A 142,010-nucleotide genomic window follows, 5' to 3' on the forward strand; every position below is an offset into this window, starting at 1 on the left:
ATGACTGGATAGGGGTGCAGCCATGGGGCGGCCTCGGATGGCATAGGGAGCCAGGCTCAAACAATCACAATATGTTTTTCCCCACAAAAGAGCTTTATTACAGACAAGCCAGATGTGGAGCTCCTGGGCTGGCGTGGTTACACGTGGTCTGCAGTTTTGAGGCCGGTTGGACGTAGTGCCAAATTCTCTAAAACGACGTTGGAGGCTTTTGTGTGACAAAACTGCACATTCTAAAGTTACCTTTTATTGTCCCCAGCACATTACCTGTGTAATGATCCTGCTGTTTAATCAGCTTCATGATATGCCACATCTGTCAAGTGGATGGATTATCTTGGCAAAGGAGAAATTATCACTAATAGGGATGTAGACAAATTTGTGCACAACATTTGAGAGAAATACGCTTTTTGTGCGTATGAAACATTTCTGGGATTTTTTTTCAGCTCATGAAACATGGGACCAACATTTTACATGTTGTGCTTATATTTTTGATCAGTGTATTTATGTGGCCTAAATGTGCAAACAAGGATGGAAATAGACTTGTAGGTAGTCTATATTCCCCATCCCAGTTTTCTTACCTGGTGTTAGTACGTTTAAGGAGTCTGTCTTTTCTTAGGAGGATGACATCGATGGTGAGCACATCATTGCATTCGCAGAAGAGGATGATCCAGGTACAGAACCAAAGGGGAGGCTAATGAGTCAATAGGGCTGGGTGGGGGAGGAGGGAACCATTGTCAGCAAGAGGGGTTTCATAAGGCTTTATGTACATTTGACACTTGACCTTTGACTTCCAAGATGGTTTTGAGTTCCTGGAAATCCTAAAGGAAGTAGCAGAGGAGCACAATGATAATCCCAACCTCAGCATTGTCTGGATTGATCCAGATGACTTCCCGCTGGTAAAATCATGGTCACTTATCAATACAATATAATCCATCTATCCAATTTCCCACATGAAATATGGGGGATAGTGATATGAGATTCTGATTGCTGTTGATTTCTTCCTGGAATATTATCCATCCTCTTTAGCTTGTCCCATACTGGGAGAAGACCTTTGGAATTGACCTGGGCTCTCCCCAGATTGGTGTTGTGGATGTTGAAGATGTGAGTAATGTTTCTGTCATGTATGAGGAGTCATGAGGTTCTACACATAGAAATAGAATGAATAGAACAGGCTTGGAACCTCTAACGCTGGCAATTTAACTGGTAAACTCATGCGTACACTCTGAATGTATTTTTTTGTAATGTCAATGTGTTGTTCAGTAGATTCAACAAGTTACAGCACAGATTGATGGGTACATTTCCTGCTTTGCTGCTATGGGTACACTCGCAATGGCCGGCAGTGCACCCATTATGCTTTCACTGACTTGAATGGGGACGCCCGTTCTATTAATTCTATTTCTATGGTTCCACTAGCATTAAAAAACATTCAATAGTCTATCTTTGGCACTGAATTGCTTTTTGTCTCTCTATAGGCTGACAGTGTATGGATGGAGATCGACAATGATGACGACCTACCAAGCGCAGATGAGCTTGAGGAATGGATTGAAGATGTTCTTTCAGATGAAATTGATCCAGATGACGATGATGATGATGACGACGATGATGATGACGACGACGACGACGACGACGACGACGACGACGACGACGACGACGATGATGATGATGATGAGTAAATTGTTGATCTCATCATTTCACTGGCCTATGTCTAAATCTGGCCAATATAATAGAATTGTCCAATCACATCATCCCCTTCCTCAACTTGTCCTTGTCCTCTGTTGTAACACTTCATTAAGTTAAATATGTCCGCTCATATGGACATCCTCATGTTTTCAACATCCTTGCTCAGAGCATCTTGTCAAAATATTGTTTCATTTTTTTCACTTTGCTTTGAATCCATAAAAGACAGTACTTTCTCAGAGCCCCATTTTTTTATTCACACCACACCTGTAACTTTGCCATCCATACAATATGAAAAGGATACAAAGAATAAATTGTGAAAATAATCCTTTCAAAATACAACTATTGGATATTCATTAGCACTAAATCTTAAAACACCTGATGCTTCTGATTTGTATATTTCAAACAAATAGAGGGGTTACTTTGTGGATGCATTTTAAGTCTGAGTCCATCTGTAAACTTGTCGTCTGAATGTATTTTATTTTTGTTTTATTTTCTCTAGATTAAATGTTCACCCCTCTCCTAACCTTGTCAAATCCAAGGGTGCAAGCAGGCTTTTCCTACATACAGGTCATGGGTCATACCAACCTACTCTGTTGAATTATTGTAACTTTAGTTGGTAAGCTTTTTTTCTTCTTGTGCACTGAAATGTGCTGTAAATCACATGGATGTTTTCTACTGACAAAGAAATATAACAACAGTATTCATTTTTTTTAAACAAGAAAACTTAAACATACTGTAAAGGCTTAAAATAAATGACAGCTTGGAAAAAGATCTGAAAACGACTTGTGATCTGGATTATTGTGTGTGTGTGGACATGTTTAACTATTCTTGTGGGGACCAGAAGTCCCCACAAGAATAGTAAACAAACATACATTGAAACAACTGGGGACATTTTGTTAGTTCCCACAAGGTCAAATGCTATTTCTAGGGTTTAGGGTTAAGGTTAGAATTAGTGTTAGGAGCCAGGGTTCGTTTTAGAGTTAGGTTTATGGGTTATGGTTAGGTTAAGAGTATGGGTTAGGTTTAGGAGTTAGGGAAAATAGGATTTAGTTAGTTGTACAATACTGTGTGTGTGTACCATAAAACTCAGATAAGATAATAACAACAATTATCTCTCACTGTTAGCATTATTTTATTTTCCCCCATATTACATAATGAGATATTACCATATTACGCACCACGCTTTCCCCGGAAATAGAATGTATTTGGCACAAGACGCTAAGCGTACGTGTGGTCGTCACTAGTTAGCACAGCCACCAAATACTAAACCCCGCCCATTTCTACAATTTATCTTCTTAAAATGTGATTTTAAACCTAACCTTAACCACACTGCTAACCTTATGCCTAACCTTAAATGAAAAGTTCATTTATTTTTACGATATACTTTGTGGCTGTGGTAACTTGTGGAAACACGTACTTTTTTTTCATTCAACGTCAGAGACACGCCCCCGGTTTCTCAGACCATGTGGTTGATGATAAACACAGTTTAATATCTCGCCATGTTAAGCTTTTTGGTTTTAACGTTTGTTCGATTTTAGTTAGATTTCTTACCGCGCGCTCACTATTAGCTGTCACCATGTCTGTTTCCGACGATGTGAATTTTGAAACCCAGATTGCGTCTGTTTTGGATTCACTTGCAAAGGTGGCCGTGGTGGAAATAACGAAACTGTTCGAGAGTCGCTTCCTTGCTTCGGGAACCACTATTCTCATTGAAGGGCGGAGTGAACAAAATGAAACCTTGCAAACAGTGGACGCTGTAAAAAAGTCTGGCAAAAAATGTCTTCGCAGTATCGGAGTTCAAGTGGATGAGGAAACAACAACGTCCTTAGAGCTACATGAAAGTATGTCAGCTAAACGTTAGTAGTACTTCATTACACTGGTAAATCCATGGTAACGGATTTACGCAGAAATTCTATGTTTTCCAGATTAACATGTATACCAAACAAAAAACATTGATTTCAAAGTTTAGCAAACCATACAACTCAATGCACAAATACTAATTTTAACAATTTCCACTGACAATTTTACAAAAACACATTTACAGGAAGAACTTGTGCAGATAAAGTTGGGTAACAGAATGAAAACGGACATTTTACCATAATTCTGTTACCAGACTGCATCTGCACAGTTGATGTATTTACTGTGTAAATTGTTCAAAGTAGCCATTGTGCATAGAGTTGTATGGTTTGAAGTCAATGGTTTTTGTTTGGCATACATTTTTTAAATTAAAACATCGGGTCTCATTGTCCTGTAGCAAACATTGTTGCTCTGCAGAGAGTGCAGTGAAACGTTGTTCACAATCTCAACAAAACAATTCTTCTGGATACTTTGAAGCAAGTATACAATCGTGTTCTCACGAGAGCCATATGTTAAACTTTCCAAATTTGAGTAAATACACACGGTTTAGTATGTATTATGACTCTTATCATCTTTCTCTCTGAATGTGACTGTTGAAATCCTTAAAAAATGAATAATTGTATGACTTTTTATGACTTATGTCAACAAACAACATTTTGGAGGCAAAAAATAACAAAGAAATACACAATTACTGATTTGTTTAATCTCTTTATTTTTATTATTGTCAGTACTGATCTGCACCATGCTGTCTAACAAATGGAATGTTTGTGTGCTTTGCTTTCTACCCCTCGCCTTTCCCATGCATTCTCCAGACCCAAAACAGTGCTTGTCCTTGAAGGGAGGCAGTGGTTCTTTGAATGGGAGCAATGAGGAGGAGGGTCCTGCACATCGTATCCCCCTGCTGAAGGCTAATCAGCCTGCTGAACTCAAGTGCTCTGTTCTAGAAGAGAAGGTCAGTGAGTTGTTTGGGTTAAAGGGATACATTGTGATTTTGGCAATGAAGTCCTTTATCTACTTCCTACGAGTCAGATGAACTCGTATAATTTATGTCTTTATGTGCATTTTGAAGGAAGTTGCTAACTAGCATGCTAGCTGTTACCATAGACTTCCAGTCATTGTGCTAATGCTGATTAGCATTGGCTCACAAAACTACCTCAAACCTCCTTCATGCTGGATGTAGAGACATAAAAATAGTATCCACGAGTTCATCTGACTGTGGGTAAGTAGATAAAGGGCTTCATTGTGAACCATAAGATGTGTTTGTTGTTTGTTACTAGGACTAATGCCCTTTTGACTTGTAGGCTTCAAGCTAATTTGATTAGCTGACACCTGTATTACAGAACCTAAGTAGTTGTCTTTTTGGCTTGTCATCTGTCATCAGGTTGTGGAGATGGTGGAGGGGATTAGTCTGGAAACAAAATCTTCAACAACCACTGAGCCAGAAGAAGAACAAGTGATCTATTCTGGTAAAAAAAAACACATTTATTCTAGGAGGTATTAGTGAAGCTATAGACACTGAAATATATTTGCTATAAACTCTTTGTATATAAAGGGTTGAGGGTACTATTTAACAACTATTTTATTTTCTGTCCTCCAGCCACTGTGGATCCAATCCACCTTTATGTTCCTGTTCAAAGCTCCCCAACTAAGAAGAAACCCCAGCCCCTCAAGACAGAAACTGAGAATGGAATCAACATAGAATGTGAGACTAAAGTCATCTGCCAAATGGTCCCAAAGGCAGAGGAGGACATAACACGACAGCCTACATGTAAAGAAAAGCCTACCCAGATGGAGCCCCAGCAGGCCAGTTACATCACCGCCAAAGGAACAGCCTACAGCCCATCCTCCTCAGATGGGGCTTTGGTTCCTGTACAGGCTAAGAGTAAGTTGAAATTTATGGGTGTAACAAACGCTCCCTCTGCTCTAATGAAGAAAAAGGTGGATGTCAAGCTGGACCAGAAAAAGGTGGATTTCAAGCTGGACCAGACAAAGAAGAAGAAGGTGAACTTCAAGCTGGACCAGACAAAGAAGAAAAAGGTGAACTTCAAGCTGGACCAGACAAAGAAGAAGAAGGTGGACTTCAAGCTGGACCAGACAAAGAAGAAGAAGGTGGACTTCAAGCTGGACCAGACAAAGAAGAAGAAGGTGGACTTCAAGCTGGACCAGTCAAAGAAGAAGATGGTGGACTTCAAGCTGGACCAGACAAAGAAGAAGGTGGACTTCAAGCTGGACCAGACCTCCTTGGAGCAGAAGTTGACGAGGCCTTGCTCTGTCCAGCTGGTGAACCTGCTTTTGGTGCCCGGAAGAAAGAACTCTGGAGGGAAGAAGGCTAATGGTAGCAAATGTCATGACAACAAGAGGTTCCCCATGCCAAAGGACCTCAAGACCCACCAAGGCCTCCACACGGGCCGACGCCTCTGCTGCTTCACTCAGTGTGGGAACGGTGTCTGGCGGCTGCAAGGGGTCCTCTCCTCAAGCCGCGCCCATGGCTGCAAGATCTGTGGGAAGCGCTTCAAGCGCAGGAAGATCCTGAGGAGGCATGAGCGCTTCCACACCGGTGAGAAGCCCTACTCCTGCTCCCAGTGCTCCAAAACATTCGCCCTGCGGAAAAGCCTCCGCAGGCACGAACGGTTCCATACAGGGCAGAGACCTCACAGCTGCCCCCAGTGTGGGAAGAGCTTTCGTCTCAGGGACAATCTGAAGGCTCATCTGCGCTTTCACACTGGTGAGAGACCTTTCACCTGCTCCTTCTGCTCCAAGAGCTTCAGAATCTTCCGGAATCTTGAGAAACACAGCATTGATCACTTGGGAGCGACAGCGAAATAGCACATTTTCCGGCGAAAGACAACTGTGCTAAAAGCATGAGCAGCCTTTTGTAGGCCACCTTACAAAACTGTCCTACCTCTAACTGAAACTACTGAATGTCCATTCCTCATTATAACCAACCATGTTGGTTATTTTTGATAAGGTGCTATGATGGTAAATTGCAAACAGGTTTGGATTGTCCAGAATGATCATCAGAGTGTAAGCTTCAGTGGACACTGATGTTGTTGACAGCCATAATGTTCTAATACGGTAAGGGCCTGTTTTCCAGACACAGATTATGCTTAATTTTAAACCAAAAAGTTATTTCAATGGAGTTTTTCTATTGCGCATGCTGGACTAGGCTTAAAGAGACTCTTCGGGATTTTGGCAATGAAGCCCTTTATCTACTTCCAGAGAGTCAGATGAACTCATGGATACCATTTTTATGACTCTGCATTCAGTTTGAAGGAAGTTGCTAACTAGCACAATGACTGGAAGTCTATAGTAACTGCTAGTATGCTAGTAGATAACATAGATTTCCAGTCATTGCTCTAACGCTAGTTAGAATTGGCTTGCGAAACTACACTACATGACCAAAAGTATGTGGACACCTGCTCGTTGATATCGGAATGAGATGGTCAAACTTTACAGTTGGCACTATGCATTGGGGCAGGTAGCGTTCTCCTGGCATCCGCCAAACCCACATTCGTCTGTCGGACTGCCAGATGGTGAAGCGTGATTCATCACTACAGAGAACGCGTTTCCACAGCTCCAGAGTCCAATGGTGGCGAGCTTTACACCACTCCAGCCAACGCTTGGCATTGCGCATGGTGATCTTAGGCTTGTGTGCGGCTGCTCGGCCATGGAAACCCATTGTGCTGACGTTGCTTCCAGATGCAGTTTGGAACTCTGTAGTGAGTGTTGCAACTGAGAACAGGCGATTTTTACGTGCTTCGGCGGTCCCATTCTGTGAGCTTGTGTGGCCTACCACTTCGCGGCTGAGCCGTTGTTGCTCCTAGATGTTTCCTTCATAATATAAGAACATATAGTTGACCGGGGCAGCTCTAGTACGGCAGAAATTTGACAAGTTGACTTGCTGGAAAGGTGGCATCCTATGACGGTACCATGTTGAAAGTCACTGAGCTCTTCAGTAAGGCCATTCTACTGCCAATGTTTGTCTATTGAGATTGCATGGCGGTGTTCTTGATTTTATACACGTGTGGCTGAAATAGCCAAATCCACTGATTTGAAGGGATGTCCACATCATTTTGTATACACAGTTGAAGTCAGAAGTTGACACTTAGGTTGGAGTCATTAAAACTAGTTTGTCAACCACTCCACAAATGTATTGTTAACAAACTATAGTCAGTTAGGATATATACTTTGTGCATGACAAGTAATTTTTCCAAAAATTGTTTTCAGACAGATGATTTCACTTGTAATTCACTGTATCACAATTCCAGTGGGTCAGAAATTTACATATACTAAGTTGACTGTGCATTTAAACAGCTTGGAAAATTCCAGAAAATGTCATGACTTTAGACGTTTCTGATAGGCTAATTGACATAATTTGAGTCAATTAGAGGTGTACATGTGAATGTATTTCAAGGCCTACCTTCAAACTCAGTGCCTCTTTGCTTGACATCATGGGAAAATCAAAAGAAATCAGCCAAGACCTCAAGAAAAAATTGTAGACCTCCACAAGTCTGGTTCATCCTTGGGAGCAACTTCTAGACGCCTGAAGGTACCACGTTCATCTGTACAAACGATAGTACTCAAGTATAAACACCATGGATCCACGCAGCTGTCATACCGCTCAGGAAGGAGATGAACGTACTTTGGTGCGAAAGTGCAAATCAATCCCAGAACAACAGCAAAGGACCTTGTGAAGATGCTAGAGGAAACGGGTACAAAAGTATCTATATCCACAGTAAAACGAGTCCTATATCAACATAACCTGAAAGGCCGCGCAGCAAGGAAGAAGCCACTGCTCCTAAATCGCCATAAAAAAGCCAGACTACTGTTTGCAACTTCACATGGGGACTTTTTGGAGAAATGTCCTCTGGTCTGATGAAACAAAAATAGAACTGTTTGGCCATAATGACTATCATTATGTTTGGAGGAAAAAGGGGATGCCTGCAAGCTGAAGAACGCCATCCCAACCGTGAAGCACAGGGGGTGGCAGCAACATGTTGTGGGGGTTCTTTGCTGCAGGAGGGACTGGTGCACTTCGCAGAATAGATGGCATCGTGAGGAAGGAAAATTATGTGGATATATTGAAGCAACATCTCAAGACATCAGTCAGGAAGTTAAAGCTTGGTCGCAAATGGGTCTTCCAAACGGACAATGAACCCAAGCATACTTCCAAAGTTGTGGCAAAATGGCTTAAAGACAACGAAGTCAAGGTATTGGAGTGGCCATCACAAAGCCTTGACCTCAATCCTATAGAAAATTTGTGGGCAGAACTGAAAAAGTGTGTGCGATCAAGGAAGCCAACAATCCTGACTCGGTTACACCAGCTCTGTCAGGAGGAATGGGCCAAAATTTACCCAACTTATTGTAGGAAGCTTGTGGAAGGCTACCTGAAACGTTTGACAGAAGTTAAACAATTTAAAAGCAATGCTCCCAAATAGTAATTGAGTGTATGTAAACTTCTGACCCACTGGGAATGTGATGAAAGAAATCAAATCTGAAAGAAATAGTTTTCTCTACTATTATCCTGACATTTCACATTCTTAAAATGAAGTGTTGATCCTAACTGACCTAAGATTTTTACTAGGATTTAATGTCAGGAGTTGTGATAAACTGAGTTTAAATGTATTTGGCTATGGTGTATGTAAACTTCTGACTTCAACTGTATATGCAGAGACGTAAAAATGGTATCCATCAGTTCATCTAACTCTGGGGAAGTAGATGAGACTTCAATGCCAAAATGATTCCTTTAATCTGGGTCTGGAAAACTGTCTCTAGGTCTTTACACTGTATTTCGTTGGACAAAACACAAGGGATCTGGGCTGAGATTAGTTTGAGATTATTTTCAGACCACGATCTGTGTTCATGATACATATCATCACTTTGTTGTAAATACCAACAGATTGTTCCTTTGTATCTTTGTTTATAAATTGTTTTAGAGATGGGTGTGAAGTTTGATACTTTTATCTCTAACTCTTACTAAACCATTATGCCAAATACTTTAGTAATGCAGCAACGTTCTCTCATTCTTTTTTATCTGTACTGCTGTGTTTGTCAGGTAAACATCCTCCTTACTTTTTCCTTTATAGAAGTAGGGAAGTTTCTCTAAAAACACATGACTTAGTTCAAAATGGGAAGTATGATGTTTCCTTTTAATGTGTAGTGAGAAGTTATTTCATATGTATTATGCAATTATAGCTGATGTCTCTGGTTTATTTTCTGAAGATATACAAAATATATTACTTCATAGCTTTCTTTGTCAACTAATTGTATTCAATTCTAACCCAAAATGCTGTAATCTGTGATCCAATTAAAAAAAAACATGTTTTACTAGAAAATAGTTTTTGTAATCTGCGTGAAAATACTAATCAAAGGTCTGTGTTTTATTATATGGATTTTGGTAAGTACTGTAGTAATCTTGTGGGAATTCCTAATTGTTACACAATCACAGCCACAAGTTGGCCCTTTGTCTGGCAATAAAAGACATCACCTGTATTTTTGGTTTGACTAATGACTTTTAAACATTCACACAACCAGACACTTCTGATGTGTCAGTCTCTGTTCCCTTTGTTCCAAAAGTTAATGTATGTTACAGTAGCATATTCTATTTTATAGCATATTAAAAAATTCCAGCCGCAAAGATGTCATAACTGGTCCTTGCTATCCGGTTTCCTTGGGACATCCCTACCCGGTTGAAGTTTAAAATAGTAAGGGTTAAAGGAAAATTCCACCCAAAAACGATCTTTAGGTATTTGTTTCATTAGTTCATTGTTGATATAGTCCCAATGTTTTGTATGTCAGCGATAAGTTTTCAAGATGTATTACTTTCGAAATACAGAAATACAGCCAGTGTCATGCATTTTGCAACATATGAGTGAGCTTTGCTTTCAGTTTCGAATGCTTGAATTGCACACAATCTCAATTTCACACTCCTTGCGTCCTCTCTCCCCGCCTCTTCAAAACTCATTGGATGAGAAAGGCAGAGGTCGCTCCACTCGGACCTTCTCCAATTGGTTTTTAGAAGGAGGCAAGGACAGAGGATGTGAGGAGTATCCAACTGAGACTCTCCCAGAGAAATACACACAGGCAAGGACTCACGGACGACCTTATAGGGAGGTTATTTTGTTTGATTTAGTTGCACAGACCTTCCCAGCACTCATTACCTACTGTGTTAACATGCCATTCACTTCAGCATGTGGCTACCATTGAAACAGGCAACTTTGAACTCCACCCACAGCAGACTGCAGAGAGACTTCCTTTCCTTAAACCCTCTGGGATTACACTCCACATTTCTGCCTTCTGCTCCAATCGTCTTTGAACAACAGGAAGGGAGCAAGATGGACAATAAATGTACCATTCCTCCCTCAAGGAGAACCCAGCTGGAGGTGATGCTGATATGCCCAGTGTGCCAGGACATAAGGACTGGCGCCAGCTGCCCTGTGGGCACAGCTACTGTATGGTGTGTCTGGAGGGCGTGATAGACTTCGCCTCGGATATGCCCTTCCACTGCTCATACTGCGGGGCCATCATTGGGGTCCAGGAATGCTATGCTACCACTGGCTAACATCACAGAGGGCTAAAGAGAAAACCTGAAGGTGCTCCTCTCTTTGTTCACTGTTCTGGTTTATTACTTTTGCCAATACTTCTGTCTTGTGTCTTGATATATCTGTCACTGGATTGGTTTGGTTGCCTTGGTATGACTGTGTCATGACTATCCATTTGATTAAAGATGCACTATGTAGAAATCGCTCCGCCATTTCCTGGTTGCTAAAATTGTAATAGTTTGCCAAATTTCAGTTTGTGTGACAAAATAAGCAAGTAAAGTGTAGACAATCATTGTACCATCTAAACTGCTGTGAAATATATTTTACATAACCAAAAATATTGTATTGTCAGCTCGTTGATGTACATAAACCGAAAGTAAAAGACGCAAAAACGAAGCTTCAGAACGGGAATCATAGAAATAGTGCACATCGGAAAGTATTAAGACCCCTTTCAGACCACATTTTGTTAGGTTACAGCCTTATCCTAAAATTGATAACATTGCTTTCCCCCCCACTCATCAATCTACACACAATTCCCCATAATGACAAAGCAAAAACAGTATTTTAGAAAATGTTGCTAATTTATATTTAAAAAAATACCATACACTGATAGTACATTTACATAAGTATTCAGACCCTTTACTCAGTACTTTGTTGAAGCACCTTTGTCAGCGATTACAGCCTCAAGTCACCTGTATTTGGGGAGTTTTTCACATTCTTCTCTGCAGATCCTCTCAAGCTCTGTTGGGTTGGATGGGGAGCGTAGCTGCACAGCTATTTTCAGGTCTATCCAGAGATGTTTGATCTGGTTCAAATCTGGGCTCTGGCTGGGCCATTCAAGGACATTCAGAGACTTGTCGTTGTCCTGTTGGAAGGTGAACCTATGCCCCAGTCTGAGGTCCTGAGCGCTCTGGATCATGGTTTCATCAAGGATCTCTTTGTGCTTTGCTCCGTTCATCTTTGCCTCGATCCTGACAAGTCTCCCAGTCCTTGCCGCTGAAAAACATCCCCACAGCATGATGCTGCCACCACCATGCTTCACTGTAGGGATGGTACCAGGTTTCCTCCAGAAGTGACACTTGGCATACAGGCCCAAGAGTTCCATCTTGGTTTCATGAGACCAGAGAATCTTGTTTCTCATGGTCTGAGAGTCTTTAGATGCCTTTTTCTGAGGAGTGGCTTCCATCTGGCCACTCTACCATAAAGGCCTGATTGGTGGAGTGCTGCAGAGATGGTTGTCCTTCTGGAAGGTTCTCTCATCTCTACAGAGGAACTCTAGAGCTCTGTCAGAGTGACCATCGGATTCTTAGTCACCTCCCTGACCAAGGTCCTTCTCCCCGATTGCTCAGTTTGGCCGGGCAGCCAGCCCTAGGAAGAGTCTTGGTGGTTCCAAATTTCTTATATTAAAAATGATGGAGGCCCCTGTGTTCTTGGGGACCTTAAATAATGCAGACATTTTTTGGTAACCTTCCTCAGATCTGTGCCTCGACACAATCCTGTCTCAGAGCTCTACAGAGAATTTATTCGACCTCATTGCTTGGTTTTGCTCTGACATGCACTGTCAACTTATTTAAACAGGTGTGTCAAATCATGTCCAATCAATTGAATTTACCACAGGTGGACTCCAAGTTGTAGAAGCATCTCAAGGATGATCAATGGAAACAGAATGCACCTGAGCTCAATTTCGAGTCTCATAGCAAAGGGTCTGAATACTTGTGTAAATAAGGTTTTTCTATTTTATTTTTATTTGCAAAAAAAACTGTTTTCGCTTTGTCATTATGGGGTATTGTGTGTAGAAAGCCGAGGATTTTTTCATTTATTTAGAATAAGGCTGTAATGTAACAAAATGTGGAAAAAGTCAAGGATCTGAATAATTTCCAAAGCCACTGTAGAACAGCTCTACAGCTTCTTAGACTTGCTTTCAATGCGAATGACATATCTATAACCCGTATTTCTATGTGAAATTGGTTGGGTTGCCCAAAAAATTACATATTGCAGGTTTAATTGATTGATTTCTGATTTCATTGAAGGCTAAGAGGACTAAGTGTGTATTGTGACTGTTGTCCGGAGAAACAGAGCCTGGCATTGAAGACGTGTCTGAAGTGTGAGGTGTCGCTGTGGCAGGAGCATGTCCAGCATCACCTGCAGCTCCCTGCCTACTTGGGACATCATCTGGTCAAACCCCTAGGAGACCTGAGCAAGAGGAGGTACCCTGAGCATGAGGATGAGGTGCTGAGATACTACTGCTCCATGTCTGGACAAGAATCAGATGAACCTCATCGTCTTGACGTCCAATGTTCTGGGGAGAAAACTGACTGTGTGTTAACAAAACAAATTCTGTTACCATATTTCAACAAGAATAAATGTGGTGTGGTGGAGTAAGGGGCGGTGACTTTCTCATAAAAGGAGTACACTTCCAGGCAGGTATGCACGGTAGAAATCCCTGGGTTTGGCCTCAGGATCTCCTCACGCTATCACTGTGCATTCAAATTGCCATCAATAAAATACAATTGTGTTCATTGTCAATAGCTTATGCCTGCCCATACCATAACTCCACCGTCACCATGGGGCACTCTGTTCACAACATTGACATCAGCAAATTGCTCACCCACATGACCCCACACACATGGTCTGCGGTTTTGAGGCCAGTTGGACAGACTGCCAAATTCTCTAAAGCAACGTTGGAGGTGGCTTATGATAGAGAACTGAACATTCAATTTTCTGGCAACAGCTCCGGTGGACATTCCTGCAGTCAGCATGTCAATTGCACACTCTCTCAAAACTTGAGATGTCTGTGGCATAGTATTGTGTGACAAAACTGCACATTTTAGTGGCCTTTTATTGTCCCCAGCACAAGGTGCACCTGTGTAATGATGATGCTGTTTAATCAGCTTCTTGGTGGATGGATTATCTTAGAAATTGAGAAATGCTCACTAACAGGGATGTAAACAAATTTGTGCACAACATTTGAGAACGAATATGCTTTTTGTTAGAATGGAACATTTCTGGGATCTTTTATTTCAGCTCATGAAACATGGAGCCAACACTACATGTTGCATTTCTACTTTTGTTCAGTGTATACTCCCTCTAATGCTTTTAGTGTTTTTGATTTATTTTGAGATTCATAGTTTTCTTTTTTTGTGCACAAGAGGCGGACCTCTAATACCAACGACTCCAGCATGAACAGTTACTGTGGTGCTGCTGTGCCTCTGGTTCATTGTTCTCTATTATGGTCTTGAATTTGAATATAGCATTCTTGCATCATCAGGAGTCATTGCTCTCTTACCTACCTTAAATAACATTGTCAATCATTGACCTGCATACACTTGGACTTCGGCTAGGTGTATGTGTGAGCGTGTGCCTGTATGCCTGAGTGTGTGCACAGATGTGTGTGCAGCTATGTGTAGGTGTTTGTGTCTGTCTGATGAATTTTTTTTCCTACATCGTAGCCTATAGTTCCTCTGTTTAAAATCAGAATTTCACAGATACACTGAAGAAACGGCAGACTCTCTTCCACAATGTCTACTCCTCCATGGCAGGTGAAAATGTTGCTCTTTGTAGATAATCAAGCTTTAATATTCTGGTACTGTAGTCATAAGTAGGTAATTACATATTTATTACTTGTTTAGGATTATTTGTTTAAGATTAAGATCACTTTACTGGTCAATTAAGGTCCAACCAAAATTTGACTTCCAACCCCCCATGAAAGACACACACAGGGTTTTTTTGGCAGTGAGGGGGGTTGCCACACTGGGCACCCAGGGAGCTGTTGTTGTGGGGGATTAAGTGCCTTGCTCAAGGGCACAATGGCAGGAAATGGCATCTAGGATTTTATACCAGCAATCCTCAGTTTGCCAGCTCACTTCCCACCAAATCTTTCCTGTCCGTCCCAGGATTCAAACTAGCAACCCTCCCGTTCCAGGCTCACCTCTCTAACCACTAGGCTACCTGCCACATTACTGTATGGTAATAAGAGATGTGATGTAGTTATTTACAGAATTCATGGTTTAAAATTCACCAAAGGGCCACAGAAATGCAGACATCAGAGGAGCCCAACGTAATCAGTGTTTGTCACTGATCTGTGTCCATTTGTCTTCTTAGGTGCCTTGAATCTGGACATAGACTCAGACAGTCATTTTCTCAATGTGCCCCTGGACCGCCAGCAGTAAAAATACTTTAAAGTACTACTTAAGTAATTTTTGGGGGTATCTGTACTTCACTATTTATATTTTGACAACTTTTACTTCACTATATTCCTAAAGAAAATGATGTACTTTTTACTCCATACATTTTCCCTGACACCCAAAAGTACTCATTTTGAATGCTTAGCAGGACAGAAAATGGTCCAATTCACACACTTATCAAGAAAACATCCCTGGTAATCCCTATTGCCTATGATCTGGCGGACCCACTAAACACAAATGCTTTGTTTTTAAATGTCTGAGTGTTGGAGTGACCCTGGCTATCTGTAAAAAAACATTTAAACCAAGAAAATGTGGCCATCAGGTTTGCTTTATATAAGGAATTTTCAATTATTCTTACTTTTACTTTTGATACTTAGGTATATTTTAGCAACATTTACTTTTGATACTTAAATATATTTAAAACCAAATACTTCTAGACTTTTACTCAAGTAGTATTTTCCTGGGTGACTTTCACCTCTACTTGAGTCATTTTCTATTCAGGTAACTTTACTTTTACTCAAGTATGAGAATTGGGTACCTTTTCCTCCACTGACCTCCAGTCTGTGGAGAGTGGGGTTAGAAACTGTCCCTCCCCCACTTTGACAAAGCACCTGAGGTTCTCACCACCCAGTGCTACTCCTCTGGGAGACATTACTGGGAGGTGGAGGCCGTGAGCTACTGGGATATAGTTGTGTCCTACCAGAGCATTTAATGCTAGGCGACTGAGGGCCTCACTTTTGGCCTAAAAAAATGAATCCTGGAACATCACACACAAGGGCAATCGGTTTGCCTACCACAACATGAAGAGGGAGATCGCCAATTCCCTGAAGAGCAACAGATTGACAGTGGTGGTAGACTTTGGGAAGGGAACCATCACTTTTTCTCAAGTGGGTATGAAACTGACCCAGCTACACCAGTTCAAGGCTCAGCTCAGCCAGACTGTGACTTGGATTCGGCCTCTACCGCATAGATCCTCCCAGTAGAGTCACAATTATAGAGACCCGGTAGTGGTCCTACTTTAGCCCTGCCACTTGGTGCTAACATGTGCCCTTTGTCCTGATCTTGCCCACATTCTGATTGTGTTCACAATTTTAGAGCGGTGTAGATAAGACACATTGTGATCTGATCTTCCTGACAATCTCCAGAGGTAGTCAAGAACCCATTGTCTGGATATTTTATTTAACCTTCATTTTAATTAGCCTTGTCAGTTAAGAACAAATTCTTATTTACAATGAATGCCTACCCTGGCCAAATGTGCGCCGCCCTATGGGACTCCCAATCACTGCCAGATGTGATTCAGCCTGGAACTGTAATGACGCCTCTTGCACTGAGATGCAGTGCCTTAGACTGCTACGCCAGTCGGGAGCCCATCGATATCAAGTGTAAACATATCATGATTGTCAAACCATTTAAATCATTATACAGGCCTTTAAAATTGGTGACAGGAAGCACCATTGACTAATGCAGTGTTCCCCAAACTCAGTCCTGGGGACCCCAATGAGGTTTTTGCCCTAGCACTACACAGCTGATTCAAATAATCAAAACTTGATTATTTGAATCAGTTGTGTAGTGCTAGGGCAAAAAGCTAATTGTGCACCCATTGGGGTCCCCGGGACTGAGTTTGGGAAGCGCTGGACTAATGGCATACTGTAAGCGATTGTCTTAAAAGAAATGCACGATTTTGAAAGAATATCTGTAAAATATTTTGCATACAGGGATGCACCAGCTAATCTGGTCACAATGTGGACACAGCGGAAGGATAAGAGACACATTTTAATAATAATAATAATAATAATACAAGCGACAAACCTTGATCAGATCACAGAACACGTTAGCTAGCACAAGGTGTAAATGAGGTTTATGACACTATTCACCAAGCACTGAACCAAATGTACCGTTGTCTCAGGTTTCTTGTATTTTACAATGTTGACATGACTCCATAGTATTTTGATTTAATGTTTTGTTTATGCACAAATAAATCGGTGTATTTAACTATTGCTTATTGTCTATTGTAAAGGATGTATTAAGGAAATGCATTATACAGTGAGGCTCAGAAATGACTTACTGAAATGCTGTCCGATTTGATTGAAGCATCCCTTTAGCACTGAAACACACTTCACCACTACTCACAATAAATGAGACCAGAGTTTGAGCTCCATATCTTCATCGCTCTTTTATTAAAAATGTAATAACAAATTGACCTTGATTTCTGCTGATGTTTACTCACCACGGACACAGTGAACATTTCCTTCACAGTAATGAAAAAGTAAGAGTATTGGCCCTAGAGGCCACTAAATTAAATGTAAAAAGAAAACAAGAGAATTGTATGATACACTACTCCAAATCACATTTTCAGTTTCACTGAAATGTTTTGTATTTTCCTGATTCTGTTTCTCTAAAAAGAGATACTGACAAATGTTTTTCAAGGACCTAAAGGCAACCCAACAAAAAAAAAAGGTGGGTATCAAATATATGTTTATCCAAATAGTTAAGATAGCACACTTCATTAAGCTTTCGGCTGCCATGGATCACAAAAAAATCTTGTATCCTAATTTCTCTCTGTCAAACCTGATTTCAATGAACCTATCAAATGGAGCTTTGTCACAACTAGTGGCACTATGTTCCAATGTACCCTCTGGAATAGAACCCTTTGGAATACCACTGACTTTAGGTCCCTTCAAATGGGCTACATCCTCTTCTAACACTATCAGTGTGACTAGACCTGTTAAAAGGTATGCACGTCCAAACAATAAAACATAAAAACATCTCGGCCACTGTCTCAACTATCCATGAATTTGTAAATGAATCCCATGTGTAATGTTCATAAATGATTTCCAATGGATCGCTTCGTGGTACACTGTGCTTTTCTTTTCCCCTCCGAACTCCATCTTTTCCTCTCGCCCCAATTGGTCTACCGTAGGCCTGTTATCCCCCAACCCAACAAGACATATTCCTCCCTTTGTCTGGGTAATGCTGGTCTTTACTTGACAACCATGGTGTTGTGATTCCTGATGGAGCACCAGGCCATGAAGATATCCCTGAAGGAGAGAAAGGAGACAAGTGTTAAAGTCAGTTAACATGTTCCCTTTTCTACTCCAACACCACTTTCATTTAAATGTCCTAAAAACAACATCAACCTTCCTCACAGAAATAAAGGAACACATACATTTAAATACAAACCCACACACCTGCAGTGAGTGGCGACACATTCATTGCTGCAGTACTCTTTGTCCCAGTCCGTGCTCTCTATTGCAGGATTGGTGCATCCTGCACGCACACACATAGTCAGAGGGCCAGAAACACCATCAGTGGCACCTGGAGACACATTGAACTCCATTTCCATCTGAAGAAAAATAGGGAAAAGTTGATGATTGAAACACCAAGCATATTTAACATGCACATTGGGTCAATTTACAAAGAAAAACCTCAGCCTACCTCTCCTGACGTGAACTCTTCCGTAACCGCATCCTCATCTGCACTTTGCGTCAAGTCAGTGGACTTTGCCAATTGCAGAGCCACTGTAGGGGTGGAGTAAGCAGATGTAGGTACAGTGGAATTGGTGACACAAATTGAGTTGGCGGTTGCGGTTGTCGTAACAATAATGGGCAAGGATGCGTCTGCTTGCAAAGAAGCAGGGACTATCGTGATCTGTAGTGGAGGGGGAGGTGTCGCGGTGATGGACACAGGAATCCCAGGTCCAGCACTTCCTCTGGGCTTGGCCTGGAGGGGAGGCGGGGCTGGGGAGTGTACCATCTGCTGGAGCCGCGGGGGAGGAGGGGCATGCTGCATCTGCTGCAGAGGTGGGGGCTGGCGTGGGGCTGAGGGCAGCAGGGTGCGCACACCGCCAGGGAGCACAGTCACCATGGAGGTGGGGATCTGGTGGAGCTGAGCCCCGGCCTGGAGCATCTGTTTGGAGATGATGATCTTGGTGATGGTGGGGGTCAGGGTGGCTGTGATGTTTGGGATCAGGGTCGGGATGGCTGTGGGGCCCAGGGTGAGGGGCTTGTGAGCCCCTGTGCGGGAGCGTGTGGTGACCTGGGGGACATCCAGAATGATGTTGGAGGTGCAGATGTTGGTGATGGTATTCTGGTCAGGGTTGTGCTGGGGGAGGCGGGAGGGGCGGGTGGGAGCCAGGAGGGCCACATTCACTGGCTCAGGCACTGGAGGTGGTGGTGAAGAGGCCGTGTCCATCATCTCAATAGAGGGCTAAAGAGAACACAGGAAAAAAAAATAATATATATATATATATAAAATTAATTGAATTGGTGAGATTAGAGTATATTACATTTGAGAAATGACATTTTCAATATAACATTGTCATGGCTACAGTCACACGATTTCTAAGCAAAGACAGGCCTAGAGATTTTACCTGTGAGAGCTGATTGGCTCTGTAAGCTGCTAATGCCTTCAAATAGTCATTTTTCGCGGCTTCCGTCTTCCTCTTATACACCTAATAGTGATGGAGGGTATAATTATGTAGATGAAGACAAGAGTAAACACCAATCCTGTTTACATGAATTACAGTATATCCTTTTATCCACAATGTCCTTTAATTGTTTTAAGTGTCCCGTAAAACTTCAATGAAACGCAGTCTCAAATAGCCGCCTGTCCCTTTTAATAGCCGGGCATTTCAACAAATAAATTCCTGTTTCAAATAAACACCGGGTTCAAATGAATTGTTTTACGAGTTTCCAGCAGTGTGTAACGTAAAGATTGGCAAAAGATGATAAAGGAAAGCAACATCATTGCCATGGATCAGACAGCTGTGTGGTTTGACATGCTCGGCTCAACTACAGGGGGCACAAAGCGCAACGAATAAGCTGTGTGCATTTAGAAAATAGACTAATACATTTTACATTTTTTGTTATTTAACCTTTATTTAATTAGGCAAGTCAGTTAAGAATTTTTATTTTATTTACAATGACGGCCTACTGGGGAACAGTGGGTTAGCAGCCTTGTTCAGGGGCAGAATGTGTGTCAGCTCGAGATTCGATCCAGCAACCTTTCAGTTACTGGCCCAACGCTCTAACCACTAGGCTACCTGCCACCCCTGTAAATAAGCACCTGGGCTATTCATTGAAGTTTTACAGTATATCTTTTAGTAAAAGTGTGTATTGTATACCTGTTTCTGCTCTTCCCCAAGGCTGTCCCACATGGAGGCTACGATCTTGGACACCTCTCCAAATGTGGCATTGGGGTTCTGGCCCTTGATGGCAGCCTGGGTGTCCCTGAAGAACAGGGCGTACGCAGAGACGGGTTTCTGGGGCTCGTTGGGGTCTTTCTTCTTCTTTCCCTTCTTCCCTCCTCCAGGCCCTGCCGTAGCGGCCACCATGGCCGGCTTTCCCCCGCCGCGCCTCACTAATGCAGGGGAGATGGAGGAGGAGAGCATGGGGGCAGAGCCTGGCATGGTGGAGAGGTGGGAGAGAATTGCAGGGGAGACCGACAGGGACATTGGAGAGTCAACCAGCACACTCTTCTGGGTGACAGTGGGACCAGTGGACAGAGAGACAGGGAAAGATACAAGGCCAGATCAGTTGACTTAGCAAGACTTCAGCAACACATGACAAACCAACAAGTCCTATACATATAAATAAACATACAAACAGACACTCACCCTGAAGTCATCCATGTCATCATCCTGGAGGGAGCCTGCTGGAGAAGGCGTGGCAGACAGCTGGTCAGGGGACTTGGAACGGGACAGAATGTTCCCGCCATGAAGACCAAGCCCAAGCTGGGCACTCAACTCTGATTGATCAATAGTGGTTAGCTGATTGTGTCCCAATAGGCCATGATTCATGTCACCAAGAGGAACATCAATGGTCATTGGAGAGGAGCTGCTGAAATGGGAGCCAATGGAGTGGCCAAGTTCCTAGAGAGACAAAGACAGGAGTTTTCACAAGTCTTAAAGGATTACAATTTGAAAAATACATTATTGATGCAGAAAGTCTTCTAGTAGTATTCATAAGTACACCACTTACCACCCCCAGTGTTGAGCTGAGTAGGGCCCCCCCTCCAGACTGGCTCATCACCCTAAGACTCAGGTGCTCCAGGCCCTGAGAGTTTGGGTTCACATAGGTGGAGGCAAAGGAGGGGTCATTGCCCCCCACCACAGCATTCCTCGCCAGGCTTCCAACCCCAGAAGGACCCCCTGTTCCCCCCGATAGTTCCCCAAAATGGGACACCTCGTCCCCCACACTGAGGGCCGAGTCCTGGTCCAGGGAGATGGGAGGGATCTCAAACACTTCATCTCCAAGACTGGGGGTATGGAATGTCTGCTAAACAGAGAGAAGGAGAAGGACAACTGTTAATGGGACAAATCGATTACATGAACATTTTCGGTGTGAATACACTGCACAATGTGAATAATACGCATTGCGGAATGTGTGCAGGCTTTGAGGATCATGACACCCACCTCAGAGGAGAGAAAAGGATGACCTGTCCCAGAGATGGTGAGGTAAGTATCACTGCCTCCCGGAAACTGCAAAACACACATTGTTTTCATGTTGTGTGAATAGTCTCTCTTTTTTGTTTAGAAATAGGCCCCATACCTTGTTAACTGGGTCGTATCCATTATAACCCTGTGCTTCCAAGAACTCCTGGTCAGCATTCTGATCGGTGCCATCAGAGAGGTCAGAGTAAAAATGAAGATCCATCGTGACAGACCAATCAAAATTGTGCAATTTAACAACCAAGAGTGGTGAGCTCTTTGTGATGCAGTCTCCTAGCCACTGAGCTATAATAAGAACTCCAAACTAGCTAGAGAGCACCATCATGCCAAAGGAGACGAATCAATCGCCTCACTTTAATTGGTGTGCTAGATTGCTAACCACTAGCTGTACATCAATATATGTAAGCTGATAAATGTTAGCTAGGTAACTTTGATTTACAAAATTACATTGCAAGTAAAGGATTTGTTCAGCATTATCAGAGAGCTAATTAAGTATTTGACAAAATTAATTTAAAGTACTTAACTAGCTGGCAGGCTAGCCAACAATGCTAATGATACCTTCCAGGGTATCATTCCGATTTAGCTCACGTTTGCTGTTATTTTTAACTAATTATGGGAACAATCTTTGTTCCCCATAAAAACCTAAATGTGCCCGTATGATATTTAGCTAGCTATAAGCAATGTGTCAAAATCACGTTGATAGGGTTCATTCGGTCCCTACTCAGCAAGCTCGACCACTAATTTTAGGCAGATATATTAGAAAAGGAGGAGAAAGGAATCCCATTGGTCAATGAATTGAACGTATAACGCATCACCAAGCAGCCTGTAGACCAATCGCGTTCACGTTGTCATGCTGCGTCAACACGGTTGCAAAACTAATCGCCACGCCATCGCTTCTCAAAATCAGGGTTTCGAGAAACCTGCTTATTTTCCTCGAACGTACGTAAATGTTACGATTCCAAAGCTATACGATATCACAGAAAACAAGTTATTTATATGACGGAAAAGATTTGCATTGTTGTACTTCTTGACGAAATTATTGCTAATGTTTGGTTTTTGAGCTAATGCCCAATTGACTGCTATTCACTAATTGAAGGAGAGCTCTCCTTGTTCCAGAATGCTCGGCACACTGCCGACGCATACATTTCCCATCTCCTCAAAAGTATACATTTAAATTCAAAAGGGCCACATTGCAAAAGCAAGTGAAATAAACAAAAATGTACAGTAAACATTACGCTCACAAGTTACAAAATAAAAATATTTCAAATGTCATGTGTCTATAGTGTTGTAATGATGTGCAAATAGTTAAAGTACAAAAGGGGGAAATAAACAAGTATTTAGGTAAAGATGAAATAATTGCCCTTTTCTTGTGGCAACAGGTCACCAATCTTGCTGTTGCGATTGTACACTGTGTCCAGTGAGTAAGTGACTCGACGCTCTTGATAGCAGACAGGACTCTCATTAAATAGTTTGATGGAAATATCGCTGGAACGTCTATCGACAAATCTCACTCTACTTGACGTCGATATATAACTCTGCTGAGACCTATCCAACATGTCTAGGAAGTTGGGATAGAGGTCAATTTGGAATTATGTCACCATTGTCCTAAGAAAGGGCTGTACACCCCCTCGTGGATTATCAAGGAATGGATTGGTGTGATGGTGTAAATTAGGTGGTTTCCAGTTTCCACTAACAGACTGAATAGGTTTCGAAAAAGTTTTGCCTAAGTATAGGCGTAATGAATACACCCTTGTTTACAGGGAGGCTATAACTACGGTACTTAGCTAAATATTGTCATAGTAAAAACGTGGTGTGATAATAGCTGTGATAGTTTATCAGCTTTACAAATGACAACCAGCATGATGGACGTGTCAAATTAGTGTTGGGGAAGTTTTGGTTAACAAGCTACCTGGCGTGGCTAATTCTTAGCATAGACTGAAGGCTATTAAAAGTGGAAAGACGGTAAAAAATATCAAGGCGTTCAGTAGACTTAACCACACTCAATCTTCAGTAAAAACATTTTTACAAATTCCTACGCTTCTTATCCTCTCTCTTACCTCCATCCTCGCACTACATCGGTCCACTTATTTTCTAATTAATTGTTTTAGTTGATACACTTGGTTTCCGGGTTTCCTTGATTCGGGGAAATGACGTCACTTAGATTCCGTTGGCCTTATTTACTGGTTATCATCGGTAATAATGTATTTGATAACAAAACATACCATAAGAATGCTATTTACAACACACAACTCACAATCAAATTACGTAAAATATAACAATAAGGGGGTTGTTCAAAAATATATATACTTTATTGAAGAACGAGTTGCCCATTTAAAGTAACCCCAACAAATATTGCCCAACATAATTCAATATAACATTAATGGGTGGGTGAATATTCAGTAGAGCTAATACATACCAGTACTTGCAACTATAGCACATGAATTGGAGCCCGAAGCATATCAGTGTCACTCGGTGCCGCGATAACTAGTCGTCCGGGGGAAGAACCGTGCCGGATGGCCCGAGCTGGTGGGCTGGCCCGCGAGGGCCACCTTTTGAGATGGAGAGATAGTGGGTTTGTTATAAAGCCATATAGAACGAAAACCAGTTATGCAATCAATGCCGGTCGCGGGTAATTGATCGAATTTTCGTTGATAGAATTGAAGAAACATGGCAGCGCGCTCACACTAAAAACATCTCTAAAAGTCTCATTGGCGCTTGAAAGGCAGGAGAAAATTCACTCCAGTATAGGCACCAGATAAGGTACGCCAGATTCAACTCGTCGCTTTAGACTGCTTTCCGGTGACCACTTATAAACGTAAATAGATTGTGACCAGCGCCATGCTTGTTTATGTCAGAGCACATGTCCACTTGATGGATATCTGGTATTGCAACTTTACACTGTTCGTGTCCCCTGAAAAACGCCTGTGACTAGAAGGAGTAGGTTAACAAAGCACCAACCTTAACCGAAGTCTCAACCTGCCACCTTAATTATTCTAACCTGCTGCATAAATTCTCCTTACCTGTATACGAAACAGTTGCTTCCGGTCAGAACCCTGAAAACCAGCGACCTGGGGCATTGGTTTCTGCCTTCACAAACATGGGATTTTCCCAAATATACATCTTCATTTAATCCTTTTTAAAACTCAAGATTGTAAGTGAACAGGGAAAATGCCTGAAAAAAACAGCTTTTTCTTGACAGCATGTGTTCAGCTATTTCACACAAATACACAAGGACAAGAGGACTTGGCTGCTTTCACTGTAGATTGTTATTCATATCACAGATACATTCAGGTCATAAAACAAGAATATTAACTCATCGTGGTCATCTTTGCACCATAGCACACAACTGACCAGTTCTACATTGTACAATACACCCATCTTCATAGCACTGGATCAGTAACTTATATACCGATACCCCCCCCACCACCACCTTTACCCTACCAGAAAAAATGTACATCACAAATTGGACCCCTTCAAGTTCACTGACTCAACAGGGAGCAGAAATGGCCTATGACATCAGACTCAGGCATCATGGGAGCAAAGTTCTGGTCTGCTCAGTACGCATGTCCTCTCGTCCAGTTATACTGGAGGACTAGCTAGGAGGTTCTTTGATCAAATGCCTTCACAGCAGGGCTCCCCTTAAAGCTGAGACTGGGAATGGGTTTGAGGGAGAAGAGGAGCAGTGGGTTGAGAAACAGAGTTGGGTGTGGACTCACTGTGTGGTAGAGGGTGCCAAGGGGATGGTCATGGAGGGAGAGGGAATATCATGAATGAAGGGAATGGAAAGAGTTGGGTGCAAACCTGGTCCTTTCCAAAAATCTACATAAACCAAGTGAGTAAGAAGAACAAAAACCAAATTCATCCAAAATTCAATATATATATCATGATAAAAATAAACAATGAGCAATAACATGAAAGGGAAAAGAACATGATTTTTCTGGGACTATATCAGACTAAATGGGCTTGGTCAATCCTCTGAGCTGGAGGAAGAGTCTGAGTCCTTCTGAGCCATGATGACGTCGTCCAAAAGGGCCTCCCTGTCAGAACTCTCGTATCCGCCTTGTGACAAGCTGTCGCCACCTTCCATCTTAACATCAAAGGCTTGAGTCAGGAAAGGGGAATTCTCCAAGTCTTCGTCCTCCATCATGTAGGCCCCGTCTGAGACCAGGGTCTCTTCTACACCTCCGCCCAGGACTGGGTCCTCCAGCGGGGCAGGCTGAGGGGCATGGTGGTGGTGGCGGCGGCGGACTCTCTTGGGGATGACAGAGCGTGCAGAGAGGAGCCGGTGGAAGAGGCTGTCTGGCAGAAAGCCCTGGAAGGACAAAATGGAGTGAACCAGGATCAGTTTTTGGAAATATTTTACAATGTGAAGCAGAACTGATTCACTGAACTTGATGTGTGTGCTAGGGCTGGGCGATATGACGATATATATATCGTGTGACTATAGATGTTTTCTATCGTTTCATATTATGCTCTATCGTTTATTTCATTGTGTTGCAAATCACTCTTTACGGCAATATATTTGGTCAATTGGACAACACTTTGTGTTCATGTGTGGAAGGAAATTCGCAACACAAACATGGAGGAGAGTGAATGTGACACAGAGCACGGAGACAGAGCTCGTACCTAAAAGAGGGGCTACTTCGGTTGTATGGACGTGGTTTGGGTACGAAGTCTGGCACGGACCAGAAAACCGTCCTCTGCAAAATATGCCTCAGGCCAGTCCCAACAACAGGCTCAAACCACTAACATCTTTTACCACCTACGCAATAATCATGTGAAACAGTACAGAGAGTCTACGGACGAGACCCAAAAAAGTATAGTCGAGTGCTCAAAACAAACCCCCAACTCAAACGTTGCAAGAGGGTTTTGCCTGCGGCACACCATATGGCAAAGAATCACGAAGCTGGAAGGAGAGAACATCTGCAAAGACACAGCCCCAATATACACGGCTGAGAAACGGGGGTTTCGTGAGTTGGTGCTAACACTCGACCCACGGTACCAAATGCAAATTGATAAGACTAATTAATGCCAAAATAACATGCAAAACAGGCAAGCCCCCCAAAAAATAAATAAATAAATATATATATATATAACATTAATATTTCATATTTTGTTACATGCTTAATTGAATATTTGCACAAAGGTTCTAAATAAAAGGAGAAATAATCAAATGAGTAAGTACCTTTTATTTATAATAATAAAAAATGTAATAAGAAATAGGCCTTTACATGTGGTCATTTCATATAAACTATTTATTCATTGAATTTACAGAAAATGTGCTCTATCGTGATATGTATCGTTATCAGGATTTGAAATGACCTATATCAGGATAGGAGATTTTGGCCATATCACCCAGCCCTAACGTGTACTGTAAATAAGTCAAGGGTACTCACAGAGCTCTGGACCATCTCAGCCCATTCTGGTGCCACTGCACAGTCAGGGTTCTCCTCCAGAAACTCCCTCAGATCCTGCAGCATAGGTCCATACGTAGCCCCAACCTGAATAAAAGGGAAAGAAAATCCACCCTTAAGCAATCAACATCCACAAATAAATATTTGACCGAGGATCCCAATGCACCCATGTAATTCATCCTTTGCCATTTCTCACCTTCTTTCCTGTCCTCATATCAATGATCTTAACCTTCTCACTGCCCAACAGTGCTGCGGTCTTCTCAGTTCTCTTCTTCCTCCTCCTCCTCCTCTTCTGGTTCACAAGGAGCTAGGGGGGGGGACGACGACACACTGTGAAAATCTCAAATGATACTGTATTTCTCAGAAAGTGCAGCACTTCTGGCCAGAGCCTCAATTGAGACATGGACATACTCCTTCCAGGTAAATCTACCTCCAACATGTCTCCCTCCACCTCATAGTCTGGGTTCTCTTTCAGCCAGTTGGGCAGGTCTCTGCGGCGAGGGGCTCGCTCCCCACTCAGCACTGTGCCCGTCATGGCATCGACCACCGGGACCGCTCCGTCTGGCTCTGACAACTAGGTTGAAGATTATGAATGAGGCATGATAAATGCAAACATTACATGAATGTTTGAGTACGTAGATTTCAGAGAGTTTGTTTAGTCAGTTTTTGCGGGTTTGTTTCTTTGTCTGCACATCTGTGTATTATGAGCAGTCTTAACCTCTGACTATGACAATGTGCACTAGTATTGTATATGTGTACTTCTTGGTCCCTACGCGTCCTGCGTCCGCTCCCCTCTCCCCCTGACCCATTGGACATCAAGGCATGCTTAGAGAAGGTCAGCTTCAGCCCCTCCTCCTAAGAGAGTAGGAAGTTAAAAAAAAGGGGATGGAGAAAGACAGACAATTTAGTCATTCCATCTGTACCTCAGTCAAAGAAGCTTTATCCCAATGTACTTCAATGGCCTAAAAAGCTGAATCAGGTGTTATTACTGGGCTAGAACAAAATACTGACCACTCTGTGGGTCCCCCAGCACCAGAATTTATTAAACTTTTCTGTGTTCCTCTCATCTCACCTTCAGGAGTTTGACGGTGAACTCAGATTCCTGTCCGTCTGCTCTTTCTCCACCGGGCGTGCTGTTGCCTTTCCGCATGAGCCGTGCAAAGCTGAGCTCATCCCCTGCCCCTAGGTCGTCAGAGCCTGGGTTGAGCTGGGCATCAGAGGCATAGCGCCGCCCTGTTGGCCACTGCCCAGACAGCACCAGGATACAGAGGCTGTCCAGCCGGTTTATCAACACACGGTCCTGAGGGAGAAACCAGCCAATCACTCCACCAAAACAACAATCCCTTCTACTGTACAGTTCATATTCAACTTCCTGTTAATACTGTATTTGAAGTACTATTGTGCAAGCAACCAGAACATCATCCACATATCTGGATCCATCCATACTCTATAGTTGCAGACTGTACATGTCCCCAACCTACATACCTTGGGCCAATCAACCCTGAATGGGTCGGTAAGGGACTCTGGTGGCGCACCATCTTGAGATGGAGTCATTGAGAGCAAGCTGTTCTCCCCATCTTCCTCCATCTTCAAAGCAGCTGAAAACAGAATAAAAAAAAACCCATCAATGTGTGTTGTCTTATCTCAATCCTCACACTTCAATATCACTCAGTCCCCACTCACCTCTTTCCCTCTCTGTTTCACTGTCGCCACTGTCGTCAGAGCTGCCTGATCGCTGGGAGGAGGTAGACGAGCCAGAATCAGAGTCAGAATCGGAATCGGAAATCCCTCCTACACTTCTTTCTCCTTTATTTCCTCCACTTCTCGGCCCTCTCCCCCTGCTCTTCTTCCATCCCAAGCCGGTCCGGGCTCGGCCCTTCCCATCAGGACGGGAGAGGTGTGTGATCTGGGTATCTGAGTGGCCGAGAGCCTCAGCGGCTCCAAGGATGCGGGACTCCTTGTCCAGACCCTCCTCTTCTTTGACGACTGAGCCCTCCTCTGCCTGTGGTTGGAGGAGGGGAGTGGCGGGGGCGGGCTGGTTCTGCTGGTTCTCGAGGTAGTCGTGGCGGGCCTGGCTGAATGAGAACTGCGGGTCGAGGAAGACCGAGAGCTCAGTGCGGCTGACGCCGTGGAGGGCGGAACCCAGCATGAGCTCCCGGTCATGGGCTGGAGTGCTCCACCAGGCAGGCAGCTCGGAGCTGGGCGGGGCCAGCAGGAGGAGCTCCTCCAGGGAAGGGTGAGGCAGGACGTGCTCACGGAGACGGCGCAGCAGGCTGATGCGGTACAGGGTGCGAGAGGCTCGCTCCTCAGTGATTGGGGCCAGAGACTGGCCCAGCTCTGATGGGTCTGGGGACAGAGAGAGGGGTTAGGGACCTGTCTCTCTTCAGATCTACCAAAATATTAAACACCATACACTGAACAAAAATATAAAAACGCAACATGCAATAATTTCAAAGATTTTACTGAGTTACAGTTCATACAAGGAAATTAGCCAATTGAAATCAATTCATTAGGCCTTAATCTATGGATTTCACATGACTCGGAATACTAATATGCATCTGTTGGTCACAGGAAAAAAACAAGAAGTGCATGGATCAGAAAACCAGTCAGTATCTGGTGTGACCACCATTTGCTTCATGGAGCGCTACATTTCCTTCACACAGAGTTGAGCAGGCTGTTGATTGTAGCCTGTGGAATGCTGTCCCACTTAGAGATGTGGCGATCATGACATTTTGTCAGCCGGTGATTGTCAAGCAAATAACTGCCGTTTTCACGGTAATTGACCGTTAATTAACAAACACATTTAGCATCTCCTGACTTCCACACACAGCCTACAAGCCACTGATGCAGACCTTTGGAACATCTACATTTTAAAAAGTTGAATAGATCCATGTAATATAGTCTACACCTTCACAATAAATCCATTATTTTAGACAGGTCTAAAGAAACATGATATGAAGAAAATGTAGTCTATTTCAGAAGAACAGAATACTCAGTTCTAATGTTATGCTCCGATCTGGCTATGCCATATGGCTGTAGGCTACACTCGTTCATTTAGCAGAAAAGATTTGCATAGAATTCTGTGGCATTATTTTATAATATGAAGAATACAATTGAACATAGCATAATAAAATACAATTATATTTTCTCCAAACGATTTTTGCAATATGCAGCTATTGCGTGTTGAACGGAAACAAAGAAACAGGTCCTCCTATATGCTTAATTTAGAGTTATTTATGCAACTTTAGTTGTGATACAAACGTTGGGCTATATGTTTAGATTTCTATTACATTCGAAGGCTGCATGAAGCAACTAACAATGATTTGAAAAAAGTCACATGAAAAAGGCATGAGCTCTGCTTTTGTTTTTCCTCGTGCTGCACACACTTCAGTTTCTAATTCACAATTTGACAAGCAATTGATAATGCCTTGAATTTCCCGGCAGCATCGACCTTTGTGTGGACGTAATGCCCCTTAAAAAAAAACATGCCTTTTGCAGCCAGTGGCCGTTGTGTCCTTGGGATGAATATACATTAGAATTCCTTTCTCCTGGCTGCATGCGCCGAAGCACCTCTCACTCACATGGCTCTCTCAAATAGCTAAATTCTCATTAGACAATGCCCGTCACATGATAGGGTATTTCTCAAATGCTACAAGTGAAGACAGATACATCAGGGATGCAACTGCGTGCGTCCTTATTCAATTCCGAGGTGCATATTAAAGATATTGGAAGAATGGTCCACATTTACTTTGTCAGCCAACAAGATGAGTAGGCCAAAAGAACAGCAAAAGCACTAGCCTATGTCAATCTAATATTCACCATAGTACCAAGAGCAACCAGGATGCCTGATTGCTCTTTAAACATGCTTTCCATCTTTCCTCTCCTCTGAAAAGATGTAGAACTAAGAACAGATATAGCCCTTGGTTCATCCCAGACTTGACTGCCCTTGACCAGCACAAAAACATCCTGTGGCGTTCTGAATTAGCATCGAATAGCCCCCGCGATATGCAACTTTTCAGGGAAGTCAGGAACCAATACACTCAGTCAGTTAGAAAAGCTAAGGCTAGCTTTTTCAAACAGAAATGTGCATCCTGTAGCACTGATTCCAAAAAGTTTTGGGACATTAAAGTCCATGGAGAATAAGAGTACCTCCTCCCAGCTGCCCACTGCACTGAGGGTAGAAAACATTGTCACCACTGATAAAACTACGATAATTGATCATTTCAATAACCATTTTTCTACAGCTGGCCATGCTTTCCACCTGGCTACCCCTACCAACATCTCAGCACCCCCTGCATCAACTTGCAATCTGGTTTCTGAACTGGTCATGGGTGCACCTCAGCCACGCTCAAGGTCCTAAACGATATCATAACCGCCATCATCGACCTGGCCAAAGCTTTCGACTCTGTCAATCACCGTATTCTTATCGGCAGACTCAACAGCCTTGATTTCTCTAATGACTGCCTTGCCTGGTTGACTAACTACTTCTCAGATACAGTTCAGTGTGTCAAATCGGAGGGCCTGTTGTCCGGACCTCTGGCAGGCTCTATGGGGGTGCCACAGGGCTAAATTTTCGGGACGACTCTTTTTTCTGTATATATCAATGATGTCGCTCTTGCTGCTGGTGATTCTCTGATCCACCTCTACGCAGACGACACCATTCTGTATACATCTGGCCTTTCTTTGGACACTGTGTTAACAAACCTCCAAATGAGCTTCAATGCCATACAACACTCATTCCGAGGCCTCCAACTGCTTTTAATTGCAATAAACACTAAGTGCATGCTCTTCAACCGATTGCTGCCTGCAACCTCCTGCCCGACTAGCATCACTACGCTGGACGGTTCTGACTTAGAATATGTGGACAACTACAAATACCTAGGTGTCTGGTTAGACTGTAAACTCTCCTTCCAGACACATTAAGCATCTCCAATCCAAAATTAAATATAGAAATTGTCTTCCTATTTCGCTGCCAACATACCCTCCTAAAACTGACTATCCTACCGATCCTTGACTTCGGCGATGTCATTTACAAAATAGCCTCCAACAGTCTACTCAGCAAATTGGATGTAGTCCATCACAGTGCCATCCGTTTTGTCACCAAAGCCCCATATACTACCCACCACTGCGACCTATACGCTCTCTTTGGCTGGCCCTCACTACATATTCGTCACCAAACCCACTGGCTCCAGGTCATCTATAGGTCTCTGCTAGGTAAAGCCCTGCCTTCTCAGCTCACTGGTCACCATAGCAACACCCACCCGTAGCACACGCGCCAGCAGGTATATTTCACTGGTCACCCCCAAAGCCAACACTTCCTTTGGCCACCTTTCCTTCCAGTTCTCTGCTGCCATTGACTGGAACAAATTGCAAAAACCACTGAAGCTGGAGTCTTAGATCTCCATCTCTAACTTTAATCATCAGCTGTCAGAGCAGCTTAATGTACCTGTACACAACCCATCTGTAAATAGCACACCCAACTACCTCATCCCCATTTTGTTACTTATCCTCTTGCTCTTTTGCACCCCAGTATCTCTATTCTCTACTTGCACATCATCATCATCATCATCATCTGCACATATGTCATTCCAGTGTTAATGCTAAATTGTACCTCCCTACTCTTCTACATTTGCACACACACTGTCGTCATGGCCAAAAGTTTTGAGAATTAAAATTAATATTTGTGTCAATGTCTGTTGCCTCAGTTTGTATGATGGCAATTTGCATATACTCCAGAAGGTTATGAAGAGTGAATTGCAATTAATTGCAAAGTCCCTCTTTGTCATGCAAATGAACTGAATCCCAAAAATACATTTCCACTGCATTTCAGCACTGCCACAAAAGGACCAGCTGACATCATGTCAGTGATTCTCTCATTAAGTGTTGACGAGGACAAGGCCGGAGATCACTCTGTCATGCTGATTGAGTTCAAATAACAGACTGGAAGCTTCAAAAGGACGGTGGTGCTTGGAATCATTGTTCTTCCTCTGTGTTCCATGGTTACCTGCAAGGAAACATGTGCTGTCATAATTGCTTTGCACAATAAGGGCTTCACAGGCAAGGATATTGCTGCCAGTATGATTGCACCTAAATCAACCATTAATCGGATCATCAAGAACCTCAAGGAGAGCAGTTCAAATGTTGTGAAGGCGGCTTCAGGGCACCCAAGAAAGTCCAGCAAGCGCCAGAACCGTCTCCTAAAGTTGATTCAGCTGCGGGATCGGGGCACCACCAGTACAGAGCTTGCTCAGGAATGGCAGCAGTCAGGTGTGAGTGCATCTGCACGCACAGTGAGGCAAAGACTTCTGGAGGATGGCCTGGTGTCAAGAAGGGCAGCAAAGAAGCCACTTCTCTCCAGGAAAAACATCAGGGACAGACTGATATTCTGCAAAAGGTACAGGGATTGGACTGCTGAGGACTGGGCTAAAGTCATTTTCTCTGATGAATCCCCTTTCCGATTGTTTGGGGCATCCGGAAAAAAACTTGTCCGGAGAAGACAAGGTGAGCGCTGCCATCAGTACTGTGTCATGCCAACAGTAAAGCATCCTGAGACCATTCATGTGTGGGGTTGCTTCTCAGCCAAGGGAGTGGGCTCACTCACAATTTTACCTAAGAACACAGCCATGAATAAAGAATGGTACCAACACATCCTCCGAGAGTAACTTCTCCCAACCATCCGGGAACAGTTGTGACTAACAATGCCTTTTCCAGCATGAAGGAGCACCTTGCCATAAGGCAAAAGTGATAGCTAAGTGGCTCGTGGAACAAAACATCAATATTTTGGGTCCATGGCTAGGAAACTCCCCAGACCTTAATCCCATTGAGAACTTGTGGTCAATCCTCAAGAGGCTGGTGGAGAAACAAAAACCCACAAATTCTGACAAACTCCCAAGCATTGATTATGCAAGAATGGGCTGCCATCAGTCCATTCCAGGATGTGTAATTGACAGCATGCCAGGGCAGATTAGAGGCCTTGAAAAAGATGGGTCAACACTGCAAATATCGACTCTTTGCATCAACTTCATGTAATTGTCATTAAAAGCCTTTGACACTTATGAAATGCTTGTAATTATACTTCAGTATTCCATAGTAACATCTGACAAAATATCTAAAGACACTGAAGCCACAAACTTTGTGGAAATGAATTTGTCATTCTCAAAACTTTTGGCCACGACTGTACATAGATTATTCTATTGTGTTATTGACTGTACTTTTGTTTGTGTAACTCTGTTGTTGTTTTGTCACACTGCTTTGTTTTACCTTGGCCGGGTCGCAGTTGTAAATGAGAATCTCAACTGGCCTACCTGGTTGAATAAAGGTCAAATAAAATAAATAAATAGTACAATAGTTGACCTACTCTATCCTGTGCGAGAAATATATATTCCAAACATAGTCGGACAGTTATGGGATGCGATAGAGCCCAAATTAATACAACCACTAGCATAAAAAAACTTTTATACTCAATTAGGCTGACGCAACAGATCAGAACGTTTACTTGAACATTTTTGATAGCCTAATAGTTTATTTCTTCACATAAGCGCAGCAATGCGCAAACGGCAGTAGGCTATAAGCGCGAAAATTCCAAAATGTAATCAATTAGCCGGAAAACACTATTCTCAAAAGTGACTGGAAATGCGATTATGCATGTAATGCCTTTATTATTAAAAAAGGTGCCTTTTTATGGTGAAAATTCTCCCCCAAACTTGAAACTCACATGTATGTATGCCAATTAGGCTCTACACTCATTTTAAAGCAGATTAAATGTGCTTAATTTTAAAAGAAGTTATTTGGACACTTCAGTTGTGATACAAACCTTATAGGCATTTGGGCTAGGCTACATGAGGTGTGTGACTACGATTTGAAAAAGTAAAAAAATAAAAGGCATGCGCTGTCTCTTGCCTTACTGCACCCAAGCTGGTCATCATTCACAAGTGATAGGCTAATGTTATCACCCATCAGACTATTCCTGATTTCATCTGGTCTTTGTACTAAATCATATTAAAGTGTGAAATCTGTTTTGATTTAGAATGGATCATTATCATGCACCCGTCTCCAAACAGGGCAGGGGAAAACATTTATATAAAATGTCATCTATGCACTTACAGTGCCTTGCGAAAGTATTCGGCCCCCTTGAACTTTGCGACCTTTTGCCACATTTCAGGCTTCAAACATAAAGATATAAAACTGTATTTTTTTGTGAAGAATCAACAACAAGTGGGACACAATCATGAAGTGGAACGACATTTATTGGATATTTCAAACTTTTTTAACAAATCAAAAACTGAAAAATTGGGCGTGCAAAATTATTCAGCCCCCTTAAGTTAATACTCTGTAGCGCCACCTTTTGCTGCGATTACAGCTGTAAGTCGCTTGGGGTATGTCTCTATCAGTTTTGCACATCGAGAGACTGACATTTTTTCCCATTCCTCCTTGCAAAACAGCTCGAGCTCAGTGAGGTTGGATGGAGAGCATTTGTGAACAGCAGTTTTCAGTTCTTTCCACAGATTCTCGATTGGATTCAGGTCTGGACTTTGACTTGGCCATTCTAACACCTGGATATGTTTATTTTTGAACCATTCCATTGTAGATTTTGCTTTATGTTTTGGATCATTGTCTTGTTGGAAGACAAATCTCTGTCCCAGTCTCAGGTCTTTTGCAGACTCCATCAGGTTTTCTTCCAGAATGGTCCTGTATTTGGCTCCATCCATCTTCCCATCAATTTTAACCATCTTCCCTGTCCCTGCTGAAGAAAAGCAGGCCCAAACCATGATGCTGCCACCACCATGTTTGACAGTGGAGATGGTGTGTTCAGCTGTGTTGCTTTTACGCCAAACATAACGTTTTGCATTGTTGCCAAAAAGTTCAATTTTGGTTTCATCTGACCAGAGCACCTTCTTCCACATGTTTGGTATGTCTCCCAGGTGGCTTGTGGCAAACTTTAAACGACACTTTTTATGGATATCTTTAAGAAATGGCTTTCTTCTTGCCACTCTTCCATAAGGGCCAGATTTGTGCAATATACGACTGATTGTTGTCCTATGGACAGAGTCTCCCACCTCAGCTGTAGATCTCTGCAGTTCATCCAGAGTGATCATGGGCCTCTTGGCTGTATCTCTGATCAGTCTTCTCCTTGTATGAGCTGAAAGTTTAGCGGGACGGCCAGGTCTTGGTAGATTTGCAGTGGTCTGATACTCCTTCCATTTCAATATTATCGCTTGCACAGTGCTCCTTGGGATGTTTAAAGCTTGGGAAATCTTTCTGTATCCAAATCCGGCTTTAAACTTCTTCACAACTGTATGTCGGACCTGCCTGGTGTGTTTCTTGTTCTTCATGATGCTCTCTGCGCTTTTAACGGACCTCTGAGACTATCACAGTGCAGGTGCATTTATACGGAGACTTGATTACACACAGGTGGATTGTATTTATCATCATTAGTCATTTAGGTCAACATTGGATCATTCAGAGATCCTCACTGAACGTCTGGAGAGAGTTTGCTGCACTGAAAGTAAAGGGGCTGAATAATTTTGCACGCCCAATTTTTCAGTTTTTGATTTGTTAAAAAAGTTTGAAATATCCAATAAATGTTGTTCCACTTCATGATTGTGTCCCACTTGTTGTTGATTCTTCACAAAAAAATACAGTTTTATATCTTTATGTTTGAAGCCTGAAATGTGGCAAAAGGTCGCAAAGTTCAATGGGGCCGAATACTTTCGCAAGGCACTGTAAATTGTGAATGGAGGACACTTTTCCCGTGGTCAATTTTTATGCCAGCCAGGTAGGCTATATTCATATTGTAAAGAGAAGCAATGTGCTTAATATTAGAAAAGTTGAGATTTAAATATAGTAGGCATAGACTCTAAAAAGGTGATGGGATCCTTTTGAGTGCACCACTGTTTTCTCAAGCAATTGCACAGCCTAGAGAAAATGTTATTAGCATTAGCTCTCATGAAGTGTTTGATTAGATTTTTGAAAAGATTTGCATTGATGTTAGAGTGATTAGAGATACAATAGAGTGCTAAGTACCAGGCAGTTAGCAAGTTTGGTGGGCTACTAATGACCATCAGCAGCATCAGAGCTTAATTAAGTCACGTGAAATTTGACTGCCGTCATGGCATTATTACAGTCACCTTAACAGCCCTAGTCCCACTCCTCTTCAATGGCCGTGCGGAATTGCTGGATATTGGCGGGAACTGGAACAGGCTGTCATACACGTCAATCCAAATGTGCTCAATCAAATCAAATTTTATTAGTCACATGCGCCGAATACAACAGTGAAATGCTTACAAGCCCCTAACCTACAGTGCAGTTTTAAAAAATATGGATAAGAAAGAGAGAAAAGTAACAAGTAATTAAAGAGCAGCAGTAAAAAATAACAACGGGTGACATGTCTGGTGAGTATTCAGTCCATGGAAGATCTGGAACATTTCAGCTTCCAGGAATTGTGTACAGACCCTTGCGACATGGGGCCGTGCATTATCATGCTGAAACATGAGGTGGAGGCGGATGAATGACAAGACAAGGTGTCTCCGGACCTCGTCACGGTATCTCTGTGCATTGAAATTGCCATTGATAAAAAGTGTTTGTTGTCAGTAGCTTATGCCTGCCCATACCATAACCCCAACGTTGACGTCAGCATACCACTCGCCCACACGACGCCATACACGCTGTCTGCCATCTGCCCGCGACAGTTGAAGCCGGGATTCATCTGTGAAGAGCACACTTCTCCAGCGTGCCAGTGGCCATAGAAAGTGAGCATTTGCCCATTCAGTTACGACAGCGAACTGCAGTCAGGTTAAGACCCTGGCACGCAGATGAGCTTCCCTGAGACGGTTTCTGACAGTTTGTGCAGAAATTATTTGGTTGTGCAAACCCAGTTTCATCAGCTGTCCAGGTGGCTGCCAATTGCCTCAAAACTTGAGACATCTGTGGCATTGTGTTTGACAAAGCTACACATTTTAGAGTGGCCTTATATTGTCCCCAGCACAAGGTGCATCTGTGTAATGATCACTCTGTTTAATCAGCTTCTTGATATGCCACACCTGTCAGGTGGATGGATTATCTTGGCAAAAGAAAAATGCTCACTAATAGGAATGTAAACACATTTGTGCACAACATTTCAGAGAAAGAAGCTTTTTGAAAAATGTCTGGGATCTTCTATTTCAGCTCATGAAACCAACACTTTACATGTTACGTTTATATTTTTGTTCAGTGTATTTGACTGATTTAAAAAGGTAGACTCAACGATATGACATTGATGCAGAAAGTAAACAGCACAGTGGCTGAATTTCCACAATAACTAAGAGCGTTGAAGCGTAAGGCTCAACTTCTCTGCTGTTTGGATCCCGTGGCTACCACGCCGTACAGAGTGAAGTGAACCCGTGCACATGCGCAGATACTGTTTGTGACGGTGTGAGAGCGAAGTCTTGCATCTCGCACATCTCAATATATGTGGTGCGGCTCGTGGCAACGTCATTTTGCTGAGTCTACCTTTTAGTGACTACACACTTTATCAACACCTTGACTGTAATAACATTTGATGTAGTTCTGACCTTCTCCGGAGGCGGGCCGCAGGTTGCACACCCTCCGGCACATAGCCATGAAGCAGCGGAAGTAGCGGCTCAGACTCTCGTCAGTCTTCTTTTCTAGACGGGCAAATGTCCGGAAGCGAGCCCATTCCAGTTCAGCCTCTTCCCCCTCTGGGGTATCTGCCTCTTTCTTTATTCGCTCCACACCGAATGTGGACACCACACGGTAGAAGTCACACTCCTCTCTACGGGTCCACCTAGCAAGGAGACAAAAGACTGATGGTTAAAGTAGTGAAACACTAAAAACTCTCTCAATCTTATACCAGAATGTACGGTTAGGGACAGTTCGAAATTCACATGACCCCCCCCCCCCCCCCCCCCTTTGTATGTAAAAAAAATAATAATCTCACCCTCCTTGATTTAACACATTTTCCACCAACAGGTTGTGCCAATGCACCACACACAACCAATAGCCTTGTTGTTAGACCAGTAGCCTTGTGGTTAGAGCGTCGGACTAGTAATCGAAAGGTTGCAAGTTCGAATCCAAATACAAATCTGTCGTTCTGCCCCTGAACAAGGCAGTTAACCCACTGTTCCTAGGCCGTCATTGAAAATAAGAATTTGTTCTTAACTGACCTGCCTAGTTAAATAAATAAAAAGAAAACATTTTAGTAAATGGCAGTACATGGAGGTGAAACCGGGTCACTTCCTTACATCGTGCCAATAGAGTTAACCCACTTCGTAGGAACTGTATCATGGCTCATATAGCGAGGATTGTGATGGTTGATCGCACCATTGAAAGCATGTCCCAGCCACAGTACAGTGTTTCTGTACTGCACATGGCAGAGTATACCAAACAAATGTGCACCCGATTGATATAAATCATCATGATTTATCATGATTTGATCCGTATCATTCTGCCACTTTGCAGTCAACATTTAAATTGGGAAGGTTTTTGGGGAAAATCATTGAAAATGACTATAAGCACGCATTGCTGATTTTATAGAGCCGATAAACTATAGCTATCTTACCTTTAGAAATGTTTACTTCAGGCTGACTACAAGCATCTATTGAGTTGCAATGTCCCATAAATATAATATCCAAATCAACTTTAAGAATCTACAAAATCAGTATATATATATATATCAACTGACCTGAGCCCTAGGACCATGCCCCAGACTGACATGATGACTCCTTGCTGTCCCCAGTCCACCTGACTGTGCTGCTGCTCCAGATTCAACTGTTCTGCCTTATTATTATTATTATTATTATTCGACCATGCTGGTCATTTATGAACATTTGAACATCTTGGCCATGTTCTGTTATAATCTCCACCCGGCACAGCCAGAAGAGGACTGGCTACCCCACATAGCCTGGTTCCTCTCTAGGTTTCTTCCTAGGTTTTGGCCTTTCTAGGGAGTTTTTCCTAGCCACCGTGCTTCTACACCTGCACTGCTTTCTGTTTGTGGTTTTAGGCTGGGTTTCTGTACAGCACTTTGAGATATCAGCTGATGTACGAAGGGCTATATAAATACATTTGAATTTATTTGATATATTACATTTGTATAACCTTAACAAGATCAATAGGAGACCTTTGAGCTGCATGTCACATCTGTTCTTTCATGCACAATGGCTCTCCACTGCCCATCAACTTGTCCTCTATGTTCTTGTGGATTTATATTGAAAATTGGTTTTATGTTTGATATGATTGCTAGTTAACCTATTGCAGATTTGGACAAACAATCCACCTACCACTATTGTCACATTGGACAGAAGGCAGAATAGAGTTGACTGTATAGTAAGCATGCTGAGAAGTGTAGTACATAAGGGAAGTATTGATAGGGGAGGAGCATGCAAGCAGGTAACATTCAGCTATAAAACCTTCCGCTATTCTGGACCCCCAACCCAGTAAATTTCAAACTGTCCCTTACACCATACAGAGACATTAAACAAACATATCAACAACTGTACCTCAGTTTCAGGACACATATGCTTGCAGAGTTAATAGTTGAGGGTAGTAGTTGGTACCTCTGTTGGCGTTCCTGGCGTGCAATCTCCTTCAGTTTACTGGCCTGCTCACACCTCCTGCGCCTACGGTCGCCCTTCTCTGCTGCCTCCACCTTCAGCTGCTCTCTCCTGTAGCTGCGCTGGTATGCCGTGATTAGACGACGGAGCCGCGCGGTAAGTGATGAGCTGGTCGGCCACTCACAGGCTCCGGACTGGCCAGAGGGCGGCCCCTTGGGTTTAACAGGCAATGCCTTGTCCTCGACACAGATATCATCATCCATGTTCAAGGAGTCAGCCTGGGGGAGAGAGATTATCATTAATGTCAACAATATTCTACAACCAAAATCAAATCAATGAGAATAATAAGCACTGATTCACACCTCCTCGTATAGGTCTTTGGTGTGCCTTAACGCAGGCTTGAACTCTGGGTCTTCAGAATACTTGTCATCGTCTCCTCTGGGGGAATTGTTTTTTCAAGTTAATGGTGCCGAGGCCAGCTCTAAATAATTCTGTAATATATAGTTAGCGGGTTGTTTGGTGAGGTGCTAATAAGGTTAGCCAGTGTAGCTCACCCGTCTCCCAGCTCTGCGTCTGCAGAGTGCTGCTCAGCATCAATGGCCTGGTCGTCAGGGCGACCAGCTCTCTCCAGGAAACAGAGACAGTCGTCGGCACGCATAGTAGTGTACATCTCATACCCTGGAGCAACACACTGTGGAGTTACTACAAAACACACTCACTAAACACCACGTTCCTAAACAAACTCCTAAATACTTTTTCACATTCACACACACCATGTTTGAAAACTCCGACGAGGAGAGAGCGGTCTGCCTCTGTATCCCACCAACCTGATGGCACCTCAAGCTGCTCCATCTCAGGCATCCAGATGTCAATATCCCTACGAGGACACAGACAGATGGATTCAGTATACACCTGAGAGTGTTTGTGCGTGTGTAGATGTATGTGTGTGGGCATGTGTATAGCAGATAACAAGGATTTTTAATAGGTTGAGACCTGGCATCAGCTCCTCTCAGCACAGAATCAGCATGTTCTCCAATAACTTCCTGTCTCAGGTAGTACAGCATACGTACTCTCAGCAACACCCTGATGACGAGGAAAGGGTTAATGCTCTGACACAGAGCACAAACACTTCAGTACTCTCTATAGAGGTTGAGGGTGAATACACACTGACTTGTTGCACTGGTGCTTGAGATGTTTGCGGTAGCTGTCGTCCAGAAGCAGGGAGTCGGGGTTGTACTTGCGGATCCACTCCACCTTCTGAACATCAAAAGAGCTCTGAGCCTTCACTCTCTTCCCCTTCCTGCCCCGAGGAACAGGGATGGACAAACCTAGACATAGAAACACATTGAAACATATACGCAGGACCCTGGAAGGCAACGCTAAAGTGAGAGAAAATACATTAACAAAGTTATCCAAAACAGCAAGAAATATTTAGACAATGGGTTCGGTCCGTACCAGAGTGGTTGAGGAGTGTGTGGGGTTCAGTCCATACCAGAGTGGTTGAGGAGTGTGTGGGGTTCGGTCCATACCAGAGTGGTTGAGGAGTGTGTGGGGTTCGGTCCGTACCAGAGTGGTTGAGGAGTGTGTGGGGTTCAGTCCGTACCAGAGTGGTTGAGGAGTGTGTGGGGTTCAGTCCGTACCAGAGTGGTTGAGGAGTGTGTGGGGTTCAGTCCGTACCAGAGTGGTTGAGGAGTGTGTGGGGTTCAGTCCGTACCAGAGTGGTTGAGGAGTGTGTGGGGTTCAGTCCGTACCAGAGTGGTTGAGGAGTGTGTGGGGTTCAGTCCGTACCAGAGTGGTTGAGGAGTGTGTGAGGTTCAGTCCGTACCAGAGTGGTTGAGGAGTGTGTGGGGTTCAGTCCGTACCAGAGTGGTTGAGGAGTGTGTGGGGTTCAGTCCGTACCAGTGTGGTTGAGGAGTGTGTGGGGTTCAGTCCGTACCAGAGTGGTTGAGGAGTGTGTGGGGTTCAGTCCGTACCAGAGTGGTTGAGGAGTGTGTGGGGTTCAGTCCGTACCAGAGTGGTTGAGGAGTGTGTGGGGTTCAGTCCGTACCAGAGTGGTTGAGGAGTGTGTGGGGTTCAGTCCGTACCAGAGTGGTTGAGGAGTGTGTGGGGTTCAGTCCGTACCAGAGTGGTTGAGGAGTGTGTGGGGTTCAGTCCGTACCAGAGTGGTTGAGGAGTGTGTGGGGTTCAGTCCGTACCAGAGTGGTTGAGGAGTGTGTGGGGTTCAGTCCGTACCAGAGTGGTTGAGGAGTGTGTGGGGTTCAGTCCGTACCAGAGTGGTTGAGGAGTGTGTGGGGTTCAGTCCGTACCAGAGTGGTTGAGGAGTGTGTGGGGTTCAGTCCGTACCAGTGTGGTTGAGGAGTGTGTGGGGTTCAGTCCGTACCAGAGTGGTTGAGGAGTGTGTGGGGTTCAGCCCGTACCAGAGTGGTTGAGGAGTGTGTGGGGTTCAGCACGTACCAGAGTGGTTGAGGAGTGTGTGGGGTTCAGCACGTACCAGAGTGGTTGAGGAGTGTGTGGGGTTCAGCCCGTACCAGAGTGGTTGAGGAGTGTGTGGGGTTCAGTCCGTACCAGAGTGGTTGAGGAGTGTGTGGGGTTCAGTCCGTACCAGAGTGGTTGAGGAGTGTGTGGGTTTCAGTCCGTACCAGAGTGGTTGAGGAGTGTGTGGGTTTCAGTCCGTACCAGAGTGGTTGAGGAGTGTGTGGGTTTCAGTCCGTACCAGAGCGGTTGAGGAGTGTGTGGGGTTCAGTACGTACCAGAGTGGTTGAGGAGTGTGTGGGGTTCCCGGCCGTTCTCTGGCGGGGTGATGAGCTCCCAGATGAAGCTCTTAATGTTCTCGTCTCCACGGTAATGCAGCAGGCAGAAGACCAGGATGACCCTGCAGATAGTCTCCACGTCTCGCTCCCCGAGGCGCCGCTTACAGCGTGCATGAGACAGGATGTCCCTCCAGCGCCCCCACCTGGACAAACAGGTCACCGAGTGAGAAAGGAGGCTCAACACAATAGCATGGAGCTTACTTTATTAGAAACTCCGGTAACAACTTCACTATCATATGTATTATAACTACACCTGTCCAGAAAATGAAAAAAACTCCAGGCCCTAGCCAAATACCCCTACCCGTAAACAAGCAGATGTTTCTCCACGCGGAAGCAGTCGGTGCGGCCGTAGCCGTTTCCAGTGTGGCGCTCGGAGCGCCTAGAGGACCGGGATTGCCGGGAATTGGCGGGCGGGTACTCGTCGTCGCTATCGGGGTCAGATATCTCCCCACCCTCGCCCCTCAGGGTGGCAAACTGACGGGTCTGCTTCCTCACCCTGGGCGTGTCAATCACCAGGGTGTTCTACAGGGATGGTGTGAGAAAACATAAGGAAAATGAGCTTCTGTCACAAAAAACAAGCACAGAGTAAACATACACCTGCCTGAGACGTCAGCATTACCTTCCTATTCATGGAATCAAAGTCTATGTCTGCCCTCTTGGCCCACTTCTGCCAGAACTCGGGGTCGTCCAGGGCGATGTCGGTCCTGTTCTCGGTAGCCACGAAGCTGGCCTTGGAGAAGGTGGAGCCCTTGCCCTCGCTCTCAATGGTGATGGTGGTGGCTCTCCTCTGTAGGATCTGGTCAATGTCCTCCTCACAGAACTTGGAGCCCTCGTCCTCCTCGTCCATAATGGCAGCGTACGCCCCCTTCCTCAGGAGGTCCTCGATCTCCTTCTTGGAGAACTGCTGGATTTGCTACGAAACAGGTGGAACAGGGTGGACATTAACCAGTTAGCATCTAAACAAACAGCAGACCAATAAAACCCCTCCATATTAAGTAAACAACAGCTTGGACCTCCTTACTCCGTTGACATTGCTCTCCTTGTTACCGCTCATGCTCTGCAGTACAGCCCGGTCCAAACCCAGTTTGAGGCTGGCCTTGTCTAGCATCTCCCTCTCATAAGAGTTCCTGGTGATCAGACGGTACACCTTCACCGCCTTGGACTGGCCGATACGGTGACACCGCGCCTGAGCCTGTTGGGAGAAGGCAGGATTAGTACATCAATAGAATGCCATTTGTACAGTGTGGTAAGGGTACTAGGACAAAACATTGGAAGGAACCAGACACAAAAGCGGGAGATCAGACATTACCTGCAGGTCGTTTTGAGGGTTCCAGTCGGAGTCAAAGATGACGCAGGTGTCAGCAGCAGTTAGGTTGATGCCCAGACCTCCAGCCCGTGTACACAATAGGAAGACAAAACGGTCCGAGTCTGGTTTGCTGAAGCGATCAATGGCTGCCTGACGCAGGTTCCCTCTCACTCTGCCATCAATACGCTCGTACAGGTATCTGGGCAGAATGTTAATAAAGACAACTTCTTACTCATCTAGATTACTCTTCACATCCAGTCTGTCTACTTTTAAAATGACCCACATCCTAGTCTACTACCACAGACTGATAATGTAGTAAAACAAAACTTACTAGCAAAACCTATTGTTTTCAACATGCCCAAACCCGTTGATGAGGCAGGCAGTCGATCTAGACCGTCATAAATCTAATTTTATTTGTCACCTAAGCCGAATACAACCTTATCATGAAATGCTTACTGAACAGTCTGACTTGGGTAACCAGAGTCTTTGACAATTTTTTGGGCCTTCCTCTGACACGCCTAGTATATAGGTCCTGGATGGCAGGAAGCTTGGCCCCAGTGATGTGTTGTGCTGTACTCATACCTCTTGTTGATGAGGTAGTCCTCCAGGATGTCCAGGCAGCGCACCATCTGGGAGAAGATGAGCACCTTGTGTCCCCCGGCCTTCAAGCGAGGCAGCAGTTTGTCCAGCAGGACCAGCTTGCCTGCGGATCTCACCAGCGCCTGCAGGTGAAAGTCTGGGGCCACGGGGTTGTAAACATCCCTCAGCTCAGCCACAATCTTCTCCTCTGCCCCTGGACAGAACAGACAGAAGGGGGGTTACTATCCCATTGCATCCTGGGAAAGGTATGAAGACAGTGGCGTATACAGAAGAACAGTTGGAGTGATGTTAGGTCAACAGATGCTGTGGTAAGCATCAAGTGACTGCAGGCTAGCTGCATTAAGAGTCGCTGTTGGGGTTATTGTTTTTGGAGGAGGAAGAGTATTGAAGTGTTGTTGTGGTGTAAGGTACCAGTAATAAGGTAGGGGTGGTTGCAGCACTTGCGTAGCTCCATCATGGTGTTGAGCAGATTGGGCACGTTGCTGTTGCTGGTGGCTCCCATGCTGAGGAAACTGAAGTTCCTCTCTAGGATGGCTCGGTAGTATTTCTTCTGCACATCTGTCAGCTCCACCTGTGTAAATAAAGTTGTATTAGCTTGATGGTTATGGTCCATTAAGAAAAACATTCTGCTACGCATATACAAGGTCACCTTGGTTATATGGTGCAATATTATTCATTTTGAGTGTCAAATCTTACCTCAATGATGGTCTCCTGTTTTGGCGCCAAGTTCTTCTCCACGTCCTCTTTGAGTCTGCGCAGCATCATAGGTTTCAGAATGGCCTGGAGCTTCTGGACCTGCTCCTCCGTTTTGAGGTCTCCAAAGTCACGAAGGAATTCAGACTCTGATGAAAACTGAGCTGGCTCCAGGAAGTGCAGCAGACTGAAGAGTTCCTCCACTGTGTTCTGGAGGGGAGTACCAGTTAGAAGCACCTTATGCTCCTGAGAACCAGGGAGGACAGGGGAGTGGAATAGAGAGTGGAGGAGGAAGACAAGGAGATGAACAGAGAGAAAAAGAGGTAGAGAGGGTGTTAATGCCTCTTTTTAAACAAGACCAAAATGTTGTCACATCACAATACATGTGTCACCCTGTCCCTTAGACTATCTATCCCCTGATTACTCACCAAGTCCAGCATCTTGAGACTGTCCAGCAGCTTGCAGTTGCGGTTCTTGAGGCGGTGAGCCTCGTCAATGATCACACAGCGCCAGGAGATCTCCCTCAGCTCAGGGCAGTCGGACAGAATCATCTCAAACGTGGTGATCAAGGCATCAAACTTATACGCCCCTGGGATCAGATGATCCTGTAATACAACACTCTAGTTAGAGGAACTAGATGTCGATGTACCAAGAATCAAATTATCTGAACACGAGACTCCCATTGTCTTCCGACAGTTCCTACTGCACAACAACACTAGCACTGCAACCACTGTAATCCATTCTTCTGTTCTAAGGTTACACAAACAGAATGCGACACACACACCTTGTCATCCTTGCAGTACATCTCGTACTGCTGGATCATCTGCCTGCTGGCCAGGCTGCCGTGGTAGACGATGGCGTTCATGTCAGTCCAGGTGGCAAACTCCCTCTCCCAGTTGGTGATGGTAGAGAGAGGAGCGATGACCAGGAAGGGGCCCTGGACCCCGGCACCAAACACCTCGGACAGCAGAGAGATGGACTGGATGGTCTTCCCTAGACCCATCTCATCTGCCAGGATACAGTTCTGTCTGTAGGGCGAGAGGATGTGTTAGTATGGATAGAATGGGATGTGAAATGCATTCAATAAAATAAACATTAGTACCTGTTGTACCAGTTGAAGAGCAGCCAGTTGACTCCTTCTAGCTGGTATTCTCGGAGTACGTTCCCACTCTTGTACTCTCTGAATTCCTCCAGCTTCTTCCATGCAGCTGCTTGGGGTCGGGGCTAATGAGAGGAGTGAATGGTTTAGACTGTGGAATGATGACATATTGGATTAAAGCAGTGGCACTACTCACATGGAACGTTGTGAACACACACAACCAGTGAATACCCACACGCACCGTTCTCTTGAGTTGAGGTTGGCGGTCTTGGATCTTCCTGAACTCCTCCACCTTGCCCTCGTCCACATCCTCTCTTAGCTCCCAGGTAGCATCTTCATAGGGCAGAGAGCACCACTTCACCAGGTAATACACCACCGGCTGGAAGATACAATACACACTTAGACAAATAATCCTAACCCAGAATTTTCACAATGAGATCAATTCATGGTTTTAATTCATGGTTTACAAGAACAGATTAAGACTTGTCCTTTAGAGATCAGAATTCAGTCATTGACTTCTCTCACCTCTCCATTGTCCACACTGTTGGACTCATCCAGGATCCGGTCCACCTCCACATAATCTGGGTTAAAGGGCTCCTCTTCCTAAAGACAGGAACAGAGAGGATAAGACACACAAAAAAACACAGCGAATCCCTAAAGTTACACCTCTATACACATACCCAGCTACTTCACAATCGGAGGGTTACCAAAATGTTTCTGTGAAAGAGGCCATATTATTCCCCTACCTCCTGTAAGAGGTGTCTCATCTGTGCATGTTTGGCCTTGAATCTCTTGAGCTTCTGATGGATCCTCTTGTCTCTCTCCAGCTGCTCCAGAGTGGCCCACTCACAGTGCATGTAGGAGCTGAGAGAGATAACAGGGGGGTCAGGGGTCAGCCATGGATGTAAAGGAAGACACTCCCCATGCACTGTTGATCTTGGATGCTCCACAAACAATTTCATGGATCTCAAACCGACATTTTAGTCAATAGACATCCTCAGGAAAGAGTGAGACTTACTAGTTCTTATATTTGACAAAAAATTCCTCAGCATTGATGTAATGTCCTGGAGACACCTTTACAATATGAAGAGAGGAACAAACATGATACATAATGATTTGCAACTTCTTAAATTAGCAAAATCCCCAAATACTAACAATCAACAGAAAAAAAGCACAGTAAGCACACTCACCTCCTTTTTAGTTAACCTCATGGACAAAACTTTGTCAACAATTGCTGCATCTTCCTCGTTGGGGTTTTCCTGTGATACATATACATGTGTTATACAACTGTCATGTACAGGTGATAAGATAACCAACCAACACTCACTCAACAGAACAGCTCAAACCTGATCAAAATCTCCCACTCACCACAAAGAACTGCATGCTGGAAAGGCTGTCCCCGTCCAACTGCAGCTCCTGTTTGAGCTGCTCTCCCATCAGCTGCCCCGTTGCTCCTCCGGTAATGGACGCCACCGCCGCCGTCGTGGTGGTTACGTCCACATCCTCCTCCGGTTCGTCCTCGTCGTCAGTGATTTTGATGTCCAGATCCTCAGTGTATTTCTTCCTCTTCACCTGACGGTTAGAACGTCTCTTCTGGTGGAAGAGGGAGATGACATGGAAAAAAGTCAAGACATCGGTCAGGAAGTCTTGACAAACATCCAGTGCAGTACTGTACGTATTATGGGAGGAGGGGGGGTTGTGTGTAAGTGTGTGTCAGTAGGAGGGACGTGACTCACAGCAAGCATGTCCTCATCCAGGGCCTTAGAGGGAGAGGCGGGGCTCAACTCCCCATCAGAATGGTCTGAGGAAGCATTCCTCTTCCTCTTCTTACCCCCCACTAGAGTGATTGTACTGGGGCGAGAGACAGGGGAGGATGAGAACGAGAATTAGTTGGAGAAATAGATACAACACCCCCCAAAAAAGACAGAATGAGAACATCACAACTTACTTGATCTTTGCCTTGCTTTTGCTCTTGCTGCAGCCGGTACCAGCCGCCCCTCCAGGTGTCCCACCAGCAGCCCCACCTGCTGCCTTGGCTTTGCCCTTCTTTTCTGCACCAGCCCCGCCCTTCCCTGCTGCCGCCGCTGGGCTCTTCTTCTTACTCCCTCCTCCCTTCTTCTTGGCTCCAGGTGTGCCAGTGGTCGTTGCAGCTGCCCCTTGGTCAGCAGCCTTTTGTCCGGCAGGCAGTTCGTCCTGGTTGAGGACTCGTGGAATGTTCCTCTCTCCCCGGGCCTTGGCCCTGGCAATGGCCTCAGCCACAATACGGTTGGCCTTCTCCTGCTTGCACAGGGTCTCCAAACGACGTACAGGCTCCTGGGCCTTGGCTAGCCGTATCCCTGGTGACGACATAGTGGTGGTGGTGGAAGGGGCGGAGCCAGCAGCTGAGGTGTTGATGACCTTCACTACGGAGACAGCTCTGCCTGCTGTCGAGGTGGCATTTGTCTGTGGAGATATATATATATATATATATACCTCTTAAGTTGTTAAGAGGCTAAATAACCTGAACGTGTAAGGTCTGACAAGTGAGATTTGCAACTCGATACATCTATCATGTAGACGTGTGTGTGTATACAGTACCAGTCAAAAATTTGGATACACCTACTCATTCAAGGATTTTTCTCTATTTGTACAATTTTCTACATTGTAGAATAATATTGACGACATCAAAACTATGAAATAACACATGGAATCATATAGTAACCAAAAAAGTGTTACACAAATCAAAATATATTTTATATTTGAGATTCTTCAAAGTAGCCACCCTTTGCCTTGATGACAGCTTTGCACACGCTTGGCATTCTCTCAACCAGCTTCACCTAGAATGCATTTAAATTAACAGGTGTGCCTTGTTAAAAGTTAATTTGTGGAATTTCTTTCCTTTGTGTTTGAGCCAATCAGTTGTGTTGTGACAAGGTAGGGGTGGTATACAGAAGACGGCCCTGTTTGGTAAAAAAACAAGTCCATATTATGTCAAGAACAGCTCAAATAAGCAAAGAGAAACAACAATCTGTCATTACTTTAAGACACGAAGGTCAGTCAATCGGTTTCTTCAAGTACAGTAGCAAAAACCATCAAGTGCTATGATGAAACTGGCTCTCATGAGGACTGCCACAGGAAAGGAAGACCCAGAGTTACCTCTGCTGCAGAGGATACATTCATTAGAGTTAACAGTCTCAGAAACTGAAGCCCAAATAAATGCTCCACAGAGTTCAAGTAACAGACACATCTCAACATCAACTGTTCAGAGGATACTGTGTGAATCACACCTTCATGGTCAAATTGCTGAAGAAACCACTACTAAAAGAACACCAATAAGAAGAAACATGCTTGAGCCAAGAAACACAAGCAATGGACATTAAACAGGTGGAAATCTCTCCTTTGCTCTGTTGAGTCCAAATTTGAGATTTCTGCTTCCAACCGCTGTGTCTTTGTGAAACGCAGAGAGGGTGAACGGATGATCTCGGCATGTGTAGTTCCCACCGAGAAGCAGTAGGGTGGTGGCGTGATGGCGCTTTGCTGGTGACACTGTCAGTGATTTATTTAGAATTCAAGCCACACTTAACCAGCATGGTTACCACAGCATTCTGCAGCAATACTCCATCCCATCTGGTTTGCACTTAGAGGGACTATCATTTGTTTTTCAACAGGTCAATGACCCAACACACACCTCCAGGCTGTGTAAAGGCTATTTGACCAAGAAGGAGAGTGATGAGTGCTGCATCAGATGACCTGGCCTCCACAATCACCCAACCTCAACCCAATTGAGATGGTTTGGGATGAGTTGGACCACAGAGTGAAGGGAAAGCAACCAACAACTGCTCAATATATGTGGGAACTCCTTCAAGACTGTTGAAAAAGCCTTCCAAGTGAAGCTGGTTGAGAGAATGCCAAGAGTGAGCAAAGCTGTCAAGGCAAAGGGTGGCTACTTTGAAGATTCTCAAATATAAAATATATTTTGATTTGTGTAACACTTTTTTGGTTACTACATGATTCCATGTGTTATTTCATAGTTTTGATGTCTTCAATATTATTCTACAATGAAAATAGTAAACAATTGTAAAAAAATAAAGAAAAACCTTTGAATGAGCAGGTGTGTCCAAACTTTTGACTGGTATGTATGTATGTATGTATGTATACCTGTGGTTGCAGCAGCAGTTTGAGGGGCACGGCTAGTCTCTGTCCACCTTGACCCTGGGAGATCTGAACAACCTGTGGGCTACTACCTTGCCCTCCGGACACCAGCTGAAACTGCAGGACAGAGACCATTCTAGTTACAGATCAAAGTCTTCATAGAACAGGTCAGTATTTCTGATTAGTTAACTGAGAGTGGAGAATTTCCTAATGACTAATTCAAGCCACTCCTCCTCCTCCTTACCTTGGGTCCCCCCTGTTGGTTGGGTTGCTGCTGCACTTGCAGCTGGATGGTGAGCACTTTAGGCTGTGTCCCCGTCTGCCCTGCCCTTGCCTGGGTGAGAGCAGCCAGCTGACCCCCCTGGAGGACCAGCTTCCCTGGGAGATTACCCAACACCAGCCTCTGCTGCTGGCCCTGCTGCAGCTGACCCGACCCACCGACTGTCACAGCACCCCCCTGGGCCGCACCACCCTGAGGCTGCTGCAGCACCAGGGTGATCCTCTTGGCTTCACCCTGAGAGGAGAGAGAAATTATCAATTAGAAGATGCGAATTTAGTTAGAAATGTGCAAGCTTGAGACCTGAGGTGAAGAGCCCTGGTTAATGGAGGTTACTGACTACTGAAAACATAGTATTTGACAATCCTGATGGTTAGGCCAAGTTGAGCTCAGAGAGCAATCTTACCTGTTGTGGTACTGTAGTGAGGGTGACCCCTTGTGGTCGGACTGTAGTGGTGCCTGTAGCAGCAGCGGTGACCTGTGTCTGCATGGCAGACTGCAGCTGCACCTGTGTCTGGGGCTGTAGCTGGATTTGCGTTGCCTGTCCTTGGGTCTGGAGCTGCACTTGAGCCTGGGCTTGGGCAAGCTGGGCTTGCGGTATCTGCACCTGGACAGTCTGAGTCTGACTTTGGGACTGGCCCTGAGGAATGGAGATCAACTGTACCTGCTTCAGGGGTCCGTTGGGCGACTGAACCAGCCTCTGTACCCCAGTTCCCACCTTCACCTGTCCCTGCCCAGGAGACGCTTGGTTCAGGACTGTTCCTCCAGACAGTATCTGCATGCCGGGCCTGAGTTGGGTTCCAGACAGTACCCTGGCAAAGGTGACCTTCCCCGCTTGGGAGCCTGTCCCAGCAACAGTCTGCAGCAGCTGTGCTTGCCCCCCAGGTCCTTTCAGGATGACGATCTTGGCACCTCCCTGGCCTCCGGCCTGCTGGGTGATGGCAGCTAGCTGCTGAGGAGTAAGCTGCTGTGCAATCTGTGTAAGCTGCTGTGTGGTGAATTGTTGTGTGGTGATGTGTTGCGTGGTGCCAGTAGAGCTATTGACAGTCAGAGGTGAGCTCAGCAGGACTGTGGCAGCCCCACTGGTGTTACTGGCTACAGAGAGTGTTGTCTGAGGTACTGTTGTAGCTATTGAAACAGTCTGAGGGAGGGCAACCGGGACTGGGGCCGGCTGCTGCACAGGTACTGGGTCTGAGATGGTTGGAGTTGCCACTGGTATGCTGAGCGCTGGGGTGGAGAGGTCTGGGGTTGGTTCAGAGGGGGGGTCCACATGCCCCAGAGCCAGTTTCAGAGCCTCCTCCACGGGGTCTGTGAAGGCATCGTCTGGCAGGGCATCCAGGTTAAACAGTGGCGTGTCATCAAAGAGGTCCATGATGGGGTCTGCCATTTTTCCCAGTCCACAGAAGATATAGAGAACAAAACAGCCTTGCTCTCAGTCAGAAAGATAGGGAAACCGTAGATCTGACCAGTATGTCCTAAAAAAAAACTATTGGAAAAACAAAAAGATCATAAATATCCTTCTGTGATTAGATAACCAAAACACATTTCTATCAAAACATCAATCACTTACTAAAATGGATTCTGAGGTTTCAGGTCTGTGCAGACAATTTACGTGGGCTTTGTCTGTGTATCCTCTAATGACATATTTGGGTAGTGTAGATGGTGGGGGGGGGGGGGGGGGAAATCTACATTTAAGCTAGATACCAGAGAAAGAGGTTCGGGGAAGAGGAGAATCGCACTATTTTTTCCACCTCTTCCTCACCCCTTTCCTCTTCCTTGTTTTCAGTGCCTACTTCTCTCTGTGTGCAATGATCCCCATCTGAGAGATCATTCGCTGATGTCTCTTTCCTAAAGAAGACAGAGAGAAGATAAGGGGTTAGCTTAACCAGGGAAAATCACTATTCCAATATACCTACTGAAAGTAGCAGGCAAAGTGTGCCATGACTCTCGCTGCTCTTGGTGGGATGAAATTGTCTGAGTTGTCATGTGGTGTCTAGTTAGCTAGTAACGTAAGCTAGTTCGTAATGTAGTTAGTAAGCTAACTAGCGTATCAGGGGCCCTGTTGCTGACGTATTTTCATGATTTTGGTGAAAATAGTATAACATAAAAGCTTTGTTTCAATAATACGAAAACAATCGATGCATGCAGCTTCAAGTAGGGGTTCTGAAAAGCTATCTATATCGTCATTCCCGTATTGTTTACCGTTTCCCGGAATCATAAGTTGATCCATCGATGCTAGCTAGCTATAACAACAACAAACACTAACTAGTAGTTTGTTTTTCCTTCAATCAAACATGCCTTCATTGTGATCATAGACTATTTTACGAGCAGTGTTTGTATGGAAAGTAATAGTTTATATGGCAAGTGGGCGAAAAACATCCGTCTAGGATAACATGGATTCTTTCCGACCGTGTTGCTCTCCGCAAACCCGCTTCAGTACAGATATAACGTTAGCATTAAATTGCTATTTGCATTGGATGAGGCTGTTTTGGGATATATCTATTTTAAATGGTATAGAAAAACGGTACTATATAATAGGTCAGTCAATAGGTAGCAGCATCTCCATAATTTACTGCATAACGTTACCATCCACTATTTCAATCTCATCAACAAACCGGACCAAACCAAAGGCAACGTGCCACAATAACCATAGTCTGTCTACGATCAGACACGGGTAAGGCCGCAATACTATTTGGGTTGGACTGCGTCTGTTCATCAGAAAAATTATCCCCTAATAACCATACTATCCACTGCCCCGACTCTCAGTTATAATTTAGGGGTGCTAAATGTACCTTTCCATCGACACACATGGCTTTCTCCGTCTCACAACACTGTACGATTACAGGAAACGGCCAGCAAAGAGCAGGAACTAACGTTCTTGCCAGCGAAAACGTTGAACGTGTGCCCATCGAATCCCATCCGCTTAACTATCATTGGTCTGAATTTACACAAACCGGCAGGATTCTAACATACCATTGGCTTAATACTGCTGTCCATCATATAATGAACGGAATACTGGGCGGGAGACAGTAATAGACATAGTTAGGTTGAGAAAACAATAAATGCGGCCTAGTTGGGACAATTTGGCTCAGAGGTCCAACACGTTGGATTTTGCTGTCAAACATCCAAACAAACGCGTAACCACCAGTTTACTGAAAGTATAACTTGAATAAGAAGTAAATATATGTCTTATTACCTGCATAATGTATATAATAATGGGGAATGTTTTGCTAACCATCCAGGCAATAATACAATTTCACCTCTTATATTTTCAGTCTCTTCAAAAGGTGACCATGTTGATTCAATTATATAACTATTCACTCAAAATTTTAGCTGTGCCCAGACCAGAGATGCAGTGCTTATTTTAAAATGTTCTTAATTATATTATTTCTGTACACTAAATCAAAACTGAAATGAACCTTGAGGCTTATGTGGTGATGGTCTCTAGAAGGTGCATCCATCAAATACATTATTATTAGCACTGGATTCACTAACAAAATCACTGGCAGCAGAGGAATATATGACACCTCACCTCAATTCTTTCAAATGCCCAGTTGTCCATTAACTGCCACCTGATGAGATGCCCTCATCTCACCTTTGCCCCATTATGCTCCAAATAGATGATTTTCTGTATGGTGCTCTCTATTTAAATTGAAACTGGGTATTGTCTTGTGTTTTTATTTTCCTGGTACACACAAACTGAACTGGTACATTATAGTAAAAATGGCCTGCTAAATGAAAGATAGCTTGCCAACAGTTACTGTATTTTTACAGCCCTAGTATCCAGTAACGGATTTTCAGTGTTCCTACATGGCTTTGGAGACCTCCAAACAGAGGAACAGGTTCACACTCACAGTACACACACACTCAACATTGCCACCTAGAGGTGATAGTGTGTGTAAACTGTGAGTGTGAACCTGTTCCTCTGTTTGGAGGTCTCCAAAGCCATGTAGGAGCACAGAAAATCAGTTACTGGATACTGGAGTTGCAAAAATCCAGCAACTTTGCCCAAATGCCATTGTTTTCCAGAAATCCTGGTTGGAATCAGGAAGGAATAACAGGATATCTGTAATCCTCAAACCAGGATTTCTGGAAAACCTGTGAATTTTGTCAAATTTACTGGAGTTTTGCCACCCTACTTGATACAAATTACATGACATCTTTTAAAATATTTAAGGTACCCCCATGTTTAATAAAAGCACAAATAAACACGTTACATTTCATTTTTGTTACTCATTTTCAAATGTACTCATGTAAAAAGTAGGCTATTAGCCTTGAGTACATTTTTTTTAAGCAAAGTAGTAAAGAAAAGTAGATTGTCACGTTTAACAACTAGTAAATAACACTCAATGTTCTGACAAGTATAATTAAGTAAACATTCACGTTTAACAACTAGTAAACTATGTTCACATTTAACAACTAGTACATAACTCAATATTCAGAATATATACATACATACATATATACACTGAACAAAAAAATAAACGCAACATGCAACAATTTCAAAGATTTTACTGAGTTACAGTTCATAGAAGGATATCAGTCAATTGAAATCAATTCATTAGGCCCTAATCTATGGATTTCACATTACTGGGCAGGAGCACAGCCATGAACATTCTATTAAATGGTAACAGCTCTGTTGGGCATTCCTGCAGTCAGCATGCCAATTGCACGCTCTCTCAAAACCTGCAACATTGTGTTGTGTGACAAAACTGCACATTTTAGAGGCCTTTTACTCTCCCCAGCAAAATGTGCACCTGTGTAATGATTAGGCTATTTCATTAGCTTATTGATGTGCCACACCTGTCAGGTGGCTGGATTATCTTGGCAAAGGAGAAATGCGCACTAACAGGGATGTAAACCAATCTATGCACAAAATTTGAGAGAAATAAGCTTTTTGTGTTTATGGAACATTTCTGGGATTTTATTTCAGCTCAAGAAAAATGGGACCAACACTTTACATGTTGCATTTATATTTTGGTTGAGTATAATAATATGTCACGCAGACAAACATTTTTCAAACGTAAATCTCTGTTTAAACCTCAGTGCGCACGGCCTTTGATTAGTTTTAAACAGCTTAACAAACATAACCAAGAATACACCTCTAATACATAATCTGTGAGAAAAATCCCATTCCTTTTTCATTCAGGGAATATTTTGTCCTGTGTGCATATTTTGCTGTTGTAACGCAAAAGGAGAACTTGCTCAAACTGATCATCAGTCAGACCATTCCTTTGGGGGGTGAGAATGTTCCCATTATGACTGAAGAGGCGCTCCACAGGAGCACTTGAGGGTAGGATGGTGTTGAATTTGAGGAACAGATTTCTCACTCTTGGGAAGTATTTCAGGCAGCTGAGATTTTTGCTGGTTCCCTCTAGGTACCTCCGGACTTCCTCTTCTGTGTCACTGTTGCCGGTCCCAGGTCCGAAACTGAAGAATTCATCTTCTGACTGCATGTCGTCGCTGCCAATTGGTGCACCATCAGTCAGCTCCATTGGGGTCGCCTCAGCTACTAGCATCAAATGCATGTCTTCTCTCTCAGCTTCTGGTAGCCACCACAAACGAAATTGTGGAGTAGTTGCTGTTGCCATTTTTGCATCCAGACTAGCAAACAGCTGTTTGAAGCGGGAATCTATTGCTTCTAGAACAGGGTTGATTACGTCAAAGAGATAGAGTGTAAGAGTTTTCTTCTCACATAGCTTTTTCTTCAATGTGAGTACCGTTGGTATGACCAGTCCAAGAAAACATTTTTGCTCTCCTTGGAAGAGGTCCAGTGCAAAAGCAAGTGGCTTGAAGACATCTACGTATTCTTTTAAAAATGCTATCTCGTAAGATAGCAGTCTTGGGACCCCCAGGCTGTCACAAACATCCATTAGTTTTGTTTCAGGGAGAGAAACCATCTTTTCCACTGCACAGTATTCAGAATTCCAGCGACTCTCACAAGGAGCAGTCAATTTCATTTTCTCTATGTCCTCCACTGCTGCTATAGTCAATGGGGATTGGTGGACTCTGTTCCATACTACAGAACACTTGGCCATTGCGCTGTAGTACACTTGGGCAGTTTCTCCCTGTGATAGAGCTTGCGCTAGGTCATGGGAGGCAATCAGATTCAATGCGTGTGATGCACATTTCTGGTGCGGCAGCAGAAAGAGGTGCATGGCCTCATCTGCTCCATCAAGAATGGTGCCCACGTCCTCAAATTCAACATTGTCATCTTCATCATTTTCATTGTCCCCCTTTGAAAACTCTTTAAAGACTTTGACGAAGTTGCTGCCATTATCAGTGACAGTAGCCTGAAGTTTGTTTTCAATATTGTAGGCCACATGAATCTCGTTTATCTTGGCTGCAATTGTATCAAATGTGTGTGCGCCCCGTATTCTGGCACAGGCAAGTGCAGCAGACTTCCTCTCCAGCTCATTCTTCTCAATCCAATGACATGTCATCCCAATGTAGCTTTTGTTGTGGGCTGTCCAGATATCCGCTGTAGTGCACACTGATTGTACACTGTCCAGATTTTCCTTTAGTTTATCCTTCATTTTGGAGAATGCCATCTCAATTCTATTGATAAATGTATTTCGGGTCATGGACATCTTCCCTCCACTTAAACCCTCAATCAGCTTCCTGAATGCAGGCTGTTCCAAGACAGACAGCGATTGGACATCATCCACCATGAAGTTGAAGACCAGGGCGTTCACTTTTGGCTGTGATGTCATTTGATGGACTAGGCTTTCCAGCTTGGATTTCTTGTACTTTGGCTCCTTAGGAGAATCTGAGGTGGTTGGTCCATTTGGTCCATTCATCTCAACTTTAGGGGACTTTAGATACATGCTGGGATGCTTTCTCTGAAATACAAAAATAAAATGCATTAATACAGAAGCATACATATCAGAACATCTGTTATATTTGTAATGCCCAAAATATTTGCCCAACCTATTTATTGCAATATACACAGAGCCCATCCTTGTGCAATTGCTTCTGCAGGTAAAAACACATAAACACTGACCACCAGTAGAATCCCGTTTACCCATATGATATACATCTCATGCATCTCAAGTCTTAAGTGGCATCCTCGGTCCTCTCCAGCTTTACTTATAGGACGAGACAGGCTATGTGAAACTATCAAGATCCCTTTACTTTCACTCTTTTCTTTCTTTATTTGTATGCCAAACACAATCTTAGCCAAGTCACAAAATATATCAGTCAGTCAGCAAATGAACAAATGTGATGCTCTTGCACATGGCTACTCTATTGAGAAGCACACCCCTTCCCAAATGTATTTGTGGTTGCTGTCTTTTTTGTTGTTATTTTTCAGTAGGTGAAAATGACAACGCATTGCAATGCTTAAGAATGTTCGAATTACATTTCCAATATACTTTTTTGTCTGATCGTGTTATTGTATATGTCGACGCATGAGGGAACCAATGAAATCTCTGTATTATGGGCTGGACGAAATACACCGCCACCCAATCAAAACACAGCGAAGCCTTCATTCTTTATTGGGAAAGAGATGGTAGCAGAGTAGTAGCTAGGCCACAGCTGGTATATAAAGTTGATACGGGCTTTGGTTACATTTTTTTATCTGCATTTTTAACACGCCATACAACATGTTAATTGAAAGCATTTACTAACCTCTAAATGTTTCTTCAGATTTGATGTCGAGTTCTTGGAGGTAGACAGCATGCGGATTTTGGGTTTGCATAGAACACATTGAACGATTATATTCTTGTCTTTTACTTCCTTGAAAATAAAATGTTGTCGATATCGCCAGACGTGGAACGATGTGGCAAGAGTACCGGTATCCATACTGGTATCCATTTTTAACAATTTATCCGTACAATGTGTTGCATTTAGAGCGAGACAGCAATTTGTGGAAACAGACAAAGCACACTGCGGTAGTCTGATTACGTAACCACGTAATCCGGATTACTTGTAATGCGTTACTACCATTGGTTACTTTCTACCGAAGTAACCCAGCCCCCTGTATGTTTGTGGCTTTGTTCCAAATGGTCTTTATTACAGTCGTGTATGATCACAATTTAGGAGATGATATTGATGTGGCACCTGGGTATAATTACTTCCCCAATAGTGAGTTTTTTCTAGAAGGGATACATATTTTGTCAAATATAACTTTTCGTTTTTTTTTTAAATGTATCTAGGCAAGTCAAGAAGAACAAATCAGTGGGTTAACTGCCTTGTTTAGGGGCAGAATGACAAATGTTTTACCTTGTCTGCTCACAGATTTGATCCAGCAACCTTTCAGTTACTGGCCCAACACTAACCACTAGGCTACCTGCCACCCCAAAGGTTGTAGATTTAAGAGAATTTATGCAGCAGGTTCAAATCAAATTTTATTTGTCACATACACATGTTTAGCAGATGTTATTGTGGGTGTAGAAAAATGCTTGTGTTTCTAGCTCTGACAGTGCAGTAATATCTAACAATTCACAAAAATGCACATAATATACACAACCTAAAAGTAAAAGAATGGAATTAAGGAATATATAAATATTAGGATGAACAATGTTGGAGTGGCATAGACTAAAATACAGTAGAGTAGAATAGAATACAGTATATACATATGAGATGAGTAAAGCAAAAATATGAAAACATTATTAAAGTGGCCAGTGATTTCAAGTCTATGTATCTTGTCACGAACCGGCTCAAAGCCCGTAACAAAGGGAGACAACGTGGAGATAAGGAGTAACAAAATATATATTTATTAACTAAAGCAACTAAGGAAAATATACAATGATGTGTGTAATCAATAGTGTAAGTGAGTGTTTTGCATGCATGAATGTGATAATGCAGGGTGTTGAAAGGTGCCAAAACAAACAAACAAAAAGCCACCAAGAACCACAACACAATCTACAAAGGTGTCTGCATGGAGAGAGTCTCTTCCATGAATGTGGAAGAGGTCTATTTATCCTGGGAGACACCTGGCCCAGGTGTTTCCCATGAAGCTGACGACCCTCCCAACTCCGCCCACCGGCATCCTAATAAGGAAACAAGAACAAAGACAGAATACGGCAGACAGAGTGGGAGGGTCGTCACAATATGAGGCAGCAGCCTCCAAAGTGCAGGGTTATGTAACTGGGTGGAAGCCACCTAGTGATGGCTATTTAACAGTCTGATGGCCTTGAGATAGAAGCTATTTTCAGTCTCTCGGACTCAGCTTTGATGCAACTGTACGTACTGACTTCGCCTTCTGGATGATAGTGGGGTGAACAGGCAGTGGCTCGGGTGGTTGTTGTCCTTGATATCTTTTTGGTCTTCCTGTGACATTGGGTGGTGTAGGTGTCCTGGAGGGCAGGTATTTTTCCCCCGGTGATGCATTGGGCAGACAGCACCATCCTCTGGAGAGCGCTGCGATTGAGCGCTGCGATTGAGGGCGGTGCAGTTGCCGTACCAGGCGGTGATACAGCCCGACAGGATGCTCTCAACTGTGCATCTGTAAAAGTTTGTGAGGGTTTTAGGTGCCAAGCCACATTTCTTCAGCCTCCTGAGGTTGAAGAGGCGTTGTTGCGCTTTCTTCATCACGTGTGTGTGGGTGGACCATTTCAGATCATCAGTGATGTGTACGCCGAGGAACTTGAAGCTTTCCACTGCAGTCCCGTCGATGTGAATAGGGGCGTGCTGCCTCTGCTGTTTCCTGAAGTCCACGATCAGCTTCTTTGTTTTGTCGACATTGAGTGAGAGGTTATTTTCCTGGCACCAAACTCCCAGGGCCCTCACCTCCTTTCTGTAGGCTGTCTTGTCATTGTTGGTAATCATGCCTATTACTGTTGTGTTGTCTGCAACTTGATGATTGAGTTGGAGGCGTGTGTGGCCATGCAGTCATGTGTGAACAGGGAGTACAGGAGGGGGCTGAGCACGCACCTTTGTTGGGCCCCTGTGTTGAGGATCAGCGAAGTGGAGGTGTTGTTCCCTACCTTCACCACCTGGGGGAGACCCGTAAGGAAGTCCAGGACCCAGTTGCACAGTGCGGGGTTCAGACCCAGGGCCCCGATCTTAATGATGAGCTTGGAGGGTAGCTAAAGAGTTAGTAGAATAGTTAGGGTTAGCTAAAAGGCACACATTTTTGGGGGGACAAAAACTCAATAGTCTGTCTCCAATGACATTTCAAAGCAGTTATGGGCAACTCCAGTCCTCAGGGGCCTGATTGGTGTCACTCTTTTGCCCCAGCCCTAGCTAACACACCTGATTCCAATAATCAACTAATCACGATCTTCACTTTAGAATGCAATTACTTTAATATGCTGTGTTTGGTAAGGATGAGGAAAAAGTGTGACATCTCTCCAGCCCCTGACGACTGGAGTTTCCCGTCCCTGTTTTAATCTTTTGAAAATGGTCCAAAATAACTCAATGATGTTGATTACTTTAAACATCTTCTTCAGGACCGCTGGACTGATTGGCACCAAATTTGGTATCCATCATCTCTGTCCCTATGTCTTTAAATGCAACATTTTCCAGGATTTTAACTCAAACTATATGGCTACATTGAGCCAATGAGCTTGCATTAATGTTTTTTCATGTCCAACAGCGCCACCATGCGGCATAACTGAACCACACTTTACAGGTTAGCTAGACTCGTATCCCTGAGCATGTGTGCCAATGTAATCACTGAATCGAACAGATTAAGGTATATAAACATGTGCCCTTTATAGTGCCACTGTGTGGTCGATGTGCTTAAATATGTTGAGTCTTCACAGTGTTTGGAACATGTGTACCAAGTTTGTTACAATATGAATATCCGTGACTGATTTATATGCAATTATGTGACAGACCACGCCCATGTGAATGCTTACTGGTCAATAGCGGCCATGTTGTCTTTGGTACTAGTCTGGAAAATGTTGTGTTGGGAGAACTTTGTACATAGATGCCACATATGAAGTTACATACAGATCGGTCATTCGGTGCCAGAGGAGAAGCTTTTTAAGTATTTTTCACAAAATAAAAATGGCGGAAAATCCATCATGGCAGACCTTATGGGTCCTTGAGGCAAATTTGTTCATTGTGAGGAGCGGGACCTACGTACCGAATTTCATGACTAGGTCAAATGGGGTAAGGGTCAAAGTTTGCATGTTAAATCGATTGTTATAGCACCACCATGTGGCCTATTGGCAAGACATTGCAGGGGAGGGTGTGGTCCTTGGACCTTTACCATCATACCAGGTTGCATCCTCCTAGGCATTAGGCCTTATAATGTCACAGGAATTTGCATTTTAATTTGGCTTTACAGAAGTAGAGGAATAATAATTAATGCTGCAAGCTCCGTTGCCGGGGTTCCGCTGTGCGTCCACTGTGCCACCATCAGGAAAATGTTTACGGATTTCCCTATGGCAAGTTACTTCTGTACTATTTATCACACTTGACAAATATCAGAACTCAAAATCAAACTGATCATGCAATATAATATGCTTTTGAGGTATTTTGGAACATTTTCAATGATATTGAGGACCGCTGGACTGATCAGCATCAAATTTGGTACATAGCATCTACAGCATGTACCCACGCAACATTTTCCAAGACTCTAGCTCAAACAATATGGCCACTATGAGCAAAGAGCTTGAAACCAAACTAAACCATGCGTTAGAGGTTAGCATGTCCCTGAGCTTGTGTGCTAAATTTCATCACTCGGTCAAACAGATCAAGTGATATAATATATAATATATATATATATTGATCTGAATGTGCTTGCATAGGTTGAGTATAGTCTGGAAAAATGTTGCTTTCAGAGACCTTGGCCAATACATGACATGTATCAAGTTACTTTTAGATTGGTCATTCGGTGCCAGAGTAGTAGAATTTTAAGTGCTCTTCACAAAATTCTAAATGGCAGGGAATACAACATGGCAGACATTATGGGTCCTTGAGGAAAAGGTGTTTCTTGTGAGGAAAGAGACCTATGTACCGAATTTCATGACCGTAGGTCACGTTGTGAGGGGCGTGAGCTTCCAAAGTTTGTATTTTAATCGCTTGTTATAGTGCCACCATCTGGCCAATTGGCATGGGATTACAAGAGAGGGTGTGGCACACGGGACTTTACTTTTCATGTTAAGTTGCACCTTTGTAGGCATTACCATCTCATGGAAGTATACATTATAATAATAAACTGGAATAATACAAATGGGTCTTTAGCAGCCTATGCTTGCTGAACCCCTAATAATAATAATAATAAACGCTAACAAATACAATAGGGTTTCACCAGCTTAGCTGCTGAACCCCTAACTAGGGAAGCGTGACTGACTAGTTGTGACAGCACACCACACTTGATCCACAGGAGTCCGGCTAGGACGTGCTTGTGTCCTCGCCAAAGCCTCCATCTGTTTGTGCATGACTGTTAGCCCTATGAGGAGTATCCGTTATTCACTATGCTAATGCTCTCCACACTTGCCAATGCCCTGCCACCATGCCAACTCTGGTGGTGAGAGCTATATTTACAAACAGCTGTCATGATATTGGTTCAATGAAGAACACAAGAGTGAATATTAATACTCTGTAACCTAATGTAACATGCATAAAACAAAAATAATAATCTAATTCACATAGTACTTCGAAAGACTTCTAAAGAGCTAATGTATATATTAATTTTAATATGACTTTTTAAAATCTTCATAAGAAGTATGCACTCTGCAAAACACATACATACACATACAATAGGGAATATAATCCTTCACAAGAAAAACAGGTTAAACAAAACAGGAAACCATGGGGCTGGCCAGATTGACTGGTAAAAATACCAGAGATCCAAATGTCAATCGAATGTTGTATTCAGGTCTTGCCATGTTTTAAGGGCTACAGGATTTACTTATCTTATTACTTTTAAAATTGAAAATGAAAAATATACACATTTATTGCAGATACTGCTCATCATCAACTCTGGTATCTGAACAAAAATAGTCTCTCAGTCCTCCATCCTACAGGACAAGTTACATATAAACTGGACACGGTATGAGACAATTCACATACCCACAGCTGTCAATGTTCATTACGTCTTTCTGTTTCGCTCCATCTTTCATCTATAATTGCCTCTCTTAGACGTGAAATCCTATCTCTTTCTCAGTCGCACCGTTTTCCCACCGTATCGCTCTTTCACTCCGTATTTCCCTCTGTCCTCCTCTCCCTCCTGCTGACTGTCTCCCTATAAGGGAAAAACCAAGAAGGCGGAGGAGGTGTAATACTTCCAGCCACCCATCAGGTTTCCCCTCTCCAGTTTGAGGTAGGTCTCGTCTCCCCTCTCCATGAGCACCAGGCCGGCTTTGGTGGCTGCCTCCCGCGTCACATTCTGGTCCCCAGCGAAGGCTGAGATCATTGGCCACCCATTCACCATCAAACTAACCTGGGGAAGAAGAACCACAGAGTCTCAATGCCAAATAACTAACCGTATGTGAGACATGTGTGATTGCTACATATGATGTATGCGTGGTGTGTATCTCACTTGGATAGTTTGTTATAGGCCTTCACAACATGGCAGTTAAAGCTGTAGACTCCCCTCCTGGGGGCTAGGAAGACACTGCTCTCCTGGTCAAAGTGATTTCCCACATTCACCAGGATCTGAGGTAAGAAGAGAAAGGGAGAGAATTAATACAGGAGAATAAGAGAGATGGGGAGTGGTGGTATAGAAATCACCCTGAAGAAGGCACAGTGATGCCGAAACGTTGGTGATTTACCCAATAATTTACTGGGAGTTTATAAACTCAGCAAAAAAAGAAACGTCCTCTCACTGTCAACTGCGTTTATTTTCAGCAAACTTAACATGTGTAAATATTTGTATGAACACACAGTGCCTTGCGAAAGTATTCGGCCCCCTTGAACTTTGCGACCTTTTGCCACATTTCAGGCTTCAAACATAAAGATATAAAACTGTATTTTTTTGTGAAGAATCAACAAGTGGGACACAATCATGAAGTGGAACGACATTTATTGGATATTTCAAACTTTTTTAACAAATCAAAAACTGAAAAATTGGGCGTGAAAAATTATTCAGCCCCCTTAAGTTAATACTTTGTAGCGCCACCTTTTGCTGCGATTACAGCTGTAAGTCGCTTGGGGTATGTCTCTATCAGTTTTGCACATCGAGAGACTGAAATTTTTTCCCATTCCTCCTTGCAAAACAGCTCGAGCTCAGTGAGGTTGGATGGAGAGCATTTGTGAACAGCAGTTTTCAGTTTTTTCCACAGATTCTCGATTGGTATCAGGTCTGGAATTTGACTTGGCCATTCTAACACCTGGATATGTTTATTTTTGAACCATTCCATTGTAGATTTTGCTTTATGTTTTGGATCATTGTCTTGTTGGAAGACAAATCTCCGTCCCAGTCTCAGGTCTTTTGCAGACTCCATCAGGTTTTCTTCCAGAATGTTCCTGTATTTGGCTCCATCCATCTTCCCATCAATTTTAACTTCCCATCAATTCTAACAATTTTATCTTCCCTGTCCCTGCTGAAGAAAAGCAGGCCCAAACCATGATGCTACCACCACCATGTTTGACAGTGGGGATGGTGTGTTCAGCTGTGTTGCTTTTACGCCAAACATAACGTTTTGCATTGTTGCCAAAAAGTTCAATTTTGGTTTCATCTGACCAGAGCACCTTCTTCCACATGTTTGGTGTGTCTCCCAGGTGGCTTGTGGCAAACTTTAAACAACACTTTTTATGGATATCTTTAAGAAATGGCTTTCTTCTTGCCACTCTTCCATAAGGGCCAGATTTGTGCAATATAAGACTGATTGTTGTCCTATGGACAGAGTCTCTCACCTCAGCTGTAGATCTCTGCAGTTCATCCAGAGTGATCATGGGCCTCTTGGCTGCATCTCTGATCAGTCTTCTTCTTGTATGAGCTGAACGTTTAGAGGGACGGCCAGGTCTTGGTAGATTTGCAGTGGTCTGATACTCCTTCCATTTCAATATTATCGCTTGCACAGTGCTCCTTGGGATGTTTAAAGCTTGGGAAATGTTTTATTCAAATCCGGCTTTAAACTTCTTCACAACAGTATCTCGGACCTGCCTGGTGTGTTCCTTGTTCTTCATGATGCTCTCTGCGCTTTTAACGGACCTCTGAGACTATCACAGTGCAGGTGCATTTATACGGAGACTTGATTACACACAGGTGGATTGTATTTATCATCATTAGTCATTTAGGTCAACATTGGATCATTCAGAGATCCTCACTGAACTTCTGGAGAGAGTTTGCTGCACTGAAAGTAAAGGGGCTGAATAGTTTTGCACGCCCAATTTTTCAGTTTTTGATTTGTTAAAAAAGTTTGAAATCTCCAATAAATGTCGTTCCACTTCATGATTGTGTCCCACTTGTTGTTGATTCTTCACAAAAAAATACAGTTTTATATCTTTATGTTTGAAGCCTGAAATGTGGCAAAAGGTCGCAAAGTTCAAGGGGGCCGAATACTTTCGCAAGGCACTGTAACAAGATTCAACAATTGACATAAACTGAACAAGTTCCACAGACATGTGACTAACATAAATTGAATAATGTTTGCCTGAACAAGGGTGAGGGAGGGGTCAAAATCAAAAGTAACAGTCAGTATCTGGTGTGGCCACCAGCTGCATTAAGTACTGCAGTGCATCTCCTCCTCATAGACTTCACCAGATTTGCCAGTTCTTGCTGTGAGATGTTACCCCACTCTTCCACCAAGGCACCTGCAAGTTACCAGATATTTCTGGGGGGAATGGCCCTAGCCCTCACCCTCCGATCCAACAGGTCCCAGACGTGCTCAATGTGATTGAGATCCAGGCTCTTTGCTGGCCATGGCAGAACACTGACATTCCTGTCTTGCAGGAAATCCTGCACAGAACGAGCAGTATGGCTGGTGGCATTGTCAAGCTGGAGGGTCATGTCAGGATGAGCCTGCAGATAGGGTACCACGGGGGAGGAAGATGTCTTCCCTGTAACACACAGCGTTGAGATTGCCTGCAATGACAACAAGCTCCGTCTGCTCATGCTGTGACACACCGCCCCAGACCATGACGGACACTCCCCCTCCAAATCGATCCCGCTCCAGTGTACAGGCCTCGGTGTAACGCTCATTCCTTCGACGATAAACCATCACCCCTGGTGAGACAAAACCGTGACTTGTCAGTGAAGAGCACTTTTTGCCAGTCCTGTCTGGTCCAGCGACGGTGGGTTTGTGCCCATAGGCGACGTTGTTGCCGGTGATGTCTGGTGAGGACCAGCCTTACAACAAGCCTACAAGCCCTCAGTCCAGCCTCTCTCGGCCTATTGCGGACAGTCTGAGCACTGATGGAGGGATTGTGCGTTCCTGATGTAACTCGGGCAGTTGTTGTTGCCATCCTGTACCTGTCCAGCAGGTGTGATGTTCGGATGTACCAATCCTGTGCAGGTGTTGTTCACGTGGTCTGCCACTGTGAGGATGATCAGCTGTCTGTCCTGTCTCCCTGTAGCACTGTCTTAGGAGTCTCACATTACGAACATTGCAATTTATTTTCCTGGCCACATTTGCAGTCCTCATACCTCCTTGCAGCATGCCTAAGGCACCTTCACGCAGATGAGCAGGAACCCTGGGTCTGTAGAAAGGTCTCTTTAGCGTCCTAAGTTTTCATAACTGTGACCTTAATTGCCTACGGTTTGTAAGCTGTTAGTGTCTTAACGACCATTCTACAGGTGCATGTTCATTCACTGTTTATGGTTCATTGAACAAGCATGGGAAACCGTATTTAAACCCTTTACAATGAAGATCTGTGAAGTTATTTGGATTTTTACAAATTATCTTTGAAAGACAGGGTCCTGAAAAAGAGAAAGTTTATTTTTTCCTGAATTTATGTAGTGTGCGACTCTCTTTATTTTATAGCTTATAGTTTATTCGCCGTTAGTCAGCACCTCTACATACAATAATTGTATCTGGATGTGCGCCATCTCATGTTTTTTTACAAGGTATAGAAATCAATCATTCATCAATGATCAATCAAAGAGAAATCAATCAACAACCAAAGGGAATTCATTAATCAGAAACAGAATGAGTCAACTTCACCTGCTGATGTGATACTTTCTATGGTCAATGTTTCTTTGCATTTGTTCACCTGGTCGAAGTAGATGATCATGATGCGGTTGCTCATGGCTGTGGGCTCATGGTTGGTCTGGCGGGTGGCAGAGAAGGCCACCCAGCCCGTGCCTGAGCGTACTGACATGCCCAGGTCATTTCCCGCTGGCTCAGAGTTGGGAGTGGAGTCACAGATTACCAAACACTTCCCTTTTAGGACGATAGGCTCTGTGTCATTCTGGGCCTGAGCGCCTAGAGGCCCCCATAGGAGCAGCAGCACTGTGGGCTCGATGTTGGAAGGATGAACCAGCCTGGGATACATGCTTTTAATTGGCAGTTTTGAATGTAAATCTGTGATTGATTCAATTATGGAGGAATGTTATTTAGAGACATAGATACACATGCTCAAGCAAAAGAGGTGTACGACTTATAAATCAATAGATATTCTGTCCTTTGCTGGTTGAACTTGGTCCTCAATTGGTTGAACACCTTGATCTAAGACAGCAGTCTCTTATCCCACCTAGTGTAGACCCTATGTAGGAATTCTCCCAGTAATAGAAACAGAGGTGAGTCAACAGGTAGGACTGACAACCAGGAGGTTTTGGGGTTATTTGTGTTCAGCAGCAGGAGCCAAATTCAGAACACATGCAGTCGCTTCCTCTATTTCCCACTCTCTCTCTCCCTCCCTCCCTCCCTCCCTCCCTCCCTCATGTGCTTGTTTGCAACTGCGGCAGTAGGGGGCAGGATGGCAAGGACAAATAGACATTTGGGTGTGTTCCAATCTACTTCATCATTGCACAAGACCTGAGGGAGAGAATGAAAAAGGGAGGGAGGAGGGATACATTGAGAAAGGTAAAGATAGGGCACCTGTGAGGAATCTTGGCATTGGCTACCAGAAAAGCTTATGAAGAGGAGGATGAAGAGGAGAATATTGTTAGTGGGGGAGCAGGGGAGGATGTACAATCCAGGAGATAGTGAGAAAGAAAGAGGGAGTGAGGGAGCAACTCCCTCCTGATGTTCAACATGCCCCCCTCCCCCACCATGTTATCACTTAGTGTCTTAATTCTTAATTCCTCAGGTGTTTATCTTTTCACAACTAAATATATGGTTACTGTATATCACACAGAGAAGATGGCACTTAATCCAGTATTGATAGTATACATAGAGGTAAATGCCCAAATAAAGGAAACACTTGAGTAAATGAAGAATTCAAAGTATATTGAAAGCAGGTGCTTCCACACAGGTGTGGAATTAACATCCCATCATGCTTAGGGTCATGTATAAAAATGCTGGGCAGGCCCAGTTGCCCATTATTTTGGCTACCATGGCGAGAAGAGATCTCAAGTGACTTTGAAAGAGGGGTGATTGTTGGTGCACGTTTGGCAGTGGCTTTAGTGACGAAGACTGCTTAACTTGCTGATGTTTCACGATATGCCTTGGCCGTCTCAGTCACACAATCTTATGGGAGAGTGTTACAGGAGATTCTGGAGCGGCCCGAGACAGCTTTTTCCACCACCATCAACAAAACACCAAATTATGGAATTTCTTGTGGAATAATGGTATCGAATCCCTCCAACACTTGTAGAATCTTTGCCAAGGCACATGTTTTGGCAACTCATCATAGCCCAACGCCCTATTAAGACACTAAATTGGTGTTTCCTTTATTTTGGCAGTTACACATAGAACATTTTAGACTTTACACTCTGTTTATGTGATTCCCTTTCCTAAAATAATCTCTCTACATTTTGTAAATTCAAGTGTAAAAAGACACGGACATCGCTGATGGTCACACTCTTTGACTTTAGTGATTAACCTGTTATAAACAACCTTTTAAAACATCCTTACACTCGCTCTTCAAACACCCACGCACTCCCTCACACGGACCCAGTTTTCCTGAATGATCCGAGATTTTAAACACAAGCAATGTAGGGATTTGCAAAACTAGGCATTTATTCACTGAGTACTGTAATACAATCCTGGAGTCTAGGTTTATGTTAATAATAAAAAAAGAGATGATGATATCACCTGTTTCAGTTTGAAAGGTGTCCTCCTTGCTTTCCATGTCAGTTGAAGTCAGTCATTTGTCCTTAGAGATGGAGTGATAGCAACACATTCCTCGTAACATCTCTCTTCTCTGTTCTCCCATTCTACAGTATCAGACACCTCCCTTTGAAACAGGCATCTAAAAAGCCATGCCAGAGGACCCACGGCTCTCTCGCACTCTCTCTCGTTTTTCTCTAAAAATGAAAAGTGCCAGTGAAAGTATTGCATCTGAGATGTTTCAATATTGAAGGTTATTTTGTTGAAGGTCATACCTTGACCATCTTCCAGTGAATACTTTTCAATATAATAGCCTACGTAAAAGGAGTGTACAAAACATTAGAAACACATGCTCTTTTCATGACATAGCCTTCACTTAGATTCACCTGCTCAGTCTATGATCCATTATTGCTGTCACTTCAATCAGTGTAGACGAAAAGGAGGAGACAGGATAAAGAAGGATTTGTAAGCCTTGAGACAATTGAGACATGGATTGTGTATATGTGCCATTCAAAGTGTGAATCGGCAATACAAAATATTTAAGTTCCTTTGAACAGGGTATGGTAGTAGGTGCCAGGCGCAAGAGTTTGTGTGTCAAGAACTGCAACCCTGCTGGGTTTTTCAGTTTCCTGTGTGTATAAAAAAAATGGTCCACCACCCAAAGGACATCTAGCAAAACATGACAACTGTGGGAAGCATTGGAGTCAACATGGGTCAGCATCCCTGTGGAACGCTTTCGACACCTTGTAGAGTCCATGCCCGACAAATTGAGGCTGTTCTGAGGAGGCAAAAGGAGGTGAAACTCAATATTAGGAAGGTGTTCATGATGTTTTGTACACAGTGTAATTTAACTTTTGTGAAAGCTTCTAATGCCTAATGATTTTGTAATCTATATTAAAATATGGTTCAGTCCACATACCTTCCACCTTTTCTTAACAACATAATTTATGGTATTTAGCTTGGTACATGGGTGCCACATAGAACGCATATTGATTATTGTATGCATAAAAAAATTGTCTAAACAAACTTGTGAAAGGGAATGGGACCCCATAGCTGTTACACCACAATAATCTAGAACTATCAACTGAATGTGTACTTTTCTAATTCTTTAAGAATATTGTCCTGTAGTTTGGATGTATTTGATCAAAAAAAACTCTGCCTTGGGTCCAAGTTACTTGGGTCTTTCAAATACCCCTAAACTGTGACAAAATTAGGACATACACATCCATTCCTTACTGATTCAAAGTCATAGTTCACAGTATTTCAAGTCCTGAGTGCTGTAAGAATATAGTCTTACAATTATTCATGCTCACACAAGCTCTTTTGTTCATAGTCCAATCCCTCATGAGATCCTGGGAGATGTTCCAGAAAGAAACCTCCCACAAAGTCTCCTGAGGCCCACCCCGAAGGTGTCCCAGCTATAGAAATATAATTTTTATTCTCTGGTCTCGAATGATTCCTCACACCCTCACTATAGAGATTCTGCTGTGGAGCTCAGCCTTGTAGAGGCCAAAGCCTAGGCACACAGGCTGGTTGAAGGAGGTGCTGAAGGTGTGCAAGTGGGTCAGGGTGTTGGAAGGCCCCACCTCTGAGAAGGTGATTGTGCCTATGCCATAATCCAGGGCCACACCCACACGGTTGCCTGACATCCGGCTGGAAAGGCGGGTCTTCCTGCGGTTGTGCCAGGCAGCCAGCTTCCTGTCGTGCTGCTGCGTCAGGCTCCAAGACATCTGCAAGTCAAAACCTCATCCATCATCTAGCAGTCGATACAGAAACCAACCAATCTCTCTTGTGATGTCAGTTGTATTTAAATAGATCAATTAAATTCCTCAATCAGTTTACAAAGAAATTCAAAAAGGCTTGGCTACCACCATCAAATAAACTAATATATAATACTACTCTTATTACCACAACTGTTCCTATTATTAAAGACCATATGTAGAAGATGGGTGATGATAATATACCTTGTTATTTCCAAAGGCAGTGCCCTCCTTCCCTTTCCGCCCGATGCTCCGGTAGGACACCGCAATGTCCCAGAAGCCCTCTGCCTCCAGCTCCCAGTAATGGGTTCCAGAGGAGAAGGTCTGGACGGTCAGGACTTGAGCCCAGTGGTCAAAGCGGTCAGGGTGAGTGGCACACGGAAGGCGCTGTTTGACCCGCATGGCTGACCGCAGGCCGTCCGAAATGCTCAGGAGAGGATGGGCAGAGTTAGTGTCCAGAGTCAACGGACTTGTTACTATGGAAACAGAGAAACAGACATACAGTGCATTCGAAAAATATTTAGACCCCTTGACTTTTTCCACATTTTGTCACGTTAAATAGTTTTTCTTCATCAATGAACACACAATACCCCATAATGACAAAGCGAAAACAGGTTTAGAAATTCTAGCAAATGTATTAAAAATAAAAATAACAAATTCCTTATTTACAAGTATTTAGACCCTTTACTATAAGACTCGAAATTGAGCTGAGGTGCCTCCTGTTTCCATTTGATCATCCTTGAGATGTTTCTACAACTTGGGAGTCCACCTGCGGTAAATTTAATTGATGGGACATGATTTGGAAAGGCACACACCTGTCTATATAAAAGGTCCCAAAGGTGACAATGCTTTTCAGAGCAAAAACCAAGCCAAAAGGAATTGTCCATAGAGCTCAGAGACAGGATTGTGTAGAGGCACAGATCTCGAAGCGTACCAAAAACATTCTCTGCAGCATTGAAAGTCCCCAGCTTGAAGCGTCATACCCAAGAAGATTCAAGGCTGTAATCACTACCAAAGGGGGGGGGGGGGGGGGGATTTGAAATACCTGTTTTTGCTCTGTCATTGTGGGGTATTGTGTGTAGAGGATAAAACACTATTTGATCCATTTTAAAATGTGGAAAAAGTAAACAGGACTGAATACTTTCAGAATGCACTGTACGAAGCAGAGGGAAACAAATATATGAATGAATAAACATCCTGAATTCCTCCCATCTCAAATATATGGGTTGAAGGTTTGGCCTGTGCACTCACAGAGCTCCCTCTTGAGTTCGGTGAGACAGCGCAGTGTCTCGGTGATGAACTCTCTGTACTTGCTCTCGATATCCTCCATAATATACTTCCTGTCCAGGCTGAGGGAGTCAGGAGTGAACAAGGGACAGTTCAGGTCCGCAAGCAGCCTGTTACACATAGCACCGCAGGTTAGACATAAATCATATTATACTCAAAAACACAAACAAACACACACAATATCATACTAATGAATGTCTATTTTTTATTTACCTTGAGTCATCAGATTGAAATGCCTGTGGACAGAACAAAAGAACAGGAGTCAAGGACTGTTATAAGGCAATAACACAAAACTGTTAAAGGGATAGTTTGGGATTTTGGCAATGAAAACTTTTATCTACTTCTCCAGAGTCTCCGGGGTTAGTAGATAAAGGGCCTCATTGTCAAAATCCTTAACTATTCCTTTAATAAAGTGAATCAAATTTTCCATCAAGAAAATAGACATTCATTGACGGTAATGAATTGAAGCACAAAGCCTTTAATGCCATCGTACAAATCCTGCACAAATGGCCCAGTGAATCTCCCCCAGATGGACAGGGAGGTAAACAGATTAGTTTAAATCCTCCGTTATGTAGTATACAACAGATGCTGTCTCATAAATAAATACAGTAGGTGGTTAAAACATTGCAGTACAGTACAAAGGTGAATGTTGAGATTTAGAATGATTACCAGAATAGTGACGTACTGTATGGAATCTGGTGGTTTGAGATGATGGCTTTGATCTATTTGGTTTGTTGGACATTATTCAAAGGTTGTGTCTAACACACAGAGAATAACTGCCTGAAATGGTTACTGTGAGGTTGGATATGTATTGCCATATTGCAAAACTGACTCTGGAGTAGTCACAAATAATCCCATGGAATTTATCCCAAAAGTAGGGGTGTTAACTCCACTAGCCTAGCTGAATTCCCAAACTAGCTCCTCTTACTACCATGGTCCCCAAATCATCCCCAGATACCAATTGGCTCCTTCAAACCCTCTCCCCTCTCGTCATATTGGTAACTGGTAAAAGGGTTATTAATAAACATTTCACCCAGATGAGCAGGAAGGGGTCTGTCTCCTCCAGCAAGGAGCCCAGGTAGTGGTGGATGTCCCGGGTCTGGCTCAGGTCCTCTCGAACCCTGCTGCAGTTGTTCTGGAGGCGATCCACGGCCTGCTGCCTCTCTTTCCTGGTGCTCTCCCTCAGGGCCAGCACCAGCCTCTCCACCTGCAGCTGCAGGGCTATACCCATACGCTCCACCTGGGAGTCATCTGCCACAGACAAGTCCTGCAGGCGGACAACAACCACCACCACCACCACCAAAGACTAAGGTCATAACAAGACCCAACGTCAGGGCAGAATAGAAGGCCGGATAGACTAACATAAGCACGAACAGTAAATTGATGGACTGCTATAAGCATACAGTGTGTGGTTACTTACTGTTATAGTGCGGTCAGTGTTCCGGTGCTCTTGGAGGATCTGTTCACCTTTATTCAGCTTCTCATCTGCTTTCTGGAGAAGACTCTGGAGGATGACCTATGGAAACATACACACAGATTTAGAACTGTTAAAGCCACAATATAACAACAGCTGTAAGTAACTACATCGCTAACTGACCTTCAGGTCCTCCTCCACCTTTCTCAGTCCTTTAACCCGGTGCTGTGTGTGGCCACCCTCCAATAAACAGTCTGCACACACGTACACCCGCTCGTCTGCACAGTAGTAGCGGAACATCTCCTCATGGGCAGGACACCTGCGGTGGGACAGGTCTCCCAGAGGTTCCACTAGCAAGTGTGTCTTGAAGGCGGGCCGCTCCAGGTGGGGCTTCAGGTGCTCGGCACACAGAGACACCTCACAGCGCAGACAGGTCTTCACCGCCGCAGCGTTCCCAGACTGGTCCCCATCCCCCACAGGGGGGCAGCAGTCACACGCCACAACCCCCTGTTCCTCCTGACACTGTGCGCAGGTGAAGCGACCCCTGACCCCCGCCTCCCCGTGGCCCCAGGCGTCTCGCACACATGCTGGGCAGAAGCTGTGGCCGCACGGCAAGGGCTGGGCCTGGCTGAAGACGTCACGGCACACTGAACACGTCAACTCCTCCTCCAGGGACGCCATGACAACCGTTTTGTCAACAGGAACACAAAAAGGAAAAGGCACCTTTGTAAACAAAAACATCAATGTCAACATGTGTGTCAAGTTGTCAAAAATAATGAGCAGTTGAAATCTTAATTCCCAACATTTTATTTTCAAGCCACAGTTCTTAGAAGCCCCATGATGACCGTTAGAAGCGTTGAGTCGAGTCCTGAGGACAGGTACGTTTACAGTACACTCTTTTAAAAAAGGAGCTATCTAGAACCCTAGTGTTTTTGGCTGTCCCCATACTCAAGCATTCATAATTCAAAATAAACAAACAAACAAACAAAACAGCCAAAGAACCCCTTTGGAATCCTTTTTTCTAAAGAGTGTTCACACCAAAGTCACTTAAGTAAAAACGAATACTAGGAATTAGGAACAGGGCCTGTTCAGTCTATGTGTAGTCCTCTACACCGGCCTCTTTATCTGCCTACTAATCAACCATTAAGTCTGTTTATAAGGTCTTCGGCCATTGTCCTCAATTGTTAGAACACCTCAAGATCTCCCACCGATCGCTGCAGCTGTACATAGTCTATCGGTAAATAGCCCACCCAATTTGACCTAACTCATCCCCATACTGTTTATATTTATTTACTTTTCTGCTCTTTTGCACACCAGTATCTCTACCTGTACATGACCATCTGATCATTTATCACTCCAGTGTTAATCTGCAAAATTGTAATTATTCGCCTACCTCCTCATGCCTTTTGCACACAATGTATATAGACTCTCTTTTTTTCTACTGTGTTATTGACTTGTTAATTGTTTACTCCATGTGTAACTCTGTGTTGTCTGTTCACACTGCTATGCCTTATCTTGGCCAGGTCGCAGTTGTAAATGAGAACTTGTTCTCAACTAGCCTACCTGGTTAAATAAAGGTGATATATATATATTTATATTATTTGGTGGCAGACAGGTCTGTTATTTCTGTATTGAACTGGTATAACCTGTATCACTGAGTTTATTCTCATCCTATGGAGTTGTAACACTGACCCGATGCTCATCCCAATCCCTGTCTGTCGCAATGGAGGGATCAAGGGATCATCCTCCCTGCCCGTCTGCTTGCCTAAAAAATGTGACTGAGATACCAATTCTTGGTATACAGCCTGAAACAAACCACTCCAGAAACATGGAAAGTTTCCTTACAAGCCAGAATGCTGAATAACATTTAATTTGATCTTACTCTACTGGTTGTCTGTGCAGTTGGTCCTTCGGTGGGTAATTTTTGTTAGACCAAATATCCACAGGAAAGTATTATTTACCCGACTTTTTAGAGTGCTGGTACTGGCATTGAAATGTATATCACCCGGCACATGCTTAAAACCACGTAAACACCTGCAAGACTTTCGTTAGTATGCATGCATGTACTTTCGTCTTGTGCAAGTGCAGTAGGTCGTGAGCAAACAAATCTTCATTGCCACACACAGAGACCCGCATTTTGAAGTAGGTTTAATAATACTTCCTGTGGATATTTTGTCTCAAATATCGACCCACTGGAGGACCAACCCCATGGATAATCGGTAAATTCAAATATAATTGTATTCAACATTCGTGACAGACATGGGACGTTTACTTTTTAAAAAAAATATATGTAAATGTGTGTGGCAATCTACTCACAATTGAAGGCATCGCCACAATCGGGACTACCGGCCTGCCTGCCTATGTGATCCTGCTTTCCGGTTTACGACTGTCCTATACACATTCTGATGAAACTCTTCGTTCTTTCTTCTGATTATTCAGTATAGATTCCCCCTACCTGTTTGTGTCCCAAGGCTGTCAGAGTGTGGCCATCGTTAGGTGTTTTCCTGTCAATGTGTGTAGAAACCGGCTAATCCCATACCTATGTCTGTTTAAACAGAGGGACTGACCTCTGAGAGCACAGAGTCACATGACCAACTCAGAGAGCGAGTTTCCATCTCAAGTCTCTAAGGAGGCTTCCTCTTCTCATCTCCTTTCCTGCATCTGCAGCGCTATGAAGTAAACGTAGATAATTGGGTAATATTCGGTAGATACCTTGATCAATGAGAATCCAGCCTATTTTCACCCACTCAAAAAAACAGCCAAAAGTTTGTTGAATTCCCAATGTGTCATCGCTACGCTTTCAACCATCTAAAAGCACAACCAAATTCCAATGGAAAATGTGTCATCGCTATGCTTTCTACCATCTAAAAGCACAACCAAATTCCAATGGAAAATGTGTCATCGCTATGCTTTCAACCATCTAAAAGCACAACACATTTAGGTGACTTTTTAATTTTTTTTTATCTGGCATTGATTTTCCATTAGAATGAAGTTATACCAGATATTTTGCTTATTTTTAGACCAAGCTAATGTGTTATCACTATGCTTCATCTAATAGCAGAACCAAATGACCTGGATTGCAGTTGAGATTACAAAGTACATGGTGCAAGTGATCAATGACGTTTTGAGATTCTGTGCAGATTATTATAGCAATTGTGAAGATTTCCAGAACATGCACACTTTCTATGGTTACATAAGAATACATGTATTCTTACATTAAGCTCAAAATGTGGCAATTGATGTCTTACTAATTTTAAGAAAGAAGAATTCAGGACAAAATATTTTTGAGATCTGGGATGTGAAAACTTTGATGCTCAATATCTCAGAACTATGCTTTGCGCAGATAGAACCTTATAGTCCCAAAGTCACAATAAAATGTGTTAATAGGCTATTTACAGTATTGCAAAAGTGATATTGAATTGTGTTTGGTTGTCAACACTACCAAATATCAACATTTGAAGGAGATGTTTCTGCTGCTTGGATAGCTCCATCTGTGCCACTGAGTCTGGCTTTAATTCCAGTTTGTCTGCAAATTAATAATTGATATGTTGGATTCATGTCTCCATTTCAACCAAAAATCTAGGTCAAAGAACAGGACTAAATCAAATCAAATTTTAAATGTCCTTTAAATACAGTTTGATTTGATTTAATCCTATTCTTTCATTTAGATTTATTTTTTGAGGTGGAGATGTGAATCCAACATATTTATTATTAACTTGTAGATTCCATTTGAAATTAACCAAAGCTTGAAACCCTTGGCCTATATGTATTGTATATTTTTAGTTGAATCCTGGACTGAATTTAAACAATATCTGTTGAAGACTTCCCAAATTCTATATAGGCTTAAATAGCATCATTGATTTTAAAAAAGTAAAACAATTATTTCACCTTTTATTTAACCAGGTAGGCTAGTTGACAAGTTCTCATTTGCAACTGCGACCTGGCCAAGATAAAGCAAAGCAGTGTGACACAGACAACAACACAGAGTTACACAGGGAGTAAACAATAAACAAGCCAATAACACAATAAACAAATCAATGACACAGTAGAAAAAATAAAGTCTATATACAGTGTGTGCAAAAGGCATGAGGAGGTAGGCAATAAATAGGCCATAGGAGCGAATAGTTACAATTTAGCAGATTAACACAGGAGTGATAAATAAGCAGATGATGATGTGCAAGTAGAGATACTTGTGTGCAAAAGAGCAGAAAAGTAAATAAAAACAGTATGGGGATGAGGTAGATAGATTGGGTGGACTATTTACAGATGGACTATGTACAGCTGCAGCGATCATTTAGCTGCACAGATAGTTGATGTTTAAAGTTGGTGAGGGAATAAAAGTCTCCAACTTCAGCGATTTTTAAAATTAGTTCCAGTCACTGGCAGCAGAGAAGTGGAAGGAAAGGCGGCCAAATGAGGTGTTGGCTTTGGGGATGATCAGTGAGATATACCTGCTGGAACGTGTGCTACGGGTGGGTGTTGTTATCGTGACCAGTGAACTGAGATAAGGCGGAGCTTTACCTAGCATAGACTTATAGATGACCTGGAGCCAGTGGGTCTGGCAACGAATATGTAGCGAAGGCCAGCCGACTAGGGCATACAGGTCACAGTGGTGGGTAGTATAAGGTGATTTGGTAACAAAACGGATGGCACTGTGATAGACCTCATTCAGTTTGCTGAGTAGAGTGTTGGAAGCTATTTTGTAGATGACATTGCCGAAGTCGAGGATCGGTAGGATAGTCCGTTTTACTAGGGTAAGTTTGGCGGCGTGAGTGAAGGAGGCTTTGTTGCGAAATAGAAAGCCGATTCTAGATTTGATTTTTGATTGGAGATGTTTAATACGAGTCTGGAAGGAGAGTTTACAGTCTAGCCAGTTGGCTGGGGTTGGAGTAGTCAAGAGGAAGGCCTGGCCAGTCGTTGAGAAATGATTATTGAAATTTTCAATTATCATGGATTTATCAGTGGTGACCATGTTACCTAGCCTCAGTGCAGTGGGCAGCTATTGATGATACAATACATGATTGATAATGTATGATTACATTTAATTTGCTCTGTTGAACCTACCCTTTGTAATGACTTTGATAGCAACAGTGAATCAACAGTATTAAGTGGATATTTCTCAACAGTCATCATCCCGATAGCGCATTGGTTATAGTCAGTGAAAAATATCACAGCTACAGTGCCTTGCAAAAGATTCATCCCCCTTGGGCTTTTTCCTATTTTGTTGCATTACAACCAATAATTTCAATAGATTTTTATTTGCATTTCATGTAATGGACACACACAAAATAGTCCAAATTGGTGAAGTGAAATGAAAAAAATGACTAAAAAACGTTAAAGTGGTGCGTGCATACAGTGGGGCAAAAAAGTATTTAGTCAGCCACCAATTGTGCAAGTTCTCCCACTTAAAAATATAAGAGGTCTGTAATTTTCATTATAGGTACACTTCAACTATGACAGACAAAATCCGAAAAAAAAATCCAGAAAATCACATTGTAGGATTTTTAATGAATTTATTTGCAAATTATGGTGGAAAATAGGTATTTGGACACCTACAAACAAGCAAGATTTCTGGCTCTCACAGACCTGTAACTTCTTTTTTAAGAGCTCCTCTGTCCTCCACTCGTTACCTGTATTAATAGCACCCGTTTGAACTTGTTATCAGTATAAAAGATACCTGTCCACAACCTCAAACAGTCACACTCCAAACTCCACTATGGACCTAGTGAATGACCTGCAGAGAACTGGGACCAAAGTAACAAAGCCTACCATCAGTAATACACTATGCCGCCAGGGACTCAAATCCTGCAGTGCCAGACGTGTCCCCCTGCTTAAGCCAGTACATGTCCAGGCCCGTCTGAAGTTTGCTAGAGAGCATTTGGATGATCCAGAAGAAGATTGGGAGAATGTCATATGGTCAGATGAAACCAAAATAGAACTTTTTGGTCAAAACTCAACTCGTCGTGTTTGGAGGACAAAGAATGCTGAGTTGCATCCAAAGAACACCATACCTACTGTGAAGCATGGGGGTGGAAACATCATGTTTTGGGGCTGTTTTTCTGCAAAGGGACCAGTACGACTGATCCGTGTAAAGGAAAGAATGAATGGGGCCATGTATTCATCAGCAAGGGCATTGAAGATGAAATGTGGCTGGGTCTTTCAGCATGACAATGATCCCAAACACACTGCCTGGGGAACGAAGGAGTGGCTTCGTAAGAAGCATTTCAAGGTCCTGGAGTGGCCTAGCCAGTCTCCAGATCTCAACCCCATAGAAAATCTTTGGAGGGAGTTGAAAGTCCGTGTTGCCCAGCAACAGCCCCAAAACAGCACTGCTCTAGAGGAGATCTGCATGGAGGAATGGGCCAAAATACCAGCAACAGTGTGTGAAAACCTTGTGAAGACTTACAGAAAACGTTTGACCTCTGTCATTGCCAACAAAGGGTATATAACAAAGTATTGAGATAAACTTTTGGCATTGACCAAATACTTATTTTCCACCATAATTTGCAAATAAATTCATAAAAAATACCTACTATGCGATTTTCTGGATTTTTTTCTTCTCATTTTGTCTGTCATAGTTGAAGTGTACCTATGATGAAAATTACAAGCCTCTCTCATCTTTTTAAGTGGGAGAACTTGCACAATTGGTGGCTGACTAAATACTTTTTTGCCCCACTGTATGTATTCACCCCCTTTGCTATGAAGCCCCTCAATAACATCTGGTGCAACCAATTACCTTCAGAAGTCACATAATTAGATAAATAAAGTCCACCTGCGTGCAATCTAAGTTTCACATGATCTGTCACATGATCTCAGTTTATATACACCTGTTCTGAAAGGCCCCAGAGTCTGCAACACCACTAAGCAAGGGGCACCATCAAGAAAGCTGCACCATGAAGACCAAGGAGCTCTCCAAACAGGTCATGGACAAAGTTGTAGAGAAGTACAGACCAGGGTTGGGTTATAAAAAAATATCAGAAACTTTGAACATCCCACGGAGCACCATTAAATCCATTACTAAAAAATGGAAAGAATATGGCACCACAACAAACCTGCCAAGAGAGGGCCGCCCACCAAAACTCACAGACCAGGCAAGGGGGGCATTAATCAGAGAGGCAACAAAGACACCAAAGATAACCCTGAAGGAGCTGCAAAGCTCCACAGCGGAGATTGTAGTATCTGTCCATAGGACCACTTTAAGCCATACACTCAACAGAGCTGGGCTTTACGGAAGTATGGCCAGAAAAAAAGCCATTGCATAAAGAAAAAAAATAAGCAAACACTTTTAGTGTTTGCCAAAAGGCATGTGGGAGACTCCCCAAATATATGGAAGGAGGTACTCTGGTCAGATGAGACTAAAACTGAGCTTTTTGGCCATCAAGGAAAATTCTATGTCTGGCGCAAACCCAACACCTTTCATCACCCCGAGAACACCAATGTTTTTCCATCGGCAGGGACTGGGAAACTGGTCAGAATTGAAGGAATGATGGATGGTGCTAAATACAGGGAAGTTCTTGAGGGAAACCCATTTCACTCTTCCAGAGATTTGAGATTAGGATGAAGGTTCACCTTCCAGCAGGATAATGACCCTTTGCATACTGCTAAAGCAACGCTCGAGTGGTTTAAGGGGAAACATCTAAATGTCTTGGAATGGCCTACTCAAAGCCCAGATCTCAATCCAATTAAGAATCTGTAGTATGACTTGAAGATTGCTGTACACCAGCGGAACCCATCCAAATTGAAGGAGCTGGAGCAGTTTTGCCTTTAAGAATGGGCAAAATCCCAGTGGCTAGATGTGCCAAGTTTATAGAGATATGCCCCAAGAGACTTGCAGCTGTAATTGCTGCAAAAGGTGGCTCTACAAAGTATTGATTTTTTTAGACATTTATTTATCTAGGCAAGTCAGTGAAGAACAAATTCTTATTTTCAATGACGGCCTAGAAACAGTGGGTTAACTGCCTGTTCAGAGGCAAAACAACAGATTTTGTACCATGTCAGCTCAGGGGTTTGAACTTGCAACCTTCCGGTTACTAGTCCAACGCTCTAACCACTAGGCTACCCTGGTACGCTCAAGCTCTGTTTTTTTGTATTATTTCTTGTTTATTTCAAAATAAAAACTATTTTGCATCTTCAAAATGGTAGGCATGTTGTGTAAATCAAATGATACAAACCCCCCAAAAATCTATTTTAATTTAATTGATCCAGGTTGTAAGGCAACAAAATAGGAAAAATGCCAAGGGGGGTGAATAATTTCGCAAGCCACTGTAAGCTGGGCTGGGCTTGGTTAAAACCCTGGATGGGAAGGGATAGCTGTAGATAAATCAAATCAAACTTTATTTGTCACATGTGCCGAATAGAACAGGTGTAGTAGACCTTACCGTGAAATGCTTATTTACAAGCCCTTAACCAACAGTGCAGTTCAAGAAAGAGTTAAGTAGGAGGTGCTGCCCAGCCTATAGTTTTTTTGTATAGTTGATATTACTTTGAAGATCTGACATTGTTTCAAAAGGTACAAATTCAACATATTTTATACAAGATTTGTCTATGTTTAAAATTGGTTACCATGATGACATAATCCTGTGGTTAAAATTTTGCACTCAAAATCCAATGTATTTTCCACGTAGATTCCACATCAAAATACCTTGAAAAATGAAGTTGAAACAATGTTGATTTAACCAGTTTGTGCAGAGTGGGTAGCTTTATTTATTTTTCTTGAGTTTTCAGATGAGCTGAAAAACACTTTAGCCTGTTGAGAGGCACCGAGAGAGCGAGAGAGACAGTGAGAGTGTGACGGCCTAAGTGACCACATTTGTGTTGCTCTACAACTACAGGTGTAGGATCTTAATTTGAGCACAGTTTGCTAAAACAGGAAAATAATCTTGCAGCAACAAGAAATGTGACTTATTATGTAGATTATTATTTATGGACAGTTTTGTAGGCGTTTATACATTTTTCATTATTTCCGTCATACATTTTTCATCTGAAATTTCAAAGTGGAAATGACAAACTTTAGAGGCTTTTTAAAACTTCCAATACACTAAAATATTTACATTTCACTGCAAAGCTCACTATTCAGCTTTGAGCTGTGCCTTTTTGGCCACAATGTGACATGGTTGACAACAATAGGGGTGAGCATGCTGTCTTTATAAACCCTTTGTTATTTGCATATGCTCATCATCTATGTTTTTATGGCATCTGCTTTATGCCATCATTATATATGTTATCATTTTGTCAGGCCAACCAGTCACTGTTTTACAGTATGCACAAAATGGATATAAACAAATATGTCTAACCTGATAGCCTATTATTGACTGAGCGAGATGGATAGGAAGGAAGAGAAACACCAGAACAGCAGACAGAGTGATGTCAGTCCCCTGACTTCCTTCTTTAGCACTGACCTTAAAATGGTAAACATGGTTTGCATATTTCTATGTAATAATGACAGCAGGGTAAGTACTGGAATGGTTCTGCCCAGGATGTGGATAAGTCTTAATAACTAAATGTTGTCTAGAGAGAGAGGACAAAACGTGACTAGTATTGACAGACGCGGAGAGACTAGGTAAGCACATAACCATGTAAAACAGAGTAAAACATCTAGGGATTATATAGGGAGGAGTTTCACCATCTTAGATGGGAGGCAATTTGCAGTAAAGCAACAGATGAACAAAAACAGTAATTGAAAAGTGTTGAAGAATTTAACCTTTTTGTACTTCAATTATTTTCACTTCTCACAGGGAATTGTAGAGGGGTTGGGTAAGACAATCACCCTCTTCAAAGCTGATCACTGCTCCATCCATCACCAAGTAAGGACTCTAACCTATACATCTCAAATTACCAAGAAAGGACATATCTCTACTTTTTAGCTTTAAAAAAAGAATACTACTTATCGGTAATCAGATGATTGACGTTAACGACACCACTGCCTTTCCATGTGGTCTGGATCCACCCTACTACGCAAACATGATAGGTATCGTGGTGGACTGGATCATATTCCTCATAGGATTTCCTGCCGTCTGCCTGGCCAGTTATGCCCTGTTCAGTTTGGTCAAAGCCGGCCGAGTGGCTCCTGTCTACGTGATCAACCTGCTCATCTCAGACCTTCTCCAGATCACCATGACGCTGGTCTTCATTTTCAGTAGGTTCTTTGACACCACATGTTTGCCTTTCATGATGGCCCGCTGCCTGTCAAGGATATTTGTTCGCCTGGGCCTCTGCACCAGCCTGGGCTTCATGTTGTTGATCTCCCTGGAGAGGTACATGGTGGTGGTCTGTCCTCTGTGGTACCGCCTCCGACGCTCAGTCAAAAACTCCACACTGGTCTCTCTGAGCCTCTGGGCACTGGCACTGGTTTACGTTACCTTTGATTACATATTCTTGATCGACATGCGGTATTCACTGACGATTTTCTCTGCCATCTCCCTGTTGCCTGCCCCTTTCCTGGTGTTGCTGTTCTTGGTCACTCAGAGGGCCCTCTCCAGGAGTATGGCTTTCAGGGGGGCAGAAAGAAGGAGAAGGATTCTGGGAACTCTGGGTCTGGTCCTGGGTAGTTATACACTCCTCTTCCTCCCGTACAGCATCAGGAACCTGTACTACTCCATCAAGCCCCATGCCCCCTCAGTGTCAGACCCAGTCAGTGACCTGTCCTCTGTGATAACCAGTGCCTTGTTGTACCTAAGCCCTCTCACTGACTGCTTCCTCTATATCTTCATGAGGAGGGACCTCAGAGACACTGTGGATGCCTTCCCCTGCTGCAGGAGGCTGCTCAATGTGGGAGATGGTAACAGGAGCAGTAGACAGACTGATCAGGGAGATACACAGACTGGCCCATGACTAGCCAGTTGATCGTGTCTGAGAACATTATTTTGTGCAATGAAAACGTCCAATGTTTAATTCACATGGCTTTCTGCTATGGTACCTTCCTATCCTCTCATATTTGTGTGGTTAATTTATTTTGTATTTCTGTGGGCACCAAGTTCTACAGTACTTGGTACTTGGTGTCTCAGCACTGCACCAACTTATGCAGAGAAAAAAAACATTTCATATTTGCAAAAATAGACATTTATTTTGTATCACAAAAACACCTACATTTACTGTCACCTTGTTATAGTATTTATCAGAAATGTTAATATACAATATGTCACATGGAACCTACCTACAGTGGGGCAAAAAAAGTATTTAGTCAGCCACCAAATTGTGCAAGTTCTCCCACTTAAAAAGATGAGAGGCCTGTAATTTTCATCATAAGTATACTTCAACTATGACAGACAAAATGAGAAAAAAAATCCAGAAAATCACATTGTAGTGATTTTTAATGAATTGATATGCAAATTATGGTGGAAAATAAGTATTTGGTCAATAACAAAAGTTTCTCAATACTTTGTTATATACCCTTTGTTGGCAATGACAGAGGTAAAACGTTTTCTGTAAGTCTTCACAAGGTTTTCACACACTGTTGCTGGTATTTTGGCCCATTCCTCCAAGCAGATCTCCTCTAGAGCAGTGATGTTTTGGGGCTGTTGCTGAGCAACACTGACTTTCAACTCCCTCCAAAGATTTTCTATGGGGTTGAGATCTGGAGACTGGCTAGGCCACTCCAGGACCTTGAAATGCTTCTTACGAAGCCACTCCTTCATTGCAGTGTGTTTGGGATCATTGTAATGCTGAAAAACCCAGCCACGTTTCATCTTCAATGCCCTTGCTGATGGAAGGTTTTCACTCAAAATCTCACGATACATGGCCCCATTCATTCTTTCCTTTACACGGATCAGTCGTCCTGGTCCCTTTGCAGAAAAACAGCCCCAAAACATGATGTTTCCACCCCCATGCTTGACAGTAGGTATGGTGTTCTTTGGATGCAACTCAGCATTCTTTGTCCTCCAAACACGCCGAGTTGAGTTTTGACCAAAAAGTTATATTTTGGTTTCATCTGACCATATGACATTCTCCCAATCTTCTTCTGGATCATCCAAATGCTCTCTAGCAAACTTCAGACGGGCCTGGACATGTACTGGCTTAAGCAGGGGGACACGTCTGGCACTGCAGGATTTGAGTCCCTGGCGGCGTAGTGTGTTACTGATGGTAGGCTTTGTTACTTTGGTCCCAGCTCTCTGCAGGTCATTCACTAGGTCCCCCTGTGTGGTTCTGAGATTTTTGCTCACTGTTCTTGTGATCATTTTGACCCCACGGGGTGAGATCTTCCACAAGGGAGATTATCAGTGGTCTTGTATGTCTTCCATTTCCTAATAATTGCTCCCACAGTTGATTTCTTCAAACCAAGCTGCTTACCTATTGCAGATTCAGTCTTCCCAGCCTGGTGCAGGTCTACAATTTTGTTTCTGGTGTCCTTTGACAGCTCTTTGGTCTTGGCCATAGTGAAGTTTGGAGTGTGACTGTTTGAGGTTGTGGACAGGTGTCTTTTATACTGATAACAAGTTCAAACAGGTGCCATTAATACAGGTAACGAGTGGAGGACAGAGGAGCCTCTTAAAGAAGAAGTTACAGGTCTGAGAGCCAGAAATCTTGCTTGTTTGTAGGTGACCAAATACTTATTTTCCACCATAATTTGCAAATAAATTCATTAAAAATCCTACAATGTGATTTTCTGGATTTTTTCTCCCTTATTTTGTCTGTCATAGTTGAAGTGTACCTATGATGGAAATTACAGGCCTCTCTCATCTTTTTAAGTCGGAAAACTTGCACAATTTGTGGCTGACTAAATACTTTTTTGCCCCACTGTATATGACAGCCATACAGATCTACAAAGTCCTTTACTTGTATTATAATGTCTCTATGATGTTCACCAAACGAAGTACACAGAAAATCATGGTAAGACTGTTCCTTGTAGAAAGAACATTATGCAACTTCAGAATTAAAATACATGACATAAAGTCAATTTTTGGTGGTATGGTACGTAGAGTATGACCATATCGATAACAGGTTTCACGTTCAATATTTATAAAGCTGATGTTTCCTCTGTAAAATGTTACTTGATTTCACTAATGTTTTCAACATTAGTCAATTTCACAATAAAAAAAGGCCTACATGACATAGTCAGCTTCGGTTTTCGTCAAACTAGCTAAATAAATTGACATGGTGTGGTGGTGTGGATTAAAGGGTTCACTTTCAAGATTTAAAAAGTGTATTTTTCCCTTCTAAAATATAACTTGTTGTCCCTTCTCTCCACTTCACTGGACCCACTGGTCTCATATGAGACTCACTGGACTTATTTTCACTGGTCCTATATCCCGAAACATCTTTAGCATTTCCAGACTTCCCCTCTGTCAGCCAATCGGATACCCTCAGGTATTCAGCCGAGCTCACTGGTAACACAGCACAAGAGAATTCAGGCATTGTGAATTAACAGAGAAAATGTTCTGACCATTCACTCAACAAAATACAACACATTATAGAATTGTACTTTGGATGCACAAGTACAGTATGTATGTACGGTACCTTCAGAAAATATTCACAACCCAATTTAAAATGGATTAAATTGAGATGTGTCACTGGCCTAGACATTTTTACAAACTAACTAAAAATGTAAAGTTTAAATGTCTTGATTTAATACGTATTCAACCCCTTTGTTGTGGCAAGCCTAAATAAGTTCAGGAGTAAAAAAAAAAAAAAAGCATTTTTTTGTACTCATTGCCTGATTTATGAAGGTCAACAACCATTTGTCTCTTTTTGTTTGAGTTCTTTGCATTTTCCCATGGTAATGGATGACAAAGGGATTTCACATTCGTGTTACCTCCTTTTTATTCCCCAGTGAAACAGGACGCCATGGAAGGCCACAATACCGTATACTTCCTTAAAATGAGATTAACTTAAAAAAGTAATGCAAATGTATTAATGTTAATGCAAATGTAATTTTGTTTGCTTCTATTTATAAGAATATTTAGGGGTGCCAATAAAAACAAAACATTGTAAGCAGACAACAATCAAAGCTATATACAGGTGTTGTCAAACAGAATTAGCATAGAAGGTCCTTGGAAAGCTTTTCTAAACAGCCCAGTCTTTAGCTGTGCCTTAAACGAGGCCAGAGACTCTGCAGCCCTGACAGTGACCTCAAGTGCGCTCCACAGCCGAGGAGCCGCAGTACTGTGTTTCCCTGGGACAGACAGAGATGCTGACCCAAGTCACCTCCCAGAGATGCGGATCATTCTCCTGGGTAAGAAAAGGGCTGATAAGTGTCTGGCAGGCAACACAATACCTGCCCGAGTTGAGTCTGAAATCAACAGCGAGACCGTGGACAATGTAAGGAGACAGGGGGTTGTCGGGGGAAAGTGGCAACTCACCGTAGTGGAAACTCTAGGATGGTGGAAGACCTTCTCTCCGTGGAGGTCCTGGAACTGGTGATGACAGAGATAGTGCACAGTGTGTCTCTGAGTCCCCCAGGCCCCCATGCCTTCCTCCTGTTCATTGATTTGTACTCAATACTGGACGATAAGAGCAGGGGAGCTGTGGAGGAACACCTGAACATGGTAGGCCTTACCGTGAATGGCTTGTCTTTGTGTCCCCCTCGACCCCATGCCATCCTTCTAGTCATTGCTGCAGGTATTGCCTTCACTGAAGCCCACCTGAGGTCAACGCTCTGGTGATATTCAGCTGGTGTGACACAATGGGTGACACCTCCATACAGCAGTTCATTGAGAGTGATGGGAGAGCCCTCCAGTGGCTCCTCAGGAAGAGTGACAACAGATACCACATCCTCAATGTCAAGAACAGGGAGGATTGAGTTGATGGTAAAAACGATATTCAGGGAGTGAAGTGGGGCGAGGTGCATATGTGACAGCCGAAAGTTGGACACTGACATGGCAGTGCCAGTGTTGCCATTGTTAATAAAAGTTGTTCTTTATAATGTTGAAATAAACATGTATAATATATGTGTGTATGCTACATTGTACAATCAAATATCACATTCATCTATACATATCCATTATAAACATGAATTGCAGCAAAGTTGGTTCCTGTTTCAGTCAGGTCTTTGGTCATGTTCGTGTGGGTCAAACACAAACACCCTAATGATTAGTTGACAAAGGAGCCTCCCACAATGCAGGCGATCGCTGCAAGATAAAGTTGGTGAAGCTTGCAGAATCTTGCAGTCAAAACTTCATGACCTTCATGTCACATGATTTTAGTCAAGTTCATGCAGTCCACATGTAGGCGCAAGTCAGACAATTTGTATCCCCATAATGCAACAAACTTTGAAAGGCGGGACCAACGATGGTCACCAACTTGACAAAAGTGATCCGCTCGAATGTGCCCAATGCATTCAATGGCTGAAACACAACCTTGTTTTTCATTTTTAGTGAGCCACCTAGTGGACACATTCCTCTTCATGAAGGTTTTAGATTTCATAAATGACTGCCTGCGGCTTGGCTGGTGTAGACCAAATACACCCACCTTGAACATGCAAGTGTGACTACCATCTAAAACACAATGCGAGACTATCTACTGGGTTTAATAGTAATATATTGGCCTACACTGCCTGATAATAACAGTTGCATTGGTGGGGAGTTCAGTAGACCTACATGTCTGACCAAAGCCTGAATAGGGGCATTATATTTTCATAGACCTGTAATTGTCTGAGATGTGGGATGATATTTTGACTACTAAAAGTTAGGCAGTGGCACTGACTATTGTTAACATCTTCATTTGCCATTTAAATGTGCTGCATATTTTGCTGTAGGCTTACTGCATTATTTTCATTGTCTTTACTGAATTTCCTCTATGTAGCCTACTATGTATGCATTTAGAATAAAATAGAAGGTTCTATTCTAAGGAGACACATAGGACCATTATAATGTGACCACAAAAGATAGCCAGGTGGAAAAAGAACATTCCTCCAATTTAACTTCTAGGGGTAGGCTGGGCCTTATCCAAATTGTGCCTGGGTGTTACACTGGATTTGCACAATGGGCTAATACGGGAAGATGATTTAATTCGATACATTTGTGGTTTTCAGAGCAATATGCGAGGCGGTAAAAATGCTCAGTGGGTAGGCTCGTCTAGTCAGGGTCAGACTGTGTCCTAGGCCAAGTCACGGTGGCGACGAATGTCATTAATTATAAAGGGAGAGTGTCCGGATAGGAGGGACAGACCGCCAAACAGACAGCCGTCAGTGCCGCAGAGACCACAGACGCAGGCCGAGAAGCAGGCCGCCCTCGCCAAATAGTCTACAAAGAGGGTTGAATGGGGAAGGGGAGGAGGGTGACAGAAACACTAATCCAATTCCCTTTCGTTACCGCATAGTAGCTTATCTCTTCCCCCGGCTGTTTCTCTGGGTCAGTCAAAACAATGAATTGATGGACTACATTTACGATATCAAATAGTCTCAATTCACGGCGACGATATAAATAAATAATTTAACAATGCGGTGTTCCGCCCGGCTGTCAAAGGGACGACTGCGCATCTTTGTGGCTGTATGCCGGAAAAGGCTATGTTGATGTCCCGACTGGGAGACGTAGCCTATTGCCCAACATATTTTATCATTTTGTAAACCACTATCAAATATAATCGATTCATACACGGTGAGTAATTTCCTTTATCTTATTCATGTCGACGACGCAAACTAGGGATATGAGCTATTTGTAGCGATATTTTAGGACAGTCATAATAATTTATGAAATCATAACTTGTTATGATCAGTGCGCGCGCAGGCAGGCAACAGGTCGCCGGTACAGTAGCGGGACAGCAGAAGTTATCGAGCTGTTCGGACTTGTATGAAAATGTTAGATCGTTTCTTTAAATGTCACGGTGCGATGGAACGAAAAACACAAATGCTTTGTTGGCACAATAGGCGATGTTTTAATAGAATGAAATAGTTTGCGAAACACGGACAACAGATTGAAATGTTTCTTTGTATAAACCTTATAAATATTTTTCTAGATATAAAACGCTGTCTAAATATATCGTAAGCCTCTGAAAAGGGAATTCTAAAATGTAAGGCTAATGAATGTGTAGGCCATATCAAACAGTCAAATCAGGACATACATCACTATCCTGCAGCATAGACACGTTGATCCAAACCATAAATTCCCTTTTCAATACACAAATTATGGGAGGCAAGGATTACAAATGTGGGTTATTATGACAAATAGGCCCCTAAATATATTTTTTGTATCGTTATTGACTCAAAGCATATGGTGCCAACTGTGATTCGGAAACCTACACTAAGAAAAAAAGGTGCTAACTAGAACCTAAATGTGTTCTTCGACTGTCTACATAGGATAACCCTTTAAATAAAACATGTTGGTTCCCGGTATAACTCTTTTGGTTTCAGGTAGAACGCTTTCGGGTTCCAAGTAGAATCATTTCTACAGAGGGTTCTACCTGGAACCAAGAGTTTTTTCTAAGAGTGTATTTTATAGATAAACTTAAATAGGCTTGGTGAATAACAGGCTTTCTTATTTTCATATTTAGATGTTTGTATAGGCCTACAATCCACAATGATAAATTATAATTGAATTTCTTGATATGTACAAGATTGATGTTATCAATCGATGTTCAATTATTAAGTAAAACTGATTTGGGGTAACAGCAGAGGGTGCAACACAGTTAAGCCTGTGTTTGTGTGTATTTGGGGGCGATGTCCGCCCAAGATGTGCGGGCCTGTGTGCAGACCAGGAGGACACGGTCAAAATCATCAGAGCAAAGAATTCGCATTATTCATGTACAAACATTTGCAGAATTACGCACAATCATGAACACACATTTGATACAATATAGGCTAGCCTAGACCTACTGTACACTTTACATTTATGGAAGTGTTTCATGTTGGCCTATGTGATAAATTTAAGTATAACACAGGGAACTGAGTTTGTACCCATATGTGGCCACTGGGGCTTAGCCTATATGGTAGGTAACCATGCCTAAGGCCCGGCATTTCTTTACCGTATTGTCTTCTTTCCAGTTTGTTTTGTGTAAACGTCATTGCAAATCGATTGTGTTAACAGGCCTGCAGTATGTATAGCCTATATATTGTGTGTATGCAATTGGGGAGGCAGGTAGCCCAGTGGTTAGAGCGTTGGACTAGTAACCGAAAGGTTACAAGATTGAATCCCCGAGCTGACAAGGTAAAAAGCTGTCGTTCTGCCCCTGAACAAGGCAGTTCCTGTTCCTAGGCCGTCATTGAAAATAAGAACTTGCCTAATTAAAAAAAAATAGCTTGATATAAAATGCGTGCGTGGTAACGTTCCTCCATCCAGTAGTAAAGACTCAAGGCCTATAATCGTAGAGTTGAAATTACGTACAGTAATTTACCGCTTGTTGTGGCTAGAGAACATTTGACTCACAGGGGACCAAATGTATTGTACGGGTAGGTTCAGTAAAAAAAATATATATATATTTTTCCCTCAATCTGGCTATCCCTCCTTTTCATTACCTTTCCACGTGGTAAGCAGTAGAGCTCGAGTTTGAAAAGGAAGCATTGTGCGTCGCGTCAGTGGTCCTGTGTATTCGAGAGGCTCGCAGAGGGTGATGCTCATTCAGCTGTGTCCTAGCCCCATTGTTGCGAATTCCTGTTCATTCAGGGGCCTGTTAATGGAGCTCGTGCATCCGAAAGCTGGTAGGGGGGTCATTCGAATTCCAAGTTGGGGTTCCACCAATCACCGTCCGCCAATCATCCTTTCCAAGCAATTGACTGGATACACCTACTTGAATAGGACATACATAATGAAGGGAGGATGCTATTTTATGGGTAGGCCTACTTGTACCCAAACACTCGCGCGCGCGCGCACACACACACGTTGTATACAATATAAAGAGAAACATCTAATCAAGGGAGAGGTGTAAATTAATTGGTCTGTTCTTCATCAAATGTATAGGGACTATACATTGTAGCACATGGGGACGCAAAACTTTAGTATATACTGAAATCAAAACTTTAGTATATACTGAAATTATACTGAAATCAAAACTTTAGCATATACTGAAATGAAAACTTTAGTATATACTGAAAACATACTGAAATCAAAACTTTTGTATATACTGAAATCAAAACTTTTGCATATATTGAAATCAAAGACAGCACTTGGGATACTCACGATTGTGTTTATCTGAAGGACAGAACGTGATGGCTTTTGTGGGTGAGGTGGGTTACTAGAAGGAGGCAAGTGGAGTGAGGAGGGAGTCATGGCTCAAAAGAAGTGTTCATTCGCCATTTGAATGCAAATGTAGTGGTTGAACAAGAGGACTGTGTGCGTGTGTGTTTTGTGGGAGGAGGAGGGGGGGGGGGGGGGATCTAACGGTGAGTTTGAGAGAAGAAGACTTGTTGAGGGAAATTGACACATATGACTGTAGTCTTCACACGTTGTTCTCTTTTACACCAAGATGCCACCAACGGAGTTGAACATTTGTGGCGGAAAATTCACCCGCGCATCGCTTCTAATTCGGACAATTTAGTTAACTACTTTTTCAGTGTGCAGGGAGAAAAAATGAAAGCATTCTGTTGGCCCATGTGCAGCTGAAGCATGTCTCGTCGGAAACAGAAACGGCCCCAGCAGCTCATGATCCCGCTCCCTTCAGCCTCTCAGATATTAGAGCATGGTGAGAAATGGACTACTATTGATATGCAAGTTAACAATAGAATACAGTAGCTATTAGTATGGTGGGTAGTTAATGCCTTTATTTTCTCTACATAACAGTGATTGTGTAGTGGCACATGCATATAAAATAAACGTAAAGAGGCAGTATATTCTACGTGTCATCTGGACAGTTTTTGTGATAGTTTGATTGAAAATGTTGACTCCCATCACTGACAGTTCAAAATCTAAAGTTATGGAGGTGCTTTGATGTTCCTTTTATTAATGTAAGCAATAATGTAATACTATTTAATTTATGGTGTCTTAGAAGTCGTTGTTTTCTGTTTTCTGATCTTATTTTGATCAATCCCCTCACCAGCCCTCCTATTGCCAGGCTCAGAGACACAGACCACCCAGTTAGTGGGCAGATAAAGAATAGAAAAGACATGAGAACTTAGAGGCAATACAGTGTATTTAAGATTTTATTTATTTATTTAACCCTTATCAGCTCTATAATTCCAAGTTTTGGGAGATTTAGCAATGAGAGGGAGATGGTGGAGGAACTGATGACCATGATATGTGCTGTACAAGGTGTAACTGCAATAGCATGCAACCCCATTGTCCATCTGGGCTTTGTGGTTGAGTAGTGAGGTATGAACATACACAAGAACTATTGTGAATCTCCAAGTGTGTGTGTGTGTGTCTATATGTGCTTGTGGGGCTGTGACCAGTCACACAGGGCTAGTGGGGTCTAATAGTGTAGTAACATTGTAGTGATAGGGTGTAGTAATATTGTGTTTGTACATGAAGGTGTGTGTGTGTGTGTTTGTGGATTCAAATAATGCATTTCAAGTGAGTGTGTGTGTGTGTGTGTGTGTGTGGTTGTTCATTGTCTGTTTGTTTTCTTGTCTGGTAGCCTGTGTGTTTTATTTTGCCTCCACCTCTTGCCCAGAATCTAAGAGAAAGAATGTGACCCCAGTGTTCTTAAGGTCAAGTATGCCAGCCAATTACAGCCTGACCCCTGATACCCTACAGGGTAATGGGGGAAGGGTGCACCAAGAGATGAAAGACAAAATGAACAAAGAGAAAGAGAGAGGAGAGAGAGTAGTGTGTGATAGAGTGCATGTGCATGTCTATGTATGGTTTGCATGTCTTTTTCAGGGGTCAGGGTTGTAAGCAGTTTTAGGGTCCATTGTCCTCAGTACTGTGTTGCCGTGGAAACAAGGTAGGCTGCTCATGGTGTAAGTTGGGGGGGGGGGGGGGGGGGTGCAGACGAAGACGGAGAGGATAAATAATGAAGTGAAGAGGAAAGAGAAGGGGAGGGGGAGTTTGGAGAATTATGAATGAGGGGGAGTTTGGAGGATGAGGTGATGGAGAAGAGAACAATGTGAAATTGGATCTGGATCAGGAGTTGGACAGAATGGTCTCATAATGTATAGTTGTTATCTGAGGGCTTCAGTCCTTAGCTGTTGTGCTTCTACCTATCTGCCACTACTTGCAAAATCACAATTTTAAGAGGGCCATTCTCTTCTATCTGGTTGTTGTTACCTCTATGATTTGCCAGAGTTGCATTTCTGTGCTATCCACTGACCATCATCAGAGTGTGATAAGGTCGACCTGTGGAAAACACTCACAAAAAGGGCATTCTGAGTAGTGCTCACTGCTCAAACAGACTTTTATATAAGTGAACGTGGTAACAGTGTGTAAAGTAGATGCAAAGCTCTGTCATGCTCAGTAAGACAATAACTAAGTCAACTTTCCCTCTCTTGTCTGCTTTCTCTTCTTTTCTCAGATGACCAGTTGGCAGTGAAGTTATCCTCCTTTCCTCTGACCACAGATTCCTCTTCTTCATCATCTTCCTCCTCTCCTCAGAGTTACCAGCCACCCCTGGCTCCACATCCCTACTTTTGGGGGCTTCACACCCGCTCTCTACCCAGTGAGGGCTCCCCCCTCTCCTGCTGCCCCTGCCAGCCCACCTCCTGCCCCATCTCCTTCACAGACCCCCAGTCCTCCCTCTCCCCTGACTTCCCCCACCCCTCCCTCTTCTCCCAGACAGGCCTGCACCTCCCCAACACCTCCACATCGCCCTCCAGTCAGACCCACCCTCCCCGCTCTATCATGGCCTCTCCCAAACTGGGCGTGTCAGCCACCACTACCACTTCCTCATCCTCTTCCTCAGCCTCCCTCTGCCCCCCGCCCCACCCTGGTAGCCCCAGCCCTGTGCCCGAGGGCCCTCCCAGCCCTGTGACACCCTCCCCCAGCCCGGGTGCTACCTCTGCAGCCCCGCCCCGTGCCCACCTGAGCATTGCGGTGATCCTGGATGAGCTGCGAGTGCTGCAGCAGAGGCAGATCCACCAGATGCAGATGACGGAGGAGATCTGCAGGCAGGTGCTGCGGCTGGGCGGGGCCTCCTGTGGCCTGGAGGCGCCCCAGATCCTCCTGCCTCCTTTTCCCCAGCTCTGTCTGGAGGGCAGTGAGAGGGCCTCCAGTCCTCCCCAGCCTACACCCATCCAGCCTCCCAGCTCTGTAGCTCCTCTCCTGGCCTGCTTCTCCTCCCTGCTCCCTCCCCAGCCTGCCTCCAAGCCCTCCAAGCCCAGCCACCCCCTGTCCCATGTCCTGCGGCCACACAAGACCCAGATGGAGGGTGCAGGAGGGGCTACAGGGTCTTATCTTTACCCTGGGACCAGTGTCCGCCCTTCCTCCTCGTCTTCTGCCTCCTCAGCCATCTCTACCATGGCCTCGTCCAACTACCCCCTGGCCCTCTCCCTGGCCTTGCCTACCCGTTACCTCCATGAGAAATCCCCCAACACCACCTCAGCCAGCGGCCACGGTGGCCTGTCCTTCCTCACCCCACCCCTGCCCACCACTGCCTCTATGGCACCCCCCTCCTTTCAGGAGCCCCACCTGTCTGTCTCCTCATCAGGGTCCTCATCCTCCTCCCTGGGGCGTCTCCAGCATGCCTGTCGGTTCTGTGGGAAGCTGTTCAGCAGTGACTCATCCCTGCAAATCCACCTGCGCTCCCACACGGGCGAGAGACCCTACCAGTGCCCTGTCTGCCTCAGCCGCTTCACCACCCGTGGCAACCTCAAGGTGCATTTCCTCCGCCACCGCGAGCAGAACCCAGAGCTCTCGCTCTCCCTTCTCCCCCCTTCCCTGTTTGGGCCGGGCATGGGACCAGCGGGGGGGTCTGAGCCCCAGGGTCAGCCCATGAGCAGCATTGGACTGAGTATCAGTGCAGCACAGGCTCAGAGACGTCGTAAACGGCGGGCTGAGGATGACCCGTATGGAGACGGTATGGAGGTGGGAGGTGCCGGAGGGGGCTTCTCTCTGGGGGCATCCACCAGTGCTCCCCCCACCTCTCTCCCCCTTCCCCCCAGTGTGGACCTGGCCCTCATCTCCACCGCCCACTCCCTCCTGCGGCTCAACCAAGCTGCTGCTGCAGCCGCTGCTGCATCCATAACCTCAGCTGCTTCCTCACTCACATCCTCCTCTTCCTCTTCTGCGTCCTCCTCCCTCCTCTCTGTCCCATCCTCGTCCACCTCTGCCATCGCTGGGTTCTTCAAGGGGGCAAAGCAGCAACGCTTTGATGAGAACACGCCCCCTCACCCTCCCATGATGTCGCACTCTGCTTACTCCCAGTTGGCCCACCTCCCTAAACTCCTCTTCCCCTCTGGCTCCCCCCACCAACACCCTGCCCTGGGCCTGCTCCGCCCTCCACCCCCTGCCCAAGGCTCCTCCCACCTCTCCTCCACCCACTCTCAGCTCTCCTCACCCTTCTCCCACTACCCCAAAGCCCACGCCTCCACCTCCTCCCCCTCCGTCTCTACCCCCACCTCAGACACCTCCAAGCTGCAGCGGCTGGTGGAGAAGCTGGAGAAGGAGCCTCCCACCTCCTCTCCCTGGGCCTCCTCCTCAGGGGAGATCTCCCACAGCAGCATGGCCTCTACTGGGTTGTTCAGTAGCGGCCTCATGGGCGCCAGCACCTCCAGCACTTATGTGATGGCAACCCCACCGTCCTCCACCCATGCCCCCACCTCTGTCTCCAACTTCACCAGGGAGATGGTGGCCGCTCTGGGCATGAGTGCAAATGGGGGCAGCGCCTTGGCAGGAGCCATGCTCCCAGGCATTGGCATCATGAGCACTGGCTCCCTGGCCTCCAACCAGTGTGGGGTGTGTCTGCGTGTGCTGAGCTGCCCCAGGGCACTGCGTCTGCACCAGGCCACCCACCTGGGCGAGCGCCCATTCCCCTGTAAACTGTGTGGACGCTCCTTCTCCACCAAGGGCAGCCTGCGGTCCCACCTGGCAACACACCGTGCCCGCCCGCCGAACTCTCGTGCCCAGAACTCTTGCCCGCTGTGCCAGCGCAAGTTCACAAATGCCCTGGTGCTGCAGCACCACATTCGCATGCACCTGGGAGGGCAGCTGCCACCGGAGGGCGGTGCAGAGTCTCTGTCAGAGGCCTCAGCAGAGTGTGACACTATCTCTGAGCTCCAGACCCATTCCCTGGCACTGTCTCAGTCCCAGCCACAGTCCAATGACACCCCCAAGGTCTCCACTGAGAGCTCCACTGCAGCCTCAGGCAGCCAGTCAAAGAGCTCAGCAGCATCCACACACTTTCAAACCCTAGTGGGAGGCTCTGCCCCAGTATCGGTCAGTGTGACATCACCAAAGTGTGTCTGGGAGCCTAACAGATCTCACTCCTCCAGCCCTGACCTGATCCCTCCCTCTGACCTCACCCCTGACTCCTTCCTAAACTCCACCTCACACACCCCTCCGCCCGGCAGCGCAGACGCCCCAGTCCTGTTTGTCAGTGTGCCTTCCCCACCCCCTCCTCTAGGAGATACAGGCTCCCCAGTCAACGATGATAACCATGCTGAACACCTTGATTCAACCATTAGTACCATTGGCCCTGCTCCCACTTCCTCCAGTGTTACCAAAACCACCCCCTTGTCCAGTCTAATGATGTCAGACTGCCTTTTGGGTCAGCATGCCCTTCCTCTCAATGTCTTCCTCCCCGGCCCTAGATCAAACCTGGAGGATCTACTGAGCACACCAACCCTCTGTGCCCCGGTAGCACACCCAAGCCCAGCCCCCTCCTTTACCCCTGTACTTAGCCCAGAGCACCCCAAACCCCACCCAGCACCCAAACCAGACTTAGAGGACCCCCCTAAACTCCAAACCCCCAAGCCCACAGAGGAATACAGGGTTGAAACCCCCCCACCTGCAGCACCAAAGCATGACCAAGCTCTTGTATCTGATACGGACCCGAGAATGGCACCACCATCAGAGAACACAGACACAAGCGATGCTGAGGCTAGGGAAGTTCCTCAGAAAGATGTACCCTACACCAGGATGAGTCAGGGGGCGTACCTCGGCTCCCATGGGAAGGAGGATGGGATGAGTGGTGTCAGTGACCAACTGGAAAGCACTTTTCCCATCAGTTTGGCTACCACTCTCCCCCCTCCCCTGTCTCGCCCTGAGAAGAAGACCTACAGCTGTGTCGAGTGTGGGAAAGAGTATGCCAGCCGCAGTGGACTGAAGGTGAGAGGATGAAAGTATTGATTGGTGTGTGGGTTGGTAGAGAACTTAGCCATCTCTTATGTTTATGGACTTCATGATAGCTGCTTTGAAGTGATTTATTAATCTGTGGAATTGTTAATTAGATGTCCAAAACATTGCAACCAATGAACCCAACATTACTACTAAAACTACTTTAATCTGTTTGTTAGGCATCAGGTTACATTTACCTGAAACATTCACTGATGACAAATCTCCTTCCAGACTGAGGGTAATCAGTCAAGCTAAATGTTTGTGATATAAATGTTATTTCCAGCCAGGGGGACTCAGAGGTTGGTCGGAGTGGCACTTAAACAATCTGTTATTTTCATATTCATCCACAGGGACACATGAAGCATCATGGAGGGGTTGTCAAGGCACCACGTCCCCCTGTACGGAGCGGTCGCTCGGCCTCTGAGCGACTTCCTGCTAACACACCGACAACGTCCTCCAACCCCCCGGCCACCAGAAGCAATGTGGGCTTCTGGAACCAGTACCAAGCCTTCCTCAACACCAGCAACGACTCGGCAGACGACCCGGCACAAGGCCCGGCCAGTGGTAGCCAAGGAGAGGATGGGGAGATGCCCCGATTGGCTAAATCTCCCGTTAGATCCCAGCTGTCGAAAGAACCAACCACTGGAAGGGGTTCAGAAGATGGGTCTGACGAAGGGTCTACTCTAGAGTCAATGTAATTGGTGCTATCAATGGACATTCACTGTACCTTTGAGTCAAACCGTAGGGACTTTTGTATTGTATTGCTTCCAAATTCAGTTGAGTAGTCTGTCGGGTTTGTTGTCTGTGAGTAAGTTGCTTAGTTAATTTGTGATAACTGTAAGTTGGCCATCCTGGCCTTTTCTTTTAAAAAAGGAGAAAGTTGAAGGATGCAAAAAACATGACATAACTACAGGATTGGAAGATTGAGGAGGTCAGAAGTCACTGTTAAGACAATAAGAGTTGGAGCTGGGCTCTAAAATGAGAGCTCTGTTAGGCAAAGAGCTCTACTCTAGATTTAGGGCTAATTTTCCTGAACAGTCTGACTCACTGTTTATGTGATAGATATCAACTCAGATAAAGAGATGTATTGGAAAAGGTAAGGTAGAGAGGATGTGATATTGTTCTCACATAAACAATTCCTTCATTCAAACATAAAAGGGAAAAGGAGGTGAAACAGAATGGTACGGGTCCCTAAACTAAACTTGACATGGTAGCTTCAGCCCTGGCAGTCTATGGAGATGCAGTCTCTCATCCTACTACCGTATAAAACCTCATCTTTCATGTCATCTGGGTTTACTTTTGAACTTGTGAATACTCCAGACTCTTCCTCCAGCTGATTTACAGAGAAGCACAGAGGAGTGGGTGTTGTGGTGTGCCAGGTGGAGAAAGAAATGGACAGACAGTTTCCTGTGTGACCCATTTTCCTTTGGATTTTTTGAATAAGCTGATTGTCGTTTGGTCTCACAGTGATGTCCGTTCTCTGTAACTCGTTGTCTTTGGTTCATGTTGTATCTTTATAACAAAACAAAAAAAATCAGAGGTCCATGTCTGATATTGTTGTGAGTTGTACTTTCAGTGTATTCCTGTGAAATAAGAGGGATAAAAAAAGACAAAAAAGCTCTTATTTTTTGTTGTTGTTGTTGACTGTGGCTGTTTTATTTGTTTTGGATCTCTATTGTGCCTGTTCTACATTCTCCTGTAGAGCTGTTTTATTTGTTTTGGATCTCTATCGTGCCTGTTCTACATTCTCCTGTAGAGCTGTTTTGATATTTGTTTATTTGTCACACACTGCTGTTAGTGACACCAAAACAATGGCACATGCACAAACATGCCAGATGCACACAGCTGTTTTGTGCATATCGTAAGTGTGCATTTGGCTATTTTTTTGTGCAAGTGGGTGTGTGTTTGTGTGTGTGAGCGCGCTAGATATGTGTACGTATGTGCCTATGTGCGTGTGTGTTGGCACAGCAGTGTGTAGCCATCACTCCTGTGTTCCAATGGCACGTTGTGTTAGCTAATCCAAGTTTATAATTTTAAAAGGCTAACTGATCATTAGAAAACCCTTTTGCAATTATGTTAGCACAGCTGAAAACTGTTGTTCTGATTGAAGAAGCAATACAACTGGCCTTCTTTAGAATATGTGAGTATCTGGAGCATCAGCATTTGTGGGTTCGATTGCAGGCTCAAAATGGCTAGAAACAAATAACTTTCTTCTGAAACTCGTCAGTCTATTCTTGTTCTGAGAAATGAAGGCTATTCCATGCAAGACATTGCCAAGGAACTGAAGATCTCGTACAACGCTATGTACTACTCCATTCACAGAACAGCGCAAAGGGTCTCTAACCAGAATAGAAAGAGGAGTGGGAGGCCCCAGTGCACAACTGAGTAAGAGGACAAGTACATTAGAGTGTCTAGTTTGAGAAACAGACGCCTCACAAGTCCTCAACTGGCAGCTTCATTAAATAGTACCCGCAAAACACCAGTCTCACTTCAACAGTGAAGCGGTGACTCCGGGAGCTGGCCTTCTAGGCAGAGTTGCAAAGAAAAAGCCATATTTCAGACTGGCCAAATTGACACTCGTCAATATATGTTCATAAATAAAAAACATTTTTATTCAGAAGCAAACTACCGTAGGTTGAAAATTACTTTGCATATGGAAGCATTTTTAGTGTCTTGAAATTTGTTGAAGGCATTTTTCCATTTAATGTTTTGACAAATAGCTAGTTAAAGAATCAATCAAAAGTCATAGAGGGAAAAACAGTGGCTTGTTGTCATGATGGAGGAACTGCACTCTGGATAGAGACGTTTGGCCAACTGCTGTTAGTTAAGGGTTTGCAAGTAAGCATTTCACGGTAAAGTCTACACTTGTTGTATTTGGCACACGTGACAAATAAAGTTTGATTTGATTTAAGCCCACAAAATGTTAAACCTGAAGTGAGTGGTCAAAATAACATAAAGGAGAATGTTGGCTTTATGCCAACTCAGCCATTATTAAGGCGACCCCGGAGCAATCTGGGTTATGTGCCTTCCTTAAACTCACATCGACAGACTAACCTTGTCAGCTTCATGAGTTGAAATAGCAACCTTCCAGACTACCTGCCGCCCATATAATCACCGCAATAAATACAGTGAAGTTTAGAGGGGCAATATCCTATGCGACAATGTATGCACACATGACCTTCGTTTTGGATAAAAGCGTCTGCTAAATGGCAGATATTATTATTATTATGAAAATATAGGCAGAGAATATGCATTATGATGATTTAAAAAAAATTATACAACAACAAAAAAATGGGTGATTATGATGATATGCATTAAGATGATTTAAACTGTTATAAAGCAATAGGCCCTCCTGTTAAAAGAGTTGAAATAATTTCCCAGGTCTAGGATGTCATACTGTCAGTTAAACTAGCCTCGAGACAGACTGTAGCGACTGGAGCACACCTACGAGGGTTCTGATGGTTAAAATGATTGCCAAGGTGTACGCATTAATGAATGAACATTTAAGAGTGTGAGCGCACACACAGATGAACCTTTGACATGTTTTATACTTAAGTCATTTAGCAGACGCTCTAATCCAGACTGACTTACAGTAAGTTCATTCACCCTAAGACTCCTAGGTGAGACGTCCACAGATCACAGTCGTAGTAAGGTACTGAAATGTCTGTGGGTGTGCTGTCTATCTGTGTGGATTTAGCTAGTGATCATTCATCTTACCACTTACAAAAAGGCATGGCTTTGCTGATAACAACTTTATTGAAGGAAAATGTACTCGCTACGACTGTGATATGTGGTTGTCTCACCCAGCTATCTTAAGATGAATGCACTAACTGTAAGTCGCTGTGGATAAGAGCGTCTGCTAAATGACTAAAATATAACATGTAAAGCATCAGTGATCTCCACATGAATGACACGTATACTAAGTAGAAAGGATTAGTATGTCTGTACAGCAGGTGGCAGTGTCCACTTTTAGATATTGATCCAGACACCATACATAGAGGAAGGAGTAAGGAGTGGTGGACAAAACAGCCAATAGAAAAACCCTAAAGTATGGCTGTCAAGGCATTATTGGAATGTGTCACTTGACTTGGAGGTTTCAGGCGATGAAACATCAACTATGTAAAAAAAAAAAAAGTAGCATTAAACAAAACCTTCAGGATTGAATTTGTTTGGTAATATTTCATAACATATTACTGGTTAAGACCACAACGTGGCAGTGTTGAGCCAGGTCTTCAACATGAGAGAACCTATTGGATTGACCAAGTGAACTAACTGACCCATTTGGGCTGAGGTAAACCTAACCCCTCGTTCATTTCCAATATCAACGGGCCCCTTGTGCATGCCTGCCTGATTATAAATGTGTCATTCAACTGGAAGCAACAATCATCTATCACAGGACATTTGAGCATGTCTCCAGACTACTAAACGTTTCAGAAAAAATGTGAAAGACATAAGAATTTTTTTTTTTATCCCCAATGATGAAATCAACCATTCGTTAGTCACATGTGATATCAAAGACACCACTTCCCTGATTTTGGTGTCGTGGGTAACTGCATACATGGAGTGTGTCTGAAAGTGGATGTGTCTCCAAAAGTGGGAGGTTCAACAGAAGTGGGTCTATGGAACTCAAATCAGCTTGTTGGGAAGATTTGTTGCTGCTCAAGACCGTTTTGCTTGGCTGATTGAGCTACACGACGAGTTGATTGTTGACTACGCTAGCATTTTAGCTGAGCCTAACCCTAACCATTTCCTTAACCTTAACCTCAATCTCCTAATGTTAATGTTAATTTTCCTAACCTGCCATGTTAATTATCCTAAGCTGATATGCATTTTAGCTAAGCCTAACCCTAACCTTTTTGCTAACCTTGGCCTCATTCTCTGTCAGTTTCCCTAGCTAATTCCCTACTTTTCACATGGACACAGTAATAAACAGCTCTAATATAACCAATAATGGAGCGCTGATCTTACACCCAACCCTGTTGAGCCACCCACTGATGTTACACCCAACCCTGTTGACCCACCCACTGATCTTACACCCAACCCTGTTGAGCCACCCACTGATCTTACACGCAACACTGTTGAGCCATCCACTGATCTTACACCTAACCCTGTTGAGCCACCCACTGATCTTACACCCAACCCTGTTGAGCCAACCACTGATCTTACATCCAACCTTGTTGAGCCACCCACTGATCGTACACCCAACCGTGTTGAGCCACCCACTGATCTTACACCCAACCCTGTTGAGCCACCCACTGATCTTACACCCAACCCTGTTGAGCCACCCACTGATCTTACACCTAACCCTGTTGAGCCACCCACTGATGTTACACCCAACCCTGTTGAGCCACCCACTGATGTTACACCCATCACTGTTGATCTTTTGAAACACCCACTCTCAGACACACTCCAAGTATGCAGTTACCCACCCATACTGCGATTTTGAGGGAAATTGGATGAATCATGCGCCTTCCTATAGAGATTAGGTATATACACAATTACACTGATTGGCCCAAGGGGGGCAGTATAGTAATCAACTGAAAACTTTGAAAAAGCATATCTCCTGGACCGTTTGAGCTACAGTCATGACATTTTGTACATAGGCCTATATGCAGCCTCACATGAGCAACACGTTTCTCATTAGGGCCTATAAGCTGCACCCATTCTGTTTTTATTTTTTATTTCCATCAGGGGAAAAAGACTAGAGTTTTTACTCGCCCTCATTAATCCGCGCAACATAAATTAGAATAATTGTCACTAATTGGCCTGGAGGGGACAACGACAGTGACGACAACAGTGACGACGACAGTGATGACGACATGTTTACTGCTGCCTTACACAACATATCTCATGTATTGATACTTTTATGGAATGATGTCATGTGTGACTGTAGACAGTGTTGGTGATATATGCTTACTAACTAGTAATAACTAGTAACCCTTTATAAAGGCCTACAGCAGTGGAGGCTCCTCAGAGGAGGAAGGGGAGGACCATCCTCCTCAGTGAATTTCACAAAAATGTAAATAGTGAAACATAAAAAAGTGATCCTTTTGATAAAACTATAATACGTCACCAAATAATTGACTAAAACACAGTGTTTTGCAATGAAGGTCTACAGTAGCCTCAACAACACCCCAGGGTAGTGTAACGGATGTGAAATAGCTAGCTAGTTAGCGGTGGTGCTCGCTAAATAGCGTTTCAATCGTTGACGTCACTTGCTCTGAGACCTTGAAGTAGTGGTTCCCCTTGCTCTGCAAGAGCCGCGGCTTTTGTGGAGTGATGGGTAACGATGTTTTAGACCGGGACGGTCTAAAGTTATACTGTTACATTGATGCTGTTGACCCGGATCACTGGTTGCTGCGGAAAAGGAGGAGGTCAAAAGGGGGGTGAGTGTAACGGATGTGAAACGGATAGCTAGTTAGCGGTGGTGCGTGCTAAATAGTGTTTCAATCGGTTACGTCACTTGCTCTGAGACCTTGAAGTAGTGGTTCCCCTTGCTCTGCAAGAGCCGCGGCTTTTGTGGAGTGATGGGTAACAATACTTCGAGGGTGACTGTTGTTGATGTGTGCAGAGGGTCCCTGGTTCGCGCCCGGGTATGGGCGAGGGGACGGTCTAAAGTTAAACTGTTAAAGTAGCACAGCTAGTTTCCGTCCTCCTCTGGGTACATTGATTTCAATACAAAAACTAGGAGGCTCATGGTTCTCACCCCCTTCCATAGACTTACACAGGAATTATGACAACTTCTGGAGGACGTCCTCCAACCTATCAGAGCTCTTGCAGCATGAACTGATATGTTGTCCACCCAATCAAAGAATCAGATAATTAATCTAGTACTGAAAGCATAAGCTACAGCTAGCTAGCACTGCAGTGCTTAAAATGTGTTGACTAATTGACTTAAAGAGAGAGAAAGACAATGGTTGAACAGTTTTGAACAAATTCATGTAATTAAAAATGAAGGAAAAGCAGCGAATTCAGATAACTAGTTTAGCCACCCAGCCCAAACAGAGAGGGGTGCTATGTTAGCTAGCTGGTTATGACTATCCAACACAGGAACTCTTCCAAGTCAAGGTAAGCTTTTGGTTGTATTAATTTCTTGTATTAATTTCAGCAAGAACTGAAGTCCACAAGCGAAGGGAAAATGTGAGAGGACGAGAGCACGTAGATACGACAAGGAATTTATACCAGGGGCGCAACTTTCACTGGGGATGGTGGGGTGATGTCCCCCCCACACATTCTGAAATTGCATTTTTGTCCCCCCTAGTTTTATCATTGCAATGTGACACAAAAAGCGGCAACAGTGTACTTGCGGTCGCCTCCGAGTTATCAGGTACACTGTTTGGAGTGTTTAGATGGCTGGATTTAGGAGCATGCAGAGCGGGCTGACAGGCAGTGTAAAGGCAAAGCTTCTGGAAGGCTGACTGGACCAGCACTGGAGAGTTGAGCATGGTTCAGTGTGTATGTGTTGCCTAATCATAGGCCTATTTAGGAAATACATTTCCTTGGAAAGATAACTGCCTCGTGCTTCTCTGCCCATGCATAGGATATAGCCTGCTCTATTTAACTGAGACGACACGCGCACCTGATCTCACAGGTATAGCTACTGAACTGGAAACAGCAAGAATTATGACAGCGACACTTGCTACGTTTTGCATAGTCCTATAGGAAATAGCTTACCTTTTGGGAGGACGATTTGCAGACAGAGACGAATAAATGGGTAATCGATACTTACTGAAAATGAAAACGTTCAATTCTTGCTCACCATAGTAGCCTAACCGATGTGCGCATTGGGCCTTCAATGATGATACACATTTTTTTTATTGCACTTTGATTCATGTTGGTTGAGCACTTCTTTCCATTATCAATATTTATTTACAGACACTGTAGTAAACTACAGTCTAATCATATTGAAGTTAATTTCATAATCAATTTAACTGCCACTTGATTCTCTGCCCATGTAAGTAGCCTAATCTATTTCAATGAGGCCACACATACTAGGTGCACTTGAACTCTCATGCCCAACTAGGAGAGGTAGGCTACTAATATTCAAGCAGCATATTCTGAGTGTGAATAATGTGAAAAAGATGTGTTTTTAATACAATAGGTAGGCTAACACATACAGAGCAGAAAGAGGACGGTTTCCAAATAGTTTGTGGGACAACTGCCCACTTCAGCCCACAGCATGAAAAATGCAGACCGCTGCAATGATCTCTGTGGGTCTGAAGGCATCCTACAGAATCCAGCCCTCTAGTGCAGTCAGTACACAACACTATACTCATCATGTCTTAGCAGGATCAGATGGTGACAATGCTCCCAGCAGGGTCAGACAGCCAGGGAGCTCAAGTGAATTTAGCAGTATATTAATAATATCGGTGAATGATACAAAGATTCCATCTTGAATTGATGGGTAGACCTAAAGTAGCTACAGGACAGCAGCTTTAAAGCTGCAGTCTGGGATCTAGGAATAATGGTCATTTCAATTATTGAACCATTGATTCTATTCTTGGAAAATATAATGTATAAATGTACACCAAGGTAATTCTTTGTCATGCCTCATTTTAGGAGGATCAGACAGGGGTCTCAGCAGAGTCAGGCAGCCAGGGAAGACCAGTCTTTGACAGAGGTGAGGTCATTTTTTGCAGATACAACGCTTTATTCTCTATGTGCAGCAAACACTGGATGAGCCAGATGCTATTTTAAGGCGGTCTGACAAACCTCCAAAGTTTCCAAACTGTATCAAGGGTTGATAGAGGCTTTTACCGATGACACAAAACATGTCAAACAAAAATGTGAGGAAGACCTGGCAGAAGCTATTGATGATGATGAATAGATACAGATATGTTTTAATGCCCAGTCATGTTCATATCATCTCAGACATAAACTACTGCAGTTTAAGACCATCCATAAAACATACTACATGCCAGTGAAACTGAATTACATGCACTCAGAAATGTCATTCCTCAGCTGGAGGTGTAAAACACAAAAGCAGGCATATTTTCATATGTTATTGCCTTGTGAAGGCTGGCTGAATTCTGGCAAAGAGTATGTTGTTTTAGCTCAGCATGTCTACAGATTCTCCCTTCTCCCTGTTTTTGTTTGCTTGGAAATGTTGATACTGGAGACTGTTATCGGAAGAAACTGTGTAACCAAGCATTTATAGCAGCAAAGAAATGCATTGCCATTATTTGGAAGGTTGGTTATCCTCCCACAATGCCATGTTATGTATCACTAGATTTGATTTATTACAAGATTAAGGGTATACTGGGCAACTTTCATAAGGTCTGGATGCCTTATATGGAACACAGTACGACTAAAGGAGTCTGTATTGAAAACATGCCCACGTCAGGGGAGATACCTATTTAGGCAATCCCTAGCAGCTGGGCTGCTTAGTGCTGGCCCTGGGGGTCTGCCATCCTGTGGGTTGGAACTCTGGCCTAGGTCTAACACACACAAAACAAAAAAAATCTGTTTCACTAAGATCCTAAAGCTGAGTGGGGTGCGTTGGGTTGGGGCACTGCAGGGTGTTGGACCCCTAGGGACAGGACGGGGTGAACTTTTTACTTGTGTGCAAGTAAAAAGAGCTCTACAGTACAACTAGTCATTTGAGATGAATTATATGAAGGATTTGCTGTTTCTGTGTGTTAATCAAATCAAATCAAATCAAATGTATTTATATAGCCCTTCGTACATCAGCTGATATCTCAAAGTGCTGTACAGAAGCCCAGCCTAAAACCCCAAACAGCAAGCAATGCAGGTGTAGAAGCACGGTGGCTAGGAAAAACTCCCTAGAAAGGCCAAAACCTAGGAAGAAACCTAGAGAGGAACCAGGCTATGTGGGGTGGCCAGTCCTCTTCTGGCTGTGCCGGGTGGAGATTATAACAGAACATGGCCAAGATGTTCAAATGTTCATAAATGACCAGCATGGTCGAATAATAATAAGGCAGAACAGTTGAAACTGGAGCAGCTGCACGGCCAGGTGGACTGGGGACAGCAAGGAGTCATCATGTCAGGTAGTCCTGGGGCATGGTCCTAGGGCTCAGGTCCTCCGAGAGAGAGAGAGAAAGAAAGAGAGAAGGAGAGAATTAGAGAACGCACACTTAGATTCACACAGGACACCGAATAGGACAGGAGAAGTACTCCAGATATAACAAACTGACCCCAGGCCCCCGACACATAAACTACTGCAGCTAAATACTGGAGGCTGAGACAGGAGGGGTCAGGAGACACTGTGGCCCCATCCAAGGACACCCCCGGACAGGGCCAAACAGGAAGGATATAACCCCACCCACTTTGCCAAAGCACAGCCCCCACACCACTAGAGGGATGTCTTCAACCACCAACCTACCATCCTGAGACAAGTCTGAGTATAGCCCACAAAGATCTCCGCCATGGCACAACCCAAGGGGGGGCGCCAACCCAGACAGGATGACCACATAATGTATAACGTAATGTATATTTGTATATTTAATGTATATTTGAGGTGCATGTGTTTATTTTGATGTGTTTTTTTTTCCAAACCTACTGTTGGGAATGAAAACATTTTAAGATGTGAACTGGGAAGGAAATTGTGTTGGGAGAGAGGTGAGTTACTGACTAGACTGGTGGGGGTCGGGCATGCGGGCGGCTCGGGCTGGCTGGTCGGTCTGGCTGAAATTTGATACAGAGGATGTCTTAATAAAGACAATCAAAAGTCTGTATTTTTTCAAGAGTTGTTCATTTGTTAGGCTACTGGTTAAAGGTGCAACACAATATGTATTATTGAATTACCTTTGATCTAGTTCAGTCTTATTAATCACTTAAACATATTTAATAATGATCTCTTTGTCACGTTCTGACCATAGTTCTTGTGTGTTTTCCTTGTTTTAGTGTTGGTCAGGACGTGAGCTGGGTGGGCATTCTATGTTGTGTGTTTAGTTTGTCTATTTCTATGTTTGGCCTGATATGGTTCTCAATCAGAGGCAGGTGTTAGTCATTGTCTCTGATTGGGAACCATATTTAGGTAGCCTGTTTTGTGTTGGGTGGTTGTTTCCTGTTTTTGTTTTCTGCACCAGTTAGGACTGTTTTGGTTTTGCCACGTTTATTGTTTTGTATTCTGTTCATGTTTAGTTTCTCTTATTAAAGATCCATGAACTTTAACCATGCTGCATTTTGGTCCTCCTCTCCTTCCCAGGAAGAAAGCCTTTACTCTCTTAACTAGCTTGATGACTGTGGAAATGTTTGCTGACTTCTTGTTCTAAATAAAGACAGCATATTGGATTGTATGAAAATGCATGAAATTAGCTTTAAATGCCCAAAGAAATTCTGGGGGAGGACACACAGGTTATGCCCCCCACACTTCCAAAACCTAAGTGGTGCCCATGATTTATACAATAAGCAAAATGATCATGCTGTTTGTATGTGGCTGCCATGAAAGTGAACTGTGTTTGTGTTTGATCAGGGGTGTATTCATTCTGACGATTCTGTTGAAAAACATTTCTTAAACAGAAGAAAACGGAACGAAATGGGGATAAACATACCTGAATTTGTCCAATAGAAACTCTTGTTGGCAACTGTTAGACTAATGATTACACCCTTGATCAGCTAGGCAGGAGATTGCAAGGTGGTATTGAATGTGTCACTGTCTGTCACCTAATTTTCCTCTGGACCTGTGCACCTATGTTGTATACTTTCATTCATAGGATAGGATGTAGCAACCTCATGATGGGTGTATGGAAAATTTGAGTATCATGTAGTAGCCCAAACCTATCGATGTTACATTGAGCTGGGTGAATGGAATATGCTGTAATAGAAATAAGCCATGTTCATTTAAAAAATCGTCCTCCCTTATCTTAAAAGTTACCGACAGCCACTGGCCTACAGAGGCTGACTGGGCACCATTTGCCCAACATCTCTGCGAAGGTCATCAGCTAAATTAACCATGCCCATTCATGCCAAGGCAGAAGGGAAAGCCCCATGTTAAAGTGGGAGGTTTTAGTAGTTTCCAGCAAAGGCCTCGAGAGGGACTCTCAAACTACCACATCTGTAGCTGTGTGAGAGAGGAATCAACATATCACAAGGACAAGTTTGGGGGAGATGCAAAGAACTAGATAAAACGTTGAGTACTGCGGACAAAGATAAACTAGTAGGTCGATTATAGTTAGAGTGGAAATTGAGCGTTAAAACGTTGGGATGCCAAATCATTGATGCAACCCGTCGCACCTCTTTCTTTAATTAAGTTAATCTTTAGAAGCAAGCTACGTTGAATATGTATATTTTCGACATAGGATGCAAGTGATAATAATATTTTTGACACCTTATTTTGCATTTGGAAGCATTTTTCCTATATGTGTAGTCTAGTAGGCTCTTGAAATTTGTTGACAAATACCTACTTGAAGAATCAGGCAAAAGTCATAGAGGAACAGGGGCTTTTTGGACGGGTGTAGTGAAATGGCACTCTGGATAGAGGCGTTTGCCCAACTGCTGTTTCTCGTGTTGGCATGGGACCCGAGCGCACAAGGAGCGGCACCACAAGATATAAAACACGAGGTGAGTGGTCAAAGAACAAATAACGGGAGATGTTGCCCTATTGAAAATGTATGCATGCAAGTATGACTGTCACTTTGGACAAAAGTTCTGCCAAATGGCATATATTATTATTAAATATATGCAACAAATATGCATTATTTAAACAATTTGCATTATGATGATTTCATCTGTTATAAAGCAATAGTCCCTACTGTTAAAAAAGTGGAAATAATTTCCCAAGTCTGGGATGCCAGACTGTAGGTAAAACTACGCCTGTGACTATATCGAGTGCAGCTACGACCGGAAGATACTTTTCGTAGTAGGTTAGGATAGCATTTTAGCTAACCTTAAACCTTTTCCTAAACTTGATCTAATTATCCTAACCTGCTGCCTAAATTCTCCTCGCCTGTTACGAAAAAGTCACTTCCGATCGAAGTTGTATTGCACATATTCATAACCTAGCGGGACGGCTTACTTCCAATGTCATTTACACAAAATGTACAGTCATTACCAACTACATTGAAATTCAATCATAAAAATGTACAGATAAATATCATTTAGAATATTAAAATGGTTCTCTTTAGCCTTGGGTGGTGTAGGTAAAGACAAATATTGTGTTCTTATTTACTTGGTTTCAGATATATCAAACATTTGACAAATATAATTCCGTTTTAACTGTTCTGGGAAGAATTCTTTGGAAATAACTTGTCTGACATGTTTATTGTTACGCCTCTTGTCCCACAAACACCAGCCACCTATGTATACGTATGGTAGGCAAGGAGATACATCGGAATATAATAGTATCCCTTTCATGATTGTACAATTTCAAAAGCTTAATAATAATAATAATAATATATGGTTTACTTCCGCAATCTTTGAGTGCGGTCGAGGATATCCAAGATTACAGTTTACAGTAAAACTGGGTGGATGTGGAATTGATCTGACCTCAGCCAAAGGAAGCAGGCCACAATGGTGATGGCTTGCATGACAACACTTAGGAATGCTGAGGCTGCAAAAAAAGATGAGATGAGAAAAGAAAAAGACAAGAAGGCGGCAAATGGGAGAAATACCATGGTCTCTGTATTGTGGTCAGGTACAGAGGCACTTTCTGAAAGGAGAGGGGATTTAGAGTTGCGCTATAGTTGCAGTATAGAATCCAAGTTCAAAGAGATGCAGAGATAATTGTTGACATCAGTCCTGAGTTAGGGTTGAACTGGGGGAGGGGAGTTTTAAGGGCTTCCTTTGAGGATATGATAGTCTGGTGTTCAGCAGTGGAGGAGGACTCGCCTGTTTCGACTACAGGAAGTTACCATGATGTTAAACCCTTATGCACATAACCCTCTGCCATTTAGGACAATGCAGTCAGCTAGATCATGTCCCAGGAAGCTCTGACTTCATCACTGCCCTTTTGATGTTTTTAATCTGACTGCGGGCGCATTAACTGTAATCTTAGCGTAATGTAGGTGCCTGGATTGTATTTCCAGCTGTGCAAATGTAAAGAATAATTGAACTACATTGACCTAGATTAGACTGCCAATTTAGCAGAAAGCACAAAGCAGCTGTGTGAAGACCATAGTACCAGTCATGGAAGGTAGGCAGGTGTGTCATATCCTGTGGCCTCAGGGAGAGATAGGAAGTGGGTATGGGATTTCCTCTTTTCTTGAATTAGTCTCACTGCAGCCTGACCATGACAACACATAGAGTGACTGACACAGAGATGGAGGGGGGAGGGGGAGAAAGGGAGGAGTGTTAGTCAGTACAAAGAGGGAACCAGTCTCAAGGAAATGTGAATGAGTGGGAGATGACTAAATGCCAAAGGAAGGAGAGAGAGAAAAAGAGGGAAGGGGTACTACCCACATGAAAAGGAACCGAAAATAAGTAATTGTGATGATGCAATTTCGGAACAAAGTGGTTTAGGTTTATGAATGATGTAATTAGGCAATACACAGTGTGACCGGATGTTACTCATAGGCCACATACACTTAGTAGACATCTGCAAGCAGCACTGCTGGGTAGTAACATGGCAATGAGTCTACATCCCAGTTTCCTGACCACACAACCTGACCAGGAAATACTCAGGGTCTTAGTTATAACCTTATCATAATGATAACGTAATTAAGTATATTAGACTGACCTTCTTGTTTTTGCTTTTGAGAAGAGGATTCTCTGTTATTAAGATATGCAGACAAATTGGCTAATGCTCAAATGACTTTGGCATCAGTGGGATGTTTTAAAAATGTTACTTCTTATACAGTTAAAGTCGGAAGTTTCCATACAATTTAGCCAAATACATTTAAACTCAGTTTTTCACAGTTCCTGAAATTTAATCCTCGTGAAAATTCCCTGTCTAAGGTCAGTTAGGATCCCCACTTTATTTTAAGAATGTGAAATGTCAGAATAATTGTATAGAGAATTATTTATTTCAGCTTTTCTTTATTTCATCACATTCCCAGTGGATCAGAAGTGTACATACACTCAATTAGTATTTGGTAGCATTGCCTTTAAATGGTTTAACTTGAGTCAAACGTTTCGTGTAGCCTTCCACAAGCTTCCCACAATAAGTTGGGTGAATTTTGGCCCATTCCTCCTGACAGAGCTGGTGTAACTGAGTCCGGTTTGTAGGCATCCTTGCTCGCACACGCTTTTTCAGTTCTGCCCACACATTTTCTATAGGATTGAGGTCAGGGCTTTGTGATGGCCACTCCAATACCTTGACTTTGTTGTCCTTAAGCCATTTTGCCACAACCTTGGAAGTATGCTTGGGGTCCATTTGGAAGACCCATTTGCGACCAAGCTTCAACTTCCTGACTGATGTCTTGAGATGTTGCTTCAATATATCCACATAATTTTCCTATCTCATGATGTCATCTATTTTGTAAAGTGCACCAGTCCCTCCTGCAGCAAAGCACCCCTACAACATGATGCAGCCACCCCCGTGCTTCACGGTTGGGATGGTGTTATTGGGCTTGCAAGCATCCCCCTTTTTCCTCCAAACATAACGATGGTCAGAGGACATTTCTCCAAAAAGTATGATCTTTGTTCCCATGTGCAGTTGCAATCCGTAGTCTGGCTTTTTTATGGTGGTTTTAGAGCACTGGCTTCTTCCTTGCTGAGTGGCCTTTCAGGTTATGGACTGGTAGGACTGGTTTTACTGTGGATATAGATACTTTTGTACCTGTTTCCTCCAGCATCTTAACAAGGTCCTTTGCTGTTGTTCTGGGATTGATTTGCACTTTTCGCACCAAAGTAAGTTCATCTCTAGGAGACACAACGCATCTCCTTCCTGAGTGGTATGACGGCTGCGTGGTCCCATGGTGTTTATACTTGCGCACTATTGTATGTACAGATGAGAGTGGTACCTTCAGGCGTTTGGAAATTGCTCCCAAGGATGAACCAGACTTGTCCAGGCCCTGCAGTGCCTAGCTCCACTCCTATTCCCCAGGCGCTCTCTTTTGACGACTTCTGTAACCGTAATAGCCTTGGTTTCATGCATGTTAACATTAGAAGCCTCCTCCCTAAGTTTGTTCTATTCACTGCTTTAGCACACTCTGCCAACCCGGATGTTCTAGCTGTGTCTGAATCCTGGCTTAGGAAGACCACCAAAAATTCAGACATTTTAATTCCAAACTACAACATTTTCAGACAAGATAGAACTGCCAAAGGGGGCGGTGTTGCAATTTACTGCAAAGATAGCCTGCAGAGTTCTGTCCTACTATCCAGGTCTGTACCCAAACAATTTGAACTTCTACTTTTAAAAATCCACCTTTCTAAAAACAAGTCTCTCACCGTTGCCGCCTGCTATAGACCACCCTCTGCCCCCAGCTGTGCTCTGGACACCATATGTGAACTGATTGCCCCCCATCTATCTTCAGAGCTCGTGCTGCTAGGCGACCTAAACTGGAACATGCTTAACACCCCAGCCATCCTACAATCTAAACTTGATGCCCTCAATCTCACACAAATTATCAATGAACCTACCAGGTACCTCCCCAAAGCCTTAAACACGGGCACCCTCTTAGATATCATCCTAACCAACTTCCCCTCTAAATACACCTCTGCTGTCTTCAACCAAGATCTCAGCGATCACTGCCTCATTGCCTGCATCCGTAATGGGTCAGCGGTCAAACGACCTCCTCTCATCACTGTAAAACGCTCCCTGAAACACTTCAGCGAGCAGGCCTTTCTAATCGACCTGGCCGGGGTATCCTGGAAGGATATTGACCTCATCCCGTCAGTAGAGGATGCCTGGATATTTTTTAAAAATGCCTTCCTAACCATCTTAAATAAACATGCCCCATTCAAGAAATTTAGAACCAGGAACAGATATAGCCCTTGGTTCTCCCCAGACCTGACTGCCCTTAATCAACACAAAAACGTCCTATGGCGTTCTGCATTAGCATCGAACAGCCCCCGTGATATGCAGCTGTTCAGGGAAGCTAGAAACCATTATACACAGGCAGTTAGAAAAGCCAAGGCTAGCTTTTTCAAGCAGAAATTTGCTTCTTGCAACACTAACTCAAAAAAGTTCTGGGACACTGTAAAGTCCATGGAGAATAAGAACACCTCCTCCCAGCTGCCCAGTGCACTGAAGATAGGAAACACTGTCACCACTGATAAATCCACCATAATTGAAAATTTCAATAAGCATTTTTCTACTGCTGGCCATGCTTTCCACCTGGCTACTCCTACCCCTGTCAACAGCACTGCACCCCCAACAGCAACTCGCCCAAGCCTTCCCCATTTCTCCTTCTCCCAAATCCATTCAGCTGATGTTCTGAAAGAGCTGCAAAATCTGGACCCCTACAAATCAGCCGGGCTAGACAATCTGGACCCTTTCTTTCTAAAATTATCTGCCGAAATTGTTGCCACCCCTATTACTAGCCTGTTCAACCTCTCTTTCGTGTCGTCTGAGATTCCCAAAGATTGGAAAGCAGCTGCGGTCATCCCCCTCTTCAAAGGGGGGGACACTCTTGACCCAAACTGCTACAGACCTATATCTATCCTACCATGCCTTTCTAAGGTCTTCGAAAGCCAAGTCAACAAACAGATTACCGACCATTTTGAATCTCACCATACCTTCTCTGCTATGCAATCTGGTTTCAGAGCTGGTCATGGGTGCACCTCAGCCACGCTCAAGGTCCTAAACGATATCTTAACCGCCATCGATAAGAAACATTACTGTGCAGCCGTATTCATTGATCTGGCCAAGGCTTTCGACTCTGTCAATCACCACATCCTCATCGGCAGACTCAACAGCCTTGGTTTCTCAAATGATTGCCTCGCCTGGTTCACCAACTACTTCTCTGATAGAGTTCAGTGTGTCAAATCTGAGGGTCTGTTGTCCGGACCTCTGGCAGTCTCTATGGGGGTGCCACAGGGTTCAATTCTTGGACCGACTCTCTTCTCTGTATACATCAACGAGGTCGCTCTTGCTGCTGGTGAGTCTCTGATCCACCTCTACGCAGACGACACCATTCTGTATACTTCCGGCCCTTCTTTGGACACTGTGTTAACAACCCTCCAGGCAAGCTTCAATGCCATACAACTCTCCTTCCGTGGCCTCCAACTGCTCTTAAATACAAGTAAAACTAAATGCATGCTCTTCAACCGATCACTACCTGCACCTACCCGCCTGTCCAACATCACTACTCTGGACGGCTCTGACTTAGAATACGTGGACAACTACAAATACTTAGGTGTCTGGTTAGACTGTAAACTCTCCTTCCAGACCCATATCAAACATCTCCAATCCAAAGTTAAATCTAGAATTGGCTTCCTATTTCGCAACAAAGCATCCTTCACTCATGCTGCCAAACATACCCTTGTAAAACTGACCATCCTACCAATCCTCGACTTTGGCGATGTAATTTACAAAATAGCCTCCAATACCCTACTCAACAAACTGGATGCAGTCTATCACAGTGCAATCCGTTTTGTCACCAAAGCCCCATACACTACCCACCATTGCGACCTGTACGCTCTCGTTGGCTGGCCCTCGCTTCATACTCGTCGCCAAACCCACTGGCTCCATGTCATCTACAAGACCCTGCTAGGTAAAGTCCCCCCTTATCTCAGCTCGCTGGTCACCATAGCATCTCCCACCTGTAGCACACGCTCCAGCAGGTATATCTCTCTAGTCACCCCCAAAACCAATTCTTTCTTTGGCCGCCTCTCTTTCCAGTTCTCTGCTGCCAATGACTGGAACGAACTACAAAAATCTCTGAAACTGGAAACACTTATCTCCCTCACTAGCTTTAAGCACCAACTGTCAGAGCAGCTCACAGATTACTGCACCTGTACATAGCCCACATATAATTTAGCCCTATCAACTACCTCTTTCCCAACTGTATTTAATTAATTTATTTATTTTGCTCCTTTGCACCCCATTATTTTTATTTCTACTTTGCACATTCTTCCATTGCAAAACTACCATTCCAGTGTTTTACTTTCTATATTGTATTTACCTTGCCACCAAGGCCTTTTTTTGCCTTTACCTCCCTTCTCACCTCATTTGCTCACATTGTATATAGACTTGTTTATACTTTATTATTGACTGTATGTTTGTTTTACTCCATGTGTAACTCTGTGTTGTTGTATCTGTCGAACTGCTTTGCTTTATCTTGGCCAGGTCGCAATTGTAAATGAGAACCTGTTCTCAACTTGCCTACCTGGTTAAATAAAGGTAAATAATAATAATAATAGTGGAGGTCTACAATTTATTTTCTGAGGTCTTGGCTGATTTCTTTTGATTTTCCCATGATGTCAAGCAAGGAGGCCCTGAGTTTGAAGGTAGGCCTTGAAATACATCCACAGGTTCACCTCTAATTGACTCAAATGATGTCAATTAGCCTATCAGAAGCTTCTAAGCCATGACATCATTTTCTGAATTTTCCAAGCTGTTTAAAGGCACAGTCAACTTAGTGTATGTAAACTTCTGACCCACTGGAATTGTGATACAGTGAATTATAAGTGAAATAATCTGTCTGTAAACAATTGTTTAAAAAATTACTTGTGTCATGAACAAAGTATATATCCTAACTGACTTGCCAAAACTATAGTTCGTTTACAATACATTTTTGGAGTGGTTGAAAAACGAGTTTTAATGACTCCAACTTTAGTGTATGTAAACTTCCGACTTCAACTGTATATACAGTGCCTTGCGAAAGTATTCGGCCCCCTTGAACTTTGCGACCTTTTGCCACATTTCAGGCTTCAACATAAAGATATAAAACTGTATTTTTTTGTGAAGAATCAGCAACAAGTGGGACACAATCATGAAGTGGAACGACATTTATTGGATATTTCAAACTTTTTAACAAATCAAAAACTGAAAAATTGGGCGTGCAAAATTATTCAGCCCCTTTACTTTCAGTGCAGCAAACTCTCTCCAGAAGTTCAGTGAGGATCTCTGAATGATCCAATGTTGACCTAAATGACTAATGATGATAAATACAATCCACCTGTGTGTAATCAAGTCTCCGTATAAATGCACCTGCACTGTGATAGTCTCAGAGGTCCGTTAAAAGCGCAGAGAGCATCATGAAGAACAAGGAACACACCAGGCAGGTCCGAGATACTGTTGTGAAGAAGTTTAAAGCCGGATTTGGATACAAAAAGATTTCCCAAGCTTTAAACATCCCAAGGAGCACTGTGCAAGCGATAATATTGAAATGGAAGGAGTATCAGACCACTGCAAATCTACCAAGACCTGGCTGTCCCTCTAAACTTTCAGCTCATACAAGGAGAAGACTGATCAGAGATGCAGCCAAGAGGCCCATGATCACTCTGGATGAACTGCAGAGATCTACAGCTGAGGTGGGAGACTCTGTCCATAGGACAACAATCAGTCGTATATTGCACAAATCTGGCCTTTATTGAAGAGTGGCAAGAAGAAAGCCATTTCTTAAAGATATCCATAAAAAGTGTTTGCCACAAGCCACCTGGGAGACACACCAAACATGTGGAAGAAGGTGCTCTGGTCAGATGAAACCAAAATTGAACTTTTTGGCAACAATGCAAAACGTTATGTTTGGCGTAAAAGCAACACAGCTGAACACACCATCCCCACTGTCAAACATGGTGGTGGCAGCATCATGGTTTGGGCCTGCTTTTCTTCAGCAGGGACAGGGAAGATGGTTAAAATTGATGGGAAGATGGATGGAGCCAAATACAGGACCATTCTGGAAGAAAACCTGATGGAGTCTGCAAAAGACCTGAGACTGGGACGGAGATTTGTCTTCCAACAAGACAATGATCCAAAACATAAAGCAAAATCTACAATGGAATGGTTCAAAAATAAACATATCCAGGTGTTAGAATGGCCAAGTCAAAGTCCAGACCTGAATCCAATCGAGAATCTGTGGAAAGAACTGAAAACTGCTGTTCACAAATGCTCTCCATCCAACCTCACTGAGCTCGAGCTGTTTTGCAAGGAGGAATGGGAAAAAATGTCAGTCTCTCGATGTGCAAAACTGATAGAGACATACCCCAAGCGACTTACAGCTGTAATCGCAGCAAAAGGTGGCGCTACAAAGTATTAACTTAAGGGGGCTGAATAATTTTGCACGCCCAATTTTTCAGTTTTTGATTTGTTAAAAAAGTTTGAAATATCCAATAAATGTCGTTCCACTTCATGATTGTGTCCCACTTGTTGTTGATTCTTCACAAAAAAATACAGTTTTATATCTTTATGTTTGAAGCCTGAAATGTGGCAAAAGGTCGCAAAGTTCAAGGGGGCCGAATACTTTCGCAAGGCACTGTATAATAACAATATATGCCATTTAGCAGACACTTTTATCGTAAGCAACTTACAGTCATTTTACATATTGGGGGTGGTGGGAATTGAAACCACTACCACTGACGTTACAAGTGCCATGCTCTATCAACTGAGCTGCTTCTTTTGCTCAGTCTTGTTGATGCTGGCTAGAGGACTGTTTGCATAGACAGCTGGAATCCCATACACACTATGTGCATGTAGAGACGAGTCAGTGGTCAGGGAGGTTTATCAGTAACATCCACATAGAAGATTTATGACGATAATGTTGTAACACCACCCAGACACATTTATGTTTATTGATTCTTATGATATACACTACATGACCAAAAGTATGTGGACACCTGCTCGTCGAACATCTCATTACAAAATCAGGGGCATTAATATGGCGATGGTCTGGCTTGCAGTCGGCGTTCCAATTCATCCCAAAGGTGTTCGATGGGGTTCGGGTCAGGGCTAGAATGTCATTGTATGCTGTATCGTTAAGATCTCCCTTCACTGAAACTAAGTGGTGTAGCTCGAACCATGAAAAACACCCCCAGACCATTATTCCTCCTCCACCAAACTTACAGTTGTGGCAGGTAGCGTTCTCCTGGCAACCGCCAAACCCAGATTCGTCTGTCAGATTGCCAGACGGTGAAGCGTGATTCATCACTCCAGAGAACGCGTTTCCACTGCTCCAGAGTCCAATGTGACGAGCTTTATACCACTTCAGCCGATGCTTGGCATTGCGCATGGTGGTGATCTTAGGCTGCTCGATCATGGAAACACATTTCATGAAGCTCCCGACAAACAGTTCTTGTGCTAACGTTGCTTCCAGAGGCAGTTTGGAAATCGGAGGTGAGTGTTGTAACTGAGGACAGAATATTATTTTACGCTCTACGCACTTCAGCACTCGGCAGTCCCGTTCTGTGAGCTTGTGTGGCTTACCACTTCTCAGCTGAGCAGTTGTTGCTCCTAGATGTTTGCACTTCACAATAACAGCACTTACAGTTGACTGGGGCTGCTCTAGCAGGGCAGAAATTTGACAAACTGACTTGTTCGAAAGGTGGCATCCTATGACGGTGCCACGTAAAAAGTCACTGAGCTCTTCAGTAAGGCCATTATACTGCCAATGTTTGTCTATGGAGATTGCATGGCTGTGTGCTCGATTTTATACACCTGTCAGCAATGGGTGTGGCTGAAGTAGCCGAATCCACAAATTTGAAGGGGTGTCCACATATTTTGACCATGTAGTGTATGTGTGTGTTGTGATTTGTAATACTGTGTGCTGTGGCTCCTAAGCCAAATGTCTTGTATGGGCCAGATCATTGTGTATCTAGCTATGAGCTATGAGGCTTCTTTCTCATGCTCTGTTGTTGTGTTTGTTGGTAGTCATTGTGACACACTAAGTGGATCAGTAATCTGGAGAACCGAGCCAAATTTCATGTAAGTCTTTTTAAGGTCAGGGAAGTCATATCCTTGCCTCTAAAAAGCCTAGGGCTATTCATTTATTACTTTGTTCATGGAAAATGTCTATATACTAGGTCTTACTCACTCAACTAACTAAAGCAAATAAAGGGACCACTATAACTGCCCACTGCCCACTCACTCTCTAGGCTTCAGTGATCAAAACGACAAGAGTTAGGAGTAGTATACCCTTATTGAAGAACACTTAATTAAAGACTGTTCTTTGTGGACCCACCAATGGGACCATGGATGGGAGGAGTGGGACTCACTAGGCTTATCATTGAAACAAGTATTCAGTGTTGATCAATGGCTCTCTCGCACATACATCCATTTTAAATACAGTTTAACAACAACACACACTATGAAAGACCTAGATAGAAGACTAGAATGAAAGGTATAGTGGCCTCAGAAAGAGCAGCTGTGGCCTTATGTCAAGCATATAATTGAATCTTGTCCTGAAACAAACTATTCCTCTAAGACATGTCCTCACACCTACATTATATTTCTATTATCATAATCCATTAATTACACGCTTCACCATCCCTCTTTTTCATGATGAAAGACCTCTTTCACATATTAAGTCTTAACACAGAGAACAGGGTCTCCCCGAGAGAGATTAGTCCCCTCCATTCCAAGCACGCCTACGTGTCTAGAGAATTTTGAGAAATCACGTTTTTCAACAGAATCAGCGGAATTAATACACCCCTGATCACACAGCATGATCACTTTGCTCGTTGTATATATAATTCCTTCTCGCAACTATCTATGTGCGCTCCTCCTCTCCCCTTTTCCCTTTGCTTGTGGACTTCAGTGCAGAACACATCAGCTGTCTGTGACCAGGCGAGAAAACCTTTCCAAGCCAAACCTTCATATCATGACCGCTGACCTCTACACACATCCTACAGCATTGTCACGTCATAGTCTAGAGCGTCATAGTCTAGTGCTACTAGAACTAACGCGTTAGTAAACCCGCTACAATCAAGCAGTTCAGTCAATGCAGTTTAGCTGTTACACCAGCGGGCCACTGTCGTAATCAATTAATAAAGCCAAAAGCTTACCCTGACTTGGAAAAGTTCTAGTTTTGCATAGTCATAGGCAGCTAACTAACATAGCATCCCTCTCTGTTTGAGCCGGGTGTTTGAGTAAGCTAAACTAGCTAGCTGCATTTGCTAGCTAAGTGAATGTTGTAAAAAATACAACCTAATATAGCTCTCTCTCTCTCTGAAAAAAATATATACTTTGAAATATAGTAAGCTCTCTCTCTCTCTTGCCTCTCCTTCATTTTTAAATAAATACATTTGTTCAAAACTATTCAACTGTTGTATTTCTCTCTCTTTAAGTCAACAACTGTCCACATTTTATGCACTGCAGTGCTAGCTAGCTGTAGCTTATGCTTTCAGTACTGGATTCATTCTCTGGTCCTTTGATTGGGTGGACAACATGTCAGTTCATGCTGCAAGAACTCTGATAGGTTGGAGGACGTCCTCTGGACGTTTAAATCAAATTTTATTGGTCGCATACACATATTTAGCAGATGTTATTGGTCACATACACATATTTAGCAGATGTTATTGGTCACATACACATATTTAGCAGATGTTATTGGTCACATACACGTATTTAGCAGATGTTATTGGTCACATACACGTATTTAGCAGATGTTATTGGTCACATACACGTATTTAGCAGATGTTATTTGTCACATACACATATTTAGCAGATGTTATTGTGGGTGTAGCGAAACAGTGCAGTAGTATCTAACAATTCACAATAATACACAAATCTAAAAGTAAAATAATGGAATAAAGAAATATATAAATATTAGGACGAGCAATGTCGGAGTGGCATTGACTAGCATACAGTAGAATACAGTATATACATATGAAATTAGTAAAGCCGTATGTAAACATGATTAAAGTGACTAGTGTTCCATTATTAAAGTGGCCAGAGATTCCATCTCTATGTATATAGGGCAGCAGTCTCTAAGGTGCAGGGTTGAGTAGCCAGGTGGAAGCCGACTTGTGATTGCTATTTAACAGCCTTTTGATAGAAGCTGCATTTCAGTCTCTCGGTCCCAGCTTTGATGCACCTGTACTGACCTCGCCTTCTGGATCGTAGCGGGGCGAACAGGCCGTGGCTCGTGTGGTTGATGTCCTTGATGATCCTTTTGGCCTTCCTTTGACATTGAGTGCTGTAGTTGTCCTTGAGGGCAGGCAGTGTGCCCACGGTGATGTGTTGGGCAGACTGTACCACCCTCTGGAGAGCCCTGCGGTTGTGGGAGGTGCAGCTGCCGTACCAGGCGGTGCAGTTGCCATACCAGGCAGTGATACAACCCGACAGGATGCTCTCAATTGTGCATCTGTAAAAGTTTCTGAGGGTCTTAGGGGCCAAGCCGAATTTCAGCTTATCAAGTTGTCATAATTACTGTATAAGTCTATGGAAGGTGGTGAGAACCATGAGCCTTCTAGGTTTTGTATTGAAGTCGATGTACCCAGAGGAGGATGGAAGCTAGCTGTCCTCCGGCTATACCATGTTGCTACCCTACAGAGTGTTGCAAAACAGTGTGTTTTAATAAATTATTTGGTGATGTGAATATATTTTGTATTGTTCTAAAAATGAGAACTTGTTTAATGTTTCACGATTTTTATTTATATGAAATTCACTGAGGAGCATGGTCCTCCACTGAGGAGCCTCCACTAGTAAAATAAAACTGCTGACATTTTACTGTTGATAGAGAAAATGCTGAAATGGCATCATTACTAGTTAATTAAAAGTGTTGTAATGTTCTTTATGTTCCTGGAACATGGACACCAACCTAACAGGAAGTTACATACACTATAGTAACGATGACTGTGATGACTGTGCACAGGGTGTGGTTGTTCACAATAATTTACCCTCAGGCCTTTGGGTTTTCCATATTAGAAAAGAGAGGGAGAGGGGAAGGAGGAGTGGGGAGAGAAGAGGACAGAGAGACGGGTAGGGGGGAGAGGTTTTGACTTTGAGGTTTGGATGGGATCATAGAGAAATTCCCAGTAAAATGACTGACTGACTGACTGTGCTGTTTCAATAGAGACTGACATTAATGCAACTGAAGAGGTTAGTCTACTTTTGTGAATAACTAAATAGTTGAAGGTCAAACATACAATCAAACAAATTGTATTTAGAGTTGTGAAAAACACTTCCTGGCTGTGTGCTAGCTTATTGACAATGTTCAAGTCAGGATGTGTTCGGTAAAGAATATCAGAGAAGTATCAGCTTTCACTACCTCCAACTCCTGTTTGGGGGGGAGAGAAAGGGCAGAGCTGAAACTGTGTGGGAGAGGTTTGGGACCCAGCTACGGGTTCTGCTCCAAATAGAAAGAGGGAGGCACCAGAGTTTAATAAGTTTCCAGGGGAAAGTAAGGTCAGATATATAATAATTCGGCACCTTCTCTAGTGCAGCCAGACACTGTAATCTTACAAGAACAAGCCTGGAAAGCGAGGCCACCCTAGACCTTTAGGGATGTAAGGACTTACTGCAGAGGCCCGACTGGAATAAAAAATCTCATAAACAATTATGACATATATCTGGAGCATGGTCTCAATCAAAAACGATAGTTCTGTAGTCCAATAGAGACCATGTTCGCCATGTACACACAAACGCAATGAAAAAGACACCAGAGTACTATAGTTCATAACTTACAATGTGGAAATATTTTACCAACAGAGTGTTTTCAGTTTCACTGTTCAGTCTTTGTCTACCAGGATTTTGAATTTTCCCTACAAGGGCTTTAGTGAAATCTGAGCTGTCTTTGTGGGTACATCAGAGTCCCATTGGGCTGGCTGGACACAGTCACTGAAGAGTAGTGTTGATGTTTGAATACTTTTATACTTACCCATTGGAATGACCAGCACCTGTTTGTGGACATTGTGCTTCTCCTGCAAGCCAAAACATATGAAAACCTAAATTAGAGCTTATTCGTTATTTATGTCATTGTGAAATGTATATCAACACCAGAGCCCACTCTGTCTTATTTGAAGACATTCAACAGATGTTGATTTATTCATAGTATATTAAGTCTTCACCCATTTGAGACATGTTGTAACAGTACAACCTCCATGTTTCAGGTGTGGTTGCAGCAATATGGCTACCTGCCGCCAGGTGACCTGCGGACACATGCTTCCCGCTCCCCTTACTCCATCACCACGGCCATCACAGCCATGCAGAGATTCTACGGCCTGACCATCACCGGCTCTATCGACAATAACACTTTAGAGTGAGTCCCTTTCATGCTAAACTGTTGCAGGTTCAGTACCATATTACCCTATTTGTTAGAGTTTCTTCTGGTCAGGTCATGTGGCAAGGAAAACGCATGGTCTTACCTGTGTTAACTCACTGATTCAAAGTTAAATTAATCAATGACCTGTTTCCAAGATAGAGATTCTACTGGGCATTGTGTGACCGGTCCCTGAATTGTGTTTGCCAGGGCGATGAAGCGGCCGCGCTGTGGAGTTCCAGACAAGTTTGGCACTGTGCTGAAGAGCAACCTAAGAAAGAAGCGCTATGCTATCCAGGGCCTGAAATGGGACAAGACCGATCTCACCTATTGGTAGGTTAGCCCTCCAACTCTAAGTGCATGTGTAGGGTAAAAATGAAAAGAACCCTCACAACCCATATGGTCATGTCAAGTCATACTGTAAATTCCCCTCACCTCAACCAGATTTTCAGAAATTCCCCAGTGACTTAATATACCAAGTAAAGTGTATCACCGTTTCCTCTCTTATTCCCCCTGTCTCCATCTTCCTCCTTTCACAAACTGTTCTCTTGTCTCTCTAATGGTGCCCCCTCTCTCCATATCTCAGTATACAGAACTACACCCCTAAGGTGGGGGAATATGAGACCAATGAGGCTATCAGGAAGGCCTTCAAGGTGTGGGAAAATGTGACCCCTCTACGCTTCAGGGAGATCCCCTACAGTCACATACGGGACAGGGTGGTGGACATGGCAGACATCATGCTCTTCTTCGGTGAGGGTTTCCATGGTGATGCCAGTCCCTTCGATGGCGAGGGGGGCTTCTTGGCACACGCCTACTTCCCCGGTAACGGCATAGGGGGAGACACTCACTTTGACTCTGCAGAGCCCTGGACGGTCGGCAACAGTGATCTGTCAGGTGAGTGATCTTGAGTGTTTGGAAGAGGAACGTTATGACGGGAATTCATGTTTGATTCCCGATGTCAGGAAAACCAGTTTAACCTGTTGGGAGTTACCATGCTCCCCGGGCAGTTGTGAGCAGCAGGCCATAAAACACACCATCAACAGGCCCCAACGTGTTTGTGTTTTGAACTTATCTCCAGGGCATGTTTGTGTGGGGGAGATGAATGATCTACAGATTTTTTTAGTTTTTAGTTTTGATGGTGAGAGAGAGGCCTGCTATTTAAAACCATAGTAATAGGGTGTCAATACTTTAGATGTTTCTAGTCAGTTACATTTGAATAGTGCTTTTGCTATACATGCTTAAGCTATTGTTATACAAGATTGAATTTCATGGGACAATTTAATGTGATGGTGATGACATGGTACCTTCTTTCTCAGATACTGTGTTATGGTATTGGCATGGTTCTGTTGGTCTTAGGCAATGATGTGTTCCTGGTGTCGGTACATGAGCTGGGTCATGCTCTTGGCCTGGAGCACTCCAACGACCCCTCTGCCATCATGGCTCCATTCTACCAGTGGATGGACACCGAGAACTTCCAGCTGCCTGAAGATGACCTCAGGGGAATACAGCAAATCTATGGTGAGCAAAGGCTAAGAGAAAATGCTTTATCATTCATTATCATTACTGATACTTGTTCTACTGTATCTATGCTGTAACTAGGGCCCATAGTTCATTTTTATCAGATCACAAAAAAAGGGCCTATGTAATGATAGTAGTAGAGGATAACATTGGATTACATCTCCCGCTACCCTGCAGGTGGTAGATCAGGTGGTGGCCCTCGCCCTCCTCCACCTAACCCACGCTCCCCTAACCACCCACCCAAACCCACTCACACCCCATACAACCCTGGCTTTGGTCCTGACATCTGTGAGGGACACTTTGACACCATCGCCATCCTCCGAGGAGAAATGTTTGTGTTCAAGGTACTTAATTACAGATATATAGCTGAAATCAGCTTTGATGTTGTGTGTATATACAGTGGGGCAAAAAAGTACTTAGTCAGCCACCAATTGTGCAAGTTCTCCCACTTAAAAAGATGAGAGGCCTGTAATTTTCATCATAGGTACACTTCAACTATGACAGACAAAATGAGAAAAGAAAATCCAGAAAATCACATTGTAGGATTTTTTATGAATTTATTTGCAAATTATGGTGGAGAATAAGTATTTGGTCACCTATAAACAAGCAAGATTTCTGGCTCTCACAGACCTGTAATTTCTTATTTAAGAGGCTCCTCTGTCCTCCACTCGTTACCTGTATTAATGGCACCTGTTTGAACTTGTTATCAGTATAAAAGACACCTGTCCGCAACCTCAAACAGTCACACTCCAAACTCCACTATGGCCAAGACCAAAGAGCTGTCAAAGGACACCAGAAACAAAATTGTAGACCTGCACCAGGCTGGGAAGACTGAATCTGCAATAGGTAAGCAGCTTGGTTTGATGAAATCAACTGTGGGAGCAATTATTAGGAAATGGAAGACATACAAGACCACTGATAATCTCCCTCGATCTGGGGCTCCACGCAAGATCTCACCCCGTGGGGTCAAAATGATCACAAGAACGGTGAGCAAAAATCTCAGAACCACACGGGGGGACCTAGTGAATGACCTGCAGAGAGCTGGGACCAAAGTAACAAAGCCTACCATCAGCAAGGGCATTGAAGTTGAAACGTGGCTGTGTCTTTCAGCATGACAATGATCCCAAACACACCGCCCGGGCAACGAAGGAGTGGCTTCGTAAGAAGCATTTCAAGGTCCTGGAGTGGCCTAGCCAGTATTGAGATAAACTTTTGTTATTGACCAAATGCTTATTTTCCACCATAATTTGCAAATAAATTCATTAACAATCCTACAATGTGATTTTCTGGATATTTTTTCTCATTTTGTCTGTCATAGTTGAAGTGCACCTATGATGAAAATTACAGGCCTCTCTCATCTTTTTAAGTGGGAAAACTTGCACAATTGGTGGCTGACTAAGTACTTTTTTGCCCCACTGTACATGTATATTTAGTTTGTAGAGGTATTAACCCTGTCTCTCTCTCTCCTTCAGGATAAGTGGTTCTGGAGAGTCCGTAACAACGCGGTTCTGGATGGGTACCCAATGCCAATAGGCCATTTCTGGAGGGGCCTGCCGTCAAACATCAATGCTGCTTATGAAAGGGATGATGGCAATTTTGTATTTTTCAAAGGTAAATTTGACTTTACTCTGTTAACATTACAACCTCTGTTAAGGTTCCGTCACAATATTTACATAGTCTACTATTCACATTAAATTAGATATCATTACTGAGGTAAACCACTCATTCAGATTCTCTCTCTCACTCTGTGTAGGAGATAGGCACTGGGTTTTCAAGGAGTCTCTTCTGGAGGATGGCTACCCCAAGCCTCTGAAGGAGATTGGAAGTGGTCTACCCAAAGACAAAATAGACGCTGCTCTCTTCTACACCCCCACCGGCAAGACATACTTCTTCAGAGGACACAAGTCAGTCTTTTTGCATCTGATTGTCTCTGTGTATTTGTTTCGGTCAACATTACATGACAGAGTGGAGTGGAGCGTACAAGGCTAAAGAACGTTGAAAACATATTTCTCTGTCATGAATTGCCCTATTTGGCCATTCGATGATAGCAAATTTCCCAAATAAGTGGTTCTGACTTTTTAAATGGAGAACTAAAACCATCAATGTGAAACAAAGAAATGCTACAATGATACTATTCACTCACTGAATATCAGTTATCCGGCTGAGCTCAAGAGGCCAAGCTAAGAGAACCAGAACGTCTGTCTCCGGCAGGTTTTGTCTTTCAGTGGCTCACTTAGCCTACATCTCATAACCCAGAGCACACCAGCTGAGAAACCACTTCTTTGGAAGAGTAATAGGCCTGTAGGTGTGATGTCAGCACAGACCAGAGGTTTGGAGACATGCGGATGCACTGACGTTGAACTGAAACATGTCTATCTCTCCCCATGTTAGGTACTATCGGTACAATGAGGACTCACGCTCTGTGGACCCTGAATACCCCAAACCCATCAGTGTGTGGCAGGGCGTCCCAGACAATATTAAAGCTGGCATCATGAGCAGAGACCAAGGTAACCATCCTGTGTGTTTTTGTGTACGTGCGTGTGGGTGCATGCACGCGCGCAGTTGGTATTTTTTCTGTTTTAATCTAGAGGAAAAAAGTTATTCCAACTCTGGATTTATTTTGTTCATCTTTATCTCCACACTGTATTTGTCTCTCAGGACACACCTACTTCTACAAAGCCAATAAGTATTGGAAGTTCAACAACCAGAAGCTTCGTGTTGAGCCTGGATACCCCAAGTCTGCTCTTAAGGACTGGATGGGCTGTCCAGAGGAGGACCCCAAGACCGACGGAGGGAGAGGGGGTGGAGGACAAGACCGGGAAGACAGAAAGGAGGATAGAGACGAGACGGAGGTGATCATCATCGAGGAGGAGGGAGGATCTGGCGGAGGGGCGGGCGTGGTGGCGGCGGTGGTGGTTCCCCTCATGCTGCTGGCGTGTGTGATCCTCACTCTGGGGGCACTGCTGTTCTTCCGCAGGTACGGCACCCCACGCCGTCTCCTCTACTGTCAACGCTCACTACTGGACAAGGTGTAGAGGGGAGGAGAGGGAGAGAGAAGGAACGAGAGGAGGTTGAAGAGTTGAGAGGGACTGTATAGGAGAGAAAAGAGCAAACAGAGGGAAATGCAAGTGGAGATGAGGGAGAAAAATTTGAGAACTAAAGTCAAAGGGATCTGTAGACTGTGAGCGAAGGTTAGCCAGAGCAAGATATATTTGTTAGCTGTAGCTTAGATATTCCTTACCGGGGCCAACTTAAATATGGAATAGATTCCTTTTGCTCTTACACTCCCACTCTATTCCTCTATTTCTCCCCCCTCTTCTGTTCTCTCATTGTGGTTGTTGACGCCAGCTCATCGCTGTTTGTTTAGCCTTTTTAAATTTTGTTTTTCAGTTGCTGTTGTCAGTGTTTGTGTCCTGGTAAATTTCAGCTTTATTTGAACATAATTATGTGCAGTGCCTCCATCCATCCATTCCAGCACCTATTGTGTTAAAGAATACAACCAACGTCATGTGATGTTCTGCTCCATGTTAGTAGAGGATGCTAGATTCTGTCAAAGCCATTCACCTATTAAGTGTTGCCTCATATACAGTATCTCAGTTATATCACATGAACTATGAACGGTCTGGAGAGAGAGGGGATAAACACTGAGTTTACCAAACATTAGGAACACCTTCCTAATATTGAGTTGCACCCTACCCCCTTTGCCCTCAGAACAGACTCAATTCGTCGGGGAATAGACTACAAGGTGTCGAAAGCGTTCCACAGGGATGCTGGCCCATGTTGACTCTACATGGTGTTGAAAGTGTTCCACAGGGATGCTGGCCCATGTTGACTCCAATGCTTCCCACAGTTGTGCCAATTTGTCTGGATGTCATTTGGATGGAGGACCATTCTTGATACACACAGGAAACTGTTGAGCATTTTAAAAAAAACAGCATTGTTGCAGTTCTTGACACAAACCGGTGCACCTGGCACCTACTATGGAGTTGGGGGGCCAGACCCTGGTTTCTACACAATGAGAACACTCTTTACAGCAAATATTGTTTGCTGTGAATTATTAGTATCTTTCATATGAATCTTAACCTTGTGACCCATTCTATACACCTGTGATTTGTCATGAACATCCAGAAGGATGGACTTAGTCCTGCTGGTTGGGCTCTCGCTTAATCACCTACGTGGGGCTCGTTGACAAGCTCCATTACTGCAATAATTCAATAATAAAGTTGACGAAATGTAAAAGTCTCTCCTTCTGATTAGAATAATTCCACGACAGTCCTTAATATTCTTTAATGTCATGCAGTGTTTTAATGATTATTATTATGATTATTATTATTATCAATGATGTTGTCATTATTATTATGTCTAGTACTATTGTTTTTTGTTCTCCATGTATAGAATGTGTTTGTGTACATTGTCATTAAATGTCCTGCTGGACAGGGAACTACGTTTTGAAAGTGGCCTTAAATGTATATTTGATTTGAGGGAAAGGGAATGGGATGGGGATATTATTTTGTGAAACTTGATTGTTTTTCCATCTCAATGCAATAAATAGAAGATATGAAAATGACTCCTTTTTGTCATTGCACTTGTTTACAGTTCTCAAATCATGGTGCTGTTTTTATTTTTCAGGGACGCAAAGGTTTACTAGTATTTAGAACAATAATAATGATATTCATTTTTATAATTATAATAATTATAACTACTGTATTTAAAGTATTTGAATAAGATTGTGCCTGTCTTTTTCACATTAATCCTTTAAATAAAATGTTTTTAAAAATGCATAGTAATATGTGCTCTTTATTTTTGTTTCAGCACTAATTGGTCAGTCACAGACATACACAGGAATTTACACTCAGAGGCACTCCTTAACAAATGACTTCGTAAACAACTTACGCAAGTAAAATCCTAACTGAAGCTCAATATCACCCTGGTATTGTAATCATTCACCCTTACTGCTTACCTACTCTCCATATTGCTCCACCTTACCATCGTACGGCAACTGGTCCCATACTCACTCTTCCTTTACCTCCAGGGTTCTTACTCCCCAAAAGCTCCACTCTCTTACTGGTGCTTGGCAACTGGCAGGCCTGAAACTGGGTCGGAAAACAAAGACTATGTCTAAGGATTAAATGAAACTAGGAATGAAGAGGATTGTGTAAACCCTATGGCGTTCATGGCACGAAAACATATCTCGGCTATAGGGAGGAAGGGTGTGTGTGTGTGTGTGTGTACAGGTGTGTGTGTGTGTGTGTGTGTGTGTGTGTGTGTGTGTGTGTGTGTGTGTGTGTGTGTGTGTGTGTGTGTGTGTGTATGTGTGTGTGGTGTGTGTGTGTGTGTGTGTGTGTGTGTGTGTGTGTGTGTGTGTGTGTGTGTGTGTGTGTGTGTGTGTGTGTGTGTGTGTGTGTGTGTGTGTGTGTGTGTGTGTGTGTGTGTGTGTGTGTGTGTGTGTGTGTGTTATATCAGCCAATAGAGCAATCAATCAAATCATGAAGCAACTGGCTAAGGCGTCTCCTAACAGCTAATGAGCCTTTGACAAAAAACTGATTTGTGCATAAGAGAGAGAGAGGAAATCACTTTAGTTAACATATTCAATGTTATGATTAAAGCATGACGTTTGGGCAATTACGTTGATGAGGTAGTGTATTTTCCTATTGTGTTAAAATTATTTAGGTCGACCAGACTTTCCATCTGCTGGAGACAGTGTGTTGTGGAGTTGAGTTTTGAACTGGGGAGAGAGTCATGAGGCTCACTTGGTTGGGATGGGAAGAGAGAGGGAGTGTTGAATCACATTTGGAAGCCAGAGATGGAGAAGAATTCCATTAACAACATCTGGAATTCCAACTGCATCTGAACTGCCAGACACACAGCAGGCCAACAGGATGGCGGTTGGAGGGGGTATTTCCATTGTGTGCTGAGTATATCACTGTAAATGCACAGTACATGTTTTATGTGTACGAGTCTACCTCCATGCCTTGTGAACTTGTCAGACGTGTGTTTGTGGGGATTTGTGTGTGTGTGTGTGTGTGTGTGTGTGTGTGTGTGTGTGTGTGTGTGTGTGTGTGTGTGTGTGTGTGTGTGTGTGTGTGTGCACTTACTCTTTTCCCAGCTGATTCTTCAGTATGAAAAACAACCTCAGCATATTCCTCCCCACAAATCCCTTTCTATCTCTCTCCCTCCCTCCCTCTCCTTCTTCCCCTCTCTCTCTTTCCTCTCTCTCTGTGTAATTGGAAACAGTTTCTTCCCTTTTGGCTAAATTACTAACTTTTTTCACAAGCCCTAACAAAGACCACTCCGCTCAATAACCTCCTCCTTTCCCAGCCCCTCTTTCATCATCCAGCTCTCATTTCTCTTTCCAAATAGATGAACAGAAGAAAACCCACTATTTTCTTAATCTCGCACTCTTATCCATCCATCTCTCTTCCCCTCTCTATGGGGCCTACATTTCTTGCAGTCCAACACCTAGCTACATTATATGCGCCCCAGACAATGTCCCTGCTCTCTCTTTCTTTTGCTTTCCCTATATTTCCCCAGTCTCTCTATCTCTCCAGGAGAGACTTCCTGGGGCTGTTTTAGTTGCAGTGCCGCAGACCTGCTAATGGATGGGCCTTGGTGATGAGGAAGTCACCGTCTGTCTGCCACAGAATGACATCACTGTCTGGCCAGGCAACCCATGATGAATAGGACCTAGAATCTTTGCTGACCACATGACTTGAAGAGGCAAAACTCTGGCCCCAAGACTATAAGCACGAACTAAAGTTGTTTTGGTCAGGTCAATTGGTCAGGAAGAACAGGAAGGTCTCATAGACTAGACGTAACATAGTAAATGAAAATCCGGGACACTCAAATTTGTATGATATGTTATGTTTGGTAAGGTTACATAAGACAGAAGATGACTTAAGGCAAAAACAAAAGGAGGGTGGTTGGTTGGGGGGTTGGGGGGCGTATAACACAAATGTCTAGCAACCCAAAGGTTGCATGCTCTAATCTCATCATTGACAACTTTAGCACTTTCTGACATCTGCTGATGTAAAAAGGGCTTTATAAATACATTTGATTGATTGATTTTAGCTAATTAGCAACTTTGCAACTACTTAGCTAACCCTTCCCCTAACCCTTTAACCTAACTCCTAACCATAACTTTAAACCTAACCTTAACCCCTAGTCTAGCTAACGTTAGCCACCTAGCTAACATTAGCCACAACAAATTATAATTTGTAAAATACAGTTTCATACAAATTGTATCAAAAAATATCAACCAAAATGTAATTCATAACATATTATGCAAATGGATAGACAGCCACAAATTAATACATACCTTACCAAACGTAAAATGTAATAATTTGAGTGTCCCGGATTTTCATTTACTATGTTATGTTTATCCCTGAGTCCAGGCTGAAAATTGAAGGTCCTACTCATGACCATTGCTGTAAAACAGTGGCGGTCAGTGACGTTTAATTCGTATGTCATTCATATTCCATTCACCCAGCTCAATGTAACATCGATAGGTTTAGGATACTACATGATACTCAAATTTTCCCTACACCCATCATGAGGTTTCTACATCCTATCTTATGAATGAAAGTATACAACGTAGGTGCACAGGTCCAGAGGAAAATTAGGTGACAGACAGTGACACATTCAATACTGCCTTGCACTCTCTTGCCTGCATCTAGCTGATCTAGAGTGTAATCATTAGTCCAACAGTTGCAAACAAGAGTTTCTATTGGACAAATTCAGGTATGTTTATCCCCGTTTCGGTCTGTTTGCTTCTGTTTAAGAAATGTTTTTTGGCAGAATGAATACACCCCAGATCATACGCAAGCACAGTTCACTTTCATAGCAGCCACATACAAACAGCATGATCATTTGCTCATTGAAAAAATTCCTTCTCGAATCTACGTGCTCTCCTCCTCATACACCTTTTCCCTTTGCTAGTGGACTTCAGTGCACAACACATCAGCTGTCTGTGACCAGGCAAAAAAACATTTCTAAGCCAAACCTTTATATCATAACCACTAACCTCTACACACAGCCTACATCGTTGTCACCATAATAGCTAATAATCAACATAGCTACTAGAACTACCGCATTAGTAAACCTGCTACAATTATGCAGTACAGTGTACAGTCAGCTTTTGACCTTTAGCACTTTGTGACATCTGCTGATGTAAAAAGGGCTTTATAAATACATTTGATTGATTGATTTTAGCTAATTAGCAACTTTGCAACTACTTAGCTAACCCTTCCCCTAACCCTTTAACCTAACTCCTAACCATAACTTTAAACCTAACCTTAACCCCTAGTCTAGCTAACGTTAGCCACCTAGCTAACATTAGCCACAACAAATTATAATTTGTAAAATACAGTTTCATACAAATTGTATCAAAAAATATCAACCAAAATGTAATTCATAACATATTATGCAAATGGATAGACATCCACAAATTAATACATACCTTACCAAACGTAAAATGTAATAATTTGAGTGTCCCGGATTTTCATTTACTATGTTATGTTTATCCCTGAGTCCAGGCTGAAAATTGAAGGTCCTACTCATGACCATTGCTGTAAAACAGTGGCGGTCAGTGACGTTTAATTCGTATGTCATTCATATTCCATTCACCCAGCTCAATGTAACATCGATAGGTTTAGGATACTACATGATACTCAAATTTTCCCTACACCCATCATGAGGTTTCTACATCCTATCTTATGAATGAAAGTATACAACGTAGGTGCACAGGTCCAGAGGAAAATTAGGTGACAGACAGTGACACATTCAATACTGCCTTGCACTCTCTTGCCTGCATCTAGCTGATCTAGAGTGTAATCATTAGTCCAACAGTTGCAAACAAGAGTTTCTATTGGACAAATTCAGGTATGTTTATCCCCGTTTCGGTCTGTTTGCTTCTGTTTAAGAAATGTTTTTTGGCAGAATGAATACACCCCAGATCATACGCAAGCACAGTTCACTTTCATAGCAGCCACATACAAACAGCATGATCATTTGCTCATTGAAAAAATTCCTTCTCGAATCTACGTGCTCTCCTCCTCATACACCTTTTCCCTTTGCTAGTGGACTTCAGTGCACAACACATCAGCTGTCTGTGACCAGGCAAAAAAACATTTCTAAGCCAAACCTTTATATCATAACCACTAACCTCTACACACAGCCTACATCGTTGTCACCATAATAGCTAATAATCAACATAGCTACTAGAACTAACGCATTAGTAAACCTGCTACAATCATGCAGTACAGTGTACAGTCAGCTTTTGACCTTTAGCACTTTGTGACATCTGCTGATGTAAAAAGGGCTTTATAAATACATTTGATTGATTGATTTTAGCTAATTAGCAACTTTGCAACTACTTAGCTAACCCTTCCCCTAACCCTTTAACCTAACTCCTAACCATAACTTTAAACCTAACCTTAACCCCTAGTCTAGCTAACGTTAGCCACCTAGCTAACATTAGCCACAACAAATTATAATTTGTAAAATACAGTTTCATACAAATTGTATCAAAAAATATCAACCAAAATGTAATTCATAACATATTATGCAAATGGATAGACATCCACAAATTAATACATACCTTACCAAACGTAAAATGTAATAATTTGAGTGTCCCGGATTTTCATTTACTATGTTATGTTTATCCCTGAGTCCAGGCTGAAAATTGAAGGTCCTACTCATGACCATTGCTGTAAAACAGTGGCGGTCAGTGACGTTTAATTCGTATGTCATTCATATTCCATTCACCCAGCTCAATGTAACATCGATAGGTTTAGGATACTACATGATACTCAAATTTTCCCTACACCCATCATGAGGTTTCTACATCCTATCTTATGAATGAAAGTATACAACGTAGGTGCACAGGTCCAGAGGAAAATTAGGTGACAGACAGTGACACATTCAATACTGCCTTGCACTCTCTTGCCTGCATCTAGCTGATCTAGAGTGTAATCATTAGTCCAACAGTTGCAAACAAGAGTTTCTATTGGACAAATTCAGGTATGTTTATCCCCGTTTCGGTCTGTTTGCTTCTGTTTAAGAAATGTTTTTTGGCAGAAGGAATACACCCCAGATCATACGCAAGCACAGTTCACTTTCATAGCAGCCACATACAAACAGCATGATCATTTGCTCATTGAAAAAATTCCTTCTCGAATCTACGTGCTCTCCTCCTCATACACCTTTTCCCTTTGCTAGTGGACTTCAGTGCACAACACATCAGCTGTCTGTGACCAGGCAAAAAAACATTTCTAAGCCAAACCTTTATATCATAACCACTAACCTCTACACACAGCCTACATCGTTGTCACCATAATAGCTAATAATCAACATAGCTACTAGAACTAACGCATTAGTAAACCTGCTACAATCATGCAGTACAGTGTACAGTCAGCTTTTGACCTTTAGCACTTTGTGACATCTGCTGATGTAAAAAGGGCTTTATAAATACATTTGATTGATTGATTTTAGCTAATTAGCAACTTTGCAACTACTTAGCTAACCCTTCCCCTAACCCTTTAACCTAACTCCTAACCATAACTTTAAACCTAACCTTAACCCCTAGTCTAGCTAACGTTAGCCACCTAGCTAACATTAGCCACAACAAATTATAATTTGTAAAATACAGTTTCATACAAATTGTATCAAAAAATATCAACCAAAATGTAATTCATAACATATTATGCAAATGGATAGACATCCACAAATTAATACATACCTTACCAAACGTAAAATGTAATAATTTGAGTGTCCCGGATTTTCATTTACTATGTTATGTTTATCCCTGAGTCCAGGCTGAAAATTGAAGGTCCTACTCATGACCATTGCTGTAAAACAGTGGCGGTCAGTGACGTTTAATTCGTATGTCATTCATATTCCATTCACCCAGCTCAATGTAACATCGATAGGTTTAGGATACTACATGATACTCAAATTTTCCCTACACCCATCATGAGGTTTCTACATCCTATCTTATGAATGAAAGTATACAACGTAGGTGCACAGGTCCAGAGGAAAATTAGGTGACAGACAGTGACACATTCAATACTGCCTTGCACTCTCTTGCCTGCATCTAGCTGATCTAGAGTGTAATCATTAGTCCAACAGTTGCAAACAAGAGTTTCTATTGGACAAATTCAGGTATGTTTATCCCCGTTTCGGTCTGTTTGCTTCTGTTTAAGAAATGTTTTTTGGCAGAATGAATACACCCCAGATCATACGCAAGCACAGTTCACTTTCATAGCAGCCACATACAAACAGCATGATCATTTGCTCATTGAAAAAATTCCTTCTCGAATCTACGTGCTCTCCTCCTCATACACCTTTTCCCTTTGCTAGTGGACTTCAGTGCACAACACATCAGCTGTCTGTGACCAGGCAAAAAAACATTTCTAAGCCAAACCTTTATATCATAACCACTAACCTCTACACACAGCCTACATCGTTGTCACCATAATAGCTAATAATCAACATAGCTACTAGAACTAACGCATTAGTAAACCTGCTACAATCATGCAGTACAGTGTACAGTCAGCTTTTGACCTTTAGCACTTTGTGACATCTGCTGATGTAAAAAGGGCTTTATAAATACATTTGATTGATTGATTTTAGCTAATTAGCAACTTTGCAACTACTTAGCTAACCCTTCCCCTAACCCTTTAACCTAACTCCTAACCATAACTTTAAACCTAACCTTAACCCCTAGTCTAGCTAACGTTAGCCACCTAGCTAACATTAGCCACAACAAATTATAATTTGTAAAATACAGTTTCATACAAATTGTATCAAAAAATATCAACCAAAATGTAATTCATAACATATTATGCAAATGGATAGACATCCACAAATTAATACATACCTTACCAAACGTAAAATGTAATAATTTGAGTGTCCCGGATTTTCATTTACTATGTTATGTTTATCCCTGAGTCCAGGCTGAAAATTGAAGGTCCTACTCATGACCATTGCTGTAAAACAGTGGCGGTCAGTGACGTTTAATTCGTATGTCATTCATATTCCATTCACCCAGCTCAATGTAACATCGATAGGTTTAGGATACTACATGATACTCAAATTTTCCCTACACCCATCATGAGGTTTCTACATCCTATCTTATGAATGAAAGTATACAACGTAGGTGCACAGGTCCAGAGGAAAATTAGGTGACAGACAGTGACACATTCAATACTGCCTTGCACTCTCTTGCCTGCATCTAGCTGATCTAGAGTGTAATCATTAGTCCAACAGTTGCAAACAAGAGTTTCTATTGGACAAATTCAGGTATGTTTATCCCCGTTTCGGTCTGTTTGCTTCTGTTTAAGAAATGTTTTTTGGCAGAATGAATACACCCCAGATCATACGCAAGCACAGTTCACTTTCATAGCAGCCACATACAAACAGCATGATCATTTGCTCATTGAAAAAATTCCTTCTCGAATCTACGTGCTCTCCTCCTCATACACCTTTTCCCTTTGCTAGTGGACTTCAGTGCACAACACATCAGCTGTCTGTGACCAGGCAAAAAAACATTTCTAAGCCAAACCTTTATATCATAACCACTAACCTCTACACACAGCCTACATCGTTGTCACCATAATAGCTAATAATCAACATAGCTACTAGAACTAACGCATTAGTAAACCTGCTACAATCATGCAGTACAGTGTACAGTCAGCTTTTGACCTTTAGCACTTTGTGACATCTGCTGATGTAAAAAGGGCTTTATAAATACATTTGATTGATTGATTTTAGCTAATTAGCAACTTTGCAACTACTTAGCTAACCCTTCCCCTAACCCTTTAACCTAACTCCTAACCATAACTTTAAACCTAACCTTAACCCCTAGTCTAGCTAACGTTAGCCACCTAGCTAACATTAGCCACAACAAATTATAATTTGTAAAATACAGTTTCATACAAATTGTATCAAAAAATATCAACCAAAATGTAATTCATAACATATTATGCAAATGGATAGACATCCACAAATTAATACATACCTTACCAAACGTAAAATGTAATAATTTGAGTGTCCCGGATTTTCATTTACTATGTTATGTTTATCCCTGAGTCCAGGCTGAAAATTGAAGGTCCTACTCATGACCATTGCTGTAAAACAGTGGCGGTCAGTGACGTTTAATTCGTATGTCATTCATATTCCATTCACCCAGCTCAATGTAACATCGATAGGTTTAGGATACTACATGATACTCAAATTTTCCCTACACCCATCATGAGGTTTCTACATCCTATCTTATGAATGAAAGTATACAACGTAGGTGCACAGGTCCAGAGGAAAATTAGGTGACAGACAGTGACACATTCAATA

General features: G+C 43.3%; 10 protein-coding genes across 26 annotated transcripts in view; 5 read left to right on the forward strand and 5 right to left on the reverse strand.

Annotated features, from left to right (window-relative positions):
- LOC110530591 (calsequestrin-1) overlaps positions 1-2,448 on the forward strand; it is a 15,455-nt gene extending 13,007 nt beyond the window's left edge. Inside the window, exons 8-11 of the mRNA XM_036986228.1 lie at positions 614-668; positions 793-893; positions 1,024-1,098; positions 1,470-2,448. Coding sequence (XP_036842123.1) covers positions 614-668; positions 793-893; positions 1,024-1,098; positions 1,470-1,670 — 432 coding nt within the window. The 3' untranslated portion in view covers positions 1,671-2,448. The remainder of the gene's footprint in view (positions 1-613; positions 669-792; positions 894-1,023; positions 1,099-1,469) is intronic.
- Positions 2,449-2,734: 286 nt separating this feature from the next.
- On the forward strand, positions 2,735-7,056 carry LOC110530590 (zinc finger protein 37 homolog). Of its 2 annotated transcripts, none has more exons than XM_021613790.2 (4): positions 2,735-3,533; positions 4,347-4,486; positions 4,916-5,000; positions 5,132-7,056. In XM_021613790.2, exons 1-4 carry the CDS (start codon positions 3,032-3,034, stop codon positions 6,358-6,360), a joined length of 1,956 nt encoding a protein of 651 aa, XP_021469465.2. In that variant the 5' UTR covers positions 2,735-3,031; the 3' UTR covers positions 6,361-7,056. The 2 variants fall into 2 exon arrangements, with proteins under 2 accessions (XP_021469465.2, XP_021469466.2); XM_021613791.2 differs by having other exon boundaries at positions 2,739-3,518.
- Positions 7,057-17,413: 10,357 nt separating this feature from the next.
- On the reverse strand, positions 17,414-23,903 carry LOC110530593 (TOX high mobility group box family member 4-A). 9 transcript variants are annotated; one of them, XM_036986236.1, is made up of 10 exons: positions 23,765-23,848; positions 21,808-21,867; positions 21,672-21,737; positions 21,238-21,531; positions 20,874-21,128; positions 20,382-20,735; positions 19,629-19,709; positions 18,695-19,465; positions 18,448-18,602; positions 17,414-18,297 (listed from the first exon to the last, which is right to left on the reverse strand). In XM_036986236.1, the coding sequence occupies exons 1-10, from the start codon at positions 23,768-23,770 to the stop codon at positions 18,240-18,242; spliced, it is 2,100 nt and encodes a 699-aa protein (XP_036842131.1). In that variant the 5' UTR covers positions 23,771-23,848; the 3' UTR covers positions 17,414-18,239. The 9 variants fall into 9 exon arrangements, with proteins under 9 accessions (XP_036842131.1, XP_021469472.2, XP_021469475.2 ...); XM_021613797.2 differs by having other exon boundaries at positions 21,238-21,534; XM_021613800.2 differs by lacking the exon at positions 21,808-21,867 and having other exon boundaries at positions 23,765-23,903.
- A 1,047-nt stretch (positions 23,904-24,950) lies between these two features.
- Positions 24,951-54,507, reverse strand: LOC110530592 (chromodomain-helicase-DNA-binding protein 8). 6 transcript variants are annotated; one of them, XM_036986232.1, is made up of 39 exons: positions 54,380-54,507; positions 53,381-53,435; positions 51,994-53,073; positions 51,555-51,824; positions 51,317-51,427; positions 49,128-49,621; positions 48,916-49,030; positions 48,548-48,772; positions 48,370-48,438; positions 48,198-48,253; positions 47,926-48,043; positions 47,705-47,782; positions 47,421-47,558; positions 47,183-47,304; positions 46,865-47,108; positions 46,509-46,685; positions 46,084-46,326; positions 45,799-45,958; positions 45,370-45,580; positions 44,791-44,986; positions 44,503-44,673; positions 44,101-44,394; positions 43,783-44,003; positions 43,422-43,624; positions 41,843-41,999; positions 41,665-41,754; positions 41,445-41,548; positions 41,226-41,349; positions 41,034-41,109; positions 40,675-40,949; positions 38,671-38,903; positions 28,805-29,467; positions 28,607-28,719; positions 28,194-28,421; positions 27,881-27,976; positions 27,552-27,695; positions 27,318-27,428; positions 27,104-27,208; positions 24,951-26,019 (listed from the first exon to the last, which is right to left on the reverse strand). In XM_036986232.1, the coding sequence occupies exons 3-39, from the start codon at positions 52,972-52,974 to the stop codon at positions 25,675-25,677; spliced, it is 7,761 nt and encodes a 2,586-aa protein (XP_036842127.1). In that variant the 5' UTR covers positions 52,975-53,073; positions 53,381-53,435; positions 54,380-54,507; the 3' UTR covers positions 24,951-25,674. The 6 variants fall into 6 exon arrangements, with proteins under 6 accessions (XP_036842127.1, XP_036842125.1, XP_036842126.1 ...); XM_036986230.1 differs by having other exon boundaries at positions 53,350-53,435; XM_036986231.1 differs by having other exon boundaries at positions 53,339-53,435.
- Positions 54,508-55,748: 1,241 nt separating this feature from the next.
- On the reverse strand, positions 55,749-59,733 carry zgc:161969 (ZnF_BED domain-containing protein). Its single transcript, XM_021613802.2, has 2 exons — positions 59,217-59,733; positions 55,749-58,429 (listed from the first exon to the last, which is right to left on the reverse strand). The coding sequence occupies exons 1-2, from the start codon at positions 59,400-59,402 to the stop codon at positions 56,729-56,731; spliced, it is 1,887 nt and encodes a 628-aa protein (XP_021469477.1). The 5' UTR covers positions 59,403-59,733; the 3' UTR covers positions 55,749-56,728.
- Positions 59,734-68,395: 8,662 nt separating this feature from the next.
- LOC110530596 (cerebellin-1) lies at positions 68,396-69,207 on the reverse strand. The gene has a single exon (XM_036986237.1). It carries the CDS (start codon positions 68,919-68,921, stop codon positions 68,565-68,567), a length of 357 nt encoding a protein of 118 aa, XP_036842132.1. The 5' UTR covers positions 68,922-69,207; the 3' UTR covers positions 68,396-68,564.
- A 2,825-nt stretch (positions 69,208-72,032) lies between these two features.
- trim110 (tripartite motif containing 110) lies at positions 72,033-93,688 on the reverse strand. 3 transcript variants are annotated; one of them, XM_036986238.1, is made up of 8 exons: positions 93,483-93,688; positions 75,284-75,823; positions 75,107-75,202; positions 74,720-74,953; positions 73,900-73,922; positions 73,651-73,796; positions 72,604-72,875; positions 72,033-72,369 (listed from the first exon to the last, which is right to left on the reverse strand). In XM_036986238.1, exons 2-8 carry the CDS (start codon positions 75,779-75,781, stop codon positions 72,100-72,102), a joined length of 1,539 nt encoding a protein of 512 aa, XP_036842133.1. In that variant the 5' UTR covers positions 75,782-75,823; positions 93,483-93,688; the 3' UTR covers positions 72,033-72,099. The 3 variants fall into 3 exon arrangements, with proteins under 3 accessions (XP_036842133.1, XP_021469481.1, XP_021469480.1); XM_021613806.2 differs by lacking the exon at positions 93,483-93,688 and adding an exon at positions 77,556-77,707; XM_021613805.2 differs by lacking the exon at positions 93,483-93,688 and adding an exon at positions 77,417-77,699.
- LOC110530985 (proteinase-activated receptor 2-like) lies at positions 85,061-85,930 on the forward strand. Its single transcript, XM_021614268.1, has one exon. The coding sequence runs from the start codon at positions 85,061-85,063 to the stop codon at positions 85,928-85,930; it is 870 nt and encodes a 289-aa protein (XP_021469943.1).
- A 657-nt stretch (positions 93,689-94,345) lies between the features above and the next one.
- On the forward strand, positions 94,346-102,214 carry LOC110530598 (sal-like protein 2). The gene is made up of 3 exons (XM_021613807.2): positions 94,346-94,645; positions 96,413-100,161; positions 100,521-102,214. Exons 1-3 carry the CDS (start codon positions 94,570-94,572, stop codon positions 100,866-100,868), a joined length of 4,173 nt encoding a protein of 1,390 aa, XP_021469482.2. The 5' UTR covers positions 94,346-94,569; the 3' UTR covers positions 100,869-102,214.
- Positions 102,215-112,138: 9,924 nt separating this feature from the next.
- On the forward strand, positions 112,139-133,242 carry LOC110530599 (matrix metalloproteinase-14). Its single transcript, XM_021613808.2, has 10 exons — positions 112,139-112,692; positions 127,000-127,148; positions 127,359-127,481; positions 127,735-128,042; positions 128,505-128,666; positions 128,844-129,010; positions 130,139-130,277; positions 130,420-130,570; positions 131,058-131,173; positions 131,325-133,242. The coding sequence occupies exons 1-10, from the start codon at positions 112,594-112,596 to the stop codon at positions 131,699-131,701; spliced, it is 1,791 nt and encodes a 596-aa protein (XP_021469483.1). The 5' UTR covers positions 112,139-112,593; the 3' UTR covers positions 131,702-133,242.
- The last annotated feature ends 8,768 nt before the right edge of the window (positions 133,243-142,010 follow it).

This window comes from Oncorhynchus mykiss, chromosome 8 (assembly GCF_013265735.2).
Source record: "Oncorhynchus mykiss isolate Arlee chromosome 8, USDA_OmykA_1.1, whole genome shotgun sequence".
NCBI lineage: Eukaryota > Metazoa > Chordata > Actinopteri > Salmoniformes > Salmonidae > Oncorhynchus > Oncorhynchus mykiss.

Excerpts from the sequence above, each read along its gene's own strand:
- LOC110530590 (XM_021613790.2), top strand. The coding sequence starts at position 3,032 with ATGAAAAGTTCATTTATTTTTACGATATACTTTGTGGCTGTGGTAACT. Across the intron at positions 3,534-4,346 it reads TGAAAGTATGTCAGCTAAAC|ACCCAAAACAGTGCTTGTCC; the intron begins GTTAGTAGTACT and ends TGCATTCTCCAG. Across the intron at positions 4,487-4,915 it reads GCTCTGTTCTAGAAGAGAAG|GTTGTGGAGATGGTGGAGGG; the intron begins GTCAGTGAGTTG and ends ATCTGTCATCAG.
- LOC110530593 (XM_021613794.2), bottom strand. The coding sequence starts at position 21,912 with ATGGATCTTCATTTTTACTCTGACCTCTCTGATGGCACCGATCAGAAT. Across the intron at positions 21,738-21,807 it reads GATACGACCCAGTTAACAAG|TTTCCGGGAGGCAGTGATAC; the intron begins GTATGGGGCCTA and ends TGTGTTTTGCAG. Across the intron at positions 19,710-20,381 it reads TTGGGGAAGAGCAGAAACAG|GTGTATAAGAGGAAGACGGA; the intron begins GTATACAATACA and ends CATCACTATTAG.
- LOC110530592 (XM_036986232.1), bottom strand. The coding sequence starts at position 52,974 with ATGGCAGACCCCATCATGGACCTCTTTGATGACACGCCACTGTTTAAC. Across the intron at positions 40,950-41,033 it reads CCAAAGACCTATACGAGGAG|GCTGACTCCTTGAACATGGA; the intron begins GTGTGAATCAGT and ends TCTCTCCCCCAG. Across the intron at positions 29,468-38,670 it reads GCGGCCCGCCTCCGGAGAAG|ACCCATCAGAGCTGGGCCAG; the intron begins GTCAGAACTACA and ends CTCTGTCCCCAG.
- zgc:161969 (XM_021613802.2), bottom strand. The coding sequence starts at position 59,402 with ATGGATACCAGTATGGATACCGGTACTCTTGCCACATCGTTCCACGTC. Across the intron at positions 58,430-59,216 it reads ATCTGAAGAAACATTTAGAG|AGAAAGCATCCCAGCATGTA; the intron begins GTTAGTAAATGC and ends TTTGTATTTCAG.
- LOC110530596 (XM_036986237.1), bottom strand. The coding sequence starts at position 68,921 with ATGTATCCCAGGCTGGTTCATCCTTCCAACATCGAGCCCACAGTGCTG.
- trim110 (XM_021613805.2), bottom strand. Across the intron at positions 73,923-74,719 it reads ACCCCTTCCTGCTCATCTGG|GCATTTCAATCTGATGACTC; the intron begins GTGAAATGTTTA and ends TTCTGTCCACAG. Across the intron at positions 72,876-73,650 it reads CGAACTCAAGAGGGAGCTCT|TAACAAGTCCGTTGACTCTG; the intron begins GTGAGTGCACAG and ends CTGTTTCCATAG.
- LOC110530985 (XM_021614268.1), top strand. The coding sequence starts at position 85,061 with ATGATAGGTATCGTGGTGGACTGGATCATATTCCTCATAGGATTTCCT.
- LOC110530598 (XM_021613807.2), top strand. The coding sequence starts at position 94,570 with ATGTCTCGTCGGAAACAGAAACGGCCCCAGCAGCTCATGATCCCGCTC. Across the intron at positions 94,646-96,412 it reads CTCTCAGATATTAGAGCATG|ATGACCAGTTGGCAGTGAAG; the intron begins GTGAGAAATGGA and ends TTCTTTTCTCAG. Across the intron at positions 100,162-100,520 it reads CCAGCCGCAGTGGACTGAAG|GGACACATGAAGCATCATGG; the intron begins GTGAGAGGATGA and ends ATTCATCCACAG.
- LOC110530599 (XM_021613808.2), top strand. The coding sequence starts at position 112,594 with ATGGCACTCTGGATAGAGGCGTTTGCCCAACTGCTGTTTCTCGTGTTG. Across the intron at positions 112,693-126,999 it reads CACAAGATATAAAACACGAG|GTGTGGTTGCAGCAATATGG; the intron begins GTGAGTGGTCAA and ends TCCATGTTTCAG. Across the intron at positions 128,667-128,843 it reads GGGAATACAGCAAATCTATG|GTGGTAGATCAGGTGGTGGC; the intron begins GTGAGCAAAGGC and ends GCTACCCTGCAG.